The sequence below is a fragment of the Nipponia nippon genome, unplaced genomic scaffold, assembly GCF_047370975.1.
Source record: "Nipponia nippon isolate SJK-2023a ecotype South Korea unplaced genomic scaffold, ASM4737097v1 scaffold_2, whole genome shotgun sequence".
In the NCBI taxonomy this organism is placed as follows: Eukaryota; Metazoa; Chordata; class Aves; order Pelecaniformes; family Threskiornithidae; genus Nipponia; species Nipponia nippon.
In genome coordinates, this window is record NW_028262336.1 from 73,993,162 (window position 1) to 74,137,340 (window position 144,179).

The 144,179-nt window shown below is 42.2% G+C and overlaps 1 protein-coding gene across 10 annotated transcripts; it reads right to left on the reverse strand.

Annotated features, from left to right (window-relative positions):
• Positions 1-3,288: 3,288 nt before the first annotated feature.
• Positions 3,289-114,951, reverse strand: MBNL2 (muscleblind like splicing regulator 2). 10 transcript variants are annotated; one of them, XM_087756722.1, is made up of 10 exons: positions 114,908-114,951; positions 75,944-76,790; positions 38,404-38,568; positions 35,128-35,328; positions 33,680-33,943; positions 27,111-27,164; positions 26,304-26,457; positions 22,963-22,998; positions 21,449-21,543; positions 3,289-6,231 (listed from the first exon to the last, which is right to left on the reverse strand). In XM_087756722.1, exons 2-10 carry the CDS (start codon positions 76,115-76,117, stop codon positions 6,217-6,219), a joined length of 1,158 nt encoding a protein of 385 aa, XP_087612848.1. In that variant the 5' UTR covers positions 76,118-76,790; positions 114,908-114,951; the 3' UTR covers positions 3,289-6,216. The 10 variants fall into 10 exon arrangements, with proteins under 10 accessions (XP_087612848.1, XP_087612851.1, XP_087612850.1 ...); XM_087756725.1 differs by lacking the exon at positions 114,908-114,951 and adding an exon at positions 108,526-108,633; XM_087756724.1 differs by lacking the exon at positions 114,908-114,951 and adding an exon at positions 102,428-102,645.
• Positions 114,952-144,179: the final 29,228 nt, after the last annotated feature.

The following is a 144,179-nucleotide window of genomic DNA, read 5'->3' on the forward strand; positions in this document are numbered from 1 at the left end:
AGACCATTTTAGCCAATATGTCATGATTTTGTGATTTCTTGTGCATGATGGTGTTTTAAAATCCATCAAAACCATTGTTACGATTGACAGTCCCTTGTGAAAACAGGTGGGATTCATTGACTGAACTCATCTGAGGTGTTGTAGAGTATCTGAGACACCTGCATGGGGCTGGCAGACTTAAGATATCCATCCAGACCTGTGCTCCTCTGTAGCAGCAGCTTTAGGCCAAGTGGGTGCCCTGAAATGATGCTTGACAGCTACAGAGAGAAAGCTGGATCCCACCCTAACAGCTTTCCAAGTGTGAAAAGCTTGCTTGCTCGCAGTCCTGAGCTGTGCTGTCAGCTACCAACTTTAGCATCTCTGAATGTGCTCTGCTGGCTTTCACTGTGGTGGCTACAACCATAAAACAGGGAAATAAAAGCATTTCCTCCCTCTACCCCTCTGTGAAAAGGAGAGGCATTCATGGCAAATGTAAACACAGCTTGGGTTTAGCATAGGCACGCACCGGCATGACCACCCCCGGGGGCTGTTCCTACAAGGTGAACCTTACAGCATTGTGGTCACCCCCGTCACCAGTCACCACCACATCCTGGCACCTCTTTGGTCCGGTGACCCTCTGAGGAACCACCCACCACGCAGACTACACCCTGACTGGTTTGTGACAATTAGACTAAGGAGGATACTCACCAGAATTTGTTTTCCTTAAAAGTAGCATCCAAATCCAGCTCTTTGAAGATGAGAGGAGCAGGGCGTCTTTCCTGTAGGGATTTTCCTAAATCATAAAGCCAAGTGTGTTTTCCTCACTCTGTAAGAAGCTTTGGTGGAAATAACGCAACTGCAACACAACATTGCATAAGCAGCTCACACCAATATCTTCCTTTCAGGTTTCTTAGCGATTTTTTTCCCCTGCTACAGCAGAAGGTATTTTCACATAATGAAACACACAGTTTATTTTCTACAATTTCTATGGTTTCTATAATTACAGACTTAGAAGAATAAGAATTCAGAAGACATTTCTGTAATTTATTCCTTCACAGCTAATCTAACTATATATTCTATACCTATCACTATTTGCTCAAATATATTACATACCAGCAATAGTAACTGCTTCAATGCAACAGCTGAGCTGGTATTGCCCTCACACACACACCCCCTCCAGCAATAAAAATCATCTTGACCCCGTGCAACAAGCCTCCAGAACTGTCAATTATATGACATTAAAAAGGCAGGTTACCCGACAAAAGGCTTGGCTAGAGAAATGATTGCAGGCATAAAGAGCATGGTATATATATATATGATCAGATGCCAAGAAAGGTTTTCAGCAATTCCAGGCAAGGCATTTTTTTGGGTCCCATGAATTCATGCAATAAATGCCACTAGCAGAAGACTCAGTGCCCACACTGTCGAGCAGCCTTGCCCCCAAGTCCTTTTTTCCATCATCACCCACAGTACAGAAACGTTGGGTTGTTCCTAGGCTCTCTTCTGGAGTGAAACAACTCTTCCTGAAACAAAACCCCGCTGCTGTTTCGGTAACTTGCTCAACAGACACTCCCCAAATGCAGCGCGGACAAGGCTGAACCAGTTTTGGCTTCCTTTGCTGTATACAAACATGCAAAGCTATCCCAGCAGGCTCTGATCCCTCAAATGTCACATCCCCTTTTCTTTCATGCTATTCATTCCAGTGGGCTGCAAAAAACCTCCAGCCCTCTGATTACTTCAGACTTTTGAACTGAAAACCAAGCAAAACGTACTGAAAATAATAATTATGCCTTATGGTCATGGCTACACCACGCGGGGCCAGAGGAGATACATAGCCAAATGCTGTGAACGTGGGCCTGGCGGGTCTGCTCTAGAGAAGGCTGATGCTGAGCAACGCGACGCTGCTGCAGCCTTGGCCTGGGGCGAGGGACTGCTCCCCGCAGGGCAGCAGCCTTTGGCATCAAAGCTCTGGCCACCGTCTGTCCGTGAGGATGTGCGTGGCGGGGGGAATACCAAAGGTTTCTAAAGCCTCCTCTCTAGAAGTATTTTGCTTCATTTTGGAAATGCTGACATCGTCTGAAGGGGTTATGCTCCGCACACAGAGGTGTACAAAGATTGCCATTTCGGTGTGGCTCCCGAAAGCTCACGGCTGCCAGGAGCGCTTCTCCACTGCCAAAAAAAGTGCCAAAGCTGACAAGAAACAAAGCAGCTTTTAGACAAGAAAATCGACATGCCCTGACCCTTCTTGGCAGCTGACAACTGCCCAGGGTAGGGTTTAACCTAAGAAACTGTGAACGGACAGGGTTTCCGCCCCTGGATCATGAGGAGCTGAATTTGAATCGTTTGCTGCTTCTGCTCTACCCTTCTGCCCTTGCAGCCCTTGCAGCCCTTCTCGGGCCCTGCAAGTCATCCCCCTCTCTCCTCTCCATCCCACACGCTCGTTCTCAGCAGGCTTCTGGCTCAGTACGTCCGTGATACATTCAAATCGACCGGTTGGCCTGGTGGTTTTCCACATCACTTGTGACCTTGGGCCCCTTTCAAACCAGCCCCGTGCTGATGCAATGTACACAACTTTATGGCACAAACTCTTCTTGATTCTGCAGGAATTTTATTTCCTTTCTTTACAGCATTTAAAAAAATAGATCAGAGAAGATCACGTGAAGAAACCATGGAGCTGCAAGCCAGAGGTTTTAATCCCTCCTCTGTCAGTAGCTTGCCGGGCGATCTCTGCCCTCGGACACGCAGCTCCTCTGCGACGTTCCCAGAGGAACCAGCAGATAACGGGGATTATTGGTTGGTGTAATACTCTCTGAGATGTAGGCAAGAAAAGAGGATGCAGAGGATGCGCCGGCGAAAAAATCCCCCAAGCGTTAGGCATCTGCGAGCCACACCGCTGAGATAACCACTGCCTGCCTGCACCCCCGCAGCACGGGCGGGCAGAAAGGGCACGAAATGACTGGTCGGGGCTAAAGCCGTGCAGCGCGGCGTCCTCGGCACGCCGGCTCCAGCAGGAGAAGAGTACGTGCTTCCTCAGAGAGCGTCTGCCCGTGTCCCGCACCAGGGGATTGCACTTAAGGATTTGTTACTTGAACATGCAATTAAGGGAAAAAAAAAGAATAAATTACAGTAAAATAAAAAAAATAAATAAAATAAAATAAAATAAAATAAAATAAAATAAAATAAAATAAAATAAAATAATAAATTGTTGTACTTTTTAAAGACTCCTCCGCTTTCTTTTGACTATTTTTGTTACCCCAGGCCCCTCTTCCCAGAACCGCGCCACAAGAAAGGATTGCCCCGACTCCGCTCTCATTTTAAAATGCTTCTTTTTATTTCAGTGGTTGTACATTGGGTGAATGAATTTAACGTCACAACAGAAAGAGAATGGCTATTTAACAGACCACTAGTAGTTATATGCTGAAAAAGAGTGAATGGAGGGGTTCTTTTAACTGTTACTGAAATATTCATCGTACGCGTCGTCAATTATGCCGGATGAGAGAGGCAAACAAAAAGGTATTTTGGTGAGGTGCTGTATCCTTTGAAGAAAATAAACACTGAGACATCTCAAGTAACTTGAAACCGTGTCCCAGCTACAGTATTCACTGTCTCTGTGTTGGCCCATCTCATGGTTCTTTTAGGGGGTTTTATTTGTTGTGTTTTGTTTTTTTTAATTAAACAAAGCATTTAAAATTTAATAATTTTCATTAGACTTTTTTTTTAAATATAAACAAAGTTTTGGCAAATAATATTTATACAGAAAAATAGTTTTAGATCTTCCCAAATTTTGAAATAGTCTATAAAATTACTTTATAAATAAATAAAATGCAGAATCTGTTGTACACGTATTTGCACATCTCTGTAATTGCCTCCTTACTGTTAGCATAGGTTTGTACTTGTACAGTTTTCAGGATTATTACAAAGTCATAAAGTCGGAAAGTGGATCTCTTATTAAAAATACATTTTCTCTTTTTGTCTGTCAGTTTATCTGGATGAAAGACCTGATGTATCTGAAGCTTCGTCATCCATGGGCAAAAAATAGTAGTATTGGATTAATTGTAAAAAACATAGAATAACAGTTATTTCGAAACATAAAAAGTTCACACAAAACAATGTCCTGAAGAGTTATCTACATAAAATATTTAAACAACATGGATAATTTACCATTTAGTATTATACAATAAGCTACCCAAATGCCTAAATTAACTATTATAAAAAAATAAAAACAACTTTGACAGATATAGGCAAGTTGCAGTGTCAACTACCTAGTTATAATGACTGAGAAAGTCTACAAATATTAGTGTTTTAATAGTATATAATGGTGATACCTTAACTGCTAGAGTAACAAGTTAAGATACATTATTTTTCCACAAATTAAAACTAACGCAACGTTACAAGCACTATGTTAATTTTACAATCGAATTGTGATTATTTTTTTCTTTCGGATGATCAAATCTCCAGCTTTATATATAAATAGATAGTAATTAGACATCGGACAAACAAGATTTAGCCCGGAAAAGAATTTCCTGGACAAATAATTATATGGTTAGTGCCTTCAGTCGTTCAGAACAGGCAGTGCTGCCAAAGTTTAAAATAGTTTACAATCAATCCGAAGAGGTTAAGTTAAAATACTGCAATCACTAATAATGTCCACATAGAAAACTTATGCTGCAAACAATTATACATAATATCCACTTATAACAGCTGTCTTGTTTTTTTAAACAATAATTTAAAAACTATGTCATTTATGTGATACATGTGCAACATATAAAATGTGAAATATGAAATATTTGGTACAATAGTGCTTGAAACAAATCTCAAATCAAACAAATGAAATTTTAATTATACATATATAATTACCTTGTAAATCAACAAAGTATTTAAAAAAGTAAACAACATTAAAATCTGCTTCATCCATATATATGTATGTATATATAATATGTATATAATTGTATTAAAGATATCTTCATACTTTTGTGACATAAAATATGTTTTCAAAGAAAAACAATTGAAAGAACTATTTTTTTCTCCACTCTAATCTGGTTACAATCGTATAATCCAATTGAAAAAAAATGCAAATACAGTAATGATTTATTAAACTGAATCTCATTCTACATTCTTAGTGTTCCGTTAATAGTCTAGATTAAAGTCACCTATGAAGTTTCAGTGACTCAACTGAATTTTAATTAAATTAGAGTATCATACAAATCTCTTCATCTACAGCCTTCTTTTTCGCCTTTTCTTTTGTTAGTTTGGTCTGGTTTTGTTTGATTTTACGCTTCTAGAAGTTACTTCTTAACAGCTTGGATCTTTTTGGTAACCTGACTATGAGTTTGAAAGATTATTCGCTTCCGGTGAGATTCGACTGTTGGCATCAGGCTCACTTTCATCAAGTCTGATGTGACAAAATTTAGGCACTTCTGCAAAGTCTCTTTTAAAAACATTATAAATATACTTGTAAAATAATATTCTCAAGACTTTGTTCTTTTGGGGATTGAAAGGGGTATGAAGTTCATACTGTGCAAAATTTTTTAATTTTCTTCTGCTATTCTGCTATGATTCAAATGCAACTTCTCCATACAAGTGAAACACCAACCATGTGCATCTAAAAGAATTTGTGCTTTACTTTGGACTTCTGGCTAAAAATATTCAGATTGGCAGGGTGATGTGCAGGACACGGGGCTGCGTTTCGCTTCCTCTGTCTTGGAATCAACTCGCTAGGGGAGCAAAACCAAGAGGTTGTTTTTAACCAAGAAGAAAAACCCCGATCATAGTTCGGGTGAAAATTAAAACCTGCAACTGGGATAAGTTTTTAGCCGATACAACTTGATTATTGCTGAGCTCGAAAGACTCATAAGCACTGAATCTCACGAGACTAACTTAACTGGACCATTTCCGTTAGGTATAGTTATGGAGAAAAGACAATATTTGCAAGAATTAAACTATGTTTAGAAAATCTTTAAAACTAAATGTTACCCTTTATGTCTTGAAACATCACAGCTGGTATCAGGTAGTTAACTATTTTAGGTTGGAGTATAGTAAGCATACCATATTTAATATTCATATATGACATAGCAGCACTAGCTTTTTCGAGTTTGTGATTTGTCCGTAAGAACAAATTCTTGACTTAGCATGCAGTTTGTGGCAACTCTAGAGAGGAGGAGACGGGGTAGTATGTACAGTAGCCGTGCTTGGCCGTCCGCAGGGAGGCTTCGTGACACTCCGTTCCGCTCCTGCCAGCTATTTCAGGATTATCTGTTAAAAGAAAGGAAAGTATGATCGCGCTTTTAGGTGACGTGGGGAGAGCAGTTCACCCAGATGGCCGGCACTGGACTAACTAAGCTTGGGCGCAGCTCGTACGGGACAGCATCCCATATGGGACAGCATCCCGTGCGGGACAGCATCCCGTATCCTCGCACTGCCTGGGAGGCGTTTGCTTTTCACAAACCTGGTCATCCTCTTCCCGTGCGCACGTCCTCACGCGCGTGAGAACGCGCAGAGGGGGTGTTTTATGTGTCAAAACACTGGAGACCGCGCCGAAGCCGCAAAGGAAGGGCCTGGCCGTAGGTAGGGTGCACGCCCTCAGCGCCCCGGCTGTCAGCGGAGGGGGAAGCAGCCCTGGCCCCCCGAGGAGCCTCACAAGCGCATCGGTGCTGGGCGCGATTCTCCAGCTCCCACAAAGTCAGGAACTACCGGGGAAAAGGTGGAGGCAGGGCCCCTCACCACTAACAAGCAAAAAAATGTACGGGGCTGGGTGCTTTCAACACGCTAAAGTGTCTTTTCAATGCACTTTTAGCAGCTGCTTATTTCCTAAAAATATTATCTGCAGGTCAGCAAACTTGAGAGGTTTTTCACGCTTCCTTATGTCAGGAGATCCAGGGGGATGATCGTAACGGTACCTCTGTGAGCCTGGCTAGCCACTAACCTTGCTGCTTTACCTCCACAATGTCTCAAACTGAGGGCGAAGCAACCATTTTACAGACGCAAACCCTCGCGCTTCCAATACTGCGAAGGTTAAATGCAGCAACCGACTCAACCTCCTCACGGTACTGGAAAACAACCCAGCTTTCCATCACTTGCCTGAAACGGCTGTCAGTGAAAGTGATGTCAAAAGCCAGGGGTGTGATGTTTCATCATGTCATTGCTAATCTGGGCTCCAGAGTTAAGCACAAGTCAAAACCAGAGTGCATCGCCTGCTCTTCCTGTTTAATTTGGCACTCGACATATTTTTAAGCTGTATTTGTAGGTGGTATGCAAGACAGTCGTGACAGCACTTTGACCTACTTGTGTATTACGAAGCTAGACCATTGCTTAATGCAATATTTATTTTAAAAGGAAAAAAAAAATAAAGGTGTTTTGAAAATAACTTCAGCAACATACTACCTCTGACATACAGACTGCCGAAAAGAAACACGCTTGCCTCTGCAGGGAAGGCGCTTGTTTAGTCCCCTGCCCGGTCACATTTTAACACCCTCGCAGCCATTGCATGAAGCCTGCTCGGAAACCAGAGAGGTTCTAGGTGCAGCATGGCGTGGCATGTCACCAAGACTCCTAACTACTACAGACAACTGCCTAGAGACCTCAGTTCAACAAAAATATTGCCAATGAGGTGAAGCATTTGCAGGAGCGACGTAAATGCTGTCACACCTGAAAGTCACCCTCCTTTCTCCCGGAGGAGGAGGGGAAGAGCCCAGTTCTGGAGACAGGCAGGTTATGCAAAACCTCTGAACTCCAGTTCCTACAGCACTCACAACTTGTCCCATCTGCCTGAGCTTGCCATCCCACTGACACAGCAGGAGTGACAACTCCCGTTGCTCTGGGAGGCAAGGGACCGTCTCCATCGCGATTCGCTCTCTGTACACAACTACCAGCTCCCTGACCCCAACTAACTTGCTTGGCATGCCAAAAAATCGTCTCTCATTGCCATCAGCACTGAAAATCTGGTGACACGCGAGGCCCCATTGTAATGACACTGTACAAACACCTGCTGCTCCAAAGGGCTTAACATCTAAATACATCATACATACAACAAGGACATATATTTTTAATGAACTTCCACCCATTGTGAGTTTGTTAGCTTATCGCCTATCTTCTGTTTCCTACTGAAATAACAAAGAAATACCTTTGCTGGAATAATAAAGGCCTGCCTGTGCTAGCCCTGGTCCACCTACAGCACGGTGATTTGACAGTACGTACAAAGAATGCAGCCGTGCTGAAAATAAGAAGTGACCAAGATTATCAGCACTGATATTTTTAGCATGTTACAACCCAACATGTCAGTGTAATTAATAAAGCAGCTTTAGCTATACTGGGTTAGCCATAATCACGCAAGTGTATTTAAAGGATCCTAAGGTCTGATTTAATGGGACACAACCTGAAATCTACTCAGTGTAAAAAACCAGAGTTTCAAACACTGCAGCTGCCTACATCGTTTGCCAACTTCTGAGAGGATAAACTTGCATTTTCCTATAGCTTTTTTTCTCCCTGTACGGGGAGACAGACCACTGCCCCTTATGCCAAGACATCCTAAAAGGTCAAACAGCCCCCCAAGACCGATGCACCTAATTCCTCCAAAACGCGTGACAGAGGAAGCAGAAGGCCTAATCTCAGGCTGTATCTTGGGAAAAAGGTAGGACTATCCCTGGCGCTTCGATTAAGCCCAGTGCAGCTCACCCTGCCACGTGCCAGGCGGGACGGAGGGGCCCTGGGCAGCATGAAAGAGCAAGGACCCCGTCTCTGCTCTGCTCTGGCGAGTGGCAGAGGCCAGGTAAGGACCTCCACCGCCCGGTCCCTATTCCTGCTGTGTCTCCCCTCCTCTCGAAACTCAGGAAACGGCGAAGACAATGTCAACACTTTCCTTTTGTGCACAACGCGTCCTGTTTACGCGGCTGCGGGTGCAGGAGGAGCAGCTGGAGCTCTCCCCGCTGTGGGCTTCTCCCGCTGCCAGCGGCTACGGAGCCGGCTTGCTCCCACCACGTCGTCCTCGCCGCGCCGCTGCTCGTGCAGGGGATGTAACTGGGGCATGTTGCACCCCGGCTATTTCTAGTACACGTAGGAGTCCTAGGAAAAAAACCTCAAGTCTCTCCTTCAGAACAAGCTTCTCCAGTGCGGAGATGCAGAAATGAGGAGCTATTTTTTTTAATCTTAGCCACAAAGTGTAAAACGTATCCCATAGTCTTTAATTATATGTTCACACCCTATTTCTCAAAAGATATCACAACTCTGCCATAGCTACATACACATGTATCAGCTTCTGCAACTGTTTTTTTCACTGTGTCTGACAGAGAAACATAAAATGCTAAACTACTTTACATGGAAAACACGCTGCGAACCTCTTCTGTTTAATCTACAAACGAAGTAATAAACTGTGATGGAAGACAGAGGCTATCTAAGTCTGCATCGCTGCTAATTGCTCCATGGCTTGCACGCTGAAAAAGAAGCTGTACAGAACATACCGACTGAGGACCATCCCTGGAAACACCTATTACAGAGTCTGCACTCCCTCCTTACTTGTAAATAGGGCCAACGACCTTCCATGTTTGCTACTGAATTACATCTCAAATGTACATATGTATGACTCCTCGTATTTGCAGTGATACTATTATATCATTATACTTCACAGCAACCTGAGATAACATATTGACACTTTTACCACAGTATATATAAGCATAAAAAAATGAAAAATAAGACTACACAATGAGTCCCATGTACAAAGGTCTATAGGTCAAGCATGGGAAAGCATTTTCTCATGCTCTGTATGAATAAGATCCACAGGTATGGACACAGATGTGCCAGAAAACATACCTTCTGCTGCTGCAGTAAGAGATCCAATAAGAACGCTATTTCTGGCAGAAGCAGAATGGCCTGGCACTTACAGTCGGGGGTCGTAATGCACGGAAGATTGAATAACAGCAAAGGGCATTTTTTGGAGGCAATCACAGACATAGGGTACCCTCTCCACTGCATTCTTGCTTGGTACCTCTTTGAAGTGCCAGAAAGATGTCTACCCTTTAGACTAAAATCACTAAAATTGTGCCAATGGCAGTTACTAGACCTCACTGAAACTGCAAATACACAGAGCGAACCCAAATTTCTGCAAACTACTTTCTAACCGCCAAAAAGCATTTGCCCTTCCAAATTTTCCAGTTCTTCAGAGGTGGCATTTTCAGCTCCCAAATGCCAAGACTTGCTCTCTTTTCTATCAGAGCATGGCTCTTTTGGACCTTTACCTTCAGGACCTCTGAATGACCACAGTGGTCATTAAGCCCCCTGCGCAACACAGAACATCCCTAAATTCAGCCAGGGTTGCTCCTAAGGGCGATACAGTTCTGCAGTGCGGTCCATGGGAATGACGACCAAGAGAGGTGTTACTGCCAGTGGTTTCAGCTTCTCACCAAGCTACCAACCCACGGTATATAGCAGATAAATCGACATCAGCTTGGGATTTCCTCAGGCGGCTGTGACCAGTTATTGCCTCAAGATTTAAAAGGTAAAATTGAGAATCTCTTTTAAATTAAGGTGGAAATTCCACCCTTGTGAACTCTTCTGACACCCAGGTTACTATGTGCACTGCTTTATTTGATACCGTTCACAGAATTAAGCAAATTACCTAGAATCATGACTGGGTGCTACAAATGTCAAGAACACCATTTGGCTTGAGATTTTCTGTTTTGAAGCTACAGCTCATGAAGCTTCTTTATTCCCTGTGTCTTAAATTCTGCTTCCAGATGCAGATTTATTATACAATGAAGAGTACTGAAAATTTACCATTCTGCATGAATTCAGTGTACATGAACTCTTGTTCAACTAAAGACCTGTCACAGTGGATCAGCTGAAAACATGCCTTTGTATCTACCTCTGAGATGTTTCTCTTTCAGAAGTTTTGAAATAATTTCTCCACACTACACTTTGCTCTATCAGCATTAATACACTTTTAAGGGGGGATTAAGATCGTATTTGACCTCCACATTGTGAAGCACTTATCCCTCCAAAAATGAACTCATAAATAGTAAACATTTTAGACTGCTCAGATTTCATTTTAAGAGCAATGTAGAAATAGGAGTTTCTTGTAGACAAGATTCATTTCAGATTATTTCAGACATGTATGCCTCAGCTGGTCACCCTATTTTACATCTTCCCAGCCTACCTCAGGCAACTTATTTTAGCATGAGACAGACTATGAACTTATGATGCTTTTTCCCCCTCCACCAAATGTAAGAGTCCATGACAAACATTTCACACTGAGGTATTTAACCCCTACACACCTGCTTCAGGGCAGATGAATCCTACCACAGTGACATCTTCTATTTTCATGTTTTTCACACGAGTAGCAGACTGGTCAGATATATCTAGGATATACATTAAAAACAACAGATATTTTCAGACAGCTGACTCGTATCAGGCTGTCTCATAACTTCTCCTGCTTTCTAGAAATAAAACTAACACCAAGTATTTCTTCCCTTTGACATGAAACCCAAGACTATTTATATTTCTCCATGCCTTTGGGAAATGCCTCCATCTCTTTATTTTTCATTTTCTCTTATTATGCTCTTTTGTGGCATGTGCCTTGTTCTTTTTCTTCAAAATAAATCAGTCTTTTTTATTTTTTTTAATCAAAAGTGAAAAAGGATGAGTAAATATTCAGACATTTACTGAGAGTAATCACTATCGTATCAGTTATGCTTGGTCTTACTTAATTTTTACATAGCCTTACGGATGGACTTTTTCACCTCCTATTTCTCCATGGCTTCAGCAGCAGCACCTCCACGGAACTGAGCTTTCCAATCCCTGGCCCCAGGACTCCCACCGACACTCCCCCAAATAAACGTATCCCCAAACAAAACCTAAAGGAATTACTAACAGGGTTGGAGGGACCTGCTGAAAGCAATTTGTTACCCCCTGCTATCGCTGCCAATCACTTCATCACTTTCCATAAACACACAGAGCTCCACCTTGAGTTGCTGGCTTCTTTCCTTTGCTACTCCTCTTCTCTTGATGGCCAGAAACCTCATTCTCATTTCCAGCATATTATGATTTAATGTATACGTGCTTTGTTTTTCTCACTAACTGTGGAGCTCTCCTCAATTCAGGGGCAAAGGAGGATTTTTATCTTATTGCTTCTCCGTTAATCCAATGCATCCCCAATACATTTGTCTACTTTGCTCATCAATAAGGTGACCTCTGATTTGTACACAAAAGGTGAGATGCCTAGGCCATAGATGATCTCCTTGGTTGCCTGCCCAGACAGTAGCTGATGTTGGGGGCATCAGGTGTTTGTCTCCTGAGGGGTGGAGGTCCTCTTTGCTTGGCTTTCTCACAGCTCATCCCCTGACATGGTAATTCTGGTGCCCTGCTCCATCCTCTCTTTTCTTCCCTAAATCTGAGCGTGCCCACTTCTGCCTGTCCCATGTGTTGATAATATGCCTCTGCAAATGGTTGAGGGTCAGATGTCTATGCTGAAGTGGACACCTCTGCTAGCACATTTTCATTCCATCAGGCATAAGCTGCTGGCCACTAGGGTGTCATAAAGCTGACAAAGACCTTGTCTGAATCCAGTTCTTCATGATCATCTACAGAAAAGATCAAGGCAACTATGGGATCTCATAGGGCTCAAGGGTTCAACAGCATCATTCTTCTCATTTAATATTCACGAGGTCCTGTCAGAGAGTCCAAAGCCACTTGTGCTGCCAACTCCTTAGCATGCTTATGAGCTTCAACAGGTATTTACTCAAGTAATAATGTCTAATATTTAAGTTCAACTTAATAGGTATTTACTCTGAAGAAACAGGACTAGTTGTTTTAGAAATGAAAGCAATCTGGCTTTATTTATTCTTCTTTAAAGTAATAAATAATGCAGTACTAAAAATTGATCATAACATACTCTAATATATTCTACCAAAATCTATTTTTAACTAATCGCATAGGCAGCAGATGGACTACATAGAAATGAGAAAACCACTGCTGTAATATTTTAGGAGCACTCGTACCATGATCGTTTTGAATAGCCACTCAATTTTACCTTTCAGCTGGTCTGAGCTACTGCAGTCATCTGTGTTTTTCACTTCCTACTTTCAGGTCATTTTCCTTCTCTTCTTGAATTTTAGAAACTGCCAGAATAGGCTTACGCAGAGGAACTGAGAGCAGTGAGGAGCGAAAGGCCAAGCACAAGCTGTGCATTACCTGTGAAAGTGCCCGTATTCCTCTTGCAGGGGTGCTACTTCTCCAAACCTGCATTTTCTTAGGTGTCCTCACCTAGCTTTTTTTTTTTTTTTTTTTTTTTCTCCTGTTAACAAAACCTGCTTTATATTTTCCTCTTACACATTATGCATGCCCAAATCATGCAAGATGTGGCTGCCATTACACATATAGCATCCCTTTTAGGTGAACTCTGCCACTGCACACAGAGCACGGCTAGCACTTCTGCAGGTTCCCCAGCAGTAACCACCACGCCGAAACCGCTCCTCTCCCAAAACCTGGCTCTCCAGTCCAGACTCCCTTCCAAGCAAGAGATGGTCCACTGCAACATCCAGAACTTGAACAGAGAAAGGTACCAAATTTATGTTCATCAAGGTTACTCATCGGACACCACACTTGCAACACTTGTGTCAGTTTTATAAAACTCACTATACTTGTAACTTCTCTGAGGAAATCTTAATGTTCCTGACTTTTGACTGCTTAATGCTTCCTTAATTTTCTTCTTCTCTGAATACTCTCACATAAACAGACACACATACTATTGTGTCTCACTGCATATAATATTGCGCCAAAAATGAAGTCAGTCAAAATTAACAAATCTCTGCCTCAAGCTGAAAGTCACGACAGGTACGACAAACAAATAAATAAATAGATGTTTCTACTGTGGTTATGTGGGCAGCCTCCTGCAAAGTCAAAGCCAAAGACTGGCGTTTCTGGTGGGCAATAAATCATACACTGAGATAAAAATATGATATTCGTTTAATTCAAGGGAAAATAGTTGGAGCACCTAGAGATGGCCAGATGCAATTATTTCAACGAACAGAATCCCAAACAAGTGTGTCCGGGCCTCTGCACTGCACTGTGGTGTTAAAATTTTACGATGGAAAAAAAACAGACTCACATGAGCTGCGTGTACATGCTAAGCACAATGAAACAAACTCATTTCTCCCCAGATGGCTACAAAATGAGTTGACCTCAGGAAAATTTTCCTATGTTTAAATAATAAATATATGCCACAAAAGACTTTTACTCAACTTGTCAAAGTATCGTTTGTTGAATAATTGAAAGCAAGAGCACAAAAGGAAGCTATCATATCAAACACAAATACATGTTTTTAATCGCAGTGATATGAAAGCTAGAACAGTCTATAACAGGAAGGGGAAATATGTCTTGTTTTTTGTTATATAAAAAAGATAAGTGTTTGCCTTTGCTTACTGCTCATGTTATGTGACACTGCCATCTAGCAGGCTACCAGGGGAAGTCAGGTTTCAGTCCTTCTCTACAGGGGTGGGGGGGTGCGAGGAGGGAATTTCTAAAAAAAACCAAAACAGAGATTTTCCGTTTCTTCCCACTGGCTTCTTGTATATGAGCGTGTGATCTAAAATTCTGTATGCAAGCCTGCCAGAAGTCCTCATCATCTACACAGAAACAACACTCTATCTTAAGAGACCAAAGCAAAAGTAAAATAAAGACTTGGTTATAGTTTGCATGAGACTTAAAACTGAGTTCCTTTAGATTTTCCAGGGTAATCTCTTGGTTTTGCTTCTTTGCTGCCTTACAGTTTACAAAAACAAAATTTTGCCACGTGTTTTGTAAAGTCAGCTCTTTCCAGGCAATTCAGAGGGTCTTTTCTTGACACCGCTTGAGATTTGTTGTGGGCTATAAGATTGGAAACTCTCACTTCTTGACTCTGCAAACTGTTAATTCTGAAAGTTACAGCTACTTACATGTAACTCAGTGTCTTCAGACAAGATAACTTGATTGAATTGAGGCTTGTGATGCTTGGGTGTCTAGCATGAAAGAGGCAGGAAGCGGTTTATGTTTACCTTTCCTACCGTGACAAGCTATAGCTATTCCAATACCTTCCCCAGAAAAATGACTCTTCGTGATCAAGGATCGTCTAGGTTTATTTTTCCACCGTGGCGCAGAAACAAGGTGAGATGTCCAGTCCTGCATCCCAGATGCCGAGGCTCGCCGGTACCTCTATGTGGAGCAGCATGGCACCACACATGGGCTCGCTAGATGCCCAACACTGTTCTGCCCAGGGCTCGCTCCCTGCCTGCATCCCCTCTGATAACGCGTCTGAGAAAGGAACCTATTCTTCTAGCTCCTTTGTTGGAATTTGTTATTCAAATCACCTTTTCTGTTGTTAGGACAGAATCTTCTACAGGAGTATTTAACGTGGGACTTTATGGAATTTCTAGACCAAAACTTGCAGTCAAAAAAAACCCAAAAATTCTTTAGATACTTATCATTCACGGGAGAATTGCTTTCCTACCTGTTCCCCCACTCCCTTAGAAACTGCAATTAAAGCTTTCTTTCTCTTTTCTTTTTTTTCTTAATCACTAACAAGAATTTTGCACAGGCTCTTATTTGTAATGTCGTTGTATACTGGCACTAAAGATGTAAATAACATTTGTTTCCCCTTCCCACCTTCCTTCTCAAAAGCTTGCTATTAACCAACAAAAAATGCCGTTTCCTACTACCTTCCAGATTTTTCAATTCATTTTCTCAGTATATTGCCACTCTTCTCCCCATTTACAAGTTCAGCAGGTTTCCACAAGGAGGAAAGGGAACGTGAGACAGAAAAAGCCTCGCCACTCCTCAGCAGCGCTGACGACAGCCCTCTGCCCTGCCAGAAGGCTTCCCATGGTTAGACAGGAGAGGAAGCCCTTTTCGGGGACACCAGGGAATATCTGCAAGAAGGAGTAACTGGCACTTCTCCTTCATGCAGAAGAAGAAAATAGCTTGAGTAGGTGCCGCATGACATTCGGTCTAAGGGGAATCTGCCCCTGGGAGTGGCGGCTGCCTTTGCGGGCACCTTGGCAAGGAGCGGTGCTCTGCTGCTGCACGTCCTGGCTCCCCTCCCTCCCGAGGGAGCTGCCACGCACGGTGTCTCAAATCCCCACTAAACATTTAGCATGTTTTTATTTTACGGTATCTTAACCATTTTTTAAATTCTGGGGCAAATATTTTAATTGTTCTTTTGTCTGTGGCACTCGAATGTAACATAACTATTTTTATTTTCACTTCATTGTATTTTTACAGATTTTGACAAAACTGAAGGCTACGGAATGATTTCATAATTAATATCTGCATAATTGCCACCTAATTTAGTGCGAATGCTGATGCATAATTTAAAACAGCTGTGCTTGATAACCATAAGCCTTAGCACGAGCCAGCCTGTTGATCTTATATGTCTTTTCAGACACGGCCTATGAGTATTTAATTTTTCTACTACATCTACCTTTTAATTTTTCCTTCTTGGTTAAAGGTCATATAACCAGCAGAATAATGTTGTCACTAAATAACATCTTTAAGCAGCATTCTCTGTAATGCTATTTTTATACTGTCAGTCTTTGGCCCATTTTCATTGCTACAGAAAATAAAGCCATGTACTGTTCTGTTCTGTGAGCAAGACTATTTTCTTTAAAATAATTTGGGATTTGGTAATTGCCTTGTAATAACCAAGAACTAAGGAAGCACCCACTGAGCCTGCGGACACAGATTAAGACACAGAAACGCTGGCGTCTAATCTCCCATTGCAGTCAGTGGGGTGATACAACCTCGTCAGTGCACCGACGGAGCCTGGAGATCACTTCATGCCATCACCCACTGCAGGCTCAGGTCATTTGCTCACCCGGCTTTTAGTCCCATTTGGGCTAAGGTCTCCTGCCTGTCGTCCAGCTGCCAGTTCACAAGCGTGCAGATTTGTCTGTAGGTCCTGAATTGCATCTGCCAAGCTTGTCAAAATGTCTTGGATAACCTAGACATCCAAGGTTATCTTAGGACAATCTTAAACGTCATTAGACACATGTTTAGGCAACTGAACCAAGCCCTGCATGACTTTTGAAGGGTGAGCCAGACTGTCCTCCAGACTTCATCTGACTGTGCTGATAACCTTCACAGTCTACAACGGGCACTTAAACTTCTAGCTTGCATGTAGACACCCATACTCAGACACCAACACTTAGGTGTCTTAACTTCGGGTAGAGTCCTAACCTTTTAATCCTTGTAGGACTCACCAATGCATATATGTAAATGAAGCAACAGTAAGGCTTTCTACTTAGAAATTTAAAGCTCCCCAAAACAGGTGTTGGCATTATTAAAAATTGAAATTCAGTCCCAGAATTTAGAATAACACCTCTCTCAAATAATGTTAGGATCGATCATCCTCTGTGACATCTTATGGCTACCTGTGAGCGAAGCTGAGCAGGTAACAGTTTCCTTGCTTGCTCAAGTGCTGCTAGTCCACTAGCTACAGGAGCAATAATTAAAAGCTTTGTTAAAGATCTCTGAAGTATATATTTACACACAATTACTGTATTAATATTTTAAGTAAGATGTTTTACATACCTCTGCCTACATGCATGCACTAGAGGGAGCTAGAACCAAACCCTGGATATACATGCCCAACACTGCTGCTCACCATCATGTCACTCTTTTTGGAACTCTGCTGGTTCCATCCTCCAAGAAAACGTTGTCAGCGTCCCCAAACAACAACTGAAGGTAAGTTCATTAAAGATCTAACCCTGAAGTGGGGTTAAGCAGCTGCAGCTTCCAGCCCCACTCTGGTGGGAATGGCTGGAGCAGTTGTGAAGGGGGGAAGAGGAAAAGGGGAAGGACCTCTCACCTCCGACCGGTCATGCTCCCGGACTCCTCACGTACCTTTGGAAGTTCACCTGCCTTTCACTGGAAATCCCAAGCTGAAGTCCCCCCTCCATCCCCTCTCATCACAGCCTGGCAGCTAGAGTAAGCGGGGACACCCCCTCACAAGATGTCTACACTCAGTGAATGGCAACACCACCAGCTCTTGTGTCAACTGAGTCAGTTTTTAATCAGGATTTGTAAAACAGGGTTTGCTAAAGCACTTTTGCTCCATCCTGTTTTCATTGCACTGAGCCAAAGCGATTCTCCTCCGCTCTGAAATACACTACAAGAAAATTATTTTGGTTTTAAAACCTAACTTCCATAAGTCAGGAAAAGCAAGAGACTTCCAATTTTCCATATATTCTTAACTGGTGTCACCCTGCACGGATACACTATGGTATAGCGTTTAACCCAACACAATCTTCTCACATGCCTCGGGCCGTACATTGAACCCACAACACGTAGAGTTGCCAGCCAAGCGTGACCGACTGTGCATGTGTGTCAACGCAGGCACATTTTGAGCTGTTACTCATGTTATTTTCAGAAAGAAAGGACATAGAGCAGACATGAGACATAGTTCATCTTTTTTCAAAATACAAGCTGACAGCATATACTAAATAATTTACTGGACCCAAAAGAGTTGTTAGGTTTTTTTAGCCATCAGCTGAGACTCCATAACTTTTGAGATGTTGACTTTGCCTTCCACTGGTGCTTCAAGGACACCAGGATCACCACACTTAACCCAAGGAAGTCCAGCAATCTTTCCCCAGGCCAGAATACTAAGCCAAATGATATTGAGCAAAATTATTAAGCCCTGCTACAACTTTCTTTTTGTGCCTGGCATTGTGAGGAGAAGCTGCGGGAGCTGAAATGAGATGGGCTGAAGGCTGCAGGTTGATTAAAAAAGTGGGGTAGAGACACTGGAAAGAGGAAACCGTACCCCACAGATATGTAAAGCAGTGTGGCACAGACCAGGAAAGGAAGTTTTATACAGATGGGAATAAAAAAGTCCTTTTCTGAAATACACAGGAGAGTTTAAATCCACCCAAGAGGACACAAACAAAGGACATTATGACCATGAACAAAGTCTTAACCCACGTTAATTACCTGCTCCTTCTGTGTTTCTTGGGCTAAAGAAATACTGAGAGTTAGGACCACGGAGTTACTATGGGTCCTTTCCCAGCATTGTAGCTTTGTCTCCAACTCTTAGGAGGTTGTAAATAAAGAGCAAACTTGGAGACTTGCCTCTTGTAAAGAAGATGTAACTACTACTACTTCCCCTACTTTCAAATACACAGTTTTTACAGTAGCCTTTCAAGATTTGCAATGACTAAAACAAAGACAGGAGTGAGAAGAAAAAGACAGCGATGGCACACACTACAGAAGCCAACGAGAAAAGCTGCTGGTGTGGGACTCATCTGCTCCACGTGCAGTGGTGCAGAGCTTTGGTTATGCACCTATGCTCCTTCCACAGGCAAGAGAAAGAGGCGGGACCCTCCAGGGCAATTTACCTTGCCCTAACACAGACTTCTAGAAAAGCAGATGAACTGGATGCCGAACTTCCATATGGTTGAAGTTAAACAAGTGGAAACCCATCCCCCTGGTCAACTATCCTCTAATTTCAGCATGGAGCTATACATATACACACACACACAAATATATGCAACTAAATAAATACAGACAGACACTTTTTACAACTCCTGTTAAATTTAAAATGCTCTAATCCTACAATGCAAACAAAATGTGCACTGGGAAAGGAGGGGCTCTGCCTGCTATCCTGCTAGATGAGAAAGTGCATTAAGGCACACCTATGTCTCCCCAGTGGCACTAGTTAACTCACGTGAAAGTATTCCCATTAACTAAAAAAAAAAAAAAGACTGCTTACTGGTCCTTCTGTACGTGCACATGTATTTATTCTACTTCAGCCACAGTCGGCCCCTCTGGTGCTCCAGAGTGCAGGTGGTGGAGCTGCCCCGGCTGCATTCCCGTGCTGGAGAGGGTCCCCAGCTGACCCCCTCCCCAAACCGCCTTGTTTTCTTATAGTCCCTTGGCATCTTCAAGTCCCACTGTCATCACTTTGGGATCACAAAACTACACTGGACACCAGCAAACAATTTTCTGCTGCAGACGCTGCTCTGGGAAGGACAGTGAAATGCACCATTTGCCTGCTGCACCTTCCTCCTCGTCCCAAGCATTTTTTCATTAAAAGAAGCTAGCTCTCAGCAAAGAACACACAAAATGGCAACGCTCTTTTGATGAAAATGCTAGAAGCAGAAACACCACAATGCTGGCAAATGAGCCTTTCAAAAAAAATAGAGAAAACGGACTGGTTTGTGTTTCTTTTAGAAAGTAGTATTTCAGAGGTAGTATGTTTTTCCTGAATTATTATAAATAAATTCTTGTGGCAACTTCTATTTTTCCATGGAATACTTAAATAGTTTTGGGACCAACAGTAAAAAAAAAAAAAAAAATCTGCTGGTATAAGCTTACTAAGCAGAACATTTTCAGTGATTTCTTTGTAATTCCTTGGCAGGTGGAGGGGAATGAATCAACGGGCGAGCGTTTCTACTAGGTCTGCAACAGCTTGTTGGTCTGGCCAGGAGCAACGCAAGGGAAAGTGATGGGAACACAGCCCTTCTTGCTTTTGCTTGGTGAGCAAATCTGCTTGCGTCCTCCTCAGTTTGACCTCTCAAAACCTGAGGGAAATGAGCTCTCAGGTGGAAGTGCCCAAAGCAACAGAAAAGCCAGAGTGACCCAACCGCTGTGCAAACCCCTCTCCTGGCAGATGCTGGGCGCATCGGGGTGGGAGTCTCTACAGCCCCAACGGAGAAGTCAAAGCTACACACTCAGAGCTGCAACAGGCACGTCTTCCCTGGGAATCAGGTCCTACAGGAGGGGGAAACCCTACCAAAATGAAAACTGCCATTAACACAACAAACCACAGAAGAAAAGGAGAAAGTATCATCTTTCCTAGTCTGCCTCCGCCAATAACCCTAGGGGTTCTTTGTAACAACGCCCTTCCTCAGGGAAATGTAATTCCCAGGTTAAAGATACCTTTCAAACATAAAGCAGGCATAGTCATAAATATCTCAAGTGCTGTTTTGATCACTGTCATTCACAGAAAACATTCAGTTTTGTTTTTCTCTATTTTTTTTTTCAGCTACCTTGTCCCACTTGTGGTTTTAGAGAGCTTCCATGCTTACAAATTAGTCACTTCCACAGACCGCATGGAGAAGGCTACGTTAACACACCTGAACCGTTTGAAACCTGTGATGATCTTCCTTTTGAACTTAGGAGTTAATAATAGACTTTTGTAAGTAGTCCAGTACTACGGTGATTCTAACTCCAGCTGGGTTAATTACACAGTAATTAGGTACAAACATCGCAACACAAAACACAGCTACATCATTATTTGCAACAAATGTTAACTCTAAATAAGTGCAACCTGTCCCACAAACACTTGCTATAAACGACTTAAAAATAAAAGTAAAATTTGATGGGGTAAACACAGGAAAAAAAAAAATTCTCCGGGAGAATTTTTTTTGTTAAAAAAAAAAATTAAAATAAAAATCTCAGCACTCATTTAGAGTTCGGGATCTTGTGAAAGAAAGCTTTAAAAGGAGCAAACCTGATTTGCTGTGGCTGTTGCGGCGAAGGGAACACTTGTTGCAGGAGTTGTTGCTGCAGAGACAGTGGCGGCCGTAGCGTTGTGCATCATGGGTACTTTCAGGAGGGGAACCATGGAAGCAATGAACAGGAGGGTGCAGCATTATGGTAAGAGAAGTGGTATTTTTGGCATGGTGAATATCAAGAGCGGCAAGCCATCGTCATGGGTTAAACCGGCAGATGGCATGCAATCACAGTGCAAAGCGAGAAAGCGTGGCGGAGAAATAAAAAAAAAGGGAAAATAGCTTATTACAAGTACAATTAAAGGAAGGTTGTCAACACAATCGGCGATTCCCAGAAAAAAAAGAGCAAGGACCATTGAAAACGCAGGCGTTATCTCTAAGAACAGGATTACTTGTGCAAATAAGGTCTTTAGCAAAATAGCCCGTTACCTGAGAATTGTTATGTGGGCAATTTGTTTTCCCCTAGAATCAATATAAAGCACTCCAAAATAAAATTCTACTAAAAAAATACAGCGGTTTGTACTGGGAAGGAAACTGATAAATGTTTATCTTAATTTTTAAACACAATTAAAAAATGAATTATTTTCATGTATCTTCATTTTGAAGTAAGCCAGATAGGCACTGTCTTCCTTTATAATCCAATTTATGCATTTTTTTCTACTAGCACTGCATAACTGTTAGACTTTATCAGAGTTAAATTACCATCTGCTTTGAGGCAAAAATCAGGAGAAGGATGATAACAATTTTCCTGATTTAAATAGTACTTTGTTTCATCTAAAAAAGCAAGGTTGATTTTGTGAGAGCTGCTGCTTTTGCTCATTTTAAGAATGAATTTTAATCAGCATCTTCATGGGAGAATTCTGAACTTGATGTTTTGAAGGCTTGATATTTTAACTGCTTATCTGAGTAGTCCCACAAAAAAAAAAAAAAATCACTGCGGTAGGGCTATAGAATAGAAGAAGATTACTTTTCTGTCTTAGAGGCTGTTGCACTGGACTTCCATTTTGCATGCCCAAAACATTAATTCCAAGCTGCAAATATATTTAAAGGAGGAGCGAGATTCAGATCACGGGTTTCAACAGAACCTCTGTGAATCAAAGTAGGCATTTCTGGGAAACGCTGATAAAACTTTCGAACACACAGCAAAAAGGAGAAATAGGCACACCACTATGAAACTTTAAAACACTGATGAAATTTGCTGGCTTTTCCCAGTATTTTATGATTTTATAGTACTAGACAATATAAAATATAAAGAGAAATAAAACTTTGAAAACTGAAAAGCAGACTGGAATTCATGGTATTATGCTTTTGCAGTGTAGTTGTTATAGCAGGTGATATCACATCTAAACTGTGGCGTTCATCTACAAATCTAAACACTCTGCAAAGTCAACCAGAAGGACAAGCGAACCTTTAGTTCTAGTCATTGTCTAAATCTTGCCTAGGATTTTTGAAACAAGTGAATATACATCATATACAGTATAAAAAGAGATCAATAAAGAAATTTGGAACCTACCAATACTGGTAGCGGGTGTCATGCACAAAACTGACCCTGCGTGTCATGCAATGATAGGTGAAAAAAGTGGATAAAGGGAAGAAACAGGTTAGCCATTTAGAGTTAACATTCAAAGTGAGATTCAAGCATAACCACAGAGAAGTAAGTTAGTTAAATGAAACTGTAAGGTCATTCATAGTTTTGCTTTAACACAAAAAAGGTGATGACGATCTCACTAAACTCCTACCTGAGTCCACTGTGTGACTTCTGGCACACTTCTGTGTATATACAAGATACTTCATAAATTTTTTTATTTAGTACTTTTATCCTTTCAGTTAGTACTTTTGCAGCAACAGGTTTTTGTTTATAGAAACATCTTTGGTTAAATACCATACATCTTTGGTTAAATATCACATTATCTGGGAATTTCAGAACTCACTGCATAATTCAGACAGCTCAATGTTGCGCAGATCAACATTCACCAACTTTTTGATGTGCAGCAGAGAAAGAAGTTTAAATGGAATTAGGCGATACTGTTCTGCGGGGGCTTTGCCAAATTTAATGTACTGGTTTTCTTAACACAACACCTGAGGTGGAGAGGTGCTTCTGACCAAAGAAAACGCTCCTGTGACAATTCCCCAAGCTAAACACCTCAAAGCGTGTAATGTTCCAGCAAAAGGCTCCCAGTGCACCTCAAGGATGCTGTGGAAGGACTGCTCACCTGCCATGCAGTTTAGGTTTGGTGCCTAGTCCACTTTTAACCTTCCCAGGAAGACCAAATGAGAAAAAAAAAGAATAGCATATTTTCGGTAAAGTGCATATAGCAAGCTGGTGCAGGTGAGCAGGTAAGGAGACTCGTCCCAGGTACACGCGTATTTGCTACAAAGTCAAATATGCCTCCTGTATTCCTGCTTAACTACTACAGCAGCCCCTTATCGGACCATCGAAGTAGCAGTGTAACTATGAATGACCTTACCCAAGAACAGTCCCCGGAGAATACACAAAGTTCCTCCTCTGGAGGCTATAGGAACACTAACAAACAGCAATGGGAAGAGAGAAAAGATCTGTTGTTTTCAAGATCATTCACCAAACAATAAGGAGAAGGTGACAAAGCAATCAAACTGATGTAAAACAAACAAAGTGCAGAACTTTGGAGGTAAGCCATGCTAAGTCAAGCCCCACACTTTTTATTAGGGGAGCAAGTGGTTAAGAAAGCAGAGAAGTTATATAAAACAATTAAGTTTTATATATATTCCAGCAGCAAAACTTGTCTTAAAATTTAACTTAACACACACAAGGAACACATTTGAAAATTATACCAGTTCAGAAAATATCACATCATCATTTAAAATCCAACAGATAATGTCATGCATTGCTCCTTAGACCTGGGTGGCATGACAGTCCTTACACCCACCAAATCCAACCTTCCCAGGAACCGTGGGAATATCAGGCGTAGCATCTTTAATGAAAAGCTCATGATGCTCACTCCTATAGAGGGGTTTCCCCTTTCCTAACCTCCCCCCATATCCCGCTCCTCTCTCTAAGATCCTTTCTAGGTGCTGATGGTGTGCTCAAAGAGCAGGAGGTTCAGCAGAGGGAGAAAGCTTTTCCACCCTGGGCCTGGGCTCCATCTGCTATGCTATCCCTCTGCTCCTTCTTTTTTCATGCACTTGCTTTGGGGCTTGCCAACAACCTGGCCCTTAAGGTTTGGTTCTAAGATCCACCCTTCCTACCATCAGAAATTTGTAAGATAAAACTATAATTACAACCATTAGTTGGAAAGAGGGATGGACAATAAAAAGCACAAAGAATGAGCTACTTAAGGAAGCATGAGCACTCCAAAAGTCTGGAAAATATTCAAATGCTATTTCACTGAAAAAGGTTTAAACTACTGTATTTTCCATAGTTAATTTTAAATCCTTGGCAATTGCAAATAATAGCAATAAGCCCTGAAAGGGAGTGCTTAAGAGAAGGAATAATGCATATCATACTGCAAATTCTCAGGGTTACAATGTAAAAAAAATTTGTGGAAACTTCTGTACATTTGTAAGCGCAGGGCAGTCTTCCATTCATGTCCAAATAGGCAGTCTCACAATTTATTTGTTTTTTTCAAACACTCCCATAAATGTCAGTATGTTTTCTGCCAGAGATATTCTGGTGCACCAATGTGCTAAAAATACGGCATGCTTTAACTTACTATTATAAATACAGGGGCAGGCTTCAAGGTTGTTACTCAGGCCTTATAGCAAAATTCCATGAAGTCAAAGCCATCTGTGTTTGTTTTTATCTTTAAAAACATATGCGAATGCTGATAGATCGGGAAATCATCGTGTGTTGCGTTTCACTCCTTGTTTAACCGACATTATTTCTATAAACTAAAATTATATCGCTGAAATGTCAAGCACATTTGCAAACACATAGTTTTAAATGATTCTGGAAGTTCACACTCGATAACATTCTGATACAAAAATATGTAATTTGTTATTACAAATGAAATCACAGAATTCATTAAGCAGGATCTACCTTTGGGAAGTTTGGAGGGAGGGGTGACTGGCATAATTTAGAGGGTTGTGTGGCTATTGTTTACATGAATACCTAGCACATTCTTTCTTTCGCGGTGTTAAAGAGAAGCCCTGCCACCAGTCACGGTGCAGTTCAAGCCAGCTCTGAATGCTCTGATTTTTACAGAGTTCCGAGCACTGAAATGCAAATTACATTCACTCATCTTCAGATCACCCTTATGAAGAATTATAACCCCAGCCATCAGCCGCAAATGCCAGGAAAAGTTCTGGTGGCGTTCCAAAATGAAAACCACGAAAACGCATCTGATGCCCCAAAGCCTTTTAGTGCAGCTGCGGGGAGCAATGTGTTTTGCCAATTCTTTCGTGCAGGTATCGACTGGAAGGGTACGGCTGGTGCTCCCCTTCTCTCCCCACGGCTGCAAAACGGCACCCGAGGGAGCAGGAGGATGCGCCTCGGCCACAGCACACTTCCCATGGCGTCTCGGAAGAGCGATGCTTTTCCCAGCATTTTTGTTAGCGGAACTTTGCCCCCTCGTCTCCTAGGAGAGTGCTGGCAGATAAAAGTCAAAATACAGCCAATTTAAGGCAGGAAAAAAGGGGCAAACTCTGGACAACGATGAACGAGGCTATGAATGTAAAAAGCAGCCTAACGGCATGTTGGAATTTCTGCTTCAATTCTCGCACTTTGCAGGAGGAATTAAAATAACATGTAAATATCTGTGCAGACTTCACCTCAAGTAGGGCAGGGAGCATAACAAAACCTTCTGCTAAGTGCAACTGCCTGAGACAGAGCCTACCTAAGGAACAACAGAAGATTGGTTCAACGTGGGTACAACATACCTGTCGGGATAAACGCTGCGTGTTGCTGCAACTGAGCATTGGCAAGAGCCTGTTGATAGTGCAAGACACTGGGATTGAAAACAGCACTGGCACCATTGCTTTTTTCAAGTGCTTGTCTCTTTGGTAAAGGGTGAAGAACACCAGGAGGAAAGGCCTGTAAATAAGGAAGTTAGTTAAAATGGTGTCATTTTCAAGACGTTGTCTGTAACAGACACATAAATACAAAAACTTATTATTTTTTAAAGCGGCTAAAGATGCCTCGCCATGCATATTAACTCAAAGCACAGCAATGTAAAATGAGTGAAATTTTGTTATTGATAGCAAAAGCATGGTACTATTAACCTAAAACTGTAGCAGCACAACTACTGAAAAGAAAGGCCTTTAAAGCAACGAAAATGGCATTGCCTTTAAATAGGTTTTCAAATATTACAGGGAGAAAAAACCACTTGTGTTTCATTGCCAAGTATTTTCTTTTTTTAATGTAAATATCGTTTCCTATTATTATATAGATTAATGGATTACGTTAAGCGTTTTCAATTACAGAAGCAGTTTTATCTCAATTTGACTTTTCATGAGAGGATATTTAAAAAAATGAAACCATGTTAGGAACCAAACTAAATCGTCTGCGTTTATTACGTATGAGAATGAGATGGATAAATAGAGTTTCCGGTAAATTAACGAGTATGTGAAATCATTTCCAGTTGATGTTCAAAAGTAAAGCGATACATATTTCATTAGTTGCTTCTCTGGAAAAAAAAAAAAAAAAAAAAAGCTACATGCAAAGCAAAAGGTGAAAGGTCAAAGTACCAGGTCTACAGTTGCTTCGAGAGGTCGCTTCATTGCTTTGGCAGTCGACTGAGTCTTTTAATAACAGGCAGCGAGCACATGATGGCAGTGGGCCAATGGGATTCAAGCGAATTAACATACAGGTAAACAGCAAGCAGAGGTGCATCATGGGAACGGCATTGCATTTGTGGATAGGTGAGAAGGAAAAAAATATTCTGAATGCAATATACAACATACAAAACACTAGGCATGCACAACAACAAAAATGTCTTCTAAAGAAATGAATATTACATTTCGAATTAGTACTGAAGCAAAAATGCATCTACTATACCTTAGTTAAAAGCATATAAGAGAGTAAAATATAGATGTTTGAAATTCAGGAAAGTTGAGTAAAACAGCAGCTTGCAGACACTATTAAGCATCATATAAACACTTCACAGAGATGCAGGATGTTGTAAGGATACGCCTACAAGAATTCCTGATAAGTTAGTTAAGTCACATTTTGAAGCGGAAAAATCAATTTGGAAGGCTACATTTTCAAATACAAAGCACTAGTGAAAGTTGTAATGCACTACAAATGCTATTAATATCAGTGCTTGCAAGGTGAGGGTCTTTTAATTAAGAGAAGTGCATCATTCAATAGATTTGGGGTTCCAAATGAGAGAGGTTCTCCTTTTCCAATACAAAGCAGAATAAGTAATATGTCTAGTTACACTAACTTATCATTAATTCCTTTTTTTTTTTCCCCTACAGCTGGGTCATTTTTGTAGATTTTTTTTTTCCTTGTAACTTACCACATTACAATGAGAGGGAAAAAAGCCTTGCAGCATTTAAAACATATTTTCTAAATTTTGCTAAAACCTCCAGTACTAGCTTCAGGAGCAGGGAGTAAAAATACTGCTCCCAGTTCATAAGCGAACATTAACATATGAGTTATGACACTAGTCCAGCATTATTAATTTTTTTAAAAGAAAATATTTAGGCATAGTACATAGGCATATACATTTATGTATACTTCCATAATAAGATCAAACTTATGGCTGATATGATGGCATTCTGTAAAAAATCTTCTCATATTACTTTTAAGTTTTACAGTGTTAATAATTCTTACAAACCTTTAGAAAGAAAAGGAAGATTCACTTAGAAATCAGAATTTTTACTTTTGTTTTTTAAACACAGACTGATATTTAGCTCTTTTTAGGATATGCAGATTATGCCTATCTTGACACCAGTATGTGGAAATAGGGAAGAAAAGTGGAAAAAAAAAGAGGACAAGGCACAAAATGCCTACAAACTTCTTGCGGTCACAAGATTAGCTAGTGCCAACGGGGTATTTTGCAGGATAGCCCTAGCTTTGCCTATTCTTTGTTCCTGACTTTGTGCAACCACGCTGCACGAGGCTTCCCAATGCCCTCCCCATCTCTCCTTCAGCACATTTCCTGATCTACAGGATCTGCTTATCTGTCTGGGTCCAAGACTCAGACAGAACAAGAAACACCTGGTGCAAAGTGAGGCTCTGGAGAGCATTCTTGCATCTAAGCAGGGTGCTGTGCAGCTGACATGTGGTACCCCCCATGGGCATCCCCACAGGGGAAATCACTCCGTCTGCATGGGGCACAGCCTCAGATCCACTCTGCATCCACCACGGATGGAAGTCTACACAGAAGCGAAGCATTACAACTGAACTCAGCATTATGTGATGATGAAGGCCACAAATTCAAATCAACATCATTAAGAGTAAAGCATTTCAGTTAATTACCTTTATTATCCAAATGCAGATCTTATCTGATCTCACTCGTTAACTTATTATCTCTATGTTTACAATTGCCTTTCTCCACTTCTCCATGCTCTTCTTAACCTCACCTCCCTATTTTGAACCTTTTTGCTGGCTTTCCCCTCACCTTCCACAGCAAGTTCAGTCTCACAGTTTTCCCAACTTGAAGGCTTTAACTTGATCTGTTTTTAGACCTACTCATCAACCTTGTTTCCATGTAGTCTCCCCTTCTTTGCAGGCTTTCAGATCGACTGTCCATTTTTCTCTCCCACCTTCACCTTTTCTTTCATTTTGTCCTGACAGTAAAACCTCCTTTGCCTCTTTCTGTTCCATCAGGTAATCTCCTGCTCAACATCTGATCTCCTACATAACTAACAAGCAAATAAATCAATAGCTACTGACTGGAGAGGAAAAGGCTATGGAAAGGAAATAAAGATAATAATAAAAATGATCAAGCATACTGAGGCATAGTATTTGTCTGCCATATGTCACATTGGTATGCTATAATATCTCCTGGAACACGAGCAAGATCCACACAGTGGAGGCCTGCATGGATGTGCAAGAAGCTCCTGACTAAACTCAAATGCAAGAAGGGAAGCACACAAGAGGTGGAAGCAGGGATGGATGCCCCAGGAGGAATAAGGACACAGCCTGAGCATACAGGGGTGGGCTAGGAGAGCCACAGACCACCTGGAATTGAATCTGGCAAGGGATGTGATGGACAACAAGAAGGGCTTCTCCAAGTATATCATCAACAAAAGGAAGACTAGCGAAAATGTGGGCCTGCTGCTGAATGGGGCAGGCGACCTGGTGGCACAGGACATGGAAAAGGCTGAGGTACTGAACGTCTTCTCCACCTCAGTCTTTACTGGTAAGATTGGCCTTCAGGCCAGTGGGAGACCAGTGGGAAAATCTGAAGTGAGGAAGATTTACCCTCGGAGGAGGAGATCAGGCTAGGGAACATTTCAAAAAACTGGATTTACACAAACCCATAGGAGCTGACAGGATGCACTGACGGGTGCTGAGGGAGCTGGCCAATGTCACTGCAAGGCCACTCTTAATTATCTTTGAAAGGTCACTGCCATTGGGGGAAGTTCCCAAAGACTGTAAGAAAGTAAATGACACTCCTATCTTCAAAAAGGGCAGGACGGAAGGTCTGAGGAATGACAAGCTGGTCAACCTCACCTCAGTCCCTGGGAAAGCGATGGAGCAAATCCTCCTGAAAAAGATCTCCAAACACATGAAAGCCAAGAAGGTGATGGGGAGTCATCAGCATAGATTTATGAAGAGGAAATTGTGCTTAACCAACCTGACAGCCTTCTACAATGAGACTGGCTTGGTGAGTGAGGGGAGAGCAACAGATGTTGTTTCTCTTGACTTCAGAAAGGTTTTCAACACTGTCTCCCATTTCATCCTCATAGACAAATATATTTAGTATAGGCTAAATGGGAAACAGTGAGGTGGATTGTAAATTGGCTCAACTACCAGGCTCAAGGGTTGTGATCAGCAACACAAAGTTCGGCTGGAGGCCAGTCACAAGTGGTGTAAAACTCGGAGGAGTGGTTTACACACAAGATAGATGTGCTGCGACTCAGAAGGATGTGGAAAGGCTGAAGAAATGGGCACAGAGGAACATCATTAAGTCCAACAAAGGAAACTACCAAGCCCTGCATCTGGGGAGGAACAACCCCAGGCACCAGTACATGCTGGGGGCCACCCAGCTGAAATCGGCTTGGCAGAAAAGGCCCTCAAGGTCCTGGTGGACAAAGTTGAACGTGAGCCAGCAACGCGCCCTCACAGCAAAGGCAGTCGACAGTGTCCTGGGCTGCATTAGGAAGAGCATCACCAGCAGGTCGAGAGAGGTGATCCTTCCCCTCTACTCAGCACTGGTGAGGCCGCATGTGGAGCACTATGTCCAGGTCTGGATGCCCCAGTACAAGAAAGACATGGACATACTAGAAAACAGTCCCATAAAGGGCCCCAAAGATGATTAAGGGACTGGAGCACCTCTCATATGAGGAAAGGCTTTGAGAGCTGGGACTGTTCAGCCTAGAGAAGGGAAGATGCAGGGGGATCTCATCAATGTATATAAATACCTGATGGGGAACTACAGGTGGAACCAGACTCCTCTCAGCGGTGCCCTGTGACAGGACAGGATGCAATGGGAACAAATTCAAATATGAAAAATTCCATTTAAATATAAGTTTTTGGGTTTGTGTTGTAAGCATTATTTAACCATGGAGCAGGTTGTCAAGAAAAGTTGTGGAGTCTCCACCCTCAGAAACTTTCAAAAGCCAACAAGGCATGTTGGGGGGATCCAAATCCTGCAGGGGGATTGGACTAGACGATCTCCAGAGGTCCTTTCCAACACCAACGATGAATTCACATTTTAATCTAGGCTGATACATTCTTCAATGACTTTTTATACTCTCTGATGCACCACATGAATATTTGGAGCTCCCCGAGTACAATGATAGATGACACTGCCTTCTAATGTACTTCACATTTAAGCTGTACATAGTCTACAGCCACTTTCACAGTGTCTTTCCCCTTCCTTTTTACTTCAAATGACTGGGTCACCTAAGATAGCCGAGTAAAAATTCCTAAACTTCTATGTACAGAAATACAGACAGGGCATTTTCTGCTAGGTCCCAGGCTGCAGAATTCATTGACCTTCAATGGTCTTACAAGCTTTGCCTACAGTGCTCTAACTTTATCCACAATGCTCACCTATATGAGCACCCTCTGGACCCGAGCAACGCAGCCAGCTCCCCAGCCAGGAAGGAAAACCTCTTCTACACAATTTCAACCTGGGAGCAACCTGCAAGTGAACCCTACAGGTAAGAATTCATATTTCTGCCTCACTTTTGCTCTCTAGAGCCAACTGAGTATTCTTGGTCGTTTCTTGAGTGGCCTTGCAGGCACGTGTCTTTTCTAGTACTTTTTTGTTGTTATTGCCATTCCGGTGATTTTTCATTCACTCTGTCTGATTGTTTCAAATCTATATTAAACAAAAAATAGCTGGATTGTAAAGATTCTTTTCCGTTTAGTAGTCTAAATATGCCATTAAAATATTTTGTACATAGTTTTCTGCAAAAAGTTACCCTGAATTACAGGTCCCTGCCGCCTTCTCCTGTGACATTAGAATGCTAACATTTCAATTCTGTGTTTCCAAAGATGCTTCGTCTTGCTTTGAGGCTAATGCAATTCCAATTACAGCTTATTTAAAATCACAGGATATATATCCAACCGTTACTGAAGCACTAAAACATGAACCTCATCTTTCTCCTTTCTTCTTTAGTATATTGCCTAGAAATATTACATTCTCTAAATGGACAATAAATATTGCACAGTAGAAGCTAATTAGAATAAAAAAAAACAATCTCCCTTGCTTTAATTTCCAGATGGTATTCAAGTTCTGCAAGCACAGGAAAGTTTAACTAAAAATCACCTCATCTGAAACAGAGACTGGGGATACTACAAGAGAAAGAGTATTAAAAAGAAATGTTCTGTTTGGAGGTTTACTTTCTTGCATAACTTACCCTTTGTCCCTCAAAAAGTCTGGTCTTTGCTAATTTGCTAAATACAATAGCTTGGGGTAGTTATATACTGTACTGTATTGTGTTTCTGGTAGGCTTTTTACCCAGAGAATAACTGTATTGTCTATAACTATTGTATGCACTGCCCACAAGTCCACAAACCACATCTGCTTAATTATTCGTCCACTGCCAGCAATGAGGACAATGATTCTTTGATTTGCTGCCAGCAATTTTGTCTCCCAAGTCAGATCCTGCATGCTTGATTTATTTAACTTTATCAATACCACTCTACTTAAATTTATCAACTCTCCTGGTAGCAACCGTAAGAGATATCCAATACTGGTAAATGGATGGGCTGACTTGTCTGAACAATTTTCAGTAAGAGCTTAAAATATCTGAAAATAGAAAGCCCTCAATCTATTTTCTTCTGACTATAGTTACTATGCTTTTTCCTAATGATTCCCATTTTTTACTACTTTTAAACCCTGTTTTTCTAATAGAAAAATTGTATCATAGAGAGATTCAAGTAACTTGCCCATGACAGTGGGAGAGGCAAGAGAACTCTCTAGATGTGAGATTCATCTAACCAAAGTTCAAAAAGATATAGTCATCACTTTTTAGTCAGCGGGGATAGATGTCTATCTACAGAGGGGAGTTCTTTTTCATCCTCAGACAGGCACTAGTGGTAGATCAGATGAATGTGCTGTTTTTTCTCCACTACCTATAAAGTGAGACCAAGGTGGCTACGCTAGGCTCCGTTATCTAACTGCCTGACATCTAAGGTGGGGCAAGTTGAATCCTAATACAGGTTTCTTTTCAACTACCGATCTCTGAGGCAAAAGCTCTCTCTTTGCTTTTCTTCCTTTTCTTCCAAATTTCCACATGTATATCTGTCATCAAAGAGCTAAAACAGTGTATGTGCCCCTAGTTTCCAGGGGACATTGAAGCTTGTCAGTTTTATTTCTGCTTGGAAATACTAGGGGCAAATTTAACATATAATCAAGGCAGAGAACAGAAGTGGTATAGAGCGTCATTTGCTTCACTGTCTTGGATAGAAATACAGCATTAAAATAAGGGCATAAAGAAAAAAAGTGCTTCCTCCCATCAAGCAATAGTAATAATTTTATAAATTCTTATCTTTTACCAAAAAAAAAAAAAAAAGGAAAAAAAAGAGGCAAAAGAGAAAAGAAAGTATAAGCAAACAGCATTAAATCGAAGCAAAATAGGCATCAAAGAGCTTCTGTCAAAAAAAGGCAGCCATATATGCCAGCACTTACCATCACAGTCGCAGCTGCCGCAGCTGCCTGGGCTGCCACCGCAGCCTGGTTGGCTTGGTGTTGCGCCGCTTTGATTTTGGCCTGCAAATGTGCAGGAGGGTGAAAATACTTGCATTTCTCCCTCATGCAACGACCTTTTATGTAATCCATACACACGGTTACGGTGTTGTCGTTTGTGTCAATCATTGTGCTGTCTGCTGGATGCGCAAAGCGGCAATCAGTCTCTCCACGCGCACAGTTTCCCCGCTGGAACTCCCTGCACACCTACGTGCAAAACAACACGCGTTGCAGGGGAAGAGCTCGGCCCAACGCAAAAGGGCAAGGAGACCCCCACACCCCCAAAAGACAAACCTGCCCCCTTCCCTGGTTAGTTCAAGTTTTTCAGAGAATTCAGTTTAATAAACCCTTCAACTTCTCTCTGGGGGAGGGAAACGCATCTATTTTACCCTTACGTGCTTGGCTCCTCAGGTAGCTCTGCAGTATGGTGGCTAAATGAACTTGACAGGCAACAGAAGCATTCCCAAATGCCTTTCCTTTTCCCTGTCTAGAAAACACCTAGGAAGGATATTTACTGAAGTAACTGCCCCTGCAAAACTAGCTGGGAATCACAAAATATTCAGTCCCTTTCTGACTACACTTTATATTCTTGCAGCTCCACTGGTAGGGCAGGAGTTCCTCTTGCTGAGACCTGGGGAAGATATGCATCAGGTGCACTGTATTTTTTATGGAGTCTACAAACAAAATGGAGAGCCTCCTTAAAAACAATTTTCAAAAATGGGCAGAATGAACATGCTGATTTTCCTAAGAAGAAACGTGCTCCAGACATTAGTGCTTAGGCTTTTGGGAAAGGACATTCATTTCTGCAAGAGCCATTTGGCCTTCTCGTATACTTGGATCACAGACTCCACCGAGCCCAGCCATGTGGAGAGCCATCAACACCAGGGAGGCTCTGCACATAGCTGGGGGCTTGCCCCTTCAGCCTGCTGCAGGGCTTGTAACATTCGACATCTCCATCTGTAGCTCAAGGCTGAAGGGCTGTACCATTCCCCTAACATCGATCCATAAGGCTATAAAATTCCCCTAATATCAATGCATAAAAAGTGGGACAGAATTAATACTGGAATAAAAATGTGCTTGTTAGACATTTCATCAAGGCATACCTTCACAGGCATGTACGCTTGAGGTATTTTGGAGGAGATGAACTTTATGAAAGATGAAAATTCATGTTGATGTCTGTACATTAAATTTGAGCGAACACACTACCTTAAAAGTAACAGTGTTTAATTACCACTGGCTGCAAGTGTAGAAATCCTGCCTGGTTACAAGGTCTTTATTTGTATCAACTAAATTTAAGCATCCTTTCTAAAACAATAGAGTTTTTCCCCCCAGGATCTTTCACACAGCCCAACAGAGGATTGTATTTCTAGTCACGGCGGTGTCTACAGTACCTCCAGTTTATCAGTCCTGAGGAGTTTCTGGGTAGCAGTTGAACTGGGGACTGAAACCGGTGGACTTCCAGGAACAATGACTGGCGGCGTGGGCAGGATCTCAGTCGGGACTAAGCCAACTCCCGGTGTTACCGGCGTTAGGTAAGGAGCAAAGCTAATAGCTGTGTTCGTTCCTATTGTGGGACCCACTGGAAACGTGGGCTGCAAAAGGAAAACACAGACCAAGATGAAGAAAAACAACCCCTTAATCGAGAGCTTACTAGTTGTCTTTTGCGCGTGCTTTCTGGCGCTGATTCATTTTCTTAATGAAAAAATTTCAAACAGCTGGCAAAACACATGGCATACTCTCTTCTTTTAATCACGTAACACATTCCAGCGGCATACGAAGAACCGCCTTTGTAGCTCTATTATTGGAAAAGAGGCTGCCAATGCAAAGGAAGTCGTACTTTGAACCTGAATCTCTATGGAGGTCCAGCTTACATTGCAGGCTTATTTACACATCTAGAAGTAGAAATAACATAGACTTTATTGCTTTTTCTCAATACCTGTTTTCCTTGGGAAAACAGGCTATTTTTCAAAGTACCAGATTTCATAGGTGAAGCGTTATTAATTATATTAAAGCCATATTTCTAATAAGAGTATATATAATGAGCTCTTTGGCATGTAACTTCCATCTGTTTGCATGCTGTATTTTGCCACCTCCTGCAATTATATGTTACTATGGCTCACGCATCAAAAAACCTCACCTTTGCGAATGCTTGTGTGCTCGGCTGTCACCAGTGGCAAGCAGAATAAATATTATAATCTCAGTTGGACACAATATTTAGAAAGGGATTATTCAGGCTTAGCTAGAGTTCATCTTAGGAAAAAAATTTGATTGGAAGGAATGATAGGGGTCTAAAAATCTGTTTCATGCCTTCCTACGGCAAGTCAGAGAAGTCATGACCAGAAGAAAGAGCACTTGTGTGATGCTGAAACACAGGCCTGCCAAGGCAGAATGGTGGGCTTGTTACCACCAGCTCCATGGGGGGTGGAGGCAGAACATCACCACGGTCAGACCACGGTCAGACCTGGAAAGTGCTTTACTTCTGCAGAGCTGACATTTACCCCAGAGAGTGAAGCTATAATTATAAATGAGGAAAAACTATGCAGAAAAACAGGACACATCTCAGATTCGCTTTGTCAGAAATCAAGTTCCCAAATAAGCCGGCAGCTAGAAATGAACCACGTAACAGCAGAACACTAAGGAAAGACTTAAAAACACTTAACGAAGGAGGAGTGTCTTTCTCATCAAGGTGGCCTGCACGGCCTCTGTTGGAGAAGGGAAGGCAGCCACACACAGTATGTAGAAAATACACAAGAGAAAGCATAGGAGCTAGAAGGTTTATTTCTGTTTTGGTTTTGTTTTGTTTTGTTTTTTTTTTTCTTTGGAACCAATTACTAAATTATAAATGAATGTGAGTTAGTACCAAGAAGATGCTTTGAGCAGCAGATTAGCCAGGATACCCAGCTGTACGGAAATGGCATCTACCTGCCCTAGAGAGTTAAAAGTGAATAATGCTCTGTTTTTATCATAGATCAAAACTGCCTGATATCAAACACCCCAGTTTATATGTCAAGTATGAGCTAAATTCTTTAGAGCATAATAATGAACATTCATACGAAACAACGGTTCAACTATATTGAGGACAATACGTGTTATGTAAAATATAAATAACAGCTTTGTATCAGATATAATTTTAAGAATAAATCCACATGTCAAATGACTTCTATGGAATTTTCTTTCACTTTTTATCCATTTGGTCAAGGCTGAGTCATCTTAATCTGGTAATTTATGTGAGAGAGAAAAATAAAACCTGGCACTTTTATCACAGCAATCAGTACAGAAGGCATTACGTCAATGAAATTGTGAAGTTCAAATGATGAAATGGGTGAGTAGAAGAAAGTACGATTTTGCCACTTCAATTTTTCTCATAATACTAAGAGGTGGAATCTATTACTTCATCAAAACTTTTTCTGGTGAAAACTCAAGCAGTAAAGAAACAGGAAATATTAAAACGCATTATGCCAATATACCAAGATACATTTTGATGAACATCTACCAGACATTCAGGGACTCCTGACATGCAATTTTTGTTCACGTCTCCCACCTTACAGCAGATGTTTCAAGTGTAAGAACACATTTGAAAAAGGCATCTGGGGTGAGCTTCCTGTGACCAAATACAGATCTCTTCCTCTGAGATGCTTACGCTTGGCTCCTGTGATAGCCCGTAAAAAGACAACGGCACTTAAAAAAACAAATAATCTAATCCGAATGCAGAAGTCTGAAATAAGCCAAGTGAATAGTAATTAGAAGTGCCATCGTCTTTTGACAAACTATGAATGGACCTTGGAAGCCCAATGCAGAAGTTGATGCCAACACTCCAGATGCCTCAAGTTAGAGAAAGAAATCCCACCCCAGTGAGTGCCTTATACCAGGCATTCAGATTGAGAAAACATCATTAGCAGCCATGTGTGAAAAGTTTAATTCAGATTACTTGCCTAACCATGCTCTGGAAGTCTGGTACAATGAGGAGCTCAACTGCAAAGGCAGCCCAGAGCAATTGACAATTTTTCTGTATATCCAAAGACGCTGCTCATGCCTGCAAGACTCTAGTTTTATGTTACCTTCTGGATTTGCAGTGTCCCAGGCACCATACGCATTACCTTAAGATAAAACGCTGAGTTTGTAAAGTGCATGCTCCAGCAGTTCTCTGTCTTATTCTAGGACACTTCAGATTTCAATAGAGTAAGAAAATGCTACCCAGAATGACATTAACCTTTGTTCCTGGTACTGGGATTAAACACTGCTTAAAGCCACTCAAACCCATAGACTCTTAAGAGGGGAATTCTGCATTCCTATTCAAATAGCTTACTAGTTGTTGTTGTTATTATTATAATACTACAAATTTTCACCTCCAAAAGGATTATAGGTAAAAATCTTGCAAATTTAGACTAAACCTGGCATGAACTGAATGAAGGGAAAAAAACGAAAAAGAAAGAAAAAAAAAAAAGCAAATGAGTCTGGGATAAAAAAATATATCAAATCTACAGCAACACTCCATTGTATCTTCAAATGCAAATATAAATGAACGTATCTCTAGCATCTCAGCAGTTCCTTAAGTCAACAGATGGGGACTATTTTTATTGACACTAGTTTAGAGAACTTTTGCATGTCAATATAGTCTTCTGCTTCAACTTTACTTACCAATAACACCATCAGAGAAATATACTTACCACTGGCTGTAGTGGTGTCCCTGGAAACATGAACTGCATTTGCTGGGCAAGCATTGCTGCTGCAGTTTTTTGTTGGATTAAGTTGTTTCTGCCATTGATTTCCAGCTGAGTTTTTAAATGTGTTGGTGGATGAAGGTACTTGCAGTTCTCCCTTGTACAACGACCCTGGAAAAAGAAGTCACACTAATTGGTCTGCTGCTTTTGATGACCGTCTAATGCCTTCGAGCAAAATATTACACCATAAACTAAGCAAGAACTGATGAAATACAGGGTGTTTCCTGGGAACTATGTAGCAGGCTGGGAGGAGCTGACGGCCTTGAGCTCTGCCTCAGCCCGCTACCTCTGACTGATCATTAAGGTTATTAGCCATGAAAAAAAGAGAAAGGCTTTGAAAATAGGTGACGGCATTTTCATTGTAACGTACAGATCACTGCTACACAATTAATACTCTGAGTATTATACAGACTGCCTGAACTGTCTCTCATGGTATCTTGGCTAGAGTATCTGGTGTTACCATAACATAAATGTTTTTATAAATGACATTACATTATGAACAACAAATTCAAACCTTCTTTAAGAGAAATGCAGATTTTAAGCACATTATATTAAAAAAACAATTGTGTGTTCATGGCAGTAAGGATCTAAAGTGGCCGCTCTCTGCTTCTGTTCTCTCATACGTTCACCCTTATTCCAGTTCACTGCCTCCTGGCCTCCTGTTTTCATTACATCAGCACAACTTTGAACTATTTCCATTCAAGTATAAAAGAAGTCAAGCTGGTACTTTCGCAGCCTAAATTCAGAAGCAGTGCACGGAGCTAAATGTGAAGGTACACCGCAAAAAGAGAGCTCCCAATCAACCTGAAACCAGGTATTTTTAGACAGCTATGAGACAGTAAGAGACAATAAAAATATGGGTGGGCAATCACCTCTGAGGTGGCTTGTGTTGGAGCAGATGGACGTGGAGCACGCCTCTACAAGCAGTGCATGCCGACCAAAATGTAGGTAGAGCAGCGTAAGACGCGCTGGTACGTTTTTTGCCCAGAAAGGGAAATCGTAGGGTGCACCAGCAGGTTGTGCAGCTGCAGGGCTGAAGCTGCTGAGATCAGAAGCTCCTCGATGACATGGCTCACAAACAGCCACAAAGTTTTAAGAGCTGTGACCAGAGGACCTAGATTATTAGTCAAACTGCATTTGACACACTCAACTTGCAGAAGGTACGTTTCCAAATCGAGACATTTTTAAAAAGTGCTTTTTAAACTTTCCATTCACTGGTATAAGGGCTTTACAATTCGTAGCCAAGCCGGAATATCCTCCCATAGCCAAGAAAACATTAAGATCCCTATGCAAGAACATCCCACAGGACACACGTACACTGACTCTGTGTATGCATACCTGCACACACACACACTGCTACAAAACCTTCAATACGCTTCGAATGTCCCAGAACAACAGTGTTAATGTTATACTTCTTACTCAGACGCCAAAACACTGCTCATTCTGCCTCTAATCTGCTGTAAGGATGTAATAAATACGTACACAGGAGTAAGTTAAACATGTTCAGGAAGGTTCTCCTGCACCGAGGCCAACGGGAATGCAAACGGCTATTTCCACACTATAAAACCATTGAGAACAGCCCTTTCCTGAACTGTGCCTGGCCACTGCTCGACAGTATGGGAAACGGCAGAGGCCAGAAGAGTTCAAGAAAGCTAAAGATTTAAGAAAAAAAATGGTCTCGGTGCTCAGGAACACTTCTTGGTGCCGTTTTAACCTGCTAGTATAGATGCAGCCATTTTCAGGACATCATGCCTTCCTTCTGACTTCTGTTGTGCGAGTCGCTAATGCTGTCTGGTTTAATGAAGTACACAAAATGGATGTTACTTTGTCAGCTGGCATGAGCAGAACCAGAAACAGTCACGATCTGATGGGCACAGAAGAAGGCTGGCTCTTCCATTCAGGGGGAACAAGGCCATCACCTTCATAACGTTACATTGGAGCATGCTCAGCACAGGCAATGAGCATACACTTTTGCATTGGCTGATGAGCCCAACTAATTAAGACATTTCTAACTGAGATCTATTCAACCTTAATCTATTTTGTATATGAATGGTTCATACAGCAAATCTGAAAATTAAACCAGCAAAATCAAATCAAACTACTCTACCTGATGGAAATATCTACCTATGGAAACAAAAGTGCTCCTCAAATAAGGATTGAGAGCAACTCTCAACCACAGTGGCTTTTGAAGTACCTTAAGCCTGAAGAGTGCCTTCAGCCAGCCCTCCACTCTTACCTCTGAAAGCACACGACTACTATATACCATCACTTCAAGTTCTGCAAAGCAACCCACAGTGCACAAAAGATTGGTTATTTCAGAAAACTTTCCAAAATAATCCAACCATACAAAAATGTACTGTCCTCTCTAAACTTATTCATGTCTGTGCCTCATTTGCTAGTTTTTTTGAGCTCCTGGTTAGCAATGAACATATTATAAAAGAGCTGCGTGGCCCCGTCACGCTACTATAGAAAGCGCTGTAAACAGATCAAGCCTTGTTGAAATTAAATAACCCAAAATAAACCACAGTGGAATGAGCACTGAAAATAGTGAATTAATCCAGCCCTAGCTACCAAAATTAAATAAATTCTGAGACCAGCTTTCACTCTTTGGACCTACAATGGTTGCAGGAAAACACCTATAAGCAACTTTTCATTCTTTTTTTAACAAACGCTCCATGTCCCTGTGAACTCCTGATGAGATTAGTTTCAGAGAGGAACCAGGCTGATTCCCACCTACTGATCACTGCAAGGACAAAAATTCAAATTTGTAGTGTCATCTCAGTCAAACGGGACCCTGGATTTTTTTCTTTATTAAAAAGTCAAATATGAAGCCCAAGTGAGATGACAGCATGTATCAACCAAACAGTAGTACTAACAGGCAACTGTATTCAAGATGCAGGGGTATTCAACATGTTGGTTGGGTCAACGTCTACAATAAGAGTTCACTTTGGATTCTTGCAAAAAACTACAATGCGAGCAGGCAACCTCATAGCAAATACAGAGACAAAACCGAGTGCTTTAACTTTAGGATGCATCAGTATCAAAAACTCTTAAAACCACAGCAGTTTGGGAGCTGCTCCACAGACATTCAGTCCTGCCGGTGCACGGCAGCACAAACTCTCTCAGCAGGATGAGGCAGGCAGCAGGGAAAATAATTGCTTCATACAACTTTTAACCTGTTCCCACATATGAGTCAGAGTCCTGAAACTGAGGGCACAGACAGACTGGTTTGAAACTTGGTCCCTAGAAACTCCTGTCACCCGTGAAGCAAAGGTTATCGACATGCACATCACAAGCTGTTGTGCACTTCCCATGCGAGTTCACCCGAAAAAATCACTTCCAATGAGCTGTCTCCTTCTCTGCAATGGATAGTAGATTTCAGATTAAATTCCCAGCACTCTTGTTACTCTCCTCATCCTGCAAAGATGGTACCTACCTCTGACCTTTCATTTCTCGGCCTTTGTGCTCTACAGCTAGACGAGCCTAATGCACAGGGCCACGTTTCAGGCGGGTAATGGAAAATTTTAGCAGAAAAACTACTCTTCTACTGGGAACGTGCTGTGGCTTGCATCGGGGGTGTGCCACAGGCTTCATTCCAGTAAAGAAGTGGGAGAGGTAAAGGGTGCACCAAGGAGCTGGGAACTCAGAGGACTGCAGTGCTCATCACCCAGGCACAGCAATGAGAGGCTCCGCTTCTGCAGGGGCAATGGTCATGGGAGCTGCTACCTGACTGGCTTAATATCAAAACCACATCCCTTAATAAGCCATGTCACACCACTGACTTTTTTTTTTTTTAAATCAATAGGTTTCCCTATTAAGAACAATAGGTAGTTTGCCCAAAATCAATGGCATAAGACACACCACAGACTGGAGTATACTAAAAAGCTAGGTATGTGCTAAGAATTATAATTTTAAAATAAGTAAAATGAGGCGAGTGCAGAGGTAACACCCCGTAACTTTGCATATGAAGACACTAAGAACCCATTTCCTGTCTACAAGTTGTACGGCCACATCTCTGTCTTGAATATTTTATAAATCCACAGCATTCTTCAGTATTTTATTATTGCTCTAATAGTAACAACAATAATAATAATTCATCCAGATCCAGGCTGGGAATTGCTTATGCATAATAATGAGTTAGTTTTTACTTACTAAAATTGCCTTTATTTTTCATAAAAATAAGATGTTTGAATTAAAAAAAAGGGCGGGGGGGGGCAAAATAATGTTTCTTTTATCTCTTAAGCAGAGAATCAACTAATGCATCCACAACCATTTCACTCAGGTACTGAATTCTGCTTTTAAGATGGGGGTCAATACATATTCTTAGCATGCTTATCATAGAAGCCCCACTAGTAAATCTAACAGCCCCAATCTATACAGTCAATCCAAAACTGCTGTAAGATACTTTTCTGCAGCACAATGTAGTGGGGTTTTTTGGCAAAAGGAGAGGCTAATTCAGGTTGGAAGGGACCTTGAGAGGTCGCCAGTCGAATCTGCTCAGAGCAGGGTCAGCCCTGAGGTCAAACCAGGTTGCTCCAGCCAGGTCTTGGAAACCTCCACGGGTGAAGCCTGCACAACCCCTCCAAAATATCTGATCTACTGTGCTTGGCTGTCCTCACGATGATTTTCCTTATATGCAGTTTGAACCTGTCTAGTTTTGGCTTCTGCTGGCTGCCTCATGTCTTCCCACCATGCACAGCTATGAGGAGCTGGGCTGCACCTTTGGACAACCCCCTTGCCCTTGGAGGCTGCTCTTACAGGAGGAGCATCATCATGCAATGTCATCATGTTGTCTTCTGTGAGTGTGCCTGTCTCAGGTTTGAACCCTGAGGGATACATGTTAGGTTTTTTAAACCATACCAGCTAAATTACGACTCCCTCTAAGACTTTTAAGACTTTTAGGGACATGGTTTAGAGGTAGACCAGGCAGTTAGGTTAACGGTTGGACTCGATGATCTCAGAGGTCCTTTCCAACCTTAATGATTCTATGATTCTCTACGCTTTACCTCACACTTTGGGAAGGCAGCAGCCATGCCTACCTGCCATCCTATCAAAGTGGCAGTGTTATCCATCATTGAACCAATCAAATTATTTATATTTTCCTTAAATAGTTGAAATGGGGAAAGTCCAGCTTGAAGCTGAGCATACAAACCCAAAGTTAACTGAGGCAACTTATTGATACTATTAGTGGGAAACAACAGAGCATGCCTCCCCCACCTCACAGCACAGCCTAACATCTGACATGGGACACCCCATCACCTTTAAAAGGCAGGTTATGAGATGAGGAGCAGAAAAAGGGAGGCCTGCTTCCTTGCAGACGTCTGCCCCTTGTTCCTAACCCCGCTCCCCAGGATGCTTCCAGCTCCCCCCACCCACCTCTGTTCTCCCTAAACTCCCAGCTTCCTCCTGTACGCCACCTCCCTCCTTCCTTCTCCCCCAGAACACCCTCCCACCTCTCCTAACTATAGACCAGGAAACAACTCACACGATAAATATAACTTTCTGAAGCTGTGCATGTCCTGAAGGGCCAGCCAAAATGTGCACGCGGCTGGCAGACCACGCGCGGGAGCAGCTCAGTGCTCGCTCGCTCTAGCCTCTTCCTTAATGGGGTAGTAATTTGGCTCTCTCTATTCTACCCAGACACTGGTTTTTGCATAACCAGTAAGAACTTTGCGATACGTCTTCGAGATGTCTGCTTCTAGCAACTTCGCTTGAAACTGGCCAGGGTGTTCAAAAGTTATTAGGGTGAGAGGATGATGCTGGCAAAAATATGGATAGTGCAATTATGCAAAACCTGCTTCCTTAAGAAAACGAGCTAAAACTAACAAATGCAGATGAAATTGTATGATCTCTCAGGATTAAATATGCAGTCTTATGGGGAAAAAAAAAAGTTTATGACTTCCAAGACATGAATGGTTTTAGAAGGCATCTGAGCAACCAGTTCTACAAGGGCAAAAAGATTTTCTGGTTTCCAGCTAGACACACTGAGATCCAAACATTTGCTGGAGCTGGAAAAGACACACCAAAAAAAAATTTCTTTTAAAAAGTAATAATGGCCTGATGCCACAACCACCTCTCCTACTGGAAAAAAAAAAAATTGCAATTTTCTGTATCATGCAGCTTCAGCAAACTTGCACATGGTTGTAAAGATCAGATCCCATTTTAATAAACTAATGCGCTTGCAACTGTGGGCATGCTGGTTAGCTAGACATCACCTGCTTGATATTGATATTAGATACCTGAAGATATTACATACTGTTCAAACCTTGGCACAGCAAGACCTAGCACAGGCCACTGTCTGGGGCACTGGCAGCACACAGCAAGAAGAGCCACAGAGACAGCAATGTCAGCAGCTGTGGAGGTACCTAAGCCATAAATACTCCTCTGGAAGAGTTTCAGACAACAGCAGAAACTGTTTCTTCTCCTTTGGGATTCTTTCCCAGCAACCCCTCAGCAAATTCTGGTTGGGAACGTGTGTGGCCTCACCCAATCAATTTAACAATTTCACCATTGCATAAATCAGGACTTCTCAATTCCAATAAGCCTGGGCTCCCTGAGGCTAAAAATAGACCCAGTCAAAAGGAGGGCAGGGTATTTTGAGATACTTAAGCTTCTGCTCCTGCGCATAGACAGCCACGCTAACTCTACCACCCCAAAACATCTAGTTCAAATGTCATTTTTCAAATGCAGAAATAGCAAAAAGGAAAAAAAAAATCTAAAGAAAACACTGACTATGTATTCGTATGCAGAGAGGGATGATTCCTCTCGTTCTACAGGACTTGCATTTATGCGTTTCCCTATATATTTTAGGACAGGAAAGCTCAATCATCAAAAGGAACACTCAAGGAAAACCACTAGACTTCAGTTTGGACTGAATTAAAAAGTATTTTCCATCTAGTATCACAATGTGGGAATTCAATTTTCCTATGCAGGTCTATCTGCTTCCTAACTTCTCTCAGGAAGTAAAAAAACAGATACCACACCTCCATTAAAGTATTCCCTTTGCGCTTGCTGGGAATATGTACCATCTCCCACAATCTGTAGCACTACACATGCCCGTAGAGTTAAGCATATGTGCAAGGACTTAGGGGATTTAGTTAAGCCTGAAGAATGACTAGTCATAGATTTTTTTTTAAATGTAATTTAGCATTTTATTTCTTCCTTAAGGTACACAAAAAAGCTTCAAACGTTTTTTGAATTTTGTGTAATTTCACATGTAGAGTATGTTGACTTGCAAATATGCATGCTTATGAAAACACAGTTCCTTTAGCCTAAGTAGATTCCGATCTAATTTTATAGAAAGAAATGGAGATCAGAATAAGATCACTTATCTTGAAAATGAGACATACTTGAACTATTTGAGAGAAAGAAAAAGAATTTCAAAAGGACCAAACTGTACTAGTAACAGAAATATTAAGCTTTTGATGGAGAGTTCAAATGCCTCAAACTTCACTTGTTGCTACACACCTTACCAGCACACAAAGACTTAATGGAAAAAATGTATTTCAAAAAAACACAAGCATCTCTTATATTACACTTGAAATATTTCAGCTGTTGGATCTGTTTTCCTGGAAAAAAATCCAAAAACCAACCAAAAAAAAAACCAACTTAGAAACTTCGCTGAGAAATTAATTCTGTATTTCTAAAGCCACCTTGCAAGTCCGCCCACCGAAGTTAGTGAGTGTGCATACATATTTATACGCACCTACACACTTCCGTTTCAAGAAAAAGTAGAAGGCAAATTCACTTTCTTACTTTAAAGTAGAAAAGAAAGCAAAAAATTCTCAGGTGACTTCAGCTTGATGCGGTTTCCACCAAGCAAAGAAAATGCAGTAGCTGCTCTTCTAATGAGTTCAGTTATTTGTAAGAAACCAAAAGCTGGTAAAATAAAAATTACCATTTTATTCATAAAGTTTGAGAGCAAGAACTTCCTGTAGCCAACAGAAAAAATAAAAAAAAAAAAGAAGAAAAATGGAAGTCTTACAAAAAGATGGAATGTCGAAATGATGTAAGAGTCAACACTAAAGACTTAATAGGAGATATTTATTTAAATGGAAAAAGACAAAATGTTCTACTGAAGAGCACATTTGCAATGCACAAAGAGCTCAGAGTCTCTCAAGATGCTCTTTCAAACAAATGTTGAGAAGGATGGCTATAGAGAATGGTTTAATAATTTGCCTTGCAATATCAAGGGAAGTGTACTCAATATTAAATTGCTCAGAAGAGAAAGAACTCAAACAGATATTGCAGACACCAAAAAAAAAGACACTTATGAAATTTTAAGTCATTTGACACACATCCTCGAGATTACTCTAACAAATAAGACAAAGAAAATTCAGACAAAGAAACAACAATTTAAATGAATATAAATTTATTTTATTTCTCTGTTTACTGCCTTGAAAATAATTTGAGAATAATAGGGAAATAAAGATTATTTCTTCCCCAATTACATAGCTCCTTTTCTTTTTCTTTTCCCATTTTCCCCCCTCACTAGCATTCAAAGGCTAAACCAGTTATTTTTATCTTAGCTTCATGTTTGGCTACCGGCATCGATCAGTACATCACAAGCAACTGTGGACAACCCTTGAAATAAACCTTCACTCTAATGCACACAGGCAACTTTCATGGAATGAAAGGCAGCCAGTGTGTAGTATAGGGGAAGACCCCTATGGAACAAACATGAAGAAAGCAGAGAGAAGCATTACCTCGTTTAGTTAAAATTCCTCAAATGTCTGATTTCTATTACATGGGTGGCGAGACCCTTCACAGGATGCAAAGTCGCCTTGTGCAGGGCTCTAACAAACGTACAGCTCCTCCCATGGAAGGACTAGATGCAGCCTGCCATGCGACTCAAGATGGGTTGCAGTAGCAGAGCAGTGATTTAAGCCCTCCAACTCTGCCCGTTTGCAGATTCCTGCATTATAGAAAAAATATCTGAAACCATTATGGAGTCTCACGATACAGCATTACACACGGTTAACTGATGGCTGAGCAGTTTTAACGCACCCACTCATCACAAGGATCGAGTGTTTTCGTGGAAGACAGAAGAGAGCTGTGTAAATTGCAGGTGGGACCACACGGTAACTCAAGGTGACATGGATTTTTTGCTGGTAAACAACATACCCCACCATTAAGTTTAACTTGACTGAACTGTAAAAGAAGATAAGAGCTTGGAAAGAGGCAATTTTCTTCAGCTTTTCTCGATATCTCAAGAGCAGACAAAAATAGCCATTCCAGAAGTAATGCCAGTAGAGGAAGGTAAGTTGTTTGACTGCAGGTCAGCTGGCAAGAGAAAAGGCAACAGCGGTGTAGCAGAACAGCAGAAGACCAAGCAAGAAGATGGGCATGGCATGGTGCCACTTCCTGGCGCACCTCTTTCCTCACCTCCTTTACAATTCCCGTGAAAGCCTTCAAGCAGACGTATGCTGACTTTAATGCAAGCTTGCTCGTACGAACAGGACTGAGATTAAACTCCCCTGGCTTGGAAAAAAACACTTTGTAGTGAAAAGGTAAAGATAACTGCAGAACTGACAGTCAAGCCCTGAGACACCTTATTTCTCTCTTGGTGGCCTGTGAAGAAAGCCACCATGTCTCAGCACACAGACTATACCCTCTGACACCTATACCACACATCCTCCACTGTGATCAGGTCAGAAAAGAAAGAGCAAGTAGTCAGAAGAGGTCTTTGCTTCTGGGATGCTCGTGAGCCCAAACAGTGAGCAGCCCAGCAAGGACCAGGGTATGGGCTGGTACGCCTGACAATGGTTCCCTCAACAAAGCAGCGGACATACTAACGTGCCTCGGAAAAAGCCATAAAATCAGTTTTATGGCATAAAAAAGGAGCAGGAGACATGCCTTGGCAATGAGAAGCCTGGCTGACCGAATCAGAAAGAAACGGGAGGAGAGTGCTCTAAAATTGACCACGTTAGCCTCCTACAGCGAGTCACCTGCCCAAGGGAGCCTTGAGAAGATGCTTCATTTGAGAGCTGCAGTGAATCAAAAGAGATTTGGAAAAGGCCCATTGTTTGGAGGAGTCCCACCATATGGAAAAGGTCATCAGCCCAATGTAGCAAGTCCCTTACATACCAAGGATCCCACTGGTGTGCTATGGAAAAGGCCGGACCTAATGTACCAGGAGCAAGTGACCACCTTGGCCACCAGCATGCCACAGCCCCCAGCTCTGGAGCTGGATGCCCAGCAGCCATGAACTGCTATGAGGGTGACCTGATCTGCCATCGGCGAGTCCCCCTGCCCCTCTTTGCGGGGATGCTTTCACTCCAGCCAGGCCACCCCACGCCCCTGTGTGCGCCGAACAACGCGCCGGGGCTCCCAGTCCAGCTGGGGCTTGCTGGGACTCCTCCTTATTGGGGATTTCACACTTCCTTGGCCAATCGCTTTACAATCAAAAGGAAAAAGCAAGGGCCGAGTTAAACACACAAATTGCCAAGGACACCTTACGTAATTGCAGAGGTGAAAAGTACACTGTCTTGTCCCTCTGCGGAGGAGAAGTGTTCACCCGCCCTCAGCGGCAGCGCTGGAACCGCAGCTGCGTTATTAATAAATCATCGGCTTCGCTCCCAGGATGAGCCAGCGAGGGCTGGAGTCTGACACCAGCTCTCAACTCGCTGGAAAGTTGACAAAAACACGCAGAAACTTCTCAGTGGTTTAGAAACCCCATGTATTTGGAACTGCATTAAAAAACACAAATTGAAGAAAAAACTCCTGAAAATGAAAATATATTTGTGTTTCCAAAGAAGAATTACATGTAAAATCCCCCATACTATCTATAACCGCATGAGAAGTGGCAAACAAATTATTGAGATGAAAAGACACCATATCACTACAGGACCACCTCCAGAGAGCAATCAAGTGTGCCAGACCTGAAAAGCAAAAGGTAAGCAGGCAACTCTCCTAGCCTTTTCCATACCCAGTCTATGCTCCTCCTCTTCTGGGAACTGGTTTTGTAACATCAGTGATACGTTTCAGTTTCTGTCTCTTCTTGAAGCCTGACACACCTCGGATTTCCCTCTTCAGGGAATGGGGAAACCAGCACTAGGAGCAGGAGGGGCAGTGAGACCCCTGCCCTGAAGCAGCAGGACATGAGAGTTATCAGTGAGAAATACCCAGAGAATCAACAAACTAGATCAGCTTAAAAAAAGAAAAGGGAGGGGAGGAGGGTGGCAAGAGGTCCAGAAATTCAAGCAAGAGGAAAGAATGAAGCCCTGGCATCCCAGTAACCCAAAAAAACCCTTTTCTTTTTGCTGAACGGCTATCTATGCCCTTCCACCCGGTATTAGGAAGCTTCCAGAAGATCTAGCAAAAATAGGAAGAAGTATAATGCAGTTACATTTATCTCAAATGGTAGCTTACAGAATTAGGCAGCTAAATCACAGTTATGAGAAAAGATAAGACACATTAGGATGTCTTACCACCTTCCTTGAATGCTGTATTCATCTAAGTACTAGAATATGTGATTGTGGTCTTGAGAGTGCTTATACCTTCTCAATACTGTGTTGAAGGAGCAGATAATTATTCTCTTCCTTAAGACAGATTCAGCACTGACTAAATAAAATTCTAGGTTAATCTCAAATTAAAATACTGCCTCTAGGTTTTCCAAGGCGTATATCCGTGACTTTCAGTGGAACACACACACTGAGCTCCCTACCATTTATTATACTGCAACGACATTGTTAGTGTATTCTGATGTCCATGGTACCTGTCTTCATCAGTGTTGTGAGTAGATGCAGTGATACCAATCTCAACTACATGACCGCAGCTACTATTTTACACAGCCTCCTTTCCCAGACAGCGAATAGGCAGTCGAATGGTATTTCTTTCAACCCTGACAGTCAGTGGGTAGTAGTACTCTAACGCACGTTCATCTATATCCTGGCCTGCATGCAAGCTATTCATTTCCTTTTGGGCCTATCCATAGGGCTGGCACTATAGGATCACATTAGGAATGGCTCCGTTAAAATTATTAATGGATTTCTCGGTCTTCTTGTGAGACTAGACAGCATCACTCCCACTCTACACAGAATAAACTGAGACCAAATATGGTTAAAGAGCCGAGAAGTGCCTGCAGTTTTTGGCTGCAGATCTCTGCCCTCCTTCCACTTTGCCCCTGCATCGGCGTGGCCCATGCAGGTGCTCCACTAGACTCCTACTGCTCTTGGGTTTTGGGAGTCCAACCACCTAAGGGCTAGTGGTGAAGATGCCAGTTTCGGGGACTCGCTCGCTGGTCTCCAGAGGAGCAGTGAACGCCTGACCAGGAGGCCACCTCCTGCCAACTCTGCTGCTGTCCACCTCGCTTACTGCACCAGCACCCTCTGGATGGAGACCTGACCCCTTCCACATGCCATCCCCTCTCCAGAAAGCTGTGACGTTCACCCACTGAGGCAGGGGAAAATACAGGGCTGGAAGAGAGCGCACGTTAACGTTACCTGGACAGCACATCTCCAACACACTTTCCTCAACTCTTGGCTCCCACCAGTTCACCTGGGTGAACTCCCACCTTATCCTAGCTCTCCTCTTCCTCTGCCTTTCCTCACCTTCGGCACCGCCTCTTCCCCACTCCCGGCACCAGCACCTGACACCAGACAGAGCAAACGTGGAGAGAGCTGCCCTCGGTCCTTGGTCTGAAGCCAGCTCAGTGCGCACGGAGCCTGGCTGATCGGCACGCCAGTCCGTGCACGGCCTCTGCTAGGCATGCATAGATGGCGAGTTTTCACACTTACAAAATGACTAAATTTCGGTGAAATTTCACAGAAATGGCATAAGGCAAATTACTGATATCAGAGCAACCCTTCTGCTGCTAGATCTCGAGGTTCAGCTGTAAACAATGAGAAATCAAGTTTATTATTGAACCAGTTTTAAGAAACACTTAAGAAGTAAAAACAAGGTATTTATGTCTCAGCTGTTTCTCAAAAATGGTTGAAGTGTTTCACTGAAACTTTAAATAAACACTCTGAGTCAGTCACTCATATGTTTCAGCCCAGATAATTGCATTTTGAGAGACTTAAAAACCACAGAAAAGGCGGATATTATTTGGAAAGTGGTGGCCAAGATTAAATCTAGGTGATGATGATGGCACACTGTTGGTAATAAAACACTCACGTGTGCCCCATCAACACACCCAACCGAAGGCTAATGACGGCAGGAACTCCAAGCGCTTATGGAGAAATAAAAGTATTTAAACAGTGACAGCAAACAAAACATTCAGTAACATGTTAAGAATGAAATCTGCTGGACCATTTGTCCAGAAATACTTTCATGCAAGTAGTCATTACACGTCCCAGCTGATGCACTCCACAGACAGAATAAAGAGTTACCAAACAGCGTTTTGGAGAATATAATGCCTATAAGCATATAAATACCATTTCAAGGTAAATTCTTTGTTGTATTTCAAATTGCATTGAAAGGGATCATGTACTAGTGTACCAAGTCCTTCCAGTGTCACAGCAAAGCCCTAATCATAGAATCATAGAATTGTTAAGGTTGGAAAAGACCCTTCTGATCATCGAGTCCAACTGTTAACCTATCACTGCCAAGTCCACCACTAAACCATGTCCTCAAATGATCTAATGATCTATGCAGAAAGAAAAAACGTCATGAACATTTGACTTGAATAAGGATTTCTTCTCTGATTAGTTTTTTTCAGCATTTTGAGGATGATACCTTCCCACCCTAACTCTTAGCAGGTAAAAGAAGTTCATCAAGTACTGACAGGCGAGATCTACTATAAAATGCGCAAACCCACTTGGATAAAGGAACCACCTTTGTGACTTGTTCTTCCTTCCCCTTAAAGTTTTTACAGGAGACGAACAGGCTCTCCTGCAAGAGTGACAAACTGACTGCTTTCAGCGTTTGTCTCCTGGAAGCCTTCACAGGTTTGGCACCGCTCTCATCTGTTTCTCAGGAGAAACTAACACAGGCTCTGAAATACTGTTCTCCAAACAGGAACCAAAGGACTGCAGAATTTATGACTTTCCTTTGTGGGTAAAGTGTTTTCAGTGCCTGCACCTTATCTGAGCAGCAGTCACAAGACGGAGATTCCCATCAAACATCTTTTTGTCAAACGCTTCCCTTTGTTTGGGTGCCAAGGAGGAAGAGACAGGATGCGGTCAGAAGCCAAGGGCACAGCCAAGGCTTCCATCACTGCTCTTTATGCCAAAGTGGCAACAAGAACCAAGTGAGAAACCCTAGGTGAAGCTTACACCACCTGCGGTTGACAGACCTTCTCCCTCTTTGATCCTGAGCAGGACTGGAGAGAACAGAAGCGCTGAGAACTTTCCTCTCTGGAGCAGGAAGGAGGAGAAGACCACAACCACCAAGTCGTCAAAACTGCACACAGACTTTGAGAAGGTATCCGGCTCATCACCTGGCCTGGCAGCGCGGCTGAACCATGTCTTCATCATTCCCAGGAGAATTATTCATCACAGCCACACCGCAGGACTTTGGTTTAAATATTCTTTATAAATGTCATGAGGCTGAAGAACTTATTAAACTAAAACTCCACAAACCAAAACAAAGTTTTATGGAAGAAAAAAATGCATAATGATCTCATGCTTTTCACAAGAGTGGCTCTTTCACAGCCAGGAACCATGAAGTATTTGTTTCTATTTTCTATTTTTATTTGTCTGATATGCACACCATAAAGTGATTGCAATTGCCATGGCACGTCAAATTCAATCTGAAGGACATTCAGGTTAAAATGTAGTATGGTACGAAATGTTAATTATAATTGAAACAATCTTGATTCAGATTTTTCAAAAAGCCTTTGTAATTGCAGACAGTCTGGAAAAGAAGTATTTAAATGGCCAAATCAGTGTTTTTTCCCATCCTGCTGCTTTTCAGCGAAGAAAAATTGTGATGGATGAGTACCATTCATCAGGAGAAATAGTCAAAATATGAGATCACTAACCAGCATCTAGACAGGGTTTAACCAACTCCCTTGTTTAATCATTGGGGATTCAGTGTCTGGATGGAGAGAGGGCGGGAGGGAGTTTAGACGATTCTACAAATTTAACACTAACATACTAAAAACATTTTAAAACATTTTTACTATTTTAACCAGCCTGTAGTACCTAGCAATATTCATCATGGGTTTCCAGCACAGCAGAGAGAGGACTCTCTCAACCAACAGTGACGGCATGAACATTGGCGTATGTAGCTATTTTGCCATGTTAGCAAGACAAAGACTAAGTTAGGTTTTCTTTGTCAAATGTAATGTAAAATCATGCCCAAAAGATACAGCTCCTGATACAAGCCGTCATTTACCACCTACCACTCATTCACAAGGCAGCCTACAAAATTTCACTCTTCAGGCTATTAAATCCCTATGCTATACTACTTAGTAAATAAATAAAACAATGAAAGCAAAAAGAAAGATCTACTTTCAAAGACATTTTCACATCTTTAGGCCAGTCTTGGGGGCACATAAGCTGCTCTGTAGGGCTAAGTATCAGGCTACCAACAAACACAGTATGGGAACCTAAAACTCATTAGGGATCCTCTGGAAGACCTATGAGCCAGATGGAGCATCTTCATACAAGGGCAAAGCTCTGACCCTAAGCACTGCCAAATGGATCACAAGCACACAGATAAAAGATGCAGGAGGCTGGAAGGATTGCACTCCCCTCATTGGTAGGCAAGCCGCACACTACAGGATATATGGATTATATATATAGGCAGACCAACCACATACAAAAAGTGAGATTTTTATAAGGGTACCTGTATAACTCCAAAGATATGGCCTCTGATGCAGAGATTGCTTTGGATAGGAGTTAACCACGAATGCACCCCAAGCATGTCATTATTAGCTTTACAATTATTTAGTTCCATTTGTTTTCGTAGATTTTTAGATACCTTAAAAACAAACTAATTAGAAGTATCTTGCCTTCCTACAGAAGATCATGTGGAATATAGTAAATAATCTCAGTCTTCTTTGGCAAGTAACTTCAGTAGAAAGGCAGGAACTGCCAATAGGGAAGACGTCTTTTAATGAATTTTAAACTGACATTAAGACTACAGCAGTGCTGTTAACGTGTTTAAAGAAAATTGTCTCCTCCAGTAGATGTCACCGGGCTTTTTATTTATTTTACTTTACTGTCCCACACTGAAAGCCCAGTGTTTCATCAGCAAGTATTTATCTGAGTTCTTCTCAGCAATGGTAGTCCCAGTATCAAAGTTCCAGTGAATAGAGAATGCCAAATTAGCTTTAAATGTCAACTCTGCTTTGAGATTTTAAAGGTATCGAGGCCTCACTCGAAGGTTCGTCATATGTACAGCCACCCACCACCCTGTAGACCATGCTTTATTAGTTTTCCCATGCTATAATCCTGAGAACAATGAAATAGAGAGACAACAAAGAATGGGGATGCATGCCTGAAGGATTCCCCTGGCTGGCTGTATTTAACAAATAAAGCGTTCAGTTTTAACTAGTTAAGGAACGTTTGATTAGCATATCATAGCAAAACCAAAGGAAAGGTAAGAGCTATGAAAAACCTTTTCAAACATCAAAGAGAAATGAAACAAGCTTATAAATAGAGCTGCCTGCAAGCAAACAATTTCTGGAATGTACTGGGGGAAGCAAAGGAGAATCCCACAACAAAGGAGATTGCAAAAGCCAACCCAGTTTAACAAGTGGAATTACCAGTTTGGAGACTACAGGGAAACAATGAAAACCAGCAGCAAGTCTGATACAAAGAACTTTTCTCAGCATTTAACAAAAACCGCAACCTAAAGGCCAACATAAAGGTAATTAAATCACTAGGTAATTAAATATGGCTCTTTGGAAATACAAAGCCTTACACAGAGTTGTTAACTACTCATGGAGTACTAGAATTAATGAGGAAGTAAAGGTCTCTCAGAGTAAAGCTGAATAATTTCAGGTACATCCGATCATAGCTGGAAAATGTTAAGCTATTTGAGTACCAGACAACAATTTATATATCATCAAACAGCTGTCTGCCAATTTATCACGTACTTCTTGCAGACACACAAGGAGCTGTTAACATACGAAGACCTCTAAAACATGATTCTAATGCTTTAAATCTACCTTTTATGCTTGCTATTAAAAACAAACTCTCACACACACTAGATCCTAGATGTACAATGAAGTGCTTTTCAGAGATCTCTCACTGCGGCTAAGAGGACAATGACAACCCTGCCACGATGGAAATGTGATGGCTACCACTGCTCTCCAACACTCTAAAAAACCCCACAAACCCCCTAATGCTGTAGGGGAGTACGGGTAATTGAGCGTTCCCAATCTAGGAATGAGAGAGTCATTTTGCGACATTTCTCCGTGCCCATGCATGGCCCAAGCAGGCACCATGGCTCATGGATCCAAGCAGCGAGCTGTCTACGGAGGCCGGTGGAGTCCCTCAGCTGTTGCACACCTCACCGTACTCCACAGCAATATTCAGTGCCCCCAGTTCCCATTGCCTCTTCCCACACAGACAGAGGGATTATCCAGGATGGCTCTAAGTAGCTGCACTGGGAAGTGTGGGATTGCTGGTGCTGTCTACAAGCCAGTGCCCATCTCTGAGGACCCAGCAGAAAAGACAGCAAAGAACCCCATCCAACCCAACCCAGCCTCCCCTCACCTTAGCACTGGCAGATCCCATAAAACATGGGATAGGCCAGCCATGAGCTTGTGTGTTCAAATAATTAGCTATACATAAGCATCTATTTAATGGTCTTCAGATAAACATCATCTTCCATTTGGAACGGTAACTTATACACAAAACAAACTGCATCTGGCCTTTTCTTCTGCTCATGTCCATGAATAGATTAGGGGTTAAGACTAATGTTCCTACGTCTCTTTAGCTGCCCTATAATTAGAAAAAATAAATTCATATTCCAGAAGTTTAAATTTTTCTTTGTTTAAACCTAAAATAAAAATACATGTTGGCATTCCTTAAAATGGAAGTGCTTCAAGGACAGTGGAGTCAGATAAAAATATATTGCCTGTTGGCTAGTTCACTATCACTGGAGAAGTGAAAACTGCCATTCCAAGTACCACAGCCAGGAAGTATTTAGGACAGACATTCAGCCAGGTTTAACTAACTCCTGAGCAACAAGTCAACAAAGCCCAGTAAATGCTCTGACAATTTATAACATAAAAATAAGGGTCAAGGTTTTCAAAATTTCTAGCTCCTTTTAAAAATATAAAAAAGAACATACAGGTAGAGGTGAATGCATCAAACGATAAAATTTCAAAAAAACAGTAAGTGAAAAACAGTAACCTTGGGGGAAAATAATTAAATCAGATGATAGTGCACTTAATTACAGAATGGGTAAAAGTACAATAAAAGTAAAGTAAAAGTCAAACTTTGATGTCCAAATGTAGAAATTGGTTGGAAATTCTGTGAACACAAATCCTGATCCCAAGAAAACTTTCACCTTTACATATGGCCACGTAAACAGGTAAAATTAATGCCCAGGAATCTTAAAAGATCTCACTCTGAGGCTATCATTGTAAGACCATCTTCATTAGTTCATTGTCATTAACAACAGTATTTCTATGATTCTCAGCCACGTCTGGGCTCACTGCAGCATACCACAAACCTGTTATGACTTCAGTGGTATATGAATGAGGAATACAAAAAAATGAACATTATAAGGCAATAGAGCTCACATTTCTATGCCTGCTTCTTAAAAAAAAAAAGAACACTTTTTATTATTCTACATATTAAAAGGAAAAAAATATTTAAGGATCAAAATTAATGTTAAAACATAGAAGTTTCAAAAAGAAGGTGTGAAAGGTTGTAGTTGTGGGGCCTTAAAGTTTTGCTAAACTGACTATTTCATAAAACACTTACCACCTACAGTTTTGATAAGGTATTATGGAATTTGGACCCCCTCCCCAGTTCTCTCCTATTCCCCTTCCTGAGCAGTGGCAACAACAGCTACCAAGTCTCAGGCAGATTTTGGTCCCCTCTGGCACCCCTTTTTTCCCTCCAGAGTGCAAGCTGGGGTAGCTCCCCTCTTTCTCTGCTGTTGGGGTCTCCAGCTCTTCTCCTCCTCAAACATGCAGACTTTCTGCAAGTTGCACACTTCATTGCAACACATGCTTACTGTCACTGTACTCGGCAGAAGGTTACAATTAGGAACACTTCTGTAATTACTTAGATGAGATGTTGTACACCTCTGAATTTTTCTTCATGTTCTCAAGAGCAAACCGCAGACTCCGTTTCTCAAGAGCCACTGCAGCTGCATACAAGTAAATAAATAAAAATCACTTTTTCTGACAAATGATTCAGCGTTTAAGAAAATAAAAACAGCTGTACTGTGTTAGACCAAGGTCCATCCAGCCCAGTATCCTGTTTCCAAAAGCAGTCAGCGGCAGATGCCTAGGGAGTAGTATAAGAACAAGGAAACCATTTAATGATATATATTGAAAATATTTTTCACATATCCTTGATGGAAAACAGAGATGGAATTTTGACAGAAGAGGGAAAAAAAGCAAAAGAAAACAGAGTCCAACACACACACCCTTTGCAAAAGCATGAAACATTCCTTTCAAAATAAAGAGAACTGAGGGGAAGATAAATCTTACAGATTTCCTTTTTTTTTTTTTTTTTTTTTTTTTTTTGAAAAGAGGCTCACAGGAGCAAGAAAAAAACAGAATCTCACTTGCTATTTCACAGAAACAGTGACAGCACACATTGATGCACATCACTGGCCAGATAATTTTTAAGAACCCTTGACTATGAGCGTCAATGGCTTTTCTCCTGCGAAAGGGTTCTTGAGGAAACCTACAGGTAGGGATCCATGTTGCGATATCACAGCTTAGAGCTCCCAAAGTACTTAAATTAATGGATTTATAAATACAGCTTCAAAAATATATACCTCAGACAGAGGGAAAGCCTGTTCCACTTAATTCCCCAGGCAGGGCAACAACCATTAAGGCACCATACTGGAAACAGGCAAAATAGGCTGCACTTGGAAAGGTACAGAAAATGTGGGGACAGTGAAGTGCCCCATGAAATCAACTGGAGGTTTACGATTCGCTTAGTTAGACGTGGGATCAGTCCTAGTAGAAGTCATCCATGGGGACACAGGCTGGAGGGGCTATAAAGTCACCGATGCAGAAACCAACCACTTTGATTACACTGTTAAGCTTCATATCTCCAGGACACCAGATCTGTGTTTTTCAGAAGCTCCAGATAAACTAATGAAATGTGCCGATGACTCAAGCTCATTTGGCAACGGAAAGAGAGAAGAATCAGGGTATGACAGAAGATGATGAAATCTGGAGAACGAAAACCAGTATGAAAGAACAAAGGATATGAACCCCACACATCAGTGCTGACACAGATAAGGAAGGTGTTCAGCTATAACCTGGGGATGGAGCTGGCCGTGGCAGAGGAGAATATCATGGATGCTTTGATCAACCACTGACTGACGGTGGAGACACTGGTCTGACAAACCGTGGAAAAGGCAATCACAGCCCCAAGGATGTATCAAACAAGGACTGTCTAGGAAAGGCAGACGGCTGTTGTGGCAAGGCTTCTTCTCTTGCGGTGAATCTCTACTTGCAATGCTGTGCGTGCTTCTGGTCACCAACATCCAAATAAGATGGATTCGGCCTGGAGCAGGCACAGGCGAGGGCTGCCAAGGTGACTCAAGGAAAGGAAAACCTGTCTTACAAGCAGAGAAATAGAGCGTGGTGGGGTTTTTCAGCTGAGTAAAACAAAGGCTGAGGAGGGGTATGCCTTTTTCCAGTGAATGTCCCGGGAGAAGTTGGGGCGGCAGGGAGAGGTGGTGGGAAGGGGCAACGCGGTTGCTTCAGCTGCAGAACAACGGTGGCATTCAGCTGAACGGAGCTAAACTGGCAGTGAATAAATCCACACTGGAAATGAGAAGAATGCACATGAGAAGTGAAGCTATAGGAAAGTCTTCTGATGGGAGCAGAAAAAAAATCCTTCCAAAAACCCCCACCCACATTTAGTATGGAGATTAGTAAATAACTTTAGCGAGGAGGCGATGTGGCTGCCTGTGAAAAAAAAACAGCATGGAAATTTCTGACTTCCACAACTCCCTCAAAGCTATCTTTCTAACTTGTCATTAATAAAATAGGTTATCTGCTAATGTACCAGAATGGCATCGGGGATTCAGAAGTCCTTGCTCAATAGAGCACTAATAAGCAAAGCACTTGAGTGGGCTCAGTTTCATCCTGCCTCAGCAAAGCACTGAGTGTAAACACTGAAGCGGGATGCTTAAGGGAAAACCTTTGCTGAGCAGCAGGCGAGGTAAAGGATATATAAACATAAAACAGATAACGTATATATAAAATATATATCATATATATGTAATATCTATTAAAGAATAAAGAAAAAATCAACTTCACTGGATTTTTGAGCCTCCAATTTCACACCAAAGAGCTGCATTACAGGTAAAAATTGAAAAAGGCGAGGAAAGAGTGCCTTCAGATGTTACCATATACCTTTCAAGGGTCAGCTTTGATGACTAGAGAAAACCTCAACGAAAGAGCACACTTTCCCACTCAGAAGTTAACAGAGAAGATTACATCAGGCTTCAGCAGATACCCTAGCATGAAAACAAAAACACTGTGTGCTTGATAGGTTTTGAGAATCTCTGGCATGCCTTATTTTTAAAAAAGCTGGAAATGAAGTCTCACTCCCCGCAGGAGCAGACGTTAGTCACTTCCAGTGCAAATCGGCGCTTGCAACCCACTCTCTGCAAAGCCTTCGGCGTAGCGCCGGGCTGTGGGTGCGGCTGCGAGGCGGCTAGGAGGTGTCCTTCACTCAAGGGGCTCCTCATGCAACCTGTCTCCACTTTGGGGAGCCCAAATTTAAACACCTGGGCCAACAGCTCGAAAGGGAGAGACCCGACTTTAGGTACTACATCCAGGGGACCTAAATTAATGACCTGTTTTTCCCCTGAGCATTGGATTCCAACTTACGCTTCAACCAGCAAGCTGCTAGAGGTATATAAAGGTCCCTCTGTAATTTTGGGTATGAATCTCTTCCCTGAGCTGCAGAAGCAATCTACAGTGCTCTTAATTCCTCTTAATTCTACCGCTTCACCCTAGTCTACCAGTTTTTTGGGTGTTAGGAACCCGCAGGCAAATTGCCATTGCACTGCAGGAGTGACTCCACGTCCAATGCATTCTGGGTCCACCAACTCTAGTGCACAGCACACGCTGAATATTCCGCGTCTCTCTCTGTATTCATGGACTCCTAGGTGAATAATGAGTTGCATTACAGATGCAGCCTCTTCCAGATATTTTAACATGATATTTTTTCTTGACGAGTGAGTATTGACAAGCATGCTCTATATTTCCAAGACACTCTATACTATAAATACGACCCAAAGAAGGGCTTGTGAGCACAAAAGTTTGTCTGTTTTTTTCCCAGCTATGTTCACAGGTCTAATAGAAAGTATTGTCTCTCCTTACTAACCTTGAACAGTTTATTAATTTCTCCTACTTCTAAAAGAAAAAGAGAATATAAATTAAAAAAAAACCAACAGAGTTACATCCCTTTCACAAAGGGGAAAACAAAGGGATAGAGATGTCGAACAATCTGCTTCAAATAACACAGCACATCATGTCAAAAGCCACCATTTAAATAAACACCTTCCAATATCCACAGTTATCTATTTGTTATCCAGTAGAGGCCTGCTATGATGTGAGTGGTTACTATGACTTGTAGACTGAAGACTTACTATTTCAGCTCAAAACAGGCAGATACAAGTATTTTGCAAGCAGACGTGTGCTTAAATATATGTATAAAGATTGATATCTTCTGATTTACCACTCACTAATTTTAAGATTGGTATAAGAGAAAGCCATACCCGTAGCAGAACTATAACTAAGAAAAGATTTACAAATACTGTAAATTTTACACAGATTTTTAAGAGGTCTGTGCTGCATTGTCAGACAAATGCAGCCTTATCGAGAAAACAGAAAAAAATACCACATTTAGGAAACTGTAATTAAATAAAATTTAAGCACATCCCCTCCACATTCTTTGAGGAAGAGAAAGCGTGTTAAAGTTACTGTATTTATTGATAAATTATTGTTATCTATTTAAACTGGGGTCTCAACTGCATACAGTATGCACATAAGAAATGTAAAGTAAAAAAAAAATCAAACTAATCATTTTTAATAATGATCCTGCAGATGCCAAATCAGAAAGTTTCAGCCCTCCCTTCAGATCACTTAAGGTCTTTTTTCATTTTTCCTTGTCTATAGTGGCACAGCAGATTTTTAATCCGTGTGATAACACTGTTCTTCAAGCCAGTCTGAATTAAACAGCCAAGCCAGAGAACATGCAACACCATCTAAAGACCCTAGTAACAGCACTGGCATTCCCATACTCTCTGTACCAGCTGGTTTTTATCATCATACCAGAAAACAGCAAGATTAGAAAGAAGGTTGCTTCATGTTACGTGCACCAGCAGCACATAGTTCTGCCCACAGCTTTCCCCTTTCTACACGCCTGCTTTATTCTTACAAATGTCACTGAAAAACCAGCACAGCATTTTCAAAACTGTGTTGTCCTCTCTGTGGTCTCCTCCTGGCATCCGCAGCGATGCGGGGCACCGGTGCCTACTACTGGGTTCTGCTACCACCCCAGTGTCACTCTCTCTTCCTTTGGGCTGCTCTACCCACATCTCGTTTCAAGCGATAAAGCAGTCTAAGATCACAAGCACGCTGGGATCAACAAAACCTGTTAGGTATATCAGTTAATTAACTTACGTTGAACTGAACCAAAAACCAATTTGCCATCATTTCTTTATAGCGTGTAAAGAAGCTACGCGTTTATTAACTTATTGCACTACTTTTCCATTTGATATTTCCACATCTACATCAATGAGTAAACCCACTAAACAGAATTTGGCCATGTTTACAGATATGTTATGATTTAATTGACCTTCACTTGCTACTTAATTAGTCGGTGATAACATTTCTCATTTCACATAAAAAACTCGCTGGCTACTTTCCCACCCCTCATTCTCACGTGCATCCCTGAGATGCACAGCTGCTTTACAGCAAATCAAAGCACACCAGGATACAATTGACACAGATCACAGCGCATCTTTTGGCAACATCCAGGACTGAAAGGCAAATAACTAATTAGAAAGAAGAGTCTTATTCAATTACCTAATAATAAACTCCCTTGCTCATTAAACACATTACATATATTGTAACAGCTGGCATGCTGAAATATCTGATAAAGGAAAACCTACTTATAGTATTGTTGGTGCTTTAGGGAAAGCGGGCTAAATCTGTTTTTTTTTTATAGTAGTACTTGTTTAAAAGACCATCTATGCATGGAACAGTGGAGGACTTAATTACACTGCAAAAATGTCAAGTCTGGGAGAAGAAAGAAAGAGCAAACATCTCTTAGGCCAGCCTTGAGTAATGCCAAAGACCAGCTTACTCCTGCAGCAGGATACAGGAAGAGCCCTCTGTGCTGCTGCCCTGGAAACAAAATGAGATGCTAAGAGCTCAGGACAAAATGGCATATGGTTCTTACATAAAACGTAGTCACCTCTGCTTCCAGGACAGTTTTCACTTTCTTCATCAAGTGGCTGTCTAAAGAAAAAATGCCTCAAGAAACCTAGCAGCAGAGATGGTAACTGCAAACTCCCTCCTTCCAGATGAGCTCTAACCACATACTCTAGAGAGCTACACCTTCTCCTGCTCTCTCTTACTGCCTTTTATAGTTTCTATGGTGCTTTCTATACCAGCCACCTTCAGTGAGGGGTGTCACCTTCCCCACCTATCATCCAGCATCCTTTCACTGCCTTGCACACCCATCTAAAATAAGACCTAAACCTGCATTGCTAACAGAAATTTCCTTCTCCCTGAAGAAAAAGAAGCAAAGGTAAGTACCAACAACTCGGTAAGATAAATCTGCTATTTGGAAAGGTCAAAAAAGGAAAATATCATGAAAACTGTGCTTAACAAGCAAGTGGAGACTGAACGTAAGAGGGAATGACTGCAAGTAGTCCTCTGCAACAGCTCTGCTCAGCACAAAGACCACTAGTATCATTAAAAGGGTAGTGCTGCAAGCACCGGCACAAATGAAGGCAGAGGCTTTACACATTTGATTGCAAATCCCAAAACCCGGCTTCCTTGTGGTTAACTGAGTTTTAAGGATCTTCTCTTGCCTGCACTCTCTGAGAACCTCTTCTTTCATTTGAGAGACCTCTCCCTCTTTCTCCACCCTACTATTTGGCTGCCTGTTCTTACAAAACCTGTAGGAACTTATTTATCCTTGGAGACTATGATCTCTTTGTCAAACTTGGCTGAAACTGGCCAGTGGGTTCACAAGTTAGTGGGGGAGGAGGGAAAGAGAGGCAGCCTGACTGCGTAAGCCTCATTTCCTCAAGGATCCAGGCTAAAAACACTTCTAGCCAGAAGGTTCAATCAAAGAAAGAGAACCACAGACTTTACCCGCACTTCAAACACAAACCGGTTCATGCACACTAATCAGCTAATGCTGCTCTCGCTAAAGTAATGAGAGTTTTGCAGCAAATTAATATTTGTATTGATTTATATTGAGGACTATTGCAGGCTGGAACTTCAATGGCATCAATGTGTTCAGCGTGAAGCAGAAAATCACCTTCATACCAACACCGTAATTTACAGAGGCTCACAGTATCACCATAGCTATATCCACACACCTCCATCTCTGCACATGCAAACCCCATGCCTCCATTTTTAATAACACTGACATATATTGCGTGACCAGTCCTGTAAAGCACACAGGTAAGGCAAAATGCGTTTGGGGAGTAGCCTGCATTTTCATGACACTCATTATTACCCACTACCTCAGGAAAATCACCATTAAGATACTCTTTGAAAAGCAAATATTTTTTCCCATTTTGTATCAGAAACCAACTACAAGCATATTTGATGGCACTTGACCTATGTTCACATCTGCACATGAAGTAATAGAGAATTATGCTTCAGGGAAACAGGACTTCTTTCTTGTAACTTTCATGGTTTTTCAAATGCATAGACCATATTCTGGTTAACTTCTAGCTTTAAAACCTCCACCAAGAGGTAGTTATGGTTGCTATTCAATTTAAATTTGCAAAAGGTTGCCAATCTTTTTATTTTTAAATAGACTGAGTTCACTATCATAACATCCCTGTGCCTAGAAAGATTTTCTTTCTTGTCATAGATAGCAAAAGACGAGCCCAGTTACACGGGTCACAACTATTTCAAATTAATGAGTTTACATTAGTTGTTAGCATTACTACTGGTGAACTATAAAATACACACCGAAAATGTTCACCCCCTTCCTGGTTTCCACAAGGGCATTCTTCTGCTACAGAAGACAGTTTCTTCTGGGTTTGGCCTATACCCCAGCTTTCCTCTCAGCCAGGTCATCGCTGTGGCAAATACATTGTCCACCTTCTTACTCAAAGCAGTTGACGTCAGAGTCTCCGGTTGGTACAAGACCTGACGCAGCCTCCCGAGAAGGGCTTCAGTCTGTTGCCACAGAGAAGTCAGCAGGACCATTTGGAGCACCCTGGGACATCCCGGACCTCCGCCTGGTGCCAGCAGATATGACATGCTCCTCTGACATGTCACTGGAAAGCCATCAAGAGCACTCCAGGGCATCTCAAATACTATCAGATGCCTCTGTTTGTGCAACTGAATCAAGCCCAAAGCCTCAGGTCCTATCCACAGCAAATAAATCCATATTAATTTTAAAGTGATGGCCTAATCTAGAAAGTGATCTTAAGAAAAAAAAGCATTATACATCTCTTGACTTTCATATGTTACATCTAGCTTAAAAAGTTGGCTCTTGTTGAGTTTTCTACTTGGTTGGGGGTGAGAGCTAGGGGCCCGTTTGACAAGAGCCAGAGGCGCTTGGTCTAGTGTCTGACACGTTGGATTTTATTTTTTGGCTCACTGTGGACCAACAGAGAAGGTCCCAGCAGCTCAGTTAGCTTCTGAATCACAGCTGAGCTGTTCTTACGGCCACCGTGTATCTTCACAGGTGCCACCAGACTGACATTTGGAAAGCTCCTCTCCTGACAACACGTAAGATCGTACATGAACCCATTCAGTCAGAGGAATAGCTTCACTGCAGAGTGCTCAAGGCCCAAACTGAATTTCAAATAAAAGTAAATAAATCAGGTTTTTACAAAGTTTAAAAAGTGTTTGGCCTATGGGACACGCAGGTGAGGTGGCAGCAGCGCACCTGACAGGCTGCTAGCCCAGGCCATCCGTGCAGCTGCCACGACATCGCACACTGTAGATCCCCTCTCGTTCAAGCCAAACAAGCCCAGGAGGAAGCAAAGGCTGCAAACTTGTAATGCCTCATGAAAAAGGGTACGTGTGGTGACTGCGGTGACTGCACCAGGTCATCTTTCAGTCAGGAGCGTGGCACCGCACAGCGCTGTGCTGCGGAGCAACGCGTGAGCCTGCAGGGTTATGGATGCCTGCAGGGAGCAGGACGGCTCTGTTGGCCCCTGGAACTGCCAAGTGCACGTACGGGTGTTGCACCACAGCTGCTATGTCTCTCATCCATTTCCACGCTGTTTTCTACTGATTGTCTACTTCTTGCTTTTTACTCCTCAATGATCCGTCTTTCCAAGCGTTGGGACTATCTGACTTTTCGGGCGTTGTTCACACCACCTTGCCACACAGCTCATGGACAAAGCAGATGAGAAGACAGTTTCTTCTCCCCATAAGTAATTTCTTTTTTGTTGCAGTCAAGTCCTTGCAGGAATCTAATCCTGGGTGGCACAGCATGCCCACAGCCACCAGAAACACATCAATGTGGAAGAAAACAGATGCTTATGATTTCCTCTTGCATTTCAGTTGTGGGACAGGTGCCTCACAGCAGCCTTTCAATGATATGTTCCAACATCTCTAAAATCACAACAGCTTTCCTTTTATTGCAATGGATTTCTAATACAATCCACCTCCTCAAAAACAAGGTGCCAGTCTTCACATGAGGAGATATGAGTTGGGAGAAGAGTATGGTTGTCAAACAGACTTGCAAATAAACTCCCCGATTCTTGTTGTGTTTGGTTTTTTAGATTTAAAAATATCTTTCCAGTGTTGGGAATTACCTGGAATAATAGGAACATGGGTCTTGTCTCTGCCAGGCTTTTACATCAGGAAGCTCCCTGCATCTGAACACAAACCTGTCCTTTGTATTGATGACACAGTCGAAGTATAACAGCTTGGGAAGAACAGCTGATGCCTGAGCTGAGAGAAAGCTACGTACACAGGGCCAAGGGGGACAAAAAAAGGGCCTGGAACGAAAGAGGAACCACCTGCCAGAAAAATAAAGGAGTAGGTGGGGAGACCTGAAGAGAGCAAGCCTGTGGGAACAGTGACCTGAGTTAATAAGGAGCGTGGAGGAGGAGTGGGCAGCGAGCAATTGCTCTTGTGTTCAAAACCCTAGTGATGGGATGAGTCAGAGACTCTGACTGAATTTTGCCTTCACTACACCCGCAGACTCATTATTATAAAGCTTAGGGGAGCACGGGTTGGTGCAGCAACAAAAACTACACAGTGAATCGATGGTCAAATGAAGCACCCCCAAGTGCCCGAAAATCCGAAGAACATCTGCCAAACACCATGCCCTTTCACACAAGGTTTCCTGCAGCTCTAACTAGTCTTCCTAGCTGCTCTTCCTCATGTAATCAGACTTAGACCGATAACTGAGTGGCAGCTGCATCAGAGATGAAGGGGTATGGCAGACTACCTGGGAATGCTCTTTGCGAGTCTCTACTGGGGTTTATGGAAGCAGCAAGCTCCAGGAGTTAACTCAACCCAGCAAGACCACTGCCCAGGACCTACTAAATGCTCTTTTAGTCCCTTAGGACAACACAATTCAGTGAACAAGAAGATATATTTTATTACATCCTTCAGCTACTGTTCTTTAACTGCTTTTTCTTTCAACCATTTCTGCTCCTAGTGCTCATCCTCCTCCCCAGGCCAGGGGCCAGGCGACCTGCTCAGCAAGTTCTACCATACCGAAAATGACAGTGAAAACTGGCGGTGAACACCCACTCGCTCACATCGGGCGGTTGTAACGGGCCAAAGGAGGCCAAGCTGTTGCGATGGGTCTCCTGCTTGTGAAAGGCATGTACTCTGATCACCGAGAGGCTATGCCACTGAATCATGCAACTGGGAAGAGGGGCTTCCCATGCCTTCAGAGGGAAGGAGGGTCTGGGTAGCTCAGCGAGCAAGTGTCCAGCCAGGCTCTCCTTTGTGAATGTAACTTACATCAAGTTAAAACAAGGTGCACAGGTTTAAAATCTGACAGGTCAGGTGGTGACAGGGGATACAGGTGACAGTCAGGACAGCTTCGCACTCTCAGTGCTGTTGCTGAAAGAGACAAACGAGGAAACAAAACAGGGCCTGAAGGAGACACCCGGTTTTTCTAACAGCCTACATAATGAACTTCAACTGGTTCAACTTCTCTGCTTTTCATAGCTGCAGTTTGAGGGCAGAGACAGCAGCAGCAGGTTAGGACTCGCTCCTCCGAGCTGACTTGATGGCTAGTGCCCCTCTGCCACAGGGGCCAGCCCTCGGCTCAGCCCTGGCAGCCCGCCGGCAGCTCCTGCCCCTGCATGCTCCCGCGGGCTAAACACCACGGCGACGGGGCTGAGCTGCGCCTCCGGACTTTGCTCTGAAACAGATGAGAAATGTCCCTCTCGAAAGAGGGACAAATCCTAGCGAACGGCACTGCCCACGCTGCAGTGAGCAGACGTCCACGGCTTTTTTTAAATTTATTTTAAAAAAAAGCTAAACACCATGTAACACAACAGTTAAAGGCTTATTACAGTTTTGTTTGACTCTCTCCTAACCAATTAAGCCAAGCTCATCGCTTTTTTTTTTTTTTTAAGGGTGTCCACCCAGCAGTTCAGCTAGTTGTTTTTTAACCCTGCCTTTAGTTAAGCCAGAAGAGCTGGCATGGTGACAGGTACGTGAAAAGACGGGAGGGAGGCAAACAGGGAAAAGGAAATGGTAAAGGAACTCGTGCATGCTGGGAGGACTACAGGAGACAACTCGAAAATAAAAGTAGAGCTTTTTGCAGAAAACAAACAAGAACAGGTGACTGACAATGCAGGGAATACTAAGAGTCCCTAAACTCAGAGATAAGGGGGGGGGGGAATGCCTTCAGAAAGAGATTCCCCTTTCTTAAACCCTGTTGTATCTCAATTTATGCTAGATGTTGCTGCCGAAATTCCTAAGTTTCATCTGACATTTAATGCAGTTCTTCCCTTTCCTTTGGATCAACTCAAACAAGTCACATGGCTGCATGATCACTTGAACAAAGATAAAAAAGGGGAGCTAGCTGTGATAGGACACAGGACTGGATGTAACCATCTCTTTTTAGCAGCAGCTCACAGATGCACAGGTTGGATATAAGGTGAATTATAGTCTCAGGAAATAGGATGGCATAATTTCATGCAGCATCTGATGCTCTGCACTTTATTCTGAGCAAAAAAATTCCCATAGCCTGAAAAAGCAGGGCCTTCAGGAATCATACCTGTCCTGGCAACAGTATTTTCATGGAGCAGATTTAAAACAATGAGTCTTCTCTCATGAGACTTCCTTTGAACTCACTGGGGAGAAACATGCCCCTTCCAGAGATAAGTCAGTGGAAAAAACCCATCCAGATTCATCCTTAGGACAATTCACAGGAGATTCTCTTCTGCTTTTCCAGTACAAGAACTGGGGGTATCCATGAGACGAGGTGGTTGGAAATGAACAACAGAAGTTGGTTTCCACGCTATACGTAATGAAGTTGTGGAAGTCCTCGCTGTGGCATGCCATGGGTGCTGAAGGTGTACACGGTTCAAAAAGCAGCAGAACAAATCCAGGGGAAAGATGGTCACTGAGAACTACTAAGTACAACCATATCATGCCTGGCTCTCAATGTCCCTGAGCAGCACATCACTAGGAGCTAGCAAAGCACTCCAGGAAGCCACTGCATGTTTGCACATCACCTCCTAAATATCCATTACTGGCCATTACTGGGTCACTGGGCTAAATGGGGCTTTGGTCTGACCCAGGGTGGCCACTGCTATTCTGCATACAGAGGGAGCCTACGGAGTTAATTCTCAGTTATCTAAAACTAGCCTTGATTGACACTTTCTCTTCATGCCCACACTTTGCAGCAACTCAGACACACAAAAGCTTTTGCCAGGTGGTGTTCTCAGACTACCTGTAGTTTATTGGACTTTTTACAAGAAAAAACATGAGGTGGGTGAAAAAGAAAGGATGCGACTGAACTTGTTGCTCTGCAGGAAGAGCGAGATCTGAATTCTGCATCCCCCACCTGGAAGGTTTCAGCCTGCAACTTCCACGTCCCCAGAGCCCACAACTACTGAAAAGGGCAGCCTATTACCCAACCTTGAATTGAAATCCTGCTGAAACTGGGTCACTGTGCAGCAAAGCAGGCAAAACTCATGGGCCCAGAAGGACTAAGCCACTCTCTTGCCCAGGAGAAATGAGTTTGCCCGTTTCAGTCATTCCTCCCCACCAGCTGTAGGCACAGCCCCTGAACCCATCTTATGTTTGAACAGTATCACACCACATAACCAGGCGATGGGCAGAAATTCAGCCAGTGAGAACACTATAAACACCCGTTTAAATGCTTTCTAGTACAGACAAAACTAGCAAATCCCCTCTGCATATGGTGCTCATCTACAGTCTGTCCAGGCTGCCTCACCTGCCAAGTAAGAGCACGCATCGCCTACTTCAAAGTGTGAGATGATCCCAAGTCCTTGACATTTGTAAAACATTTAAAGACCCACAAAAGAATCACAGGAAGGCAAATGACTACCTACTGCATACCAACTCTGTGCTAACTCTCTTACAAACAGCCTGCTCACTTTATAAAGACTTTTTTTTTTTTTTTTTTTCCCTTTTTCTAAATAAAGCTGAGGCCATCTTAAACAGATTCTTTTCAGTTCCAGACATTTCAACGAAGTAGATGTTCCTAAAATTTCTTCTTTTTTCCTGGAACCCTTTTAACTTGGTAAACAGGTCTCTGTGTACAGCTTTCAATTACCTTTTATTCTGTGGTGCCAAATGCAACCAGATAGGCATATTCTTAAAAGGCTTTCATGAAAATGCAAATGAACAGTTCACACTAGTCTGCTGGCTCAATAAATAGAACAGTTCGAAGTGTTTAGACACTAGTAAATAGATAAAAAACACAGAAAAAGCCATCTGTAGCCCTAAAGAAGCTTTCATTTTCTTGTTACCACCATAAAACTTGCAATGACAGTATCTTCAGGATACCTCCTCTGTTATCTGTATTATCTTAGACAACATATCCTTCTAGTAGATGACCTGCAGAAAGCATATAAATCTGAGTTGAGAAATAACACCAGAATTTAAAACTCAGACTTGCCTGCAAACATGAGAGTCAACTCCCAGCAAACTGCACAATTGTATTTTCTTATCTGCCAAGCTTTTCCCATCTCCCCCTCCTAGATGTCACCATTCTTTTTAATGTGTTTTTTTTGTTGTTGTGTTTGTTTTTTTTTTAATTCCAGCTCAAATACAGCAAAGTATTGTGTGTTCGTGTCCCCAGACATTATATTATATACCAGTATTCCTTTGAAAGGATTTTGTTCTTTACTACCGGCAGGACAAGAAAGCCTTGAAAACAGGTTTGCTTATAGTGTCCAACTTGGAGGGATCTAAATGTGATATATTAAGTGTTATATATCCAGGTTCGTCACTTTTAAACTAAGCTACTTGAACCCAGCGAGAAGTATAAAAATATAAACAGAGCAGTTCCTGAAAGTCAAACTTCCCGGTTAGACAGGCCTCTTCACAGACCCTTCCCACTGCACAAACCCTGCAGCATCCAAAGGGGAGCCGCCTGTAAGGGCTCCAAAAAAGCTTCAGGAGGGTTGAAGGCAGCAGAAGAGGCTCCGGCTCTGGCAGTGCTTCCTCTGCATCCTCCATCTTCCCACCCACCAGCATGGCTCTGGGCCTCGCCATGGAAGCGTTCCTTCATTCACCTCAGGCACAGTCAACCAGATCAGCTCGGAGATACTTTCATCCTCACATTAAGCTCACCAAGGCCACTTGCCTGGTACAGTTTTGCGTATGCCCACGTGGCCGCACTGGCTGGCCAAGTCACAGTGGCTTCTGCTAGAGGGAGCCCCGTCGCTGAAGGCAATGTTATGACCGGGCTAACGGGCACGCATCTCACCAACTGCTGCATCCATCGGGTGCACAGGAATAATCCACCTACACTCTCCTAACACCCCAAAAATGCCCTGTTCAGAACAGACCAGGCTCTGTCCTTCACCAGAGAGCGAGAAACAAATGCTGAGCCACATCTCAGAAGCCCATGTGGCAGAACCTGGCTTGAAATCAGCAAGTTTCTGGCCTGAATCTGAACCAGGCTCATTAGTCTTTAGCTATTTCTGTCTAGCCTGAAGCATCTCACAGATGAAGGATATTAAGAGCCCAGACAGTCTTCAACAGTGAGCATTTTGGATCCCCAAAACTGTAATCAGTCCAACGGGTTGCTGTTGCAACTTTTGCTGGGTTTAAAGTCAAGTATTGCAAGGACAGGTATGCAGAGCCAAACATCCCTTTTGAGTTAAAAGCAAACAGGGTCCGTTAAATTCTGTTGACCTTTTACTTGGAACCAACAGACCTACAAATATACTTCTTTAATAGGGGAAAATTTGGATTCTGATGCAATCATGTTACTCCAGAAGCCTGGGCTAAGGCCACAGCAGTATCACCAGCAGAAGTGACCCAGTGCTCTGCTAGTGCCACACAGCCCCTCTCCCTTCTGTCAGCAGCTACAACTACTTAGATTTAACCACAATCAATTTCCCAACCTGGTGTACCGCACAATCACAAAGTCAGTGGTGGGAGCACACCCACCACTGGTGGGAGGAGGATGTGGCACAGGATGCAGGCATCCCTGGCTGGGACTATTTCCTTCTGTCCCAACGCCAGTTGTTGCTAGCTTAGAACAAGGCTCTGGGCAAGTCAGCATGAAGATGCTTCTGGTCACAAAATCACAAGATGGTTGAAGTTGAAAGGGTCCTCTGGGGGTCATCTGATACAACCCCCTGCTCAAGCAGGGCCACCCAGAGCCAACTGCCCAAGGACATTCAACTGCCCTTGAATATCTCCAAGGATGGAGACTCCACAACCTCCCTGGGCAACCTGTGCCAGTGCTCGGTCACCCTCACAGTGACAAAGTGTTTCCTGATGTTCAGAGGGAACCTCCTGTGTTTCAGTTTGTGCCCACGGCCTCTGGCCCTGGCCCTTGCCTGGGCACCACTGAGAGGAGCCTGGCTCCCTCCTCTTTGCACCCTCCCTTGAGTATTTATATGCACTGATGAGATCCCCCTGAGCCTTCTCTTCTCCAGGATGACAGTGCCAGCTCTCTCAGCCTCTCCTCATAGGAAAGATGCTCCAGACCCTTCATCATCTTTCTGTCCCTTTGCTGGACTCTCTCCCGTAGCTCCATACTGGTGCTTTGGCTGATCTGGTCCAGCTGGCAGATACTGATATCATGCTCCCTCATCTACCCTGGAAATCTGGAAAGAAGGCGGCATGCAGGAGAGTGCATGTCCCTTCCCAAAACAGGGACTCTTTTGATCGATCAGCGTGTAAAGGAGAGCTTGTCTCAGAGTGCTGTATCTTGCATTTGACTGACTTCTTAGGGAGTAGCTGTAACTACCAGGTACCACCTAAATGTAACACTTACCTCAATCTGAAACTAAAAAAATTCTCTGTCTTCTCTGGGTAGGAAGATGTTTATTCAAAGAGGCTCAATGTACTTGCTATAATTTATTTTTACAGCAGGTACACCAAACCAAGACAGTTAAAACGGTAAGTCTCCAAAGCTCTAGATATTATGTAAATAAACTCTAAATAATTGCCTGCATTAAAGTGTGGCTCAGTGTTCAGCGAGGGAAACAGCTCTTGGTTTTTTTTAATTAAATTCTGATTTTATCTATAATTCTAGACTGTTCTGTTTCTTTACTTACATGAAAAGTTATCGTGCTTGCTGAGTGCCAAAGCCTTATTCTGAAACTGTATGATTAACACCAGTACTTCCAAAAGCTATGCATCAAATAGATTTATGTGACTAATGACACAAGTCCTTCAACCAGCAGTATAAGCAAACCGAGCTAACCAGGCATATTCTTGCTGTACATATGGCGATTTACAAACTCTCTTCTGAATAACGAAGGTAATGGCTGTGAGGATACCAGCTGATACAACCAAGAGCCATGCACTCGCAGTGATCCCTAACAGGTTTTCACGCTCCGCGGGGTCAGGCAGCACACCGAAATGCACGGCTCCAACTCATGCCCAGCAGCATGGAGCTGCAATCGAAGACGTCGTTGTCCCGCTATCGGATCTCCCTCTGCCTGCAGCAGGGTTGGCGGGAAGAAATCTCTACTTCCACCTCTGCTGCTTCAGGCCACAGTCTGGCTTCTTGGTATAATCCCATCTTTACCAGCAATTTAACCCAATACACTCAACTAGAAAACGCAAGATGGGAGGCCCAGGTGCATGCTCCCTTCTGCCAGCTGGGAAGAGGGTGATGACGGGCAGCGGGACAGAGCAGCACCGCTTCAGCCACCAGAGCCGGGCTGGAGTGAGCTGGCCCCTGGGAGCAGATGCCCTCCCACACTAGGACAAAAACACGCCTGCTTGCTTTGACTACATTTTTTACATGATTTTGGACTTCTCTCCACTGAGCAATGATGCTGGTTGTCAGTAAGTTATCCACAGAGATCCCTCAGGATTTCTCTTCATGGTATTATTAGCTTAGGCTGTGACTCCAGTTTCGATTTGCGGGCAATAACCATTCCTGCACAAAAGTCTCCAGCTTGAATAGCTGGCACCTCTGTCGTGCATGCCCTACACTGCCAGGGAGAGCAATGTTGTCTTTGGGCAGCAAGGACAGGCGCATCGCCCCGTCGGCCAGGATGATGCAGCAGCGGCAGCACCTCTCGCACTGCAAACCCACCACCCTGCCAGCCCAGGGGTGGCTGAGCCCTCCTGCCTGCCTCCAGCCTCCCAGCCACAGCCCCAAGTCTTTACAACAGTTAAAAATTGTATTTAAAAATTTTCTACAGTCTTGCTTATTTTTCGTTAAAGCTGATTATTGCCCATTTGCTGCAGACGCTAGCCTGCCTGTTTAAAAAAAAAAAAAATTATCCCATTGGCAGGCAACCAATATACAAGAACATCTACAAAGAAGCTGTTACAGTTTATCGTGCAGTAATCCGTGGATTAAGGTCATTAATAGCACTCGATGACATACTGCCATGACTCCAAAGGTGCAGTCTTAGCTTGCAGGATATACAGAACGTAACCCCCTCACAAACATTTCTCCCGAGTTACTTTCTTCTAAATCTTCAAAAGAAGAGAAGAAACAAGAAAATCCAGAAGAAAGATTACTAGCACAATTATCTTGCATTGCACCAAAAAAAATGTTATAATGAAAATAAATTAACATTTTCAAATAACACTGAATTTTCTTCTCATTCACACTGATGTTTTGACAGTAAGAGAGTTCTTGGTGAGTAACCGAAATTTTGATCTACAGAGCTAAATTTAAAAAGCAAGCCAAGACATTCTCCCATGCCCAAAAGACAAAGCCACAACTAAAACTTTCAAAACAAAATCTGAAATGCTCAATTTTGTCCTTTAATTATTTATATGAAATAAGCTTTTTCCTTCTGTTGACATGAGAACACAAATGTATCATCACAGAAAAACACTCTGTACTCCCCAAATCCCACAGGGTCATTAATCTTCTTTTATGCAGTACACAAAGTATTTTCACAGAACTTTTAAAATAGTTTTCTAAAGCATGCCTGATGCCATTAGGAAGTCAGAAGTTGTTGATGGCCTAACAACATAATTGCTAAATAATCTCCAAAGCAGAGAATCCCTTCACTCTGTTCTAAACTTACACTGCTTTCTGGACTATCCATACATGCAATTATCAATGTTATTAATTTATCTGAGAGTCCCCAATACCAAGGGTAAACAACCTGTTGCGTCAAAATTGAAGTAATGGATAGACTGTTCTTACTTCTGTTGATTTAAACAAAAGAATCTGCACTCTTTCCATATGATTTGTTTCATTAGGACTCTGGTAATGTAGTGTGCCACCGTGTATTTTCATTTGCCATGAAACAATCATAATTCATAAAATGTACTCGGGAGAATACAATTGTCCCACCAGCTGTAAGCAATCCTGTATCCCACAGTCATATGCAATTTTTGTAAACAACATATTGACAGAGGAAAAGACAATCCTTAGAAAGAAATTTTTTCAAAGCTTCAATAAATAAAAGTTATGACAAATAACATGTGTATTAATATACATCTTACCAAGAACAAATCACTTTCTAATTAACCTGGTCTAGTTGTAACTCATCATTTCACATTTTACTTTCAGTACAATGTAGTAGCATTTTCACTACACATGAAAGTTTTTTTTCTTACCTTTAAGGAATCAAAGCAGGCAATAACTCTTCCGTTTTCAACCTGGCAACTTTTAGGGGGGTGTGCAAATTTGCATTCTTCATCAGAGCGTGAACAAGTTCCCCTCTGAAATTGCCTGCACACTTCTAATGTTAGCCATTTTGTATCTCTTACGGGAGCAACATTCAAAGCCATGATGAAAAGCTGATTTCAAATTTGTAAATTGCTGTCAAGTGAATGATGCCAAAGAAATTTCCAAAATCAATGATGAAGGGAAGGGAGAGGAAAAGAAAAAAAAAACACAACAAAAAAATAACAACCAGAAAAAAATAATTTCAATTCCAATTGAAAAGAAAGTTAAAAAAAAAAGTGGGGGATGACTAACGATGTCCAGCGCACACAAAGCAGAATAAACAGAGAAAGTTTATCAGCAAGCAGTCACTCATCAATCATTAAGTCCCGCTTGTAGACTTTTGGCTGGGGAAAACCCTGCTCAGTCGCATTTCTGTCTGTAAAACACGTGGTTGATTGTATGACGGATGCACCAGTTTTAAGCCAAGGTCTTTCAATGCAATGGCACTCCTTGACAGAATAGTAGTTCTCTGACAGTTGCTTGCTGGTATTGATGACACAAGAAAAGCAATGCAGTCATTTGTTCATGTCCCAGGAATAATAATTATTATTCTTCCTCTTTTTCTGCTTTCAGTTTCCCATCAACTAATTGGCAAATGGAGACAGCTGAGGTATCTTCTGCCAGGTGTAAGGTGAAGGCAATGTCTGGCTGGCAAATACGGGATTTTGAGAACACGGGCGTAGCAGTCCTCGCTCATAAAAGTGACTTGACAAAGGCACTTTTTAAGTCACTGACCTGACAAAACAAATACAGTATCAGTTCACGTGCAACTCATTCAAATCAACATTGTGAAACCTATCAACCCGTTTTATCAGCTATTATAAACATACTTCCAATGCTCCCTTGTATTTCTTTTTTCCAAACAAAATCAGCCTCCTTCGTGAAGTTACGCGCAACAAGGGAATAACCAGTTGAAACATGTATTGCACTAATATTCTAGGCAGCAATCCAAAAGTTGGGAATGATTTAAATAGATGAATGTGGCAGACACAATAATTAGGCATGCTGGTTGTGAAACAATTCAATCTAATGTGCTTAGTCTCCAAAACAACATACAAGAACCCATTTCCATTAATTTATCATTTGGCCCTTTAGACTGTGTCACTACATTATAAGCTGTTACTTCTTATTTGTTCTTCCTTAGAAACGAGGACAGTAGTATCCTGTTCTGACTTTTTGTCTCTCCCTCTGTTTCTCAAGGGGGGGGGGAACAACAACAACAACCACCAAAAATTGACATTCCAAAATTACAGGGAAAAAAAAAAAAAAAACACCTTCCATACCCAGAAAACAGAGTTACGTTTCCCAGTTAAGCTAAAGGCTGCTTCATAAAGGCTTCACGAAAGGGCTCACCGCTATGTCATCATCCTCTAATGAGTTCTTTCTTATATGAAGCAGTCTTTATCTAAGTTTTCCTTTGATTAAACTAGCATTCATGTACCTTTACAAATACATGGTTCAGCATCAAAATCTAAGACTGAAATATGGAACTTAAGCTATTTGGGGACTATAAAATACCTAGGATATTTATCTATATTTCTAGATAGATAGATAGATAGATATTTATCTATATTTCATAGATAAACAGATCTGAAAATCAAAGGGTTAGATATTACAAATATTTTTTAATAAATTACTATATTTTATATGCAGACAGTGAAACCACGGACTTGATGTTTCCTCCTATTCAGCTTCAAAGGAACACAACTTTCACTTTGCAGGTAACAGCCAGAAACAGTTGATGGATTATTTTTGTGCAAGAATAAAGAAAGGGGGAAGGACTGGAATAAGTGAGGTTTTAAAATGCATCAATAAAAATAGCTCTAAAAACACTGTCAGCTTTCCCATGCCAGAATAATTACCATTTTGTGCTTGGATTCATCTGATTTTAATTGAAGTCAGTATTGTTAGTAATGCAAGTAAGAATTACTCACACACAGTTTCAGGAACAGATCCCAGTTCTGACTTCCAGGTCTTCACATCAAAAGGCTTTTCTATTACTTAATAACGCTACCAGAAAGGGTTTTACTATGTGACTGATATTTACACCAACATTTGCTACTGCTAGCACGAATAAAGGTAATCCAGTGCTAATTGCTCAAAAAATTCAGTTTCAAGTCCAACGTGCAATAAGATGGGTCTGGATGATACTTAGCTAGCTTTACCCGGTCATCAAGAATAATAAGTTGCAAGAGAATTAGTACATTTTAAAATAATTCTACACAATAGAGGCATAGTACAGTACATGAATTAAATATTCCTCAAATAAATATTCCATTGATGTTGTCCCACAGCATCAATGAAGAGTGAGGTTAAGCTGAAAACATACAAAGAGGTGAGAAAATACTCATAACTGATGAAAAGGAAAGAGGGGGGGAAGACAAGGAGAGCCTCTCCACAAGAGCTTGTTGAGCTGATCGCTTGTTGGGCTGATGATTTAGCTGGCTAAATGTAAAAGAGGAAATATTCTCCCTAGAGCCACCCATTCCAACTCAGAAATGTCAGTAACTGTTTTCAGTAATAGATGTAGGAGACAGACGGAAATTTTGGGAAAAGGATAAATGTTATGCCACACACTGCTGAAAGTCACAAGTAGTAATACTCTGCTGGGCTGCATGCTACTAAAATTGACAAAGTCGTTTCTCAAGTAGTAGGTGTTAAGACTGAAGAAAACCAGACATTGCACATGGCGGCGAAGCAAACAGCACGCGTTATATAAACGGCAGTAGCCATGGTTTTAAAAAAAGCGCACAACGGAATCACATACCAGATTTCTGAGAATGCAGCAAGAATTAATACCAAAAAAGCAATTGAGGTGTAGAGGGTAGAAGAGGAGCGAAACACAGCATCAGCCTGTTTTCTATCTTCTTACTACATGAACATTTTCTAATGAAAGGGAAGAAAAGCTCATCTCAAAATCCACATCTTGTCAAAAATAACGACACTATCTGATTTCTCAAGAGTCATTGAGTGTTTCAGCAGTTTCTACTGATGCAGGCTTAGGAGAGACAGAGCTGAGACCTTTCCGAAGGAGGCCATGCCTTCAGCAGGAGGCAGGTGCAAACACGGTGGAGACAGAAGAATTTGGAGTGCTTCATCCCTGCCACTTACATGGCCTATGTGTTCATGACCACATCCTAGGCAGCTGCCATACCTCCTCTGCCCATCACCTGCACCAGAAGGGTGAAGGAAGAGATGCCACCTGGAAAAACTGAACATGAGAGGGGAGAAATACAAGGAGAAGGGAGAGGAAAGACAAACTGGGGAAAAAAAAAATATGGAAGGAACCAAGGAAAGTAGAGTTCAAGTATGAGGAAAGAGCTCAAGAGAAGGAAAAAATGGGAGTGGAAGGTAGGAAAGTGAAATGGCTGGTTGTGAAAGAGGAAGGAAGGGAGAGATTTCATGGGAAATGAGGCAAAAATAAGATGGGTGTGGAAGAAAGATGGAGGGAGGATATGAACACTAGGGGAGAGAAGGGCAAGAAGGAATTTTAGAAGGAAAGCAGAAGAGACTATGGTTACAGGAGAAAATCCATCAGTTTGGGTAAACAGAGGGAAGTAAATGAGGGAAAAGAAACATGGGATTTACAGAAGAAAATACAATACTACTCCTCAATAAAATGCCTTCCAGACCACAGGCCATTACTAACATCACAGCCCACCCTGACCTTATGTGTTGCAAAACCCACCCATATGGAGAACACCAGGGCCTCCAGCAAATGCAAACTCTGTTCTTCTTTCCATTACTTCTAACTTCTATTTGTGTCCCAACATATCAAAGTTAGCTGTCCTGCCAAAACCAACGGGATCTCACCAGCCTAGAGCCCTCAGCACCAACGGGGTCCCTCATCCAGGCAGAAGGTTTGCTTTTTCATTTGCTTGGGGGTTTGTTTAGTTGTTTTGTTGTTATTGTCATTAATGATTCCAACTTAAGCCTACACTCCCTACTGTAGCTAAACAAACTACCAAAACTTACACATTGACAACTGAGATGCAAAATGTTCTTACTGAAAATGAAGAAAGCACTCAACAGAATAAGTATAAAAGAACTAATTTTGTTTGGTTTTTTTACAACTATTGCTGTTTATTTTCAGTCTCTCACACACTTGGATCAATGGAATTGATCCAGAATACACATCTACAAATGCAGTTTTTCATATGCTAAGTGAAATAAATTCATGGACATGTATTTGTAGAAACTATTTAGCTTTAGACCCCTCTTTTCAGATAAGCATCAATTCCCTTTTGCGGAAAGCTAGCAAGGCATGGAGGAGTAGGAGGCTTTTGCCAATCTCAGGTTCTCCTGAGAGAGCAGGAAAGAGCCTGTGTTAGGCTTCAGATCTTCTTTCTGTTCTAAACCACAAAATCATTTCTCCTTTTCCAAGTAAGCAAAAAAAAAACCAAAAAAAGCCCCACCAAACTTGCCAGTAAAAAAAAAAAAAAATATCCTTTTAATTATTGAACAAGGCAAAGCGCACACACACTAGGAGGCCCCAGAAAAGGTTCTTGTTCTGAGGAACGACAGGCAGCCAGCATCTTTAGGAGCTGCAAGCAAGCACCCTGCCGTATTACAAACCAGCTGGATCTCTCAGCTAGAAAATAGGAGCTCTTGCTATATACAAAATATGGGCTGCTCTGGTACACTAGTTTTACTTATCAGACAGATTATGTGGCAAGGGATTATGTACTATCTGTCTAGTGGGGAAGCTGAGACTTCCTGGACTGAAGCATGAATACTTCAGTAGATAACGTGTAGTAATGAGCGAAGATTTCCTCTTCCAAAAGTCAACTCCGCAGGTGATGACGTCCAGTAAAGGGGCAGAGTTCTCTACATGGTCTCAACACAGATCTCAGGTAGAACCACTAGGTTAACTCGAAAGGCATTAAAGCAGTTTTTCACTTTACTCTTACAGAATTAAGCACTCTCTATTATTCATCACATTAAAATCTTCAGTAAGAGATGTCAAGACTGGGGCTCAATTTGTTGTTCCTACTGTCAAAGTTTATCATCGTGATCCATATCTTTCTTCTACATATACACCAGAAAGTCAAGAATTAAAAAGTTCACCTCAGGACCTACCTACAGTCACCAAAATTGACCTGCTGGATACTCTAATGCCAAGAGAATGTCTTGAGAACTTAGTTTTCAAACCCAGCACGCATACACTGCAACTCTTCAGAGAGAGACTGTTAGCTTAGCCAAACGTGGGAATGCTTTCAAGAGGACCAAAGTCATATCTCTAATCCCAGGGAAATGGTACTGCCCAGTTTTAAGCCTTTGACCCAAAGCAGGTAGCTGCTACAACTTTTATACACTTACATGTCAACACAAATTCATGTTGTTCACTTCCAGAAAATCATGTCCATAGTCTTAAATTCACTTCAGGAATCTTTTAACAAAGAAAAAAAACCCAATGACCCTGCAGGAGACACTAGGCACAAAGAATTTCAGGTTGAAATTTCAAGCTCTGGCTGGAAGTTGTAAGCAGCAGAAAACAGGCTCTCTACCCTTAGACATGGTTAACTGTAAGCAGTCGCCAGCTTCACACTCCACAATACAAGTTCACGAACCAGCAACATCTTAACCACATATTACCTTAACTCAGATTCTCATGACATTCCTATTTGTCCAGGAGAAACTAATCTATAAGAAATAATACCCTCAGTTTAGCCACTCCCTTCAGCCTGGACTTACTAGTTTTGAGTCAGTGACTTTGCCTGCCCCAGGTAATGTGGGACAAAATACAACCATTCCCAGATGTCCCAGGACATCCCATGACATCCAAACACAAGGATGAAGCAACATGCCCCACCCTACAGATGCATCTTCAGACTACTGACAAGCATTGTGTTCCTTCAAAAAGCCGCTGCTCCTTCAGCAGCTGACCACATTTGCAAAGGAAACTTGCTTTGCATTTCACTACGTTTATAGCCAAAACCTAGTGGAAAGACTCCCTGTACGAGTCTAATATGTAGGGATCCTTCTATAACCAGGTCAAGTTAAGTATCTTGAACATTCACCATGGAAATACAGCTATTGAAAGACTGACAACTACTGAATCCTAACCCTTAAGGCTAGGAAAAGGCATCCAAATCCCACCTCTTGTTTGCAGCTGCACAGCGGACTCCACTTTCAAAGCTCTCAGGACACAGCCACGCATTTAGGAGATACTGGCAGGTGCTTTAGCCCAAAAGATGGTGGGACTTTGCTTCAGTTTTTCAACTAAACCTCACTGTTGCGTTCTTTTAAATGTAACATTTTTCCCCATTATTCGTGCTTTAAATAGCATTCAGGACCTCCAAACTGAAGAGAAGCTGCACGCCAAAGGACCACTGCGACCTCACGAGCGCACTCCAGCACCACTTTCAATTCCAGCTACCTGCCATTGCCTTAATTCCCCCGTGCTGTTTTCTTGCCCTCCCTCAGACTCCCTGCCGAGGGGAGCAAGGCTGCAGCTTAATCCTAGGCTACAGCTGGATCCGTTATGATCTGCCTCCTCAGGTGCAGAATAAAGCCACCACAGCAGCCTAAAGCACGCTGCGTCACGCGTGCTGGCCAACTCAACCGAGACATGCCCACCTGCCCGTGCCCCACATCTGATGGGAGTAAAGAGCAGAGCAGGCGTAACGGGGCACGACAGCACCGGCTGCGGCCCCGCTCCCTCCCTTGCGCCCCACCTGCGGCAGGTCTGGCTCCGCGGTGCAGGCTCCTGTAATTATGACGCTGTATCCCACCGGACATGCTCCCTGTCCCTGGAAAGCAAGGCTGACTCTTAGTCATTGCACGCTAATTTAAGCCTCACCGTGCAAAATCCTCCGCTAACCAATACAGAGAGGATCGTATGTCAAAAGATCCTAACGTGAATGAAAAAAAAAAAAAAAAAGTCATTTTACAGATAAATAATATGACAGTTGGTACGCTTGTTAATTACATTTAAATAAATTACATTCTGAAAGAGAGAACATGCAAGAGATCTTCATGTAGCGGATGGGCTTTTCTCACTCCACCAGCCCACCACATTAGGAAACAGGATCAGAAAATGATGCGATAGCAGAGAGGTATCATTCATCACTGACTACTATGCCAGCTTCGTATTCTTCTCTTGAACCAATTTCTAACATCTCATTCATACTTGTGATATGTAGACTAATATTAGAGTATCTAGTAAGACTGGACAATATATCAGTACAGTTTAGTAATGTCTTTGCGCAGTTCAGTAAAATTACAGCATTAAAACCAGAATCAGGCATCTGGCTCTTTTCCAAACTGTTGTGCAGTCACAAAAATAATATTCCCTATATTCAAGAAACAAGAGAAAACAAGACAGACTTCCATGAAACATCATCCATTCTTTGATGGCAAATAAGAATGGAAACCCTTCCGCCACCATAACATTTTTAAGAAAAAACATTCAATTACAGCAGAAAGTGACAAATGCATTTTCTTCCATAAATTTCAAATGAAACTTGTGCACATTTGTTTACTCATTTTGAGGGTTTTTTCCACTTTGTTAAGATGTTAAGCAGTTTCCATTTTGCATTGAGCAAACCAGTATTGCTTAAATGAGGAAGAAGTCAGAACTGCCCTATCAGAGAAGCAGCCCACTAGTTTGACCTAGTGGCCAGAAGCCAAAAATACTAAAATTCTAATCCCTGGTCCTGTATTAATACGACCTGAACTCTGCTGAAGTCAAAAGTATCCTGACTTACAAAAGAACCATTATTTATTTTATTTGCTTGACTTGGAGATAACTATTGCAACATCTTCCTTTGCCTGTTATACAACCAGAGATGAACGCTTGTCAGTTGTAATTCAGATGGACACGTTACCCAGAGTTGATGCTAACTATTTTAGTTAAGCCAACAGAAGTCCAGGGACAGGTCAGAAAATGCCGGTCTGTCTTATTTAAACTGAGCATGACCTCCAAGTATCAGTTTTGCTAAATGAGCCATATTCTCCTTGTCAAGATCACCAATGTGCCAGATTCAGGCTTTTTAGTATGTCCCACACTATTTACAGTATGTCAACGAGCTTCCTATTAAAACCTGCCGGTTGACTTTGAAGCTGGCTTTAGAATATCATAACACTAATGTCCTTTGTCCCCGGGGAAGCAGGTGAGGAGGAAGGGGTACCGCCAACTGCGAAACAAGAGGCACAGCCCGGGACCTTTTCAGCGATCCACTGTACTTCTTTGCTAATGGACCATGAAATATTTCTCCTGAACTTTAAGTCAGTAGACGACTGGAGCCCACAAGAGTATTTTCTAACATCAAAGTGCTTTGAAGCCATGCTGATAAGACTAATGCTCATTATGCTTCAGTTAAAATGCAATTGCAAAAAACAGTTTTTCTTCTTCTAGCAAACTTTTTTTTTTTTTTTGGCAATGACTTTCATCCACTGAACCTTCTCCTCCTCTCTTGGTCTGTGCCTTCTCTCACAGTCTGTAATTTAAACATTTCTTGTTTCTAAGTCCAAAGAAACCTGATTTTATCCTCTAGCAGTATGAATTTCATACACAAAATTCTGCTCCCACCTTGACAAGAGGACGAAAGCAATTTCTGTTTCTGTGCCTCTGTGAGCAGAGTTAATCATCCCCGGCAGCAATGACGTTATCACTTGGCCTCTTGTGGACACAAATGTTTTGCTTTTGGCAGAGTGCACCACGTAACAGCTATTAATCAAACCCAATTCCCCAGGGAAAGGTACCCCAGTGCATTAGGAGCTTCTACTCACACCCAGTTGCAGACGTGCATTGTTTTTTGGTTTTTGGTTTTTTTTAGGACTGTAAAAATATTTATAGAAAAGTGTGCTTAAGTACTGTGAAATTTTTATAGACTGGCATAGAGGGAGCATGTGATCAAATGACTGTTCTCACCTGCCAAAGGACCGATAACATGCTGTTACACAGGAGCGCAATTTAAAAGAGCTCAGGCTGTTGACAATTTTCTATTTTCTCTACTCCAATTTCACACTAAGCCCAGAAGGCAGAACTCTTAGCGAGGTATTTGTTTATGTGACAAACAGCATCCCTTTACACTGAAAGACAAGGATAGGTCTGAATAAACCAAGGACTCCATGTAAATTAAGATATGTTGAACTCGCAAGCTGAAAATATGTTTAAGACTGCCAATAGCATTATTAATAATATACTCCCACAAATTACCCAGCTCAGGGAAGTTGCATGGCACATCCAAACAAAGCTCCAGAGGCGAGGGCAGCAAGAGCACTACCTAATGCTATTAACTCCGACCGCCTCTTAAGTGCTAAACCCATTCTGCTGAACAGATTCCCTGCACAAAATCCAAGCAGCATCACTGTTCTGAAATAAAATACCTGCATTTCTGTGCTGTTTTCTCCATCTGCATTTTACCTGAGACCAAGATACCGAAGTACACAAGGATGACTTTAGCAGGTCAGCCAAAAAGTCCATCTCGCCCAATGTCCAGTCTCCAACTGCAGCCAATATCAGTTGTCTACATAAGAGTGCCAAACCAGGGCAGGCAGAGCGTGATAATTTCCATGAATCTTCTCCCAGCAACCCGTAACTGATGTCTGTATTTAATAGGTCTCACTGGATTTTTCTTCCATGGCTTTGCCCACTCCCTTTTTGAACGCTGCTCTGTCAGAAGCGTCTTTCATCATCACGTGTGTAGGAAGTAGGATACCAAGAGGGACCCTGACTGGTTTTCACAATTGTTGACAAAAGCTTGGACTCTCAGGAGAGGAGCATGGATATGGAAGGAAACCATTCAGGACTTTGGAGATTTACAAAAATCTGAAAACAGCAAATGGAGCTGGGAAGCAAGATGACTGATTACAAAACCCCTTAAGTAAATCTGTGTTGTTACTGTCTTTTTATTACCCCTGAATGGGTTGAACTAGAAGAGAGAACGTGCCTTTTCCTTCCAGTCAAAGTGGAGCTTGGAGAATAGCTCTTTTAAAACCTACCAGAAGGGGAAGAAGCACCAAGATCCCTTCTTCTGCACCCCAAGCTGCATCGCCTAGGAGCGTTCCCAGAAGCAACGCTTTCTGAGCGATCCAACGGAGCAGGAGGAACACCCGAGAGCGTGCTCAAAGGAACCCCAGCGAGGCACTCCGATCGTGTTCTGCCAGACCCAGAGCATTTCACAACCATCTCAAACGCATTTTGGAAACAGCAATTCATCACAGTGGGAAAGTGCCTCCAATAGGGAAAAGAAAAAACCTCAATAGTGTCTTTACTTCTCAGAGGGTTGCCCAAGCAAGCCTTCATCAGCATCCATTTTATCACAAGGATTCAATTCCCCTTTCTCTCTCTATTAGTAGTATGCATGTAACATGCAACTACAGTTTTATTTACTTCCAAAATTAAAGAAATCCTCATGAAGCAGAACATATGCAAGTGCTTTACTTCTTACGTATCTCACGGGACATACTGCAAAGCCAGATTAAGCGTCTATGTCAGAATACTTTATATCTTACAGCAGTTAAAAAGACAGACCAGTAACCTAACTTTAAAGTCACCTATGGAATAGCAGATTGTTATCAAGTACCTTCAAAGGCAATCTTATATAATTTTTTTAATAATGTTTTTACGCTAACATTCACACAGCAATATTTTATATGCCAGAAGCTGAAATCTTCCACTAAAAGCCATGTTTCAAAGACCCTTCCCAGTCAAGGGGAAACCAGTAATGCGTTTTTTTTGGCACAGCCCTGGAGAAGAAAAAAAAAAAAAAGTGGTATTCACTAGGTTATTGGTCTCTGCTGAAGGTCGGTTGCCTTTTTGTGTTTTGAACAGAAAGATTGCTTCCTGTCTGATTATCTTGGGTCCTCCAAGGCGAATAAAGAAAATATCTAATCAAGCTCAATGTGAAGATGACAGTAAAAGACTTTCCTTTCAAAATTCACGCCATTTATTTGTACACACAAACACACACTCACAAAAAAAAACCCCCCAACAAACAGCAAAACCAAACAAACACTTAAAACCTCAGACGCTACCTGTGTTGTGTTTGAGAATACATAAAAATGGAAATTTGTTCTCCCTGGAATAAAATAAATTTGCATTTAGTGAACCACTATTCTGTTGTCAAATAGGTATCATGAGTTCAGAAAGAGAATGCTATTCCTCCAAAATTGTTTTTGCAACTGGTGGTAGAGAAACAAAGAAGAGCTTTTCCCAGAGTACTTGCAAGTTCTGGTGAATTTCTGTTCTCCTGAAATCTTGAAAACCCCTATTTAATCCTGAGGCAAATAATGGAGTTACAACTGGAAGGAGCGCACAGTAACTGTCTGCGGATACTGCCTAGCAGAGCAAACACTTTTTTTTTTCTGACCTCTAGGACGATGAATTTTGGGTTTGGTGTGCACTACTGCTACTGACCTTCCTTTTCGCTTGAGCGCCGATTAAGCAGCACTGACCCAATAAAAATGGGTCATATCGATCTGTTGTTTTAATTTGTGCAACACGTCTGCCTTGGTCCAAAAAGTTCACCACCCATTGCCACTTGAAGAAAGTTACTTTTTAACCCAGTTTCATTTTAGAAAATAGACTTTTTTTTTTTTTTTTAATAAGTAACAGGAGACAAAGTACTTCGAACAACGGACAGAGAGGATGCACAGGAACAAACTCAGAAAGTTTATTAGTCTACAGTAAGGACATCGGATGAGTTCATACTCATTTTTCTGCCATGTGCATAGTTCAGTTGTCTGCAACAGTAAAAGTGGATATAAACTACATTCAGATTTCTGGAATGAAAGAAAAAAACCTGCTAGTTTCTTGTAAAAGCAACTTTAATGTACAGACTCTTCCTTTTCATTTCTGTTAGCTTAAAAGTTGAAAAGGGAACGGATTCAGGCAGCAATACTGACTGGTTAGGCAGTGTTAGTCCAGTACTCCTAGGTCCCAGATCCAGGCATGTCCCTGTCTTAAATAAAAAAAATTTCCTCAATATTTAAATGACAATCCCTCTCTATTTTCACTCAGCTATTTAATACGGAAAGAGAAGAATAGGAAAAAGTCCTTCCTACTCTCATTACGTCTTGCTGAAAACTGTACTCAGACTGAAAGATGAAAATATTGGGGGGGAGAAGTAGAAGTATTTTAGCAATACTGAAACAATTCCACTTCAACACTGTATTTTCATATGGTTGAATCATTTTATCATAACTTAAATATTATCATGGATAAGCACACATTTATTCACGAATACATAGTAAATTGTGTTTCAATAGGAAAGTTGAAAAAGAGTTCTTTCATCCTTTGACACGAAGAATTGCAATATTTTTTTCAGTGAAAACTGAGTACATTTCCCAGAAATGTTTTGACAGAGCACTTTTCCAGGCCTTTTTCTACTATCTCTGCTTACCTGTAACTGCAGAGATTTCTCCCTCCTGCTGGGGACAGCAGTACTGTTAAACACAGCCTGGTCTTTACCAGTGCTCCCAAATGGATGGATATGCTCATGACATGGAGTACAAGCAAACTGGATTTTGGCAAGAGAGAGTTTTCTGCTCACATTGCAGTGGAAAATTTGGACTGGTTAAAATAAGTCTCAACAGTTTTGTCCTTTTCAAAGGTTTAATTCGTTTGTTGTACTCCAAGCTTAGTCCCAAATGGGTATTGAAAGCCACATTTCATTTTGCACTGTACGATTTGTATTGCCTTGCACAACTTCTGTGTTAAACTGTAATTCAAAAACTTCCTTTAACCCTGCATAAATCTCAACTTGATAGACAGCACTGTTTTTGAAAGATAACGTCAAATTTTCTGTGTTACAAAGTCAATAAATAGCACAAAAAATATTTTGGATTTGGTCAAATAAACATCAATAACAATATTCAGAGATAAAAAATTGCCCATTTATAAACATAAGAAGTGGACTGCTGCTGTTATGCTTACACATATTTCTATTCCAAAAAACAGCTTTGCAAAAATGACTTAACAGTGTTGAACATTCTGTGTTGAATGTGCCTCATTTTAATGCAATATTTGCTTAGCTTGCGAATTAGAGATTTTATATCTTCTAACCTCTAGCCTATGTACACACACTGGCGCCTGACGCTTGATAGAACTTCTTTCCATTTCATAGAGTATTTCCAGGACAAAGCAGGTGAGACAAAAATCAAACCAGACCAGAAGAAAACCCCAGACAAATTAAGCAACTCTTTCTCAGTCAAAATTATGCCCTCCAGCAATCCTCTGCAACTTTATGGGCTGCAAAGTATACATTACCATTATTTGGCTTTCACAGAGATACCCACTTTATTACAATGCATAGACTCCAGAAATCTTGAAAACCTACTTGAAAGGCCCTTCTCCACGTTTATCCCTCTCCCCATCATCTGAAATAGTAGTAACCATGGTACCACTTTACAGTAACTGAACAGAACTGCCTGTCCGCTACCAAAAAAAAGCACTATTATACTCTGAAAAGAAAGAAAAGGGAGAGACTAAAAAGATACAGTGGCATTCTACTTCTATGCTTTTAGGAACAAAGTTCACTCAATTTAGATATTAAGAAGGTGTTTTGTTTTGTTTTAATTTAATTATTATGGTTCTGTAAAGTTGGATGGAAACCCACAATTTCAGGTTCCAGATTTTTTCTGGCTTCATTATGGCCAAACATTCACCAGATGAGGAAGGTCCGCCAGGAAAATCCTGCTGATGCACAAGGCGCAATGCAATCTAAATTTCATAACTGCAGCACTGGAGTCAACACAGGCAGACAAATAAAGTTTAGCATTTTTAAATCAGAAAAGTAGACACTTGCCCACTGTTTCTAAAGTCCTATTTCAGGGCAATCATTTTGACCTTGCAGTGAAGCACTTCAAAAGATGAACACCATCACATTTACCTTTCCCCTAAGTGAAGTTTGCTAACATTTTGGTGTTTGGAGGCCAAGAGGGTTGAGATACAGGTGGTTATCTTTACCAAAGCAGACCATTGCTACTAAGTCCGTTTTAATTTGATTTCTAAGAAAAAAAACCCACATCTATACTGATTCGTACAACACGAATCCTCAAGTTAAAGGACCCACTACACAATCCTACCATGGCACCTCTCACCCATTTCACTGGAAGCCTGAAAACATCAAGTGCATTTCATAAAGCCTTATCACCTACAAGTACGTTTACAAGGAACTGTCAATTTTTATTGAAGAGTACAATTCTGACAACTGTAGAGAAGAGCTATAAAATACAAATCCTAAAAGCTCAAAATTAAGCAAAATAAAAGCAAATTAAACATCTCACTTTTGTAAGCTGATGATTTTTGTGGGACCTAGTTCTCATGATGACGTGACTCTTATGGATATTAAAAGAAATTTAATTTAAAAGGGTAGCTAAAAGTGCTAAGCATTTGCAGATGGCATAAAGACTGAAGTCAGAGCAGAAGTTCAGGGTCAACAAATTCTACAAAAGCCCCCAAACCCAACAAACTCACATGGTTAAATATCATGCTTTTACTTCTAATAATCTGCTGCAATTTTCATAATGAAGTTTACCCACAGAGTTGTCCTCCTCTGCTTTGCAACATAACCATAAACAAGAAAAGATAGTTTGCAGTTAACATAAAATTTTTGCAAAGTCATACCTGAAGCCAACTGTGAAGAGTTACAAAAGGATCTCATTATCATGAGTACACTGGGTGATAAAATGACGTAAGAGTGTAACATAAAGATAGGCAAAATAATGCAGATGAGGGGAAAAAACAAAAATAATAAACAGTACACACAAAACACTAGGTTCAAACAAGACACTCCTACAGAGGAAGGATCTTGTGGACATTACAGGCAATTCAATGAAAACTTCAGCAAAATATTCAGCAGTTGATGGAGTATAAAGCAAGCAGAACATTTGGCAATATCAAAGGAAAACAGAAAGGAATTACGCCACTACATATAGTCATGGAGCACGTAACTCCTGAGTGATAAATCAAGTTAGATGCCCCCCATTTCAAAGAAATTACTGCAGAGCTAGAAAAGAGAGGGAGAACAGCAACGGCACCATCAGTGCTACAGAAAGGCTCACCTATACAAAGAGGCAACGGCAAGGCTTTTGACAATAGAAAGAATATGACATTCATACAGACTGATGATGAGGACCACTAAATTTTGACCAGGAGGCCGGGGACAGTCAGTGAATTACCCGTCAGGAAGCCATACAACAGACATATGTTGTCTTTGCATATAGCAAACAGCTAAAGCGTGAAGTTAAATGGCAGGTGATGTACTGAATGTCAAAAATATGAACAAGTTTAAAATAACTTTTGAACCTGAAAAATCAGATTATTTAAATAGTCATCAGAATCACCAATGGCTACTAAATTCAGTGGTTGAGAAGGAAAGTCCTCCTCAGAAAGTCTCTCACCCCTGGCGATTAATGGCCAGAGTCATGTGCCAGTGAAGGCATGTACTCCTGTCCTCAGCTTACCCTTTTGCCTTCTCCGCCTCAGGACAGCAGCTCCTTACAAGCAGCCTAGTCCTGCAGCCAGGGCTGGCTACGGACCCATAGGGACACACTGATCCTCAAGCCCTTCCATGAGAAACTCAACACTTTCATCTCCTATTTCAAACAAACAGATTTTGGAGATGGCAGACTCGTTCCACCTATCTTCAGGCACTCAAATGTATCACTGGCGACCAAAAACCACAATCTCCTTCATTGTCCTCATGCCAAAGGGGAGACGAGCACCTCCAAAGGACTATTCAGAATGTGAAGGCACAGTTTTATCTCCTGGGGCCACCACGAAGCCACTGACCTAACCAGACAGACACATGCCCACAAGGACCGGCAGATCACACGAGTGACTGTGCCACCTGCTCTGCACTCCAGAGGGATGACTTAGTAACTTAGGAAGGCAAAAAAACCTCGCAGAAACACGTGTTTGTTCTCAGGCCTCACTCCCTTGCCCTTCAGTGGTTGTGTCCTGCTCCTCAAGAGACTTGGGAGAGAAGGGGGAAACAGAAAGAAAGAGGGAAACCAGAAAAAGAGAGGAGGGAGATCCCTCACATCCTACAGAAGTGTCCAACCACTTCCAGCTCCACGGGTGAGGTTCAGGTCCAGGAGATGGATTTAGTTCGAGGTATTGCTCTCCAGCTTCCCCCCTTGAGATGGAGACGTTGTGAATTCTTACCACTTAGGACCTTTTACACCAAGGATTAAGTCACCAGCTTGTCCCCTGTTGGCATTTCCACTTCAAAGAGCTGCTACTGTGGATACCAACGCCTTTGAAAGTGGCCTCACTGCACAAAGTCACGAGGACTAAAAGAGGTCTTAAAAAAAAAAAAAAAAAGCCAAAAAAAAGAGCACTGGCTTTATAAACACATCAGTGCAGCCACTTTCAACGCCTTTCATCCCTTCCCCACTGTGGCAAAGAAAATCTTAGGCTTCACCCCCACCCCCTTAAAATTATGGCAATAAAGCAATCCAGCCCCAAAGTGTGTCCTAGGATTAGCAGAGGGGGACTAAAATACACCAGCGAACTGTAAAAAAAAAAAAAAAAAAAAAAAAAAAAAAAACAAAAAACAACACACGAAGAGAAAAGTTTTTAACCACAAGCGCTAGAGCTCCAGGACAGCGGCGCGCCGTGCTGCCGGCGCATGTTCAGCATGCCAATAAGGACTGCAGCACTGCAATCCCTAGCACCAGCAGCCCACACACCGGCGTCCTCCTCCGCAAAAGCCTCTCACCAGCCGGAGGAGGTGCCCAGGCCCCACCACTTTTGGGCTGCAGGGCAAGGAGATGAAGGTGGGAAAGCCAGTGCTGCTCCCCTCGCAGCAGTAAGAGGCCATAGCTGGGGATGCTGTGCCACGAGTGAACACAGCCGTCAGGGAAATCTTGTACGAGTTATCACAGCCTTTTAAATAAATAAAAGCAAGGCAGTGCTGAAGTCCTGAATCATTAACTGGGCGCAGAGGTACGCTCCCGCCAGCAACGGGCTTCCCCGTCCCACCAGAGGCACAGCCAGAGGTGTTTGCTGACAAACCAGTGCAGCTGTAGGGCTGCAGTATGCATATAGCTGCTGCTAACAGCACCACAGACCACCTGAGAAGGGGGAAGGAGTATCCAAAAAGAGATTAAAATGGGCTAAAACTAAGCTTTGATATCCTACAAAGCAGCCGCTTCCCCCACCTCGATGTCAGGAGGAGACTCCCCCAGAGAGCTGCCAGAGGAGAGCATTAAGGCATAAACCCAACGCGCTGAAACACAGCATTGAAAATCATCCTTCTGAGCGCTTGAAAATAAACAGAAATCTTGCCACTTTGCAATTTAAGGTTAGTTTTAGACTAAGTTCAGTACACTGCCCATAATACCTATGAAGTGCAAAAATCATGCCAGATTCAGGAAACTGGGGGGACAGGGGGGGCGCGGGGGGGCAGGCTGAGCCATTTGGTATACCCGAAACATATACAACAGAGCATTTAAAAAAAAAAAATCCTTAGAAACCCAGGGGGAAAAAAAAAAGTATTCAGCCTGGATAGGAGAGAATGCTAGAGGGTTAAAAAAAAAATTAAAAAAATTCTAGGCCTATCTCTTAAAAGTGATCACACACAACAAAAATACTGAAAAGTTGCATTCAGAATTCACGGGGGGGGGGGGGGGGGGGGGAGGCATTTCTAACCGAGTCCTAGTTTCCTTTCATAAAACTACAGAGGGAAAACATTTCTGTATTTTTCCTTACCTGTATTCTCTAATTCTGCCTATTGTCAGAGGCGCTGTACTCTCTGCAGGAGAGATGATTGTACAGCATATGAACCTCCAGACCGACCTTGTCTCTATTTATGAGTTCAGCAATGTGCGACACCCAGACCTTCCTGAAACACTGTTCATCATCTGCCCAGAAACTGCTAAAAAATTATTGATCTAAAATAGAAAAAAAAAAATAGACTCTGATATGAACCATCTTTTCCTATTTCTTGACCCATTTCTTTACGCAATAACTGTACCACTAAATCCCTCCTACTGTCTTTATTAGCTATTGGTTTTGCATTGCAGAAGTCACAAAAATGAAAAATGGTATTGTTATGAGTGTGTGTGTATGTTACATACGTGCGTATGGATTTGCGGACATACACCTAGGTATAAAAATAGGGCTGGGGGTAGGGGAGGGGGGTGAAGAGAGTGTGAACATGTGTGTTTATCCCTCGTGTTTACAGCTGAGCTCTTCTAACTTGCAAATCACAAACCCACCAGGCCAGACTGACGGCTCCAGGAATCCTACAGGTCTTCTGCAGAAGCGGCAAGCGGCACACTGGCAGTTCTCAACAGCTTTAGTAATCATCAGTAGCACAATGAGTCCCCTACATAATTAGTATTTCTTTGTGCTAGTTATAAGGATTTTGCATTTAATCTCCTGTTGGGTACGCTCCTCAATTTTCACAGTCCCAAAGTTTTCCTTTTTTAGCATGCCCAAAACACTGAACTAAGAACTTTACATCACCAGCATTGTCAGAGGGAGAGCTCGGTGTTTAAACACCTCATTAAGAACAGAATAATTAAAAAAAAAAAAAAAATCGGGGAGATTAAGAAGTTGGCAGACTCTAGAAAGGGGCTGCATGATTTTTTTCTCCTTATGCACCCTCTACCCCAAATAGAGCCAAGAAGTTTGTTTCTAAAAGACTTTGGACTCCGTATATCAATAACCAACAACTGTCACTGCATTTGCTAATAATGTATAAGAAGATTAGTTTAATTAGTCAAGCAGTTAATACTACTGTTATTTGAACTAGTTTTCGACACTGACACCCTCTTGAAATGCATTTCATTTTCCTCAGGCTATAATTTCAGCCTGTTTACAGACCAGTTACATAGCACTGGTTCACACTAGTTAACCATAAAAAATTGTATTAAACATAACACATTGTATTAAACGTAACATATCAAAATGAGCTTCACAATCAAAGGCTGGAAAATGGTTTTAAAAAGAAAATAAATACTAACAAATTCTAAAGCAAGTGATTTTATTCTCTTTTGCTACAATTTTGTAACAGCCGTATTCACAAAAAAGGGAAAAAATCATTGGGGTTTTAAAAAAAAGTGATTCCTCCCTGAAGGAGAAAAAAAATCCTCCAAGTCCGAAATTTCTAGTAACATTAGAAAACAAGGTATCACTAATAGCTATTATGTGAAATTTAAATCTTAGCCATGTGTCTAACTAATGATTTAGAAGATTAAAACTGTATGTGAAATCATTAATGAAGAATTTCATTTGAACACTCTTTTTCTCATCTCTCAGTACTATAAAAATGGAACATTTTACAGAGCTTTTTACAAATAAACACAGTGCCAACTATTCCTGACATACTTGTGAGCAACAGAGAGGAACATTCATTCACAACAGAGAAGAGTTACCAGACCTGAGTGCCTGAAATCCCACATAACATTAAAAGCTATTTTTCTTGCTCAGAAAAACCACATCTGTAGCACACTATTATCTTAGATTTCTATAAAATGTACGCTTACAAATGAAGAACTTGGTTTGACTTTACAAACACTGTACAGTCAAATACTGTACTTCAGGACCTGTAACTCATTAGAAAATCCTACCTTAGGAAAATGAAGAAACTAATTCCAAACAGAGTAATTATTCCTTGAAAACAGACAGACTGTGCACAGTAAGACATCGCTGCACTAATAGCTCTGATGAAATCCACAGAGCAATTAAGCAGAAAAGATAGTACTAAATGAAAAGAGGTACCAGAATCTGCTCCAAAATACTTTTGTTACCAACTATTTACATAACGAATGTAAATACAGAACATTTACTACCACCTCTACCCTCCAAGACAAAAGCCCACTTACCTATCTGTATAGTAGTAGTATATATACACCTTGAGCAGAAAATATTTTTTAAATCCTTTTGTCACTTGATTGTCTGTCAATAGTTTGATACAAACTATTTGATTGAGTGATGAATGCAAATTTTCACTGTGGCAGCCAGGCATAAGGAGGATAATTCTATACGTTGCAATCTCCAAGGTATAAAAAACAGCCACTTAAATTATCTGAAAGTAAGAGACAGTCTCAAAACACAAGACTGAGACGTTTTCTCTGCATGAAAACGGTATTTGCAAAAATTTAAAATTCAGCTCACATTTTATAGCTGAAAAAGATTATTTGACTTTCTTCTAATTATCAATCTTTGCCTCACATGCTTGACACACTCTGCACAAAAACAACACATCTAAACATCAATAGTGATAGTTAAATATACATATCCATAGCCCACGGATTTTTAATAATGATGCTCTATACCCTGACATGTGTTTCACTTGTTAGCAGAGTTTGAAATTCTCAAAAGATGCGAGGTTGATCTTACTTAGAAGAGTGTAGCATTGAAAAATAACCGCTTCATGAACTGAAGATGTGCCAACAACCTAGCTGCAGGTCTTCAGCAAGTATTCAGCCAGGGAAGGGGGAAGCTGAATCTGAAACCTCCTCTGAGCAGAGGCAGCCGGGAGGAGCTGGGAGGCGACATCGGGAGTTTGGAGCCCGTGTCCTGTACTTCTCCTTGGAAAAGGGTGGGGGGGTGGACAGTTGGTCTAGAAGGGCCTGTTTTATGCAATACTAAAACTAGTGTAACTTGTTCCTAGGATAAAAAAAAAAAAATCTTGAAACTTTCCCCAAAATTACACCACTGAAAGCTTTTCTAGGCAGTAAAAGGTTCTTTCACTTAACTTCTTCCTTAAGAAATTAATCTTTAGCCTTCCTCAGCTCATACACTTAATTTTTCTATTGACATCCTATTTCAATACAAATACTTATACACAATGTTCATGGCTATTACAGGAGAAACAAGATGATAACATTTTCTTGCTGTTTCACCAACTGTTAACGTTGGAAAAAAAAAGAAAAAGCTATATTATATACTGTACATACAAACGATGCTGCTATTAAGGCACCTGAAGACAGCATGTTAATTCAGGTCGTTAACTGGGCGGGATCCTGAAAGGCACTGAGCACCACCAATGCATATGGCAGTCTAAAAAAAGTTGGAACAGGCTTCAGCACGTCACAGGATGAGGCAATGTCTTCAGACCCCTCCCGCAATATGACGGTAAAGTTTGCTTCCAATCTCATAAATAATAATAATTAATAACTCCTCTATTCTTTCAGAATTTTATAGATTTCTGCCTAAATAACCCTTTTTCCTTCTCTCCAGAGCATTTAACATAAATCATCTCCACTCCTTCCTGAGGCTCCTCCTCAGCAAGAAAGTTGATGTGCCTCAGGACAGTGAAATCATTGCTCTAAAAGCCAGCCTGCTCATTAAATTATTCTGCTAGCTGTGTGTTCTCTCATTAAAAATGTATAAAGATCAGATAATTGCAGCACGTATTATTAACCTCGTTTTCCTTGTTTTCGTGTACAGGTTCTGTTTTGCTGGTGAGACAAAGACCTGGAAAGGGCAGGGGAAACGCTCAGCTAAACTACAATACGAAAAACTCTCCCAGCTTGCCTTCAAGAGCACAAGGAATCAACGGTGCAGCCAGAAACACCCATACTTTTATAACGGGGTAAAATATTGTCATCTCGTCATATGGCTCCTACACGTCTAAGACGGGCAGTCTTAGCTTTAGTTAAAGCCTCCGATAGGGAATTATTTAGATCAGCCAGTCTAATTCACCGAAATCTTCAAGCGTATCTGCTATAAACTTCACAGATTTCCAGGTTGACTCCTTCTCTTTCTTAAAGCTAGGAAGCACTACCAGACGACAGCCCAGCTAAAAATCCAATTAGGGTAACAGCACTTCTGAAACACACTGACCTATTTCTTTTTTTACTTGCGTTATTTTAATATGCGTATACTCACGTTCTATTTCCGAAGAGAGCTATTTACATGGGAAATTAATTCCCTTTGAAAACAAGTTACCATAAAATCCACCTATTGCACCCAAATAGAATATATTCACCGGAGAAACGTTGTTTCCCCGACTCCCCCAAGCAACACATACAGCATGCAGCATACTGCAGCAAACTCTTTAAACATTCAATAAAAGACAACGACCCTCCTACCTTGTTTAGCCCTGTCTAGTCGGCACATTCCCAATGTGAACAGGAACATCCGATATAAACAAACAGCCGTATCTTTCCCATCGCATCATGGTAAGCAATTTTCACATGAAACAATGAGCAGCCTGTAAATTTTTTTTTTTTTTCTTTTTTTGCGCGCTCAGAAAGCCTTGTGGCTTATCTGGGGATTTTTCCTCAGATGATGAAGCAAAGACACAGCCTAAACTCTGTTGCTGAAAGACTGCAGCCCTTCCTTCTCCCAGAGCCCTCCCAGCATATGGCAGCCAATCACACCCAGCTTCGTCAGCCCGACTGCTCTTAAACTGATCCGAACGGGATGATTGACACGGCAACACAGCACTTCCAATGTGTAAAAACAATGCATCCATACCGATGAAGCAGGAATTTCCCTCGTGCAGGGAAGGAGTTTTACTGGCGAGGTAAGGCCGTGAAATAACATACACAGCAAAAGCAAACAACTCCCTTCCCCTCCACTGCAACAGCAGCTACACCATTTCTTGCACAAGGATTTTCGAAGGTTTTGCTAATCGTAAATGCTTGCACAAACGTTTCCAAAACTGCAGAACTGCAATGATGCTGTCTTGGTTGTAAAGGTGAGCTGTACATCATAAAAATAAAAGATAGATTGTTTGGTTAACATGCAGATGAAAGACACTCCGATTCAGGCAGTAATATTCTCATTTTAATACTGCATAATCTTACTGTGCAGTGTTTGCATTTAACAGCAATACACGCATAACATCTTTCCGAATATTTGAGACCAGTTGTTAGGGACTGCAGGTATGGGATGCTTCTCAATGAAAACATAATCTGTATGATGGTGTTTTAATATCCTTGGCAGACAAATCACATCAGCAGCATCTAAACTGCGCTTTGTGTGATTAGCTTACAACTGATGTTCACTTGTATCAAGGTCCTGGCATAAGGACTATGATACCAGTTGCCATTTTCAAGTCAAACTGTGGGCAGCTCAATATGCTTGGTACACAAGGTCTGCTGTCCATCCGTTTTCCCACAAATTTTGCTGAAGTTTTAAAACAAGAGAACAAAGCAGCCAAGGATTATTGAACAAGAGTTGCAATTAAGAAAAATACAAAAAGGAGCTTAAGCTGAAAGTCAGTCTTCATCCAGAAAGGGATAAAGATTGCAGTGCAATACTGCTTTAGACAGCAGTGTATGCAGTTCAAGCCATTACATAAAAAAATGTGTAAAATGTGTTTAAAATTCCACTAAAAGTTTAGAAATATGAATAGACAAGAGGAAAACAAAGCACGCATTCACTGGCAGCTCTGTCCCAAGGCCCCATTGTTTCCTATGGACTGTTTTGCATATTATAAACGCGGCTTCCCAAAAATCCATTATTCCTCTGTCGCGCAAGCAAAAAAACCTCTCCTTTGGGCTCCGCCATCTCCCACCCAATTTGTGAAAACCCTCCCCTCCCTGGCGCAGCTGAAATGCGCTCCTGCCAAGGAGGCTTCTGCCAGCCAGCCCTCGCTCTTTGCTCAATCACCCCCTCCACTCTGCTCTATTCTGCCCTATTTAAAAAAACAAAACAAAACAAAACAAACCCCCAAAAAAACCCAAATAGTTGATTCTGGTGGGTCTCGGGAGACCCCGGGGACAGGGGTGGTAACTCCATCTGTTATTAAGATGGCCTGGTGCATCTTGTCAGTATTTTCCACATTCTTTTGACTTTGCCAAACTCGAGCTGCCTGTGTTAAAAATTTTCCATGCTGGACATCTGCTGCAGGATTTATTTACTTTTCTGCCAAAACACAGTTTGCCCATTTCTGAGATAGCCTAGACAAAAACATGTTGCTCTGCCACCCTTGTAACTCACTTGCGGGGGAACTCTGGCTCCCCTGTCCATGTCGGGGCAGTCTTGCAATTTGGCAGAGTGCTGATCCCTTGCTTTTTTGGTTGTTTTCTTGTTAAGTAAAGGCTACCTTTTTTTACTATACTTACAAAAATATTTTCCTATTTGACAAAGCTTTAAAACCTGCTAAAATTCGGCTGATAGACACCATCTTTTTAACACCCCCCCAATCTCTACAGTGAAAGCCTCAGAAAATGTTCTGCAGTAAGTGTCCACCGCCTCCTCCAGCCGTCCGTCAGTATGTGGCTGGAAAGGCACCAGCCCCACAGTGCGACTGAGCATGTAATGGGCTCAAGTTACAGGAGATTAGCAGGATTTCCCCTGTAACTGCTGCTCCCATCTGCCAGAGACCAGACATTGGAGCTGACAGCAGGAAGACAACCTTGCCTGTTGCTTTCATGACCCTTCGGCTGGTGCCCCACGGACGTGCAGGAGACAGGCCCTCCAGAGTGCACTGCAGAGGGGGTGTGAGAAAGGTCGGGTGGACCAAAATGTGACACGAAGCTGGGCAGAAGAGGGACAGACAGCAATGAGAGGGAAAGGAAGGATGAGATGCAAGAGCCAGAGTCTGGAAATCCTGGGTCTGGTTGGTTAAGCAGAAGGTTACAACAAGGAAGAAGATGGTGCCGACGCTGGATGAGGAGCTGGGGAGAGTAAGCAGCACAGGCACCACCAGTCAACAGGAGCCAGCCGCCCTCCCCACAGACTACATGCACGTTCATACGGCCGTAAGAGGGAGGAAACTTGCAAGTTACCTCAAAAAAAAAAAAAACAAAAAACAAAAAAAACCAAAACCCACAATCCCAAGACAAGTCACTAAGACAACCCCTCAAAAGGCGAGGGTTCAGCACTGCCTGCACGACCCTATTTCAGCACCACTGCTTCACAGCACCTACACCAGTCTTTGACCACTGCAGAGCTTCAACTGCAGTCAAACGGGGTTGAGGTCCTCCCAGATATCATTCCCAGGACTCTCGAATCATGAATGCAAAACTAGCAGCCATGCACCCACCCAGCTCCTCATGTGGGTTATTACATTTTAGTTCCTCCCTTGCCAAAAGATCAGAAGCCCCTCAACTCAACAGGGCGTGCTGAAAATAAATCACGTCACATTTGTGAACCCTTTGGTTAGGCCCCATCAAAAAGCTCAAGAGAAAATGTATGATCTTTCTCAAAAATGGCGCTTGAGTAGTGCACAGCAAATAAGGCACGAGTTCATGGACTGAAGAAAAAGAGATTTTTAAAAATACCTGCTCTGTACATTGAGAAGAGAGGAGTTCCAAAGTGACTGACCTCAAATTGAGATGTGCCCATGCGCCCATTCATTTTTCACATCAGTTACAAAGGACAGGATTTCAATTTTCAGGCCAATTTATAAAATTGTATTATATATTTAATTGCAAGATGACATTATCTTAGAGAAGCTGAGAAATTCAGATGTTGAACACAATGAAGAATAACAAATAAAGGTACATTCCCAACTCAGAAAATGCCATCTGCTCTGCTTGACATGCTCCTGTAATTAACGAATCAAGGGAAAAATGCTGCTAAAGGTGACTATTACACACAATTTTCTGAAGGGTGTACATGCAACTTCTGCAGAAAAGTGGACTATTTTGGAAGTAGTAAAGAGGAGGAGAACTGGAACATGCAGAACCCACACAGTTGTTTTTCTTTCTTTACTCTTGAATCATAGCGATTAGGTCTAATCCCCAAAACAACAAAACTTCTCAATATAAAGGGAGTTTTGCAAGAAGCGTGGAATATATCTAACACTAACATCGAAGACACCAAGCAAGTTATGTGACATTCAGTACAGCAGAATGATTTTGAGCCTTGCATAGATGACCTATGGTAACAGTGACATTTTGGTAAGTTCAGCAATGGCAAGGAGAACTGCAAAACTATTTCTTGTGTCAGTAATAGACTCTTCCCTTAGTAACTTCCCACAACTGCTACTGCCAGCAAAATTCAACCTTGGTAGCTATGGTCTGAATGACAGCATAAAGAAAAGTCAAGGCAGCTGCCAGGATTTTAAAACTGGGCACCTAGACCTGTTCATGCATAATACCACTGATGCCAGCCTTTGCAAAATACCTCACACGCTCTCTTGGTCTCTCTATTGGGGATGAAGTGATGGTAGAAATCATTATAAGTTACAAAAATAAAGAGTAATGCCAAAATTCAAGTTACTAACTGGAAGCAGGTATGCTGTTCTGAAAGGACACTACTAGGTCTAAATCTGCTTTTAATAACATGCTTATCAGAAGAACTTTAAGTTCAGGATTTCAATTGTTTTAACTTCCTAGCACCCAGACATCCCAACATCTCCCTAACCTAGGAAAACTGGAGATTGATTGTGCACAGACATGAAAACAGACTATTCTATTTTCATCATATATATATGCTGAGAGAAATATGAAATGAAAACACACCACAGAAGCATATATTCAAGTTACATGTTAGGATTCAGTCTTACCAAAATTAAGGTGGCTCCCGGAGGCCTTCCAAATCCCCTGTCTCCTTCCGCTGGTTGCACAAGGAATTTAAGCCATGTCTAAATTGTGAGATCCAAACACACAGGTTCAGTCTGCATCCTGACTTTATTCTGGGATGACACCAATTCCCCATCAGGAGGAAAACTGAGTACGCGCGCACCGTTCCTTCACAGGGTGGTTCCAGTTGGGAAGGGTGATGAAGGCACCAGCCAGAGGAGAGCTGCAGCACACTCCAACCAGGCTTTGTAGCTGAATGTTTGAGAGACATATCCCGGGTGCCATGGAGAGCTGAGCTGCCTCTGGATTGTAGCCCTGTGCACTTAGCTTGAAATATATTTGACCAAATATAAACAACCACATCTCACTGAGTCACTCTACTCCCCCTCTCTCTTTATAGTCACTGAAGAGAAATAGGCATTTGTGGGCTGTGATTCATCCTATCCCAAAGTAGCTATTCTAAGAGATTCTCTCATATCCTAAAAGCATCTGTGTTTCTCTATTGGCTACCTGAGATGGTCACCCTTAATCTCCTTCTACCATGTCCTTCCTTAAACGTGAGGTGAAATATTAGTACAGAAGCAGCTTTATCAGGAACATAAATGTTTAGAGGCTTAAGTTACATGCACGGGATAGCACTTTTGATTTTCAAATTCATTTAAGATAACTAAAGACATTAACATATAGCTAAAGAACACCTGTATTTTGACAATGTACAGTTACAGCTTTGGTGTAAATCCTCAGCTTGCCATAAGCATGTTCCAGCTATGTTGCTATATAAGCTACATAAGCTTGTTCTCTAAGCTATGCTGAACATGTTCCAGGGTTTTTTTTTCCCCCCGACTGAACATCAATCCTTGCACTCACTCATGCTTTCTTCCTCTGAACAACTGATTGACACCAAATTAACCTAAGAGGAGTTGGACTGGGATCCTCCTCTTGATTTTCTTTTCGGTTTTGGAGGGGGGCATTTCTGCGGGGAGGGAAGGCTGGTAAAACAACCAATATCTTGCTGACTCTGTCTATATCAACTAGGTAATATAAACTGGCAAAATAATAAGCTAGGTAAAATAAATTGGCAAACCACCTACATTGCCTTACTCTTAGAATGCAGACTTATGCAAAAGTTTTTCCAGGAAAGCGATTCTATTTTTCTTCATGACAGCTGAAAAAAAAAAGCTGTTTCCAGTTTGCTGATCTGAAATACCAAATCACAGAAGTATTAAGACATTAACATTTAAATTTTAGTCATCCAAACCAGACATCTAGTGCCTTCTTAGATGCTCCAGGGAATTCCTGTTGGCCTCCAGTGGCCACTGCTGGAAAGACTAGGTTACTGGTATGTCCTGGCTTGTATCTGCCAGCCCTGTGCAGATGTCCCAGATATAAAATGGTCTAGTGTCATTTTAGATGCCATATATTTAGGTACCTCTTCCCGTCCAAAAATGTAAATCATTTCCTCAATACATATCAGAATAGATCTTCCCAACTCTTCTAGCAGAATGTAAAAGGGTTACATACAAAACAGAAATCCTTTATCTTCAACTGCTGAACCCTACTCAGAATAGATATTTTATGAATCACAAGGAATCACAGGGTAAAAGCACAAGCACTATTTAAGCCAGCAACATATATGATATATGAATTTATGATAAATTCAAGATAAATCCTTCTTTCTGCTAACTGACTTCATGTGCCCCTATTTTGTACAGCATCCACCATAACCAGGGAATTATCTGATGGAAGTCTCCCAAGCCTCTCATTCCAGCTGAAATAAACACCAAATGCTTAAGTCTTCATAAAAATGTATTTTGAATCCACGTGGTTATGAAGAATACTTTCCAAATGTGTCAAATTAAGAAGAAAGCAAGCATTGTACCCTTTAGTCTTTAATACCCAGCTGGAAACAATGAGAAGGTATAAACTGCCACTACTCACTAATGCCTAAATTATCTTTAGCAACACCCCTGTGTATTGGGAAGTTCTTCCATTGCTGATAAAAACATGCTCCTTCCTCCTCAGATCCCTCCATGACTAATTTCCTCCATAGCTATTGTTCTGGCTTCAGATTTGGAGCAGCTCCTATTTAAACCCACAACAGGAGGAAACCATTTGATAAATCACCGTGTCAGAGAACCTACTAACCTCATCCACAAAGTCACGTGGGCATAGGAAAACCCTGTTGTGTTTCAGGGAGCATAGGTGGAGGATGCATATACTAAACTTCTGCCCCTTATCCTGAGAATTTGCTGGCTTCCCGTAACAGCCAACCTACTGGGAAGACACAGGAGCAAGATTTGTCCTCTAAAAGGTTCCTGAACTACCAAAAATAATACTTCATGTAACTACCTGAGAGAAGATTACGTTTCTGCAGGTAAACCAAATATCTTTTTTATCTTCTCTGAAGCTTCAGTTATCAGCCTCTAATGGATCCCAGATCCTGCATATAATTCAAGCAATGGCTGCAAATAATAAATCTTCTGACCAGTGATGTAATGAGGACTCTCTAATTATCCTTCAAATCCAAAAGCTCTATTTTATTACTCCCTTATAAACCCAAATGGAAAAAGATGCCACTGAAACTAAGCCACATTTTTAGTTTTCCCATCTTCAATTAGCACAAAAATAATTCTGCTCACTCTTTCTATTTCATTAAAATTATCTTATTGTTTTCTCACACTACTGCAATACAGGTGTAAAACATCCCATTGCTATTTAACAGGTGATGCTAGCTCCCGTTTCCCTACAAGCTGCCACTTAACAGCCTGAGCCTATAAGGTAGATGCTCAGGGGCATGCAGCAAAATCAGCAAGCAATCTCCACTGTAAGCAGAGAAAATAGGCTCCAGGAGACTTCACAGAAAATGAGAGCCAATTGGATAATTTTTGTTTTTTAAAAATCAGTAAGAGTAGGATTGAATCCCTCACCCTTTTATAGCCATTAATAACCTGCACATGTAAGAGCAGAGGACTCCATATAATTAACAAAGCATTACTTTGGCAAGGAGGGAAGGCCTGGAGTATGTAAGTACAGGGTTTTATTTCTTTCTGTGAAGTATGGATGACAGGTAGGAGAAAGCTATGCCAAGTGAACTGCTGGCAAGCAACTAGTCTTTTGGTTAGCAGGCAGCTCTGTTTTGTGAAGTCTATGAGTTTGTGTTCACATAGGCAAGCTTTTCTTTAAACAGCAGTTACACGCATTCAACAGTAACGAGTTTTGCACCAAATTTCCATTTTCATCTCAAAAGAGGTTGTTTTGTTTCAGCTTGCTCTGATTACTGTGAAGTGCCAGGATACTTTTATTTGTATAATGTTTTTAAACATTACATGTGGATCTTTGCCTAATTACTCTGCCACATAATATTAGATACATGATCATGAACCTTCATTTTTCCCAATGTTACGTAACAGAAACCAAAAAATGAGTAGCTGTATACACAAGAAGAAAAAGAATTGTTTTCACTCAGGAAAAATAAGCAAACAAGTAAGAGTAATGAAGGGCAAGAAACAAGGTCCTCTAGCAGAAGCACTAGGTGTGGGATAAAACGGCATCCAAAAGCCTGATCTCTGACGACAGCATGTTTCAAGCAGCGCATGTCAAGATTTAATCCCGCCACCTCAAAAATGAAGTAAATTACAGAAAGCATGCCTCAAAAATCAAAACACACACAGGACTTCATTCACCAGAGGTCCAAAGATAGAACGGAGAGTTTATTTGTATGGAAAAGTCTGTAAGTGGATAGCATGCAGCTTTCTAACATGGCGTACTTCACCTCTTCTGTATTTTTCTCTGACTCTCCTCTCCCTCCCTCTCTCGAAGAAAAGAGTGTTATAAAATTGACAAAGCCATTCATTTGGCTATTCCCCCTCATACCAACTCTAATAATGATAAAATATTAGCACTAATACATATTAGTAGAGCCAAAATAAGATTAGAAGGCATCCTGTCTGCTACCTTTGGCTTACTTAAAGGTAGTACTAGGCAAAAGGGACCGCAGAGGAAAAGCGCAAGATGAAGATTACACGTCTTTTGCTGTGGGGTATATAGTCCTATGAACTTAAGATCATAAGGTCAATCTCACTGCAGTCCACCTGCCCTCTTGGCGATCATGATGCCACCTCATCCCCTGAAGCCATCTTTGTCAGGCCCACAAGGAGGGGTTTGCCTGTTTGGGCAGTATTAGCCATCAAAGAGTTCTGCCCCTTCCCTCTGGGCCAGGTGAGACCAAATGAAACCTGTTGACAAAAATAACCTGCGGGTCCTCAGGCCATAAATACTTAGGCCAACGATACCGATCTCAGTATTGGTCACTGAAGTGTTACTGTATGAACTACAAAAGCTGTATTGAGGACATGAAATTAAGTTTACTACCAAGCATCCCACAGTAGCTGGTCAGCTCAGTTTAAAGTTGTCTAAAAAATTCTTCATTTTTGGGGAATCAGAGCCAGGCTCCTAGAAACTTTGGTTGGAAGAAACCTCTGGAGGTTACCTAGTCCAGCCTCTGACTCAAAACAAGACTATCATCAACAGCAGATCAGGTCAGCTGCGGCTTTTCCTTGAGGAGTCCTGAAAAGCTCCGAGGACCGATATTAGCTTCTCTGGATGACCTGCTGCAGTCCTGCACCACCCTCCCAGTAACAAGATTCTCCCAACATCCAACCTGAATCTCCAAAGCAACGATTTGTTGGCATTGCCCCTTGGCATTGCCATATGGCACTACTAAGTAGAGTTTGGCCCTATTATCTTTATAGCCATCCTCCAGCAGCTATAAACAGCTGTAAATAGCTACTGGATTGTCCCTTAGCCTCCTTTTCATCCAACTAAAGCAGCCCAGCTCCCTCAACCTAGACTCCTATTCGTAACAGTAGCTCTTTGCTGGATCTGGACATGGCAACAGGACTTGATTTGAGCTAGAAGTACTGCCTTTGACAAAAGCAGTGACCATGTGCTCAGTTCCCAATGGATGAACTAAAGAGACTTCTATTTCTGTCTCTTCCCTTTACTGTTGGCAGCATATACAAGGGAATATCACTCAGATGTTTTGCATTTGCTTCTTTTGATTCTTCTTTGAACTGCTGACAGAAGGGATAGGTTAAAAGCTCTGGATCCTGCACAGAAAGGTCCACAGAATTTTAGACCTTACTATTTTGGTCCTCTCAGATATTTTGCATATTGAATGCACTTCCATTTTACAAAGATATCTGTGACCAAGCCACCTAACAACAAAAAAAATATGAAGTTACCAGTGCTTACTTTCTAGAAGAGTTCTTTATAGGTCCTTCAAAACCCAAAATTTGACACAGATGCTTCCAGTTATGGCCATCTTCAAAGATTTCTTTTTGAGACAACATAACTTCAAGTGTATTGGCACTCAAAAACAAAACAAAACAAAACAAAAAAAACGAAACGAAAAAAAAAACAAAACCACCTTTAAGAATATCCCATTCATTCTGCTCCTTTTTTCAGTCTATTATGCAGAAAGCAATAAGTAACTATGAAGCCACTGACAAAATCCTGCTGAAATAAGCAAAGTGGAACTACAGCAGTTTCAATCATTCCTCCTGTTTAGAAAACTCATTGTCTCATTCCTAAAGGCCGCCTGCACAGTACTGCACAAACTGACATTTCCCCCTTTCCAGTTTGTTTCCAGCAGCAAACACCACCAGGGACTCGGCGGCAGCAGCAGGGACCAGCTCAAGCAGGTTTGGCACTGCTGGTACCACATAAGAAAAAAGTGCTTCAATCATCTTTGAAATTTGTAAAGAAGAATGAGAGGTAAGCTTTGTAGAAAGCGAGAACAATGCTGTAATAATCCTCCTGTCAGCCCTAGGGCCATGGCCACAATTCAGATGACCAGACCGCTCTGCTGCTTCATGAGGGAGGAGTATTGAGCTCCACCCAGCTCTGGCCTCCAGTTATCGCCACACTATTAGTCAAGAGGCCTCTTCATAGCTCAGAGAGCGTATTGGTTTTTCTTCCCCCTTCCTCTAATTCACAACAGCGAGGACACGTTATATCAAGGAAATGACTGACTGAAGCCACCGACAACACCTCCTTCTGCTGGCATGTGCCTTAATCTTACCATTACGGCTGTCACGCCCCTCACTCTGTCCACGCTCGCCACTGCTGCCACAGGATGCAGATCCAGGTCTAACCATTCCCAGGATTCAACAGCTTGCACCTCCAGAAAGAATCACAGGGTGTCCATGCCTCTCCCGTGGCACCCAGCAATCTGAATGGTGCAGCCCACTTCATCTGCCATGGTATAAACTGGAACAGGCTGCTGAAGGAATTAGGAAAAGAACCAGAGAAATCAGATACCTTCTAAAAGCCTTAAGTAGCAGGAGAAACACACTCCACCACAAACAGGAAGCAAAGAGCATTAAGCATTATGAAATTAAGTGAATGAATTGAGTAACATAAGACCTACCTCTAACTGCCAACAGGCAATACACAATCCCAAGAGTGAAATACCTGATATGCATTGCATCACCCAAAGCTACCTAGATGAGATCTAAATCCCATGTCTTTTTTTCCCCCCTCACAATACTGAATCAAAGACGCAAGCACAAGCAGATGGCAGGAAGCGCTTCGTTCACCTGTTCTGCAAACATGAAATCTAAGGTGCCTCTAGTAAGGCATCTTTATTAGATTTCATTAATCTGAAAAGCTGAAGCTAACATTTATTCACTTAAAGACTAGAGTAAACGAACGGCTTTAGGAAGGCTAGCACTAATATCTTGTAACAGAAGGTAGCAAAATGTCCCAGAATGATAATCTTGGGAATTTCAACACATACATTGACAAGGTTGAACATGCTGAAGTCCCCCAAATTAATATTTTCATGTTTTGTATGAAAAGCCAGTTTCCTCATAGTCCCCTTGGCACCTTCACAGGTCACCTCTGGTCCGACCTGTGGAGTTGGTCATATTTTTGACCTGACCCTTGACAGAGAAGTTGAACATTAAGGATATCACAACACTACTGCTGTTATGGAAAGAGCATCACATCATTCAAACAAGTGAAAGACTGTCCAATTTCTCAGGAATTACAGAAAGCCTCAGTAAAGCAAAGACCAAGAAACTCCAAAATCTTCTCCAGCTCACAAACCGCCCACAGGGCAAGGGCCTGCGGGCTCAGGGAACCACAAACTAGTACCACTAGCAATGATCAAAGATACAGTCAACTCCTAACAACCACTGCTCCATTAGTGAGCCCCCAAATCACCTTGATGTTTTGATATCTCACCATATACACATACGGGACAGAAATTCCAGATTTGAGAACAGCAAATAAAGGCTGAAATAATTAACGCATCAAAGCCTACACTAAGGCCTTCAATGCTCAGGGCCTATGACGTCCATATAGACATACTGCACTGCAAGGAAATGCTCTACTTCGTGAAGATCTTGTGCGCACTTGGAAGGCCCTCTCAGGTAACAAAAATGCACTTCACCCATACCCACCAACAGCCAGCTAACACAACTCAAGTTGAGCACATTTAGACACCCCTGTACCTTAAAACAGGGTTTTTTTTGAGACCCGTGAATTCAACCCATACTCCTTCCAGTCTTAAATCATTAAGAAAATACTCAGAAGTTTCCTTCCTCCTTGAAAATATAATAGTCCTACCATTGCTGAAGAAACTCGCCATGGCTATACTGTCCTGGGCAACCACTGGCTACTGCCAAATCTCCCATTTCTGAAAAAGGTCAGTAACAAAGCCAACTATCGGCTCACTTAAACGAACCTAATGCTATAGACCAGGGACACCAAACTAAAGGGAGGACATGGACCTGCCTATACTTCAAATTATCTCCTGTCCGAGGAGGTGTGGGCAGATATATACTCAACCTCCCAGACCTCCTTTTTGAGACCATCAGGCACGTAATAGTTGTCTCTCACCAGGGGGGTGGGGACACCTCACAAGGGGCCACAAAAATATGATAAGCAGTCTGGGTCCTTCCCGGATAAACTAGGAGCAATGGGGAAACAAGCAGCAGTACAATCTAGCAGCAGTGGGAAGCTGCTCCCCCATCACTCGATCCTTCCCCTGTAGACACCTACAGAGCTCAACTCCCTCCACACTGCTTTCTAACATCAGCATCAAACCACCAGGTGAACCAGACAGAAACAGTCTCAAATTCTCTCAATGTGAAGACACAACAGACCTATTTATCCTTCAGCACAAACAGCTGCAGAACCATCAAAACGAGGAGGAGCAGCTGAAGTTAAACCTAAACCTGGAATTCGGTGGTAAGCAGAGGAAAGCACCATCAAGAGTTTGCAGCCACAGACAGACCCTGGTTTTGTTGCTTTAAGATACGTGATTCCAGCTGGTCATAGGTCGGAAGTATTTCTGGACTTTACACTGACATTATACTTTCATATTGAAACATTACTCAATGACAGTGCTGCTGTCTCAGCTCTATCTAGGCAAAGAGTGACCTGCACCTCCAGTACACTGCAGGCAGCTCATGAAGCCTTCCAGCCTCGGAAACTGGATTACTCCAGAACATGCTATGTCTTTCCCCAGTAATACAGCTGCGTACCATCATCCTCCCATCTTCCAGGCTGCATCCTCACAGTGCTCAAACACCTACCTGCAATCTTACGGCTCTCTGTGGACCCGGCCCTGGGCAGCAAAAGGGCTACCTTGGGCTCCACAGAGGAACAGTCCCCGACAATCATCACCGTCACCAGTCACCCAACGTGAGCCAAAAATGTCGGTAAGTCAGGATGAACTGTTGAGTTATTCAACACTAAGCTCTCTGAAGAAGTCTACTTGTTCTTCATACCTGTAGCTGATTGAGCCATACCGACTACATTTTTATTCCAAATTTAGTTGAGTGTTTCGATATTGCATTTCTCTGAAGCCATAAGCGAATTGATTGTGTCAAACCCAGTTATCACAAATAATCCAACCACAACGATCAAGACAGCAAAAAGCGCAGGGGAAATATGAGCAGTAGAAAAGAAAGAGATTGTTTTTGTTTTTAAAGGTTTATTCACCAGAAATGAGTGACTTGAAACTGAAAAGCGTTTTTGATCAACACTCTTCCTGACTTTCACTTCAATGACATTTTAATGAACACTTTCTAACTAGCTCTACTTACGTAAAGTTGCAAATTAACGTGGGAGAATACTGAAGAAAGGTAAGGGGAGGGGGGGAAGAAAATGCCATCAGGCATTTTATTTCTTGGATGCCTCTGAGAAAATGAATAATAATTCAGCTGGGGAAGTGATCCTGCGAAGATTCGATTGGTAAAAAGACATCTGGAAAGGAGTAATAAGTAGACAGAAAGAGTCTGAATTATGATAGAAGGACATGACAAAAGATACAGTGAGATCTGGAAGCCAATTAGGTTACTTCGTAATTCTGCAGAGATGAAGGTAGCGTGTTCACATCTGTCCTGAGTACTTCAGCCCCAGACAGCTAACAATAAACTGCCAGAAAAAAAATTTATAGAAGAGCAGTAAATGTGATTGTAGGACTGGCTGGAGCCATCTGAAGTGAGATTTCTAACCTGATAACTGACGGTATGAAAATACCTTCTTCGATAACAGGTTTAACATGGTTCATGGTTCTTTATTTCTGTTTTTATTGGTAGGTTGGACCAAAATCTGAAGCCTTTCAGTAGAACCACAATAAGACCTATGAGGGCCTATTAAAATCGGGGGGGAAAAGGCAATATAAACAAGCAGACTGTTCATTCACCTAGCATGGCATGAGTTTCAGTGAGAACATGCCAAACCTAAATAAATTAGGCTGTATAATTTTACTCGGCAGCGTAAGGAGTAAAATAATCACGCAGTGTTGCTAAGATTCCAAGAGTTACCCAGAGGATGCAAAAACATCTAACACCATCAGGCAGCAATGGGAATACTAATTTAATACGCTTTTTCTTCTTCCTGCCATAAGTTTTTAACAGAACTCTTTCCAGTGTCTTGTAGCCAAGAAAAAGCCCAAAATGGCAGTCACGCGCCACCGGTGGCAGGATTCACGTACCACTTTTGCTACGGCAGGTATACCACAGTTTAAGAATCCCTAGGTTAACAGAAAAAGCAGTCTATTTAGTACTCCACACTACAATTCTCTGCAACCAGCAGAGAAGCTACAGAGCAGCTGTAGTAGAAGAGATGAAAATTTCACCCAAGTGTTAGCAGCAAGTAGACTTTATTTTTAATCTTCTTATGAAAACTGTTATTCTATAAAAGCCAAATTCAAGAAAATGATGCTGAAATGAAGATTTCATACTCACAATCCCAAACATACCAATGCCAAAGATTTGAGATTTTGGCAGGTCTGCTCACGTCTAAAAAACAGGCCACTTCTCCAGAGAGAGGGCCGTAAATGATAAAGGAGGTAAGTTTCAGCAGGAAAGTATCTTGAGGTGACACATGTCATGTCATCCACCCACCGATCTGCACAATGCAGAAGGACCACCCCTGTGGCGACAGCAGGGATACCATGACAAAATGGCCCATCTCTTCGGCTATAAGAAAACATTACTGTATAACCACCGTCCCGCAAGTTACCTTGGACGGACAGACAGACCCTCACGCTACTGCAAATCACCGCTGTAGCCCACTACTATTCCAAATTTCACTCACGTGTAGGTGAGCCGTAGCATACGCCAGCAACTATAGCAAGTGCCAAAGACTGACGTGCCCCAATTCAGAGCTCCAGCCTGTGTCAGAAGTTTTGTTGCCAAGGTCTCCAGCGAGCAACACCGGCTGGCACCCCCTGACCACCTTATTACAGGAGAGAGCAACCACAGGGCTCTACCCGGGGTTCATACACCCTCTAAAAGCATACGAAGTTGACGCTACACAGAAGGGCCTTGTCCGCAGCGGGAAGAGCTACACGCCTCCCAGCAGCAGTATCAGCTGTACTGGATGTATGCAAATAGCATTAACGCCAAATGCAAGTTACAAATTGGCATCGCTGATGCTGAAGCAACTTTTTCCTTTTTTTTAAAACGTACTCAAAAGCTGTACGAAAGAAGCTTTCCACTAGTCCTTGACAGTAACTTTAGAGCATTTCCCAGGAGAGTTTAAATACATATTTGGCCCTAAAGCCTACTACAGGTACTTCTTTCATTTGCACAGCGTGGTATGTGCACATGCGGAGGGAAAAGGGAGGACAGATGGCTAAATCTATGCATATTTACCAAGGTACGAATACCACGTTAAAATCATAAGCACTAGGCCAAGTCACATGTTTAAAATTAATTACACTTCCGCTACTACCTACAAGTCCACACTGCTTTAAAAATCTACAAGCCTGAACAAGATACGTCAGTGTGACATGATCGCTTAAGTATATTAATCCCACATGGATATCCTCTGCAGCTGAATTAAAGGCATACAAGTTGTTCCATGCTACTGTTCAAATACATATTCAGCAACATTACTGCTGCCTCTTCTCCTCCCAGCAGAAATGCGAGTATGTCTAAAAGAACCAGAAAACAAAACATCTGGAAACAGAAGCCTATAGGCAATGTTCTCATAGCTCAAAAAATATGGGTATATACTCCATGTACGCACAGATAAATATAGGTATATGTACACACAAGGAATAAACATCTACGGTTTCCACACAGAACTGGTAGTAAGAAAAACATTTTGATTTCTGACAGTTTTTCCCTCCTGTCACACTCACCTTCACGGGTGGCAACCCCCCCCCCCCCCGCCAAAACCTGCCCAGCGCCGTTCACTGCTGACCACGGCGAGCCCCCGGCCGCAGCGCTGAAGCGGGGGGCACGGAGCGGGGGGCGATTTGGAGGAAGCCGCTGGGGCGGCCCCGGCCCCACGGAGCCCTTGCCCTCCCCCTTCCAGAAGTCACAAAAACTTCGGACGCCCGCTCGCTGCTGCTCCCCGCAAGCGCGCCGTGCCAAGCGCCGCGTTAACCAAACCGTAAATCACCGCCGGACCCGACGCCGCGGGCGGGCAGCAGCGCCCGCCGCCCCGTCCCACGCCGCGGCCCCCCCAGAAAAGCCGAGGGGGAAGGAGGGGCGGGGGGACCCCGGCAAGCGCCGGGCCCGGGGCGCCTTCCCGCGCCTTCGGCGGGGCGGCAGCGGCAGCGGCAGCAGGAGGAGGAGGAGAGGCCGAGGCGGGCTGGGGGGCGGCCGCCGCCCGCCCAGGTGCGGCGGGACGGGCAGCGGCTCGGCCGGGCGCGCCCCGGCCGCCGCTCCCCGCGCAGGGAGGCGCCGCGGGCCGCCGCCGCCGCCAGGCTCCCCCCGGGGCCGCGGGCACCGCCGCCGCCGCTCCTCCCCGGGGCGCCGGAGAAACGAAACTCCCGCCGCCGCGCACCCGCAACGTCCCCGCCCGGCCCGGCCCCGCGGCGGGGGGACACGGAGGCGCCGCGGGACCCGCCGACCTCCCCGCCGTGCCCCGCAGCCGCGGGGCGGGGGCGGGCGCCGGCGCGGGGAGGCTGGCGGCGGCGCGGGCGGCTGCCTTACCTCGGAGCGGGGCGCGGAGGGGCGGCGGAGGCGGGAGCGGGGCGGGGGGGGGGGCACCCGCGTCTCCCACCCGGGCGGAGGCGGCTCCGCGCAGCGGCTTGTCACCTCTCCCGCCGCGACCGCGACGGCGGCGGCTGCTCGCGTAGGGGCGGTCCGGCCCCTCCCTGCCGGGGCCGAGCGCCGCGCCGCGCCGCCCCGGGGCCGGACCGGGCCCGCCCGCCGCAGCCCGCACCGCCCCCGCGCCGTCCCGCGGTGGCCGGGGCCGCGGGCCGGGGCCCGGGCGCCGGCGGGGGTGGGGGCCGGCCCCGCGGGGGTCTGCCGGGAGCCCGGCCCGCCCCGGGGACAAACCCGAGCGTTTCCTCCGCAGAACAAGGCGGGCGGCAGCGGAGCGGGGTGCTGCGGAGGGGCCAAAATGCGGGGCGTGAGGCGTGTTGTTCTGCTTCCTTTTCATTGCCGGAGCCGTGGAGTGTCACCATTACTGCAGGCGATTTTCTAGGGGGAACAAGAGCGTGGTTTGGCGCCCAGAGCTCGTTTTCGCCAGTTTTTTCACCCGAATTCGTGAACATTTTCTGTTCCACTTAAGTGACGTTCACAGGCAAAAAAGTGCGCTCCCCTCGCCCACAGCAGCCAGCGCAGGCCCAGGGTACCCCTCGGCCCCTGTTCTCCTGCAAGCTGCTCTCCCTGGAGCGAGGGTTGGCACCTTTCCCTAAAAAACACAGAATATCCCCAGCCAGAGAGAGAGGAGAGCTGCAATGGTTCCCAGTTTGCCTCCAGCCCATCAAACTGCGCTCGTGGTCTGCCAGGTGAAGCTAAAGGTGGGGTTCAGCGGAGCTGTCAGGGCACTGCCGACTCCGGCCGTGGGTCCCCTGTGGTCCCCTCGTTCCCCGCGATCTCGGTCAACCCCTGCGCTGTGGGCTGGAAGGGCTGAAGCCTCGTCGGACAAACCCCGCAATTCGTTTCCAGGCGTTTTGGATCCCGGGGCAGGCTCTCCAGAAAGGCAGTCAAGGAGGAGATGGCCAGGCATGGCCAGGAGCGGGGCCGCAGCTGCCCCACCCTGAGTGGAGCTAAACTGCTGCAGCACCACTGTGTAAGTGTGTGGGGGGGAATAAATCAGAAAGCATCTGCACTTCACTTTCAACTAAATTGTGTTAGTCTACCCCTCAGGTCTTCTGCAAGAATCAGTAACTGAACTTTCAGATTTTTGCTACTGCCAAGTGGGTTACATTTTGAGAAAGAAAGTGAGCCTTTCAACTTGGCTACCTCCTTCGGCATTCAGAGGCTGAAAAAGAGACAAAAAGAAAATCCTTTTTTTGTTTTTTAAAGTAATGAGCAGAATGATGAATTAATATTTTAAGGCTAATTGGAAACCAGTTCTAACCAGTCTGTTCAAGGCGACCCCCTGGATAAAGGTGCTTGAATATAACCAATGAGAAAAAGTATGTTAATATTGCTCTGCTTTGAAAGGGAAAGAAAATAAATGGAATAAATACAAAGCCCAGCCAGAGCCTAGCTGAGGATGCCACCAGGTACAATAAGCACCCTCCCCCAGTTGGGAGGAGGAAAGAATGGCTTTGAGAAGGGGCAAAAATAATAAGAAAAAAAATCTGCTGCTGCTGCTCGACCGTAAGCCACTGCTGAAGACAGTAGTCCCCAGGCGACCAGGAGCAGCAACAGCAACATCTCTACCCATTCCTTCCCTCCATTTATATGATTTTGGTCTTGGTGAATGGCAGTTCCGTGAAGGAAAATGAGTGAGATTGTAAAAATTTTCCTGGCACATTGTTTTTCAATCTTTGTTAAATGAGAGAAGGTAGAACTGAAAAAGATGTTAAGTATGCAGAAAGCCTCCACAGGACGTTCCATCAATAAGACTTTAGTACACAGCTGATATCATAAAACACAGGATCTCCTGAGGCCTTCTATCAGGCATCTGCTCACAGTGAAGCAGGATTAAATATATGTCAGGGCAAATCCAACGTGTTTTTTACTCTGCTTTTAAAAACCTCAAGCGAAGGGCCTGTTTTCTTCAGGCGACTTATTGTGCCCATTAACTGTTTTTGCGCAAGCCCCTTTCTGCAAATTAACCCAATTAAATTTTGTCTTCCTCTTGTGATTGTGGAGGACAACTGATGTTATCCTATTTACGACAATCGTTTACATATACATCTACAGCTATCGTGAGGTATATTTTCCCTTCAGACTTCTCTTTTTGATTCAAATTGTCATGTTTTCCCAAACTTTCTTCATTCTCGTCGCTCTCCTCCAGACACTTGAATGCAATGTCCACAATAGGGCACTGTGGACCAGCCGAGCCTCAACAGTAATGAAGAAAGAATAGTTAATGGTGACTTACATATAGCGTATTTGCCAATAAATCCTCAATGAGATTTGTCTTTGTTGCAATGGTAACTTCATGTTGACTCCGTAGAGAGTCAGTTCCAGCAGCACCTTTCTTCGCCAGCTGTTCCCTGTATGAATTTCATGTCTTCCTAAGTGCCTACTAAGCACTTGTCCTCATTTTGTTCATTTTGGATACTCTCCACCAGTTGAGAGTATTTTTTTAGTAGCAATAGTTTATCAATGTACATTCTGAAGTGGCTTATTGATATTAGAACATGGATCATTAATTCTGCGTGTTTCTTTAAAATATAATTTCTAAGTCAGTTTAATGAGGCTTGGTCATTATTATCCTACTTTGAAAGGTGCAGCCTAGAAAATTGATGAGAAAGCAAGACAAAGTTAAAGACCATTAACTCTTTAACATTTGCAGGGGGTTTTGTCTTATTTGTATTATTACTTTTTACTGGGAACATACCACAAAGGCTCAAGATATCTTACCATTAAAACCAGGCGTATGAATAGGGCCATCCGTGTTTTACAAAACGCTAAAATGATATTCAGAAATGTTGAGCACACTTAAAGCCAATCTGTCAAATCTTTTAACGGAGCATGAGAGCCCGTTCTTCTGGTCTCCACTCTGCGCTCCCCTGCTGCACCACCTGCACCTCAGGCGCTTGCCGTGAGGCCACCAGCCACGTCCCCTGCCTGGAGTCAGGAGCTTCATACGAGCTAGCCTGCAGAAGGTGCCCGTAGACATCAATTTTCCACCAGCAGCCATCCCCCGCCCAGTGGTGCCCTCCTGTGTCTCCACACGTGAATTTCAGACATTGGGATTCCAGGAATTTGCTCAATTTGTACGTGACATTAGAAATGTGGCGTACATGATCTGTACACTGTGCAAGTCAGTTTGGGAATTTCACACAAGGGAAGATGTATGGAGTGAAATAACTTGAGCCCATACTGGCATAAGCCACGCTTTTAATCGAATAATAGTAGGTACCAAGAAAAGCCAACAACCTGTTTTAGATCATGGCAAACTCCTAAGTTCAGGTATGAATTCTCTTTGCCCCTTAATTTTCAAGGCTACCAGTAAAAAGAAACTTTACAAAAGACCCTTTTTAGTATCTATATATTCACATGCTGCAGCAAGGGAAAGTTGGCATGCTTTCACTGACGTTATGCCTGTCTACACAAGCTGAGATTAATTTGTTGTTTCAAAGGCAGTCAAGTCAGTTCAACCCTGTCCCATTTTTTTAAAGAACAGAAAAATTCAGCTGAGTATGAAGTTTTCCTATATGTGGGCACCTATATGTACATACCGAGGCCATTAGGATTCATAGCCAGTGCTATAACTCATTCTTTTCTTTCTTTTCCTTTTTTTTATAGTAAGGAGAAAACATGAAACTCGTGCAAGTTAATTGAACAAATATTTTATTATTTAATGCTGGAGCATCAGGTTTCCATAAACAATTCACCAAAGTTTGTGCAATGCCATCATCCAAGGAAACTAAGTCTGCAAGCTGCTTCTTCTGTACAAGTTTTGCAACACCTTTTTTCATGTATGCAACATTAAATACGTTCATATGACAACTGGGGCATCTGCCCCATCTGTTCAGGATGCTTTTTGGAAATAATGCTTCCAATACCTTCACAATACATTCATTAAGAAGTTTCACAGACCTTCATTGTTTCAGCACTTGAGGCCATCATGGATCAATGGATTACAGACACCATGCGCCATGTGCTATTAAATTTTCTCAAGTCACAGCCACAGAGAGACAGCCCAATGACTTTGTTACTCATCTTCAGCAGTCACAGCAGAAGCCATCTTATCCCACAGGAGACTGAACTTTGCGTGCTATTCTCAAAAAAAAAAAGGAGAAACTAAGGTTGACCAAGGGTCTGGCTTCTTCTTCAGTCTACACTGGTGCCATATCTCCAGATGATCCTAAGAGAAAACCTGTGCCCTGTGCTCCAGAGGAAGATAGGATCTCCCTGACTTGGAAAAAAATTCTTTCCCGTTTATAAATTTGTTGTACGCTTTGGCACTTTGTTCGCAGACAAGCATCTGAGAAGGAAGGTTCTCCATATGATTTCAGAAAACGAGTGCTTTCCCACCTATGTCCTAGCTTTAGGAAAGACTCATTTCCAGTGTGTCAGAGGGAGATAACCCTCTGCCCACAAAATACAATTGGGCTGTTGTGCACGAGAGAGGAGCCTTTCCTTACTGTGACAGCCAACCAGCTGAAGTCCAGACATACAAGATTTTAATACATTCATTGTCTTAATGAAGAGCTGCAAATGTAATGAATGTGCTCAGGGCAATACAGTGCTCATATCCTCCAGCAGGCCTGTAGAGGGACATCTCTATACTACTACATATGACTCTTCTCCGACCCTATGGCCAAGTGACACAGTGTGGGTTGCATGCAGATGGATAAACTTTCTTCTGCACCCAATAAAGCTGGCTACATTTGTGCTGCCTGGTGTGCACGGTTATTCCCTGAGCTTAGGGGGTGGTGTCTGTTTGCATGGTCAGTATTGTCTGAAAGCATGTTAGCTGTCGTGTAACTATACCATGTGTTAGGTAGTCATTAAACAGCACGGACCAATGCAAATTGCCAGTGCTGAGCCCCTGCTATTGCCCTGTGCAGTTTACTTGTGTGCACGTAACCTCACAGGCTTCTCAACCAAAAGAAACACGCAGCACTATGACCATCCATCCTGAAACTAGGCTGAACTATATGCATGGAGAAGAATTCTGATTAGGCTTTCACCCACTTATTAAGCATGAGTCCGCCACCTTCCCCAATAACCTATGCCGACAGTTATGTTTGCTCCTAGCACGCTGTCTCTCATTTCAAGTTTGTTTTTAGCCAACTTCAAATTTCCAGTCACCGAATAGTGTTGTACCTTTGCCATGCAGGTTCAAAAGCCAGCCCTGACTGAGATCTCGCAGTCAGTTTAATTCTCTTCAGTCTTTGCTAAACCACACGTGCTGCGTTTCTCAAACCTCAAATTGTAAAACTCCTTTCTGATCTCAAGTCTCCTGCCCTGTAGATACAGCTAGTCTGGTCGGATCCCTTGTGGAATACATTGTATTTGGCCCTTTTAATTTGCCTTTTTGTTGAATTGTGACTCTCAACCAGGTGACTCACTGGCGAAAGTAGTACATGCTCTTCAATAATTACTATCATCTACAAACTTACCACTATATTTTATGTTGTCTAGATCATTGATAAAAGTATTAGGCAAAAAAAAATCAATCTCTGGGGGAAAAACCCTCATCACAATAATTTTCTTTGTTTATGTCTTTTCATTAACAGTGACATCTGAAGATCAACCAGTGAGTCAGTTTTCAATCCATGTAATGTTAATTTCCTATAATGGAAGTTCTTTTAAATCAGTGTTATTGTGGTATTGACTAAGAAGCTTTCAAGGAATCAATGGCTGTTAGGTGAACACAGTCGTCTTCAGCGCTCAGAATTACATACTTTTCAAAGCAAGTGAAGAAGCACAGACACCTCCCCCAAGAAAAGAACTGTAGTAAGATCTACCTTCTGGGATGCCGTGTTGACTGATCTTAATTATATTTTAACCTCTAAGTTTTGTTAATAAGGTCCCAAATTAGCAATCTCTTTGCTATGGTTATGAATGACACCATTAATGATTCAATAGGTCCTTTCCGGCTTTTAAAAACTGAGGCAACTTTCACAATACTCTTCTGGAATTACCCATGACCTAAGGAAATGTGTTATTAGCAGCTGAAGACAGGTACTTGCCTAACTCTGTTAAGGCTGAAGTTTAATTTGAACAGATCCTGGCCTGCTTGCTCTCTTGCAGGTGATATTTTTTCTTTTCGCCACTTTCTCACGCGGATACATAATTCCTCTGTTCCAAATAGCAAAGAGAAATCTCTTGTACTGTTTACTCACCATACTTCATGTATACTTGATGTAGGATTCTTCCTTTCTTTTCCTTCTAATACTTAGTAAAAGTGCTCTTTTACTGCATTTAATCCAGTTGCCTACTAGTAATCCAGCAAGTAACTTTTTTTTTTTATCTTGTTACTTTTAATCCCTGTCATTAATTTATTTTTTTCCCACCCGGGTCTATACAAGTTGATTTTATATTTTCTCATTTCCCCGTTTCGTTTTTTAACCAGGTGGCTTTCTGCCCAGTAAAAGCTTTACATGCTAATGAAATCATGGCTATCTACATATCCAACTGGCTATCTTTGAACAACTGGCAGTATCTCTTAACACTTCCTACTTCAAAGCCGTGTTCTCTGCCCATTATGCTGACAATTAGTCTAAGCTTTGGGTAATTAGCTCTTTTAGATTTTCATAGATGAATATTGGTGCTAGCATTACATGTTTACGCAAATGGAGTGTAATCAGATTCTAATCAGAAATACATAAACAACAGAGTAATTTTTAGAGTGACAATTAACTATTCTTTGCCAAGAGGAGGTCTGATAATGAGTCATTCCCTTTGGGAGCAGGGCATACTGCATTAAGAAGCTTTGAAAAGAAAATAACCCTTCTCCTTGAAGTTTGTCACTTATTTTTCCATACAAGCTATCCAGCAAACGTTCCCTAGGTTGAATTAACCAATGGTACGTATTTCCCATCTTGATGTTTTATACGTCGTTCATAAGCTTTAGCATAAAACAATTTGTCGTAAGGTAAGATCCAAATGTTTTGACAACTCGTATATAGGAGAACATATTTCACACATTTTACCCTCTAGATTTTTAAGGCTAGTAGAGACCACAGCAATAGTCAAATCAGACCTGCATTAAAACAGGACCTACATCAAAGCCATATCCCCTAAACTCATAGCATCAAGAGGTCAGATATCGCAGCAGTTATTCCTACTGCCATGACATTGTCTAAATCAGGGCAGAATTGAATGCTGCAGATGCTCATCTGCCAGGGAAGTTGTATTTTTAAAATAATATTCTTTTTGCTTTTATACAAAACTCCATGGTGTACCTGTTTCTACACATACTTTTTAAAGTATCATTTTTGTACCTAAATGTAACCAAACTGCATAACTCTGTAAAAACATAGCACACCTATTTTTAACTATTGTTAGGCCCCTACCAGAGAAGTTTTCTCAGGCTCATTAGCAAGGTTGCTAAAGTTCATACTTTACAGTTTCACCTACACCTATTTAATAATTTACAGGGTGGGAATTGCATCACTGAATTCTGTTTCAACAAAGCACTTAACTTCAGCATTTGTTTAAGTTTATCGCTATTTGTCAGGCCACTTAAGTATGTCTTGAAGTTCCAGTGGAGCTTTGGTATGTTTAAATGAAATGAATCTGAATGGAGATGGATTTGCGTGCACATGTTAGGGTTTTATTTTGGGTTTTTTTCTGAAATAGAGACTTACTCTGCAATTTAATATACATTTTGAGTGTTTCTCCTACTACATGTCTGAGAATGATAGCTACTTAAGAACTTTGATTTTAAAATTACCTAGGAAAAATATGCAAAATATTTTTTTATAATTTATCCTTTGAAATACAGAACAAAGCATTGAAATATCCAGTGGCTAATAAACTATAGTAAATTTTTAAAATGTGCAAATGACTCTTATAGGGGTATGCTCAATGAATACTTCACAGATCCCTAAAGCTACTGGCACAACTTCACAGAAGTTATGTCAGAGTTTTATACCTATGCAGCACTGCTGCAAATGGATAATGTTTAAATAATTCATTTCCTTCTACATGCAATGCATTGACAAGCATAGGTCATATGCTACCTCAGTTCTGGCGTGAAAAAACAGTGGAGAGTTTCTGGAAGCACCAAGGTACAAAAATAGCATAATGAAGGAAGTCGTGTGAATTCTGACTGCAAGGAAGCAGGTTCACAACCAGGCGATAGTGAGCACCCCAGTTGCGACTGTGCCACCTGAGTTGGGTATTGCCACACAGGCGGTGCAGTCAGAGAGCAAAGGCTTGGAGAGGCCAGCCAGGAGCTGCAGATGAGACAATCAAGTTGGGCAACCCTGGCAGAACGTGAAACTGGAACTGAGCAACCCATTAGAGCAAAACCAGAAGGGGTTTTATTTCCAAATCGATAGAGAGAGCAATACAAAGTGAAGTTGCAGATGGGAAAATGATACATGCTTTCACATCTACATAATTCATCACTAATGTATGATTCATATAAACGCTTTCTTGTGGATAAATCCAACGTTACACTGTGAAGAAGCAATGCATCTGTAGGTTAACTAATAGGGTGTCTGGCACTGAAAGGGGAAATCTTGTACTTGATTTTACATCTTGTACTGATGTTACATATGGAACAAAACTCTGATTTGGCAGCATCCTATTTCTAATTGTGATTTGGCTAGTCTGGACCAAACTTACAGCATGTAGGGTACAAATGGTGTATTAAGTATGTTGAATGTATGCTTTTACACTTAAATGGCTGTCTACACTGTGTTTTACAAATCTGAAGAGGCATATATGTTGGGTATAATCCCCATTATCTTATCTTTGTCTTTTCTCTCCTACAATTTATTGAGGGCCCTTTTTTTTTTTTAACCAACATAACTCAAAAGAACTTAACAGTGGAAGTCCTCTGCCTACCCAGGATAGAGTCTTCTTTATTTTGAAAACTTAAATAGAGCTTTATTCGGGAAAGAAATTTAAAAAAATGAAGCTGTGAAACTGTTTCACCTGGAAGCGTTATGGAAATGTGGTACTTCATCAGTGAAAATTCAGTTGCAGTTTGTGACACTAGAAGAAGTTTTGTTACATAGTATATAAATATACAATATAAATTCATTTTACTTAATCTTATGGATAAAGCACTCATCTTTTAAAGTACTGTTATTTCATAGCAGCATATCTTAAGGGAGCTGGGTAGGTTTGAAATTATATAAGAATATTTCTGTTCTTTTTGATGGATTTTAAACTGGCTTGCAAAAACCAGCTGCAACTAAAAATTGCAATCATATGAATTCCTAGGTAATAACAAAGGTCAGCAGGATTTAGCCCTTCTTATTCTGTGATTTTACCTACCATTATCTACCTTTAAATGTACCATTGCTGGGGCATTTGAGTTCTCCGCAAAGCAAATTCAATTCAGTGGAACTGTAACAAGTAACAACAAAGTAAGAGTGGCACCATAGAAAAAATGAGTCAGGCAAAATGGATATGAAATCACTGGATAATAAAAAAAGTGCATTGTGTATAAATTGAGGGGGTTGTTGCAGAACTATTTCTGTTACCGATCTTTCTAATAAATTTGGAAAACCAGAGGATTACACAGAATAATTAACTCAGTAGAAATCTCAGTTTTGGGCTTCAATTTCTCATTGCCAAAAACAAGAGCTGGGAGACTAATACAGTCTTTTCTACCCCCCCAGTAAAACTACCAGTCTTTTTAAATGCTCAAGAACATCTTTTTGCTGCATGATCAATACTTCACAGCACTTTGCCTTTTCAAAGTGCAACATAAGTGCTACGAATTCAATATAATGTTAGGCTAGAGTTTAATAGGCTAAGGATTATATTCATTTAAGAGAATGCTATCAAGTCAGAAATTACATTAAAGTAAGTCCTCTTATTTGTGTTATTGATTAGAACTAGCTATGTTTTCTGCTAAGACTCAGTGCTATGCCCACCTATATGGGCCCTGTCTATTTTAACACAAGACTAACGCCAATCCTAAACCGCCTTATTTCTTTTACTCTTTCCCTGCCTGAGCCATCATAGGGTTCGTACACTTCATACCAATACTGCAATATAAACAAAGTCACCATGCCTTTAAAGAGGCAAAGGATGATGCTTTAATAATCTGCACTGAACTTAGTTCTTTGTACTGAATATATATTAACAGATTGTCTGTCACAACGTCTTTTCTTTTTTTTTCTTTTTCTGTCTTTTAATTATGGATGTATTTCTCTATACTAGAGGATTTTCCTATTTGCTCCCATTGCACCTGCAATAAATACAGTAAAGATTAGTGGTAAATATTACTGGTTTGAAAAGACATCTTATTTATAGGTTTCCTGAGATGGTGCCTCATATGTCAGGGAGAAAAGGCAGCAATGGCACATTTCCCCTTAGGACAAGACATAAAGGCTGCCTGGATCATGGCCAAACAGCCTTGGCGCACACGCCGCAGGTATATATCCTCACTGCATCAGGCTGCCTGGTCTCGAGAGCAGTCTAAGCAAAAGGAGGACTTTATTTCTAGGCCCTGCAACGAAGCTAACAAGCAATACTCTAATCCAGAGCCAGAAAGCATGGAGAAAATGATGTTTTTGAGAAAACATGGCTTCTTCCAGGGGGAAGATGAAAGTGTGTGACAAAGGCTCTGGAAAGAAAAAAGACTTATCCAGATCCCAAAACACGCTGGGCTATCTTAAGGATGGAAACTGGATCTGTCCTTTTCCTGTGTCTGAAGAGGGCCACCCCAGTAATTAGATGAGATGAAAATGTGTGTAGGTTGTTTGCTAAAGAAAATAATTCCTAAGCAGTGATTTACTGAATTTGCTAATAATTTTCAGCTTGCTTTCAGAAGGCTCTTTTCTTATCCCTATCATAACTACCGCAATGGGAGGTTGTCCCAGGAGATACAGAACCATCTGACTCCAGTCAAAGGGGAGGAATGCTATGAAATTCCACACCTACCCATGAAAGGGACTAAGGCCTAATGCTTAAAAGCACGCACTCATCTGCTCTTCCAAATCACACGCCACTGCTTTACTCTATTTTATAAAATCATTGTGCACCATATGGAATTAAAATAGCATCTGCGAATTGGCTCAGAATTCCAAGTTTCCATATAATCTCCAGACATATCTTTCCTATTCATACATATACCTTGGATATCTTCCGAATTATTTATAATGTCTACTTTCTAGATGACAAAAAAGGCTATCTAGGTGGTTCTTCAGCAATCTCTTGGCCTGCTGTATTTTTTATTCCAACACACAGAATTAGAATTTTATGTCCCTTTTTACTTACAGACATACATACTTATAATCTGTAGGGGGTCATCGGTACCATTTTGTCTTTGTATTTAAATCCCCATCCAAAAGATGTTCTATTACAATCTTATTAATGGTATTGAAAGCAGCACCCATATATCTGTGCGTTTCCACTCTTGCAGATAATGCTGAAGACCCTTATGTGTGTTTTGCAGCTGTGTACCAGCACTGCAATGCTTCCAGCAGATCCTTCAACGCTGGGCACACGCACACATAGAGACAGTCTTATTAATATTCCCAATCCTTTGTAATGATGTTTTTTGGACAAACAGAGAAGTGGATGTTTATAACCATTTCAGCTCCCCAAAGAGACACGTAAATGAAGCCTGATGTACAAGTTCTTGTTTCTCATCAGATAGATCCAGAAAGAAACAACAGAGAAAGGGATAAATTTGGAGACATCATTTTATTATGCTGGAATTCCTTACAAGAGGAACTGTGATACCACAGTCATCTTCAAATTGTCTTCTGGAGCATGTGAAATGGCAATGAACAGTGACTGATATTACACTTGCATTATTTACAACTCTTTAAAAGGCAGATTTAAATTATTCTTTTAGTTACTATGGTAATCTAGGAGACCTTTGCAGCCTCCAGCTTTTCTGAGTAAGGAATGAACTGTTGCTTCAAAGCACTTTCAATATTGCTACAGAAGATTATTTATGATCCTTTTTTTTTTTTTTTTAATCTTTCCCTTTTATATTCGTTTGGCTGGTAACACATTAGATTGCTGTCATCTGGAGTAGTGACTTCAATATAATAATTCTGGCACCAGATCTGTAGACAGCATGGCTTAAAGATGCTCAGACTTTTATCCTCATGCGTAATGATGTAAACTTGGATTTGCCCCATATCAGACCATAAAGGTACTCTTAATTAATAAAAACATGAGGTAAAAATTTGGAATTTATTTTATTATAAAGTTACATAGATTTTTTCATTTTTTTGTATGTCTTCATTGGAGGATTTACATCGGGGGTGAGATTTAAGTTACCCTTACAGATGCTCTTTTTCTGTTGAGACTTATGAGAAGTGTTTCCAACTACTACCTCTGACCTTCACTGAATAGTACTAAACATTGGCAAACTGCTTTAAAATATTACTCTGTTACTCAATTTTAGTGAAACCTGGATGCAAATAAATAGATTTTTTAAAATAATTACATAGCTATGAAAGGTGATGGACTGGGAGAGCCCTGAGGTCTTAACTCGCAGAGAAGGTGTGATGATGAAGTGTGGTGGAGCATTTTGCGATACACCCACCAGTCTTCAGGGAAATCAGCCTGACATCACCTCAACTGTTTTAGGGAATGGTCATCCTGACAATAACAGCTTTCAGTCATTACTGACCTGGATTTGATTTATATCACAGATCAAAGGATTAGCTTTAAACTTGATTTATAGTTGATTTTTTCTTGTTTGAATGTCAGTGGATATAATTCGTATTCCTTTCATCCTGATTGAAATTATAATTTCAATTAAAATATAATTTTTAAATTTTCTTCTGCTGCATTTTTCCCAAGTTTGCAAAGGTGGAGGCACTTAAGCGTTCAAGGGATTTGGGTAGGCATTGCATTCAAGTCACTTTCTTTGTCCAACCTTCTGTATACACTGCATGGAAAATTTCACAAACATATAACATAAGTTTGTGTAAACAATCATGTTACAGTGGTAGCCACCATCTCAGAACTTCTGATAGCTTAACTTGTTTCTCTGGTGTTTAAATCCATTATCTGTGCAGCATCACAACATAAGTAAAATTCATATTGTTAAAATTCACGCTGCTTTCCAGAGGAAGCCATTGAAATAAAACATTTGAATTTTTCCACCTCATTATAGCCCATTCTTCAATTTCAAGCTCCTTTTACATGCTCTTTCAAGAGAATGCATATGGAATGGCACTGGGTTTAAGTTACACGAATTGTACACATCTTGCTGATCTAAAGGAAATGTTGAATCAAGTGACCAAATATAATTAGGAAATTAATTCGGCTGTGTCTACATTGACATTTTGGCTTGGACCCTTGAAGCATTTAGTTTTGAATCAAATTCCCCAGCTGTTCATACTTACTGCACATTGTTGCGTAAAAGGAATGGGGTTTGTATATACAAACTAGATTTTTTTCAGAGAAACTAAATCTCAAGCCCCACGGCAGGTGCTCCCCAAATGTGCTCCATCCCCATGAGGGGGTCCAAACCACAATGCCCAAACCAGACTTCAGACAGTGTCTTAACTGCATTTGCGCCAGGGACGTTTGCTCCAGCACACCAGAGTAGACCTAGTCTGAGCCACAACTTCAGACCACATTTATTGAAGATGTAGAAGGCTCAGCATCTAACAGTAGATCTATTGATCCGCTCCTAATGCATGGCATTACTGGCTGACATAGACATAACCTGAGTTTTCTCTGCACGTGTAGGCCTGGTGCAGCTAGAAGGAGGCACGTGTCTGCATGCTTTTTGCAGACCAGTGTGCAAACCCGTGCTCCAAGACAGCCATTGCTGTGGTTGACTGACTCACAGCTACTAAACCTTGCTATGAGAAGCGCCGATCATTGCACTAACATTGCTGTGTGGCTTCTGTGCGGCTCGGCGTGCAGGCCAGTTGATGCCCGCCCACCAAAGACTGCGTGCCCATCCTCAGGGCACTGCTCCACATGTGCTGGACGTGATTTTGCATGGAGCTTCCTTAAGAGCAGGAAGATCACCCAAAGATGCTATTCCCAGGCTCGGGCCCTGTTCTGGTGCCCCTCAGAGGAATGTTCTAATGATGGCATGCAAAATTATACAACGCTATCAGATTTCAGCCACATCGGGACCATAGGTCACGTACAACACAGAGATGTCTGGAAAACAGATGCTTCTCATAGCTCTGGTTATCTAAATGTATGTGGCTGATTGCCTTTTTCACATTAATGAATAGAAATAATGGGAAGCCTTCAGATAAAAGATTAAAATAATCACAACTGCAATGGGTCCGAGAGGTTCAAAGATGTTTGGCAAACACACTTAAAAATGCAACAGCTCTGAAACTAGAGTGAATACTTAACACAAAGAGTCGTCTCTGTCAATATACATAATGTTCCCCTTATTGTTGTTGATGAGATATTCAGAATAAAATTCTGAGGATTATTTTTAAGCCTATTTGTGGATTACTTCCAGCAAGTCGGTTTTACAGAACAATCCTAACAAAAAGCACACGGTGTAGCTCTTTATAGCAATATATTTCCTATTCCTCTTTTTTATAGATACTTTATAGTCCACCCATCTTATCACATAAAAGGAAAAACACTTTCATTACTGAGAACTGGCTTTCATATGCAATAGCATAACTCAATACTTTTCTGCTAGGTAGGAAAATGAATCCTTCCTTGTTAAAAAAAAAAAATCTGCTTTCATTTCACTCTTTTCTCTTTATCAACCAAAGTAAAGATGAGCAAACTTCAAACATATGTTCAGTATTTCAGCTAAAAATCCACCAGTGTATTTGAAAAAGCCAAACTTCAAACAGGCCAGAAGACTGTTTCTCTCTCATGACACAACTTCGAAGGACACTTAACAGAAGACCCACTCGCTTGGCCAGAAAACCTTTTAGTAACCAGAAATGAGAGTTCAAGCATATGTTTAAGTCCTAAATTCTAATGCCCAACATTAAATGCTCGAACATCTCTATAGCCACCATGCAAAAGAGCTTCGCTTTCCTTTTTCTGCCTTCCAGTTAGTTCAGCTGCTTGCTTGTACTCATCTCTCCCTTTCTTACCAGACATAGAGACATCATAAGATTAATATCTGTAACAGCTTGTTCAAAAAATAGCATTATTCCTGCAGGGTACAGAGGACTGGATGGCCAAGCAGCAAAATTTGCTACTGTGAGATTTATTCCTATAAAGTAAATGACAGAGAAGTCAAGAAATTATTAATCTCCCTTAAAAGATAAATTCTGAACGCAACCTTGAAATGCTTTCTAGCATGTCACAGAATTTCATTTTCATAAAATTGATCTTACTGCTTAAAACATCAAGCAAATAAAAGAAAAGGAAGGAAAAGCTTAAGTTAGTAACTCCTGACTGTCCTAGACCAAGACAAGTCATCTTCACTGTTCTGGAGATACTCACTGAAGCTGTTGTCACTAGCCAGAGATTCAAAGTCATCGTATGGCTCAAGGCATTTTAAGGAGATGAACAGAAGCAGAAGGTAGTTTGCTCTAGTGCAACTCAATAGTGAAAAAAGAGTTAGTTGTGGGTAAAAAAGGACCTCTTGCCCTCAGCAATTCTTCAAACACACTTGCTGCACAAATGTAAGCACTCTCTTGCTGCTTTTGAGAATGAGTCTTAAATCAGTCCTGTTGGAGTCAAGCAAAAATAAATAGCACCTAGGCCTAATGTGACCTCGGCTGGACTCCCGTGTGCAGCTCTGCCCACCCATGGTTAAGAGAGAGGAGTTAAAATTCCAACAGTTGCAAACGATATTCAGATAATCCAGGGAATGGAGAGCTTGTTTTACAAGAGGAAACTAAAAGGCTTTGGATTACTTAGTCTAGCAAAAAGGTGACTGTGGGGGAATATGATTCATGTCATGTGCTTGAGCTTGGTCCAAGCTGTGTGAATCCTGACCAGCAGGCCAGTACACATGTGCTAGCTGGCTAACCGGCAAGCCGAACAGATCAAAGTCATGCTGGAGCCTCTCCAACAGAGGCCTGATGATGTGGTTGCCTACCTAGCAAAACTTTTAGTTCCTTAAAACTCATGAAAACTTAATATCTGAACTTTCAAGCCCTCTGACAAATTCAGCTGAACCTCAGCCATGGCTTCAAAAGATACTGAGGTTAGAGCAGACTGAGATGAGTGACTGACAAGCAGAGAGACAGAATCAATAGTTTCTTAGGAAAGCAGCTGTGGACACCTTATAAAAAATGTATAGTGGCAGTAAACATATCTTAAACAAGGAAACAATGGTGAGACAGAGAGGTAAGGGAAGAGCAAGAGATATTTGCATGCATTGAATAAGCCAAGAGAGAAAACCGCTCTTTTGCGACTTTGATTAGCAGGAGCAGTGTATTACATTTTGAGCTTCTCCATTAAACAAATATAGACTGCAAGTAGGAACAGCTACATAAAAGACACAATAAACAGCATACTCTATTATTATTATTTCAGGTTATAAGAATCATAGTTTAAGGAATTGCACCGAGGGAAAAAAAATCAGCAATGTGGTTAGTGAATCTGCTTGCAACACAGTCTGCCTACTATAAGTGCTACACTTTAGCATTTAAACACTTATTTTAAGAGGACTGATTCACCAAGGTACCCGTATAAAGAAAGAGATGGGTGTCTCTGAAGATCTCTACCCCTTCACTTCTTAAAGAACTTAGGCCCTTACTTTGTGAATGGTGATTCAACAGGCATCTAAAATTGAGGTACGAGTCAAATATCCAAGATGCGTGGATTGAACATGATCCTTACAGTGAAATATGTTCTCAAATCCTATTTTTTTGAATCAATACCTTACTGATTGCAAGAAAGCACTTACTTTCATTATTTTTTGCACGTACACTGTGAACAACACTGTTTCCTGGTCCCCAGCATTGTAAAGTGTAGATCCCTCCCACGCACATTCAACATTTCAACATCCCACTGAAACATTTCAATCTAGTTAAGGAGTTGGCTTGGAAGGCTGATGGAACGATCAAATAGATTTAACTTTCAGCTGCTGTCATTCATGAGTTTCCATAAGAAAATGCTGGTTTTTCCTCCCTTACATGTTATGAGGGAATTCAATTCTTTTTCAGTCACATTTATTTACAGGAAGTAAGACAAAAGTTTAAGACTGCACAGACCACCAGACTGGAAGGACTTGTAGTCAAGAATTAAATTCTATTTGAAATACTCAAACATGGTTGTCTTGTACTTATGGCCGATAATCGGCAAGACCCATTGGTGACACTTTCTGCTAGTGGCCAGGGCTTAATTAGCACTAGGTATCAATTGGAACAGGTTGTCAGTAACGTACAGACAGATTTTCTCAGGGGGGTGAAGGCAATGAGAAATGGTAAAAGAAGATTTTGTGAGACGTGTACCACCTGCAACAGGAGGACTGCGAGCAGGGGTGGCTTCTATGTCATTTGTGTGGAGCGGCATGTCTTCTGAGGCATACATCCACAGCAGAGAAGAACTGAAAGAAAGAAGAGCACAAGGGATCCCATGTCGCTTGTGGTCAACTACAAGGAGGAGTGGTGCATCATGTCAGTCAGCAGGGTGATGTACGCAGTGCTCCGGGTGGCTGAGAGACACCGTCCTCCAAATCCCTGCTGATGGCAGCTTCTCTGCCTTGCCACTGCCAGGGGCAGTGCACGCAAAAAAAAAAAAAAAAAAAGAAAAAGACTGAATTCCAGATGTTGGGAGCTCTCTAGAGGCCCTTGTCTTCTGGATTTCTACCAGAAAACACAAGAGAATAACAGTGAAAATACTATGTTCGTCTGACAAACAGGTCCCCATGAAGAAACCATATGGAGACTCAGAACTTGCAGCTTGACAGAGTTTTTAGAGAGGTGGGCACTTCTTTTCCACAAAATCCTAACTCCTAAAAAAAAGAGGGGGAGCGGGGAAGGGGAAGAAAGGAAACTCCAGCCATTTCTCTTCTCTCTTTCTTCAGCTCACTGGTATAGAGATGAGCCTGGCTTTTTATTCTGGGCTGTTTTGCACCCTAGTTTTCTACAGGAAGCCCGTCTAATCTAACAACTGCCTCAGACTGACTCCGGGCCAGTAACTGGATCTGAGCGGGAAGACCAGCGCATTGCTGTAAAGCCCCACTGAACTGGACCACCTTTCAAGATCAGGTCTACCTAGCACCATAACTATGGAACAGTTTTTCAAGTGAACATGATATATTTCAAGGAATATAATGTATTTAATGCTCACGGTATCCTAGCACTTGTGTGAGACATTAGAGAGTGCGCAGCAAAGCACAGTCTTGCCAGATGGACTGGATGATCCAATATAATGAAAACCTTTCATTTCTAACATCCGTAACAATGTCTCCATTTCAAGCGTTTGTGACAATGATCTTTACTTGCTGTATTTTGGATTAGTCGTCCAAGTGATATCCTTTCCAAGTATTTGCAGACAGAATAATAATAGCTCATCGTTGTAGATGGCAGCAGGCATAAACAGTAGGAGACATTAATTATCACCCTTTTGGTTTACAGCAGCAGAAACCACCATTAAAAGAAAAAGCAAAAACCCTAAGTACAGGATAACTCTTCACTATCAAAGCTTCATTTGCTACCAAAAGGTGACCTAAAAAGGAAAACAAAGTTGAGATTATGCCAATTTTTTCTTTTTTTTTTTTTTTAATGAAGTACGGAGGCAATCTGGAAAAATATTTTTGATCTGCCTCTTGGTTACATTTGAAATTCTGACATGTAATATATGGAGAACAAAAGGGACGGTGATCTAAGATGTACCAGTAGAAAGTGAGTACAGGAAGAAGGAAAGGACTTACTCAGATTAAGTGTTTGCCTATCTGTTAGTAGTGACAAATCCAGAGTACACTGGGACAAAAGGATAGATGGCACAAAGCTGCCGCCTCTGTTAAAATACCAAAAAAAAGTAGCCACAGTATCTTTTGCTTGGTGTGACAGTAGGCTGGTATCAACTCTTCTTTGCCTTAATTGCATTTTCTTATTTTCATTATTATATTAATAAATCTTCTTTTTATACTACAAGTATTTGGGGCATTATTGCAGGGAAGGCTTTCATAAGTGTAGTGATTTTTGGTATCAAATCAATTCATAGCAGTTGAAGTAGTGTTACAATCATTAAAAGCGTAAGGTTCTCTATCTGCATCACACTTCCCAACTTTTTTACTATTTCTGTGATTAGACGATTTTCATCAAGGTTTTAAAAAAGGTAATAAGGAGATCACGTTAGCTCTGAAGTCTCCCTTAGAAAGATATGCATTAGGGAATCTTCTCTCAAAAGGAAACGTGATTAAAGTTGAGGTTATAAGAATATACTAGCAACATTTAAAAACGATTGGGACAGAATTGAATTTAAATCACGTAATGCGACTTTACTCTGGGGATCTTTCAATGCCAAATCTGCATCTTGAAATAATCCTGCAGTAATTCTGTTTTAGCAGTTTCATTTATTTTAGACTTTCTGTTTGTAATCCTGAAGTTGACCAGAGGTGTTTGATATAAAGGCTGCATAGAAGCCGTTCAGGAAAGAGCACGCATTAAAAGCAAAATCTTTTATCCCACAGAAGATCTGACACTGATCCAATTGACCCGTCACAGTATAAACAAATTGCTGCAATACCACATCAGCTCTTCCAAACCTGACCTGTGTGATTTACTGAATTGTGTGTTTGTGATCTCATCCTCTAGGTTTCCAAGGCTAATGATTCTTCATATGCCTATTGTTGGAAATTTCTAATAGCCTCTGCTATGTATCTGACGTTTGATATATACCAAACCAATTCAATTTGATTTTTAATGCAGCGCCCCAGCTCTACTTTTCAACAATATCTGATACGAACATTTAGATGACAGTTCTTGAAATCGCCCTTCTGATGGGATTGAAGGAGGGAGAATTCTGGGGCACAGAGAGGGAGACATAGCAAACCCCGCTGTGACGGTGGGCTTCAGGTGAGGTGTTTAGCTCCGGTGTCATCGGTCTGTTCATTGATAACAGATACTTCTGCACAAAGCGTGTTCTAACAAAACCATAATTTGTCATTCCTCAAAAAGGCTGTAAGTCAAAGAGAGCTTAACCGTTTAAGATAGCACTGCCGCTGAAAGAAGGGATTCCCAATCTCGTCCACGCTCTGCAGCTCGTTCCCACCTCAGCGCTACTGCCGCCCTTTTGTGGACGCAGCTGCTTCCACAGCTACATGCTCAGTCAGACAGGAGATCGGGTCAGGCCGTGTGTTAGCTTTCAGCCCAGCCTGTTCCTCATCCTAGTTCATGGCGTAACCACGCAAACATGCATGACTCTATAAAGCAGGGAGTGAGCAGCTGGGGACTAGTGAAAGCTTTTTCTGTCTTAAAGAGTTCCTCAAATTACAGACTTGGCTATGGGCCACACGCAGTGATGGCTACTCAGGCTGGTCAAGTCCTGAAAAGACCCCTAGGAACATCAGAGGGACTTACCCTAGCTAGGCAAACACATAGCACAATGGCAGACTAAGGTCAATGTCGCTAGATAACACACATGTGAAGGGAGACCTGGAGTTATTTGGGATTCTTATTCAGGAAGGACACCTGCTTACCACTAGGGATGGCTCAAGTGAAAGCCTTTCTTCAGTATGCAACTATATTCAGAAACAAAACCCGGCATTCAATTGCCTGAGAACAGCACAGAAAAAAAAAAACACCAAAAAATACTACGTACCCATTACATTAAAAGGAAACAGGTTGCAGAAGTGATTGCACCATCTGCCAACAGAGCACGGTACAAAACAGAGGTTATGGGTATTGAGAGAAAGGCAACAGGAGTACCGAAAAACCATGCACAAATAGATTGAAATGATTGGGATTGTTCATTTCACAAAGCAGACATTTAAAAGAGAACATGATAATAGTATTTAAAGTAAGGAATGGTACAGGCAAGGTAGATAAAAAGCTTTGTTGAGACAGCTTTGTTCCCTGGCTCAACACAAGACTAGGGAGACATTCAGTGAAATTGCAAGGTAGCAAATTAAAAACTGATAACGCTGACGCAGGCGGTGGGGTGTATGGGGTAATTTGAGGTTGCTTACCCCTTGGTGAAAGATTAAGCTACTTAGCATGCAGGGTAAGGTAAAAAAACATGAAGTTAGGCAGTTACGGTAGAACAACACTGATTGCCACCAGCTGCTGACCTACACTAGCTTGCTGTCTGTCCCGACTTGTAACCATCCACCTCTCTTCTTGCTGAGGGGGTCGTAATTTGGCGAACAGCAAGACTCCCATCTTCTGAATACCGTGAGAGGTGTCTGTTCAAAGGAAGTCAAATACATTCACTGGATGGGATTAAACGTATGCAAGCAGAGAACTGTGTAGAAGGGGATTTCCTAAAAAAGAATGGTCTACAAGGGGACTTTCACTGCATACGGAAGAGATCCATCACCGCAGAACATGTCTGTTGTGTTTCAGAAGCGATAAACTGTCATGTCTAAAGATTTAGGCCAATTTGATGCACCTGACCCTCGCTCGGTACAGGGCTGAGGCAACAACTGCTCTTTTCCCACAGTTGGGCAAGCAGCGAAGACCAATACATAAAATCATCAAAGTAAATCACTTGGGAAACAAGATCTAAGGCTTCATTTGTCAGAATTAAATAAAAAATCTGCACATAAAACACTTCATGGGGGAGGAAAAAGCAACATTTCAAAGCAGACTGTTGACAAGTGACATTACCCTGTCACCTGCTAAAGACAAATGACTTGCTGAACACAACTATGCTGGACGCAGCGGTATTTCACCGGTGGGTTTTTCAGCTCCCACAGTCTCTCGCTATTGAAACGTGTGCCCGTGAGGCGGTGACCTCGCGTCGCCACACCGGCCCTGCCCTCAGCAGGGCTCTGCCGCGCACAGCAGCACGCCGCTCCCCAGCCCGTGTCACCGCGGGGCTGGCGGCCCTCTCCGCCACCAACCACCCCCCCCACGGAGGCCGCCGAGCCCAGCGCACCCCGGCGGCAGCCGGCTCCTTTAAAGCCGCCGAGACCCTCCCACCCCGGGACGGTCGGGAGGAGGGAAGGCGGGGAGGGACGGGGCGGTCCGTCCGCTGAGGGCTGGCGCGCTGCCTCCCGGCGGCACCGTGGCGGGCGGGGCTGCGGCGGCTGCGGCGCGTCCCCCGCCGCCACCCCCGCGCCCCTTCCCTTTCTGCGGCGGCTGCGGGCCCCGCCGCTCTCGGGTGGCGGGGCTTCTTCCGGGGCCCGCGCTGTGAGGCGGCCTGGCGGCCCGCCATCAAGGCGCGGGCGGTTGGCCCCCGGCGGCGAGGCCTGTGCGCGACATGGCTCCTCGCCCCGGAGGGCCGCGGCGCCTCCGCCGCCCCCGGGCTGTTGTCGCCGGGGTGCGGGAGGGGGCCGCCTTGGCCGCGCTCCGGGCCCGGCCGTGAGGGCTGGAAGGCGGAGTCATCCTTGGCGAGGAGCGGGACCTCCGCTGCGTGACACCCTGGCCTCGGGCTCCATGTTAAAGACTCCTGGAGGAGGCGTCGGGAAAATGACGTGTGTGGTTTTCGAGTGCAAGGTGTCTTGGGCCCAGCAACCCCAAATAAAGTTGGAATGCTGCATTTAGGGTGCGGGTGGAGAGGAGAAAGCTATGTGGTACAGCTGGGGTACAACATAAAACCAAGGGATGGTTTTATTTCAGTTCCTTGGAGCTAACAACCCCTTAGAAAAACTGAGCAGTTGCTATAATTTTAGTCACAAATTTACTACCTTTTTTTTAAGAGGAAGCAGAGACCCAGAAAAGCACTAACAACTACACTGTTTTCTCCCACTTCGAGGTCCTTCTCTGGCCGCCTGTTCTCCGAAACAATTTTCCTCTTTGGTGAGCTGGCTCTAGCAGGCCAGCCGTTCTGCTCCCCCGCAGTCCCCGCCGCCGAGCCGTCTCGCAGCCACGGAGGTCGCTCTTCCCCCTGCCTCGTCCAAAACCAAATTGCGGTGGCAGCTCCTTTGCTTCATTTTGGAGTTACCTGCTGCTATCTCTTTATGCAGCGTAGCCTTATGTACACTGTTACCTCCTCTCTTCCTTAGCCAAATTTTTCATCTTTAATAATATTTGGGCTTTTTTCTGTCATGTTACTCTGTTTCATGATTGGGCTTAGGAAGGAGCAGAGTTACTCAGTCCAGTTATGGTCGGATTTTTGCCTTCCTGTGATCTAATTTTGAATATATATTTTCTGACTTCTCCCTTCCATCCTGTTTGTGAGGGATACAGCAGCTCTGTGGTAATTTATACATATATGGTATGCAAGGTGAACCCACACTCTTCTAAGTATCTAAGCGTCTTTGTTTTTAATGGGGCTTCAGTAGGGCTGAAAACACTGGAGGATCTGGGCTTGGTTATTAGCATAGTCAAAGTCAGATTATATTCCTTTAGTTTGGTAGCAGTTCGTTGACAAACTGACTCTGTGAGAACACAAGCAGAAGACAAGACAACCATTTAGCCAAGTCGTTGCAATTTGATACAGAGCACAGCAACTCTCCATAGAAGGTTAGGACCTGTTTGTCGAAGAGCTCACCAAATCATTTATGACTAGCAAGGTCAAAAACTCTAGGAAATGAACCAGAAAACAATCTAAATGGACAAGGACATTTTTCTGCCGAGATGCGGGGAGCTGTTGGCGCAGAACAAGCATCTGCCTGCAAGTCTGCAGAAGACTATAGATGAGTACGTTCTGGGGGTTTTATGATGGCAAAGCTTTGCCAAACGAGGTACCTGTATAGTCCTTGTAGTGTTTGGGGAATGGCAAATCCTTCTAAATGATGCCTTGACTGTTAAAATTTACTTTAATCTCTGAATGATGTTTTGATAAAACGACCTTGTGTTCACAGACCACTAAGGGGAAGAGTTATACTCAGACTGCCAGCATGTTTGGTACACAGGGTGATCAAAGAACTGCAGAATTGGCACCCCGAACTTGTCAGACCTCACACTTGAAGGGACATAGCCAGACAGGAGAAGAGACAGCTCGCTTGGTACTAACGGCGCCTGTGCCAAGAACTGCTAAGTTGTCTCAAGTTCATGGAAATGTTGGCAGTAGCACTGAACAGTACCTCTGTATTTACTGAGTGAAGAGACAAGAGGGAGAGCAAGACAGTAGTAAATCCAAATGACCTATTTGTAAATGTAGAGGTCATCGCATTCATTTTGTAACAGCTTTTGTTAAGTCGTATTAGCTATATAAAAGTGCTCAAAATTGGTGTTATTCTGGGCATGTTTTTCTCTGAGGAAAGCTGAGGACCATTTTGGCTTCTAACCTCAATGTATGTCCTGTCACTCTTTTGAAGGAGAGCTACAATAAGCCAGTGAAGTCATGCAGAAAATACTGGGCATAAGTGAGAAAGTTTAAAAGAAATCCAGTGTTTCTCCACATAGCTAAAATAGACCAACACTGTTCACTAGTTGAAAAAAAGCTGCTTCTTATGTCAGCAGAAGCACAAGATTCAGAGTTTAGCAAGAGAACCAAAGCAGAGACTAATGTTAAACTGCGTAACTTTTTAATGTCAACCCAACTTACAGTCAATAATCAAGTAGGAGACTGACCTAATGAGACGGGCGATAACCATATTTCAGGTTCAGTGGTTCTCAATAACAGCACTGGAAGAATGCAACCGAGACTGGAGACAAGAAGGTTATTTTTAGAAACACTAATATTAGGGCAGTGATTAGAAATAAGGATGCTTTTCTCAGGTAATGAGTATCTTAACCAACAAGTGTAATTCCCAACATTTTGAGACAAGACTGTGCACCGGAACTTAGGACCAAAAGCTGAGATAGGAGCACACGCCTACTAAGCAAGAAGCAAAGATTAACTGCTTTCCTGCTTGAGGAAAGAGAAGAAGGGATGTTTACTATGAGGTTTTCTATAGTATAATTAGGAACCAGCTGTCTGCTCCATTGGACAGGGAGAAAAGAAAAGAGGGAGCCCAAGAAGCAGGCTAGGAAACTTAAGACAGGGCATATGAAGGAAAAGACCAGCACTGGCAGTTAACGGGGACGAGGAAGGAGACTTCACTAGGGCCCTGGCCAGCCAGTGTCTAGAAGATGTAGAAAGTTCTTGACGTAGCTCTTTACTCCCAAGCAGGTCTGCAAGAATAGGGAAACAAATCCATGCCGTCAGCAATCCAGTAGCTCATCATACAAGCCTCGACTTACAATTAAGTTAAAGGATGCAGCTGTGGCTGCTGTCCTAAGATGGGCAAGTTCCACGCGTGTGACTGAGATCCAACCTTGAGACCACTTGTTGTGGAAAGAAAATGCTGGCTGTGGGTTTTCTTTGGAGGAAAGCGAGCCCAGAAAAATATTGTCATCCTGAGCCTCAAAAAGAAATCCTGTGGAATGAAGGATTGCTTCTGTGTCGCATTTTCTTCTAGACTTTAAGGGAATGTATAGAGGCTTTGGTCTCACGGAAGACACTGTAAAAAACCAACAATGCGATGATCAATGTTTTTGAAGAGACATTAAAACTGTCTTGATGTGTCTGGCATCCTTGGTTTATTGAACTTAAGATGAGGTTTAAACTAATCCATCGATATTTTGTGATCTGCCGTTTACAGCTATTAAACCCTTACACGCATTCATCAGTGGAAACATTAATGGTGGCTAGTACTGCTAAAAATTGGGTATTTCAAGGAGACTACATGTAACAAATAAATTCTCTTGACCCCAATGAATGTAAAATATTGCTGGGTTTTTAGTAATACCCAGTGGGATGCAGAAAAGCATTCCAGCTGGTATGCTAAACTGTTCTGTGATCAATAAAAACTGTATGAGAACACGAGACTGGATAAATAAAACTGTCCATATAATTAATGTATTCTCTTCTCCCCGAGTATTGCATTGCTCTTCTGCACCTCTGAACTTCTGTGCTCCCCCTGCACCTCTGTAGCCATTCCGCATTTTTATCATCTGCTGTTTTGTTCTGCCTTCTCCCTTGTCATTGTTTTGTAGTGTGTCAGGGACAGAGGAGGAGGGAAATAATGTTGTGGTTTTGTTGAATGGCTACAACTGGGGGGAAAAACCCAAACCCCCTAACCAAAACAAATACACTAGCTCTTATCAGTGACCCACTGTGAGAGCAATAGGATGGGAAGGAGACCTTGAGCTACCAACAGACTGATATTTGCTACATCTACTTATTCCAGCTGTGCAGCTCATCAAAATCCAAAGTACTTTTGATACAAAATCCTAGGTCTGCCAAAACCCCATACTATGCAAAATGACATTTGCCAACCAAAATATTCAAATATCTTCCCTTTTCCTTTGCTTTTCCACTGACGCTCCTTTGCCAGTCACGTTTTCTCATCTATGGGCTAATGAGTGGGTGGGTGAGTGAGTGTACCCCCACTACTTGGCACGTCTATTCCAGAAAATGATGCCCTTTAATGAAATTTTACTTTTTTGGCTTTTAAACAACAGAATCTGGTGAAAATTCACAGAGTATCAGACCAGCGTTATCTCCAAAGCAGCTGATTTCCAGTGCCCGCTTAACTAGGTGGAAACGGCCATGCTTTAACAGAGGTGAAATGGCCAGGTCCAATTACGTCATTGGTGCTCATGGATGTAATAGCCCCTCCGTGTTCAGCAGTTACCTCAACACATTTAGTAAATCTCATTGCCTATAAATTAACCTAATTCTCAGTGTAAGTTGTGCTGTGATACTGATTGGCATCATTTTGACCCGCTGGGGAGCAATGATAGCTGATGACTCTGCGTATCGCGTGCAGCAGCTTTGTGGGAGGGAATGTGTCACAGGAAATCCTCTACAAGTAGGGCAGATAAAGCTGGGTTTGTCCCAATGCCCAAGACAACCAGGGTGTTTTTTCAGCATCTACCATGCAGAGATAATGCCCCTCTCCAGAATGGGAGGACTGGCAGGGTACAGTGAGGGCCGGCTGCTCGCTGAGGGGTGATGGGAGCGGAGAGGGCTCCCTGGATGGGGGACGTTGGGGCAGGACCCGGCAGCCAGGGCCCATCTCACCACCCCAGCGAGGAGCAGGGAGCCGGGGGCAGCCCCAGACCCGGGCATCAGACACTTCCCTGGGGACGGGACGGGGCTGGGATGGGACCTCTGCCCTGGCTCAGCGTGGCCCGAGCAGCAGCTGGCTGGGGAAAAATCCTAGCAGCAGGGTGTTCAACCAAAGCTAGAGTACACTGGCAGTCCTAGAGGCAGCACCAGGTTTTCCAAACTTTGCTGCTGAGAATTCTTATGATTTCAGAAACATCCTAGAATAAATATGTTACTTAAACTCCATTCAAAGCAGCTACTTTGAAAACTCCCTTACATATCTCTAAATTAGTGTATATTCTGCATTTAACATGAAAGTATTTACTAATCTTTGAAACAAAGGCCACTAAAGATCTGAAAATACAGTTAATTTGCTGTTGAAAGTAGTTTGTCAATTCCTAGTACAAGGTCTTCAAAGGTTAAACAGCTATATTTAAAGTAATTTGAACAGATTCATGATTGTTGGGAGTGTTCTGGAAGCCCTGGGCATGGTGAAAGCTAAAATGTTGCCTTCTTAGTTCTACAGAGTGAAATCCAGTCCTTCCTTATCTAGGTATTTATTTTTATAATTATGGTATCACAGAAATAGATGGGGGGGGGGCAGAGAGAGCTGCTATTTTGAACAGATTTATATCTTTGACAAACTGGGAGCCAGGGTGGGGAAACAGGGAAGTTCCCGTCAGAGGGATTTCAGACTGTTAGGACTCAATGAATGGATGACAAAAAACATAACATGAGAAGACAGAAGATATTTAAGTATTGTACGTTAGACAGTACATTACATAGTTCCTTTATCCAGTGTCCCATGAAATGAAAAAAACCCAAACACTGGGTTTTGCTTCTGAACCACTATGCTCATTGAGCACAAATGGCGAGCCACTTTTCCTGCAGGAACAAGAGACAGTTGCGGCATACATAGCTGTGTATACAGTGTGTACACAACTACGTAAACGATCCCTACCTCCTTCACAGGCACGTTCTCCCCAGGTTTTTTTGTTCTGCTGAATGTGCAGTGTTGTAGTTGCTGCACAAGATCTAAAGAGCAAAAGGTTTTGAACTAGACAGTGCCCGACCAGGTATTAATTTGCTCCAGTGTGGAGCAAAAATACGTTTCTCCTTCACTTACTATACGGAATGGGTGAAGGAAGCTTCATTCTTCCCCCTGTTTGAAGACCCAACTTTGGTTTACTGAAAGAGAGCAGAAGTTTTTTCTAGATCTCCTGCAAATTCTAGTTCAACATCTAAGGCACTGCCTGCATATACCAAACTCAGAAAAGTTCACACCACCTAGTTGAAGGCATCTAAATGAGTCACCTCCATTGAAAGCTTAGTCACCCATAGTCCCTGTGGGGAAAGTGGAGGGAGGCAGCCCTCTAGAGGTGTCTGTTTTGCCCTGTTGAGATATGAATTCCTTTCTGGAGATACCGCTATAAGTATCTCATTCAAATATTCTCATTCAAGTATTTCAGTTAAGTAGCTAAAATGAGAGACCATGACTTTTTCCCAAAGCTCTCAAACAGAAATTCCCTCCCTGGGATTTCTGCTATCCAAGTCTTTGAACTATTGCTGCAAGATGTCTTTAGTCACTGTCCAGGCTCCTTATGGAATTTATTGCAGACGGAGGACTTACATGCACTTTTCCCAACATCCCGTCGTCATCCACAACTGCAGGACTTCCTGAAGTGAACAGAATGAGGAGGCTTCGTGCCCGGGTCAGGGTGCTGTTAGGCAACCAACAAGGCTCATTATAGGGTTTTCCAGGGCAAGGGGAGGGGAACACTGGTATTAAAATATATAGTGTTCTGCAATGCTTTTGTGTATTCCATATTCTCTGTGACCAGATCCTCAAAGGCTCCAAGCTGATACCAAAGTGCCTTAACTTCTACCAAAGCCTAACTTAGAGTTAGGAGCCTGGTTGCCTCTGTATATCGTGGCCTATGGAGACTATGTTCAGGAATATGAAAAACTGGTGATCTATTTATGAAAGGCCTTGTTTACAGGCATGTAAATAATGCAGATAAATTTTATTTAATAATGAGAATAAATTTTAGTTCTGTTTCCTATATTAACGGTAAATGGCTGCTGTTTGGTATTCCTTGGGCAAACAGTGGTTCCCACAGAGTAAGACAGATCATAAAAGGCCAGATTAAATGAAATTGAGGTTCATCTTGCACCGATGGAGTGGTACAAGATGGCA

Excerpts from the sequence above, each read along its gene's own strand:
- MBNL2 (XM_087756728.1), bottom strand. The coding sequence starts at position 76,117 with ATGGCTTTGAATGTTGCTCCCGTAAGAGATACAAAATGGCTAACATTA. Across the intron at positions 35,329-38,403 it reads GGACACCACTACAGCCAGTG|CCCACGTTTCCAGTGGGTCC; the intron begins GTAAGTATATTT and ends TTCCTTTTGCAG. Across the intron at positions 6,232-22,962 it reads GACACCCGCTACCAGTATTG|ATAATCCTGAAATAGCTGGC; the intron begins GTAGGTTCCAAA and ends TTCTTTTAACAG.